Source organism: Coenobita brevimanus, chromosome 24 (assembly GCF_032717465.1).
Source record: "Coenobita brevimanus isolate Jiangsu-jjx chromosome 24, ASM3271746v2, whole genome shotgun sequence".
Classification (NCBI taxonomy): Eukaryota; Metazoa; Arthropoda; class Malacostraca; order Decapoda; family Coenobitidae; genus Coenobita; species Coenobita brevimanus.
The window spans coordinates 2,837,143-2,979,642 of record NC_136977.1 but is presented as its reverse complement, the minus strand read 5'-3'; the positions used below and the strand labels follow the sequence as shown (position 1 = coordinate 2,979,642).

The 142,500-nt window shown below is 41.3% G+C and overlaps 2 protein-coding genes and 1 pseudogene across 2 annotated transcripts; 1 reads left to right on the top strand and 2 right to left on the bottom strand.

Annotated features, from left to right (window-relative positions):
* Positions 1-52,797: 52,797 nt before the first annotated feature.
* On the bottom strand, positions 52,798-116,088 carry Pdzd8 (PDZ domain containing 8). Its single transcript, XM_080267507.1, has 16 exons — positions 115,823-116,088; positions 115,455-115,565; positions 106,694-106,886; positions 104,644-104,729; positions 102,596-102,820; positions 102,142-102,312; positions 98,308-98,505; positions 92,617-93,202; positions 91,437-91,837; positions 85,766-86,223; positions 84,132-84,318; positions 83,338-83,571; positions 70,055-70,228; positions 66,411-66,599; positions 65,773-65,982; positions 52,798-52,938 (listed from the first exon to the last, which is right to left on the bottom strand). Exons 1-16 carry the CDS (start codon positions 116,057-116,059, stop codon positions 52,819-52,821), a joined length of 3,780 nt encoding a protein of 1,259 aa, XP_080123633.1. The 5' UTR covers positions 116,060-116,088; the 3' UTR covers positions 52,798-52,818.
* LOC145393560 (5S ribosomal RNA) lies at positions 105,412-105,530 on the bottom strand (annotated as a pseudogene).
* An 8,471-nt stretch (positions 116,089-124,559) lies between the features above and the next one.
* On the top strand, positions 124,560-138,104 carry LOC145393414 (BPTF-associated chromatin complex component 1-like). The gene is made up of 4 exons (XM_080267508.1): positions 124,560-124,666; positions 131,880-131,974; positions 136,360-136,461; positions 137,617-138,104. The coding sequence occupies exons 1-4, from the start codon at positions 124,649-124,651 to the stop codon at positions 137,864-137,866; spliced, it is 465 nt and encodes a 154-aa protein (XP_080123634.1). The 5' UTR covers positions 124,560-124,648; the 3' UTR covers positions 137,867-138,104.
* The last annotated feature ends 4,396 nt before the right edge of the window (positions 138,105-142,500 follow it).

The following is a 142,500-nucleotide window of genomic DNA, read 5'->3' as shown; positions in this document are numbered from 1 at the left end:
ATTTGATGCCATTCCTGTGATTTTTCTGTTGTAACCAAACCACCGTCAGTGACGTTTGCAGTTTGTTTTGCGTTTTAGTGAAATTTCTGAAAGTCAGCACATTTATCCCAGTCGCGATACAATAACACGTCTCTGCAAACATGATCTCAAACTCCTTATATCTCAGTCGATGGCAAAGTGTTGGCAGATTAGAGGGTAGATTTTACTAGTAACCAAGGACTGACCTACCTACCTCATAACTAAGGCTCACAGAATTTCATTCAGCCACGACTTAGTATTTATGTTCGATTGACCCAGTTCCATCAGGTGAAAACAGTCGATTGAGAGGCTTATCGAATCCATGCTGCCACTTGAGCATTCAGGTTGTAGGAGTGACTCAGTTTCGTCCGGTAAAAAACCGGCCGATAAAAACAGACCTGCTGTAGATTCAAGTAACCTCGCTTTTGTATGCAGGAAACAGACCACACCTGACATTGCGTGGGCCATGCGGAGGGCGAGGAGTGATGGAGAGAGGCGGGGTACGAGACAGGAGTGCAAAAGTCGTGTTCTCTTGCAGGCCTCACAGATTATCCTGAGTAACCCTAGTAAGCCTTTATCTGCTGTTGTTCAGTTCTTTTATTTTGGCTAAGACAGACGATTTCGTTTTGTCGAAGGAAGGAATAGTCTTAGGGTTTAATCTGCATCGAGTGTGGACGTGCGGCGAGCTTTTCCATACAGTCACAGCATCTGTTTTAGTATCACAGTCGAAATATTACATTCACGTTGCCTCTATTGTGCATCCGGAAAACAGAAGCGGCAGAAACCACAGCTGACGTTTCCTGGGTCATGCAGAAGGCTGGGAGTAATGGGGGAAGCTGGGGTTGGAGGCAGGCCGCACCTCACTCATGCTGCGTCACGTCCACCCTGCCTCACTCAACCCCCGCACGCATTACTCTTTGTATTTTGGAGGAGAGAGACAGGGTAGGAGACAGAGAGGCAGGATAAGATATAGGGTAGGGGACGGAGAGGCAGGGTAAAGAGACAGAGGCAGGATAAAAGATGGGTGTTAGGGTAGGAGACGGAGAGGCAGGGTAGGAGATGGGCAGGCAGGTTAAGACAGTAAGAGGTAGATTGGAAAAGAGACAGGGTGACGGTAGGAGACAGACCGTATCTCACTCACGCTGTCGCCACTCTGCCTTCCTCTACCGCCGCACACATTTCTGTTTATAGTAGAGAAAAAGTAATCGAAATCTAAGTGTTAATGGAAATTCTGTTCAACCTCATCACAACTGTACGAAAATATCTCTAAGCCAAATAAATAGGGTTGGCAGCAGCAAGAACGGACAGACATGGTATTTTTGGGCCTAGTACAGAGAGCGTATTTTTTCGAACATTGGTAGTAAAATTTCGTTTCGATTGTAAATGGAAGTGTGGTCCATATCGGCTAATAGTTTTAATTTTGTTTCCCTCTTTCATGTTACTGATGATGATGATGATGATGATAAGAAGGAGGTGGAGGAGCAAGAGGAGGGGGGATATTAATGATGGTGAAATAAAAAATGTACAAGATTCGTAAACACTTGACTCAGATGACAGTGTGTGGATGAATGTTCTCTTCTTCCGTCCTCTTTTTCATGTTTCCTATTCTGTAGGTTCTTACTAATTCTTACTTACCTTTTTTTTTTTTTTTCCTCGTCTCCCAGCCTGTTTCATGGGACTTCTTTATTTTGCCTTTCCTAACCCCGTCCTTCCTTCCATCCTTTTTATTCTCTCCAGCTTCTCAACATGCTTGCCTTTTTTTTTTTTTCCGACTTATACTTCTTTCCATCCTCTCTTCCTCTTCGTCCTTCCTTCCTTCCACCCAGCCATCCCCCCTTCCTTCCTTCCCTTTATTGTCCTGCCATTGTGTATTGCTCCAAGTAATATTTCACGGCATGCATAGTTTGACTTCATCCCGGGTCTGCAGTGGCGACAGTGGGAGAGAGAGAGAGAGAGAGAGAGAGAGAGAGAGAGAGAGAGAGAGAGAGAGAGAGAGAGACTGGGGTGGTGGATACGAGTCATCGAGCTTTATCTCTCTCACACCACCTCACTGACTCCCTCGTTTCAACTGACTTTCTTGTCATTCCGTCTTCCTCACTCTATAGCTCACCCCCCCCCGCTCTCTCTCACTCTCTCTCTCTCTCTCTCTCTCTCTCTCTCTCTCTCTCTCTCTTGGGGCATTACGCTGTTAATTAGTGTACCTCAGCACTATAAAAGATTTCCCCAAAGCTGAGTAAAATCGGCTGTCAGTAGCATTAATGTTGGTTGTCATCGTCGCAGCCAAGGTGAATGATGATGATAGCTTCTGGGTTCATAAGTTCTCCCTCGAGTGATAGCATCTGAGTCCATAACAAGTTCTCCTTTAAGCTGAACAGAATTTGAAGTTGTTGACAAGAATGAATAAAAAATAAAAATTGGTATACGAGGACTTTTTTTCTCATTTTTTTTCTGGTTCCGAAATACTAGACGATTTTATACAACTTAGTAAGACTTCTCCAGGCTGCTGAATGGTGGAACAATCTTAGTGTCAAAATCCACTCACTTTTTTTTTTAATCACTAAGATTTTCATTTCGCCTATCCGTATACTGGTAATATTTGTGTATCAGAATTCCCAAATGAAGTTAAAGCCATCACGATTAATTAGCCTGCCTTTTAATTCCCCACGGCCACAATACCACCTGCCACACTATTAAACCAACATGAAAAACATTTACAAAAGCTCGCATGCCATTCACCCGACACGCCAGCAAATAATGCACGCGTAAAACACTGGCATTTTTCACGTTAATAGAATCTGTCATCTCAATCGCTTATCAGGGGTCTTTGTAATTTATTTTTGCGGCTCATGTAGCAAGAATACAGTAGAAATATCATTGGAGTGAATTGCATAATATTATTGACGTGTGTGGGATAATAGTCATTGTCCTTCGTCCGAAGAACAGTTTTATCTGTCTACGGTATCTATCTATTTGTTTCTCTATATTTATCTACCTTTGTCCATCCCCAAACGCCTTAACCCCCGAAGAGGTGGCCACAAACAAATCGCCTCCATGTCACCCTGTCCGCCATCATGCTGCCCTGTCTCCAACTCGCTCACATCCTCTCATATACGGTACCCCTCCGTCCGATCCATAAATATACAGTTCATAACAATGACATTAGAAACAGTGAACATTGATTTCAGATACCAAGTGATATAAATCTTCTAAATGCAACAGGCTTTTTAGAATACTGTGTAGAACTTTCATAATTATTCGACTAAAAAGTTAAGTGATAATCCATGTATCCACTTGGAACGATCAGTGCGCATCGGATTGTATTTTCAAGATACTTTTTTTTTTTTTTTCGGTGACAAGTTTATTCGAGCAATCTGCGGAGGATTTTTCTTCATAATTTAGGATGAGTTTTGGGAACACACACACACACACACACACACACACACACAGTCAGGATAAACTGAAATCATACGAAAAAGAATGAAGACTAATGTGTGTGTGTGTGTGTGTGTGTGAGAGAGAGAGAGAGAGAGAGAGAGAGAGAGAGAGAGAGAATATCGGTCCAATAGGGGACGTTTGTGGGGAGTGAGAAACGCTTTTAGTAATTTGTTTTTGTGAGGGAGTGTGGAAATGATTTAGTGGTGAGTGTGTGCTGAGTGCGTGAGTTGGGGACGAGTGTGAGTGTGGAGTAGGTGTGATACGAGTGTGAGTGTGAAGTAAGTTTGATTAAGTTGGAATTTAGTGTGAGTGAGGATTGAGTGTGTGAATGAGTGAGGTGAAAGTGTGAATGAGGAGTAAGTGAGGTCTGAATAAGTGTGAGAGTGAGGAGTAAGTGTGTGAGTGAGGGAGGAGTAAGTGTAAATGGCAGTGAGTGAGAAGTATGACTGAGTGTGGTGTAGGTGTGAATGAGTGAGCGAGAGGCAAGTGTGTGAATGAAAGGTGCAAGTGTTAAAATAAGCGACAAGTTTGTGTGACTGAGGGAAGTACGTACGTGATCGAGGGAGAAAGTGTGCCAGTGAAAGGTTGGGTGTAAGAGTGACGGATGAGAGTGCGAGTGAGAATCGAGTGGGTGAGAGGTCGGCAATGTGTGTGTGTGTGTGTGTGTGTGTGTGTGTGTGTGTGTGTGTGTGTGTGTGTGAGGAGAGATAGCGAGGGAAGTGGGTATGTTTGCCTAAGGGGGGTAAGGGGTCTGAGGGGGTGGGAAGGGGTTGGATGGGTGGGGGGAGGAGGAAGAGGAGAGGAAATGAGAACAAACCAATAACATAATCTTATCTCCCTTCACGCGTCTGGCCTACCTTGCGGGGAGAGTACGCAGTTGAGAGTGTGGGTGTGGGTAGCAGGCGTACTTCATATATATGTGCCGATGTGAGTGTGGGGTTAGGTTAGTTTGGATTAGTTTAGGTTAGATTGGGTTAGATTGTGTAGGGTTGGTTAAGTTAGATTGGATTGGATTGGGTAGGGTAGGTTTGGTTTGGTTTGGTTGATATAGATTGTGTAGGGTTGGTTAGGTTAGATTGGTTTGAGTTAGGTTGGGTTAGATCTCTCTCTCTCTCTCTCTCTCTCTCATATTAAAATTAGCCCACATTTCCTCCACGGTCTCTTTTACACTATTCACACGACTTCCGCGCCTTCGATTTTCCTTCACCATAACAACTGGAGAAGCATTTTTGCGTATCGGTTTATCGAATTTTCTCCTGTCGTTGTTTATGTTGGTCTCTGATGCACATTTGTTCTGTTTTTTAGTTCTTTCTGTGCTTGTTCTTGTTTTTTTGGTCCTCCTTCTCCTCCTTGTCCTCGTCCTTCTCCTCCTCCTCTTCCTCCTCCTCCTTCTCCTCCATTTCGTTGTGTTCATCTTTCTCTCTTTTATTGTCCCATTTTCCTTCCTGTACGTTTGTTTTATTTATGTTTTTATCTGTTTATTCCTTCTTCTCATATTCTTGTCCTTCTCCTTTTCCCCCCACCTCAGTTATTTACCTATCATTTCTTCCCGTTTTCGTCATGCCTCTCTCTCTCTCTCTCTCTCTCTCTCTCTCTCTCTCTCATTAAAATGAGCTCATAATATCCTCCACGGCCTCTTTTATACTATTCAGTTGACTTCTTCACCTTCGATTTTCCTTTACAGTTACATGGATTTTTTTTTTTTTTACGTATTGGTTTAACGATTTTTCCTCGCTTATTTATCCTGGCCTCTGATTTTTTTTTTTTTTTTTTTTTTTTAATCCGCCCATGAATGTTGGTGGTGGTAATGTCTTCACCTCTGTTTGTCTGTTTGTCTACACGATATCTCAAATAGCTGTGCATGGATTCTGATGAAATTTTTTTGGATATGTGGGTCATGTGCCAAGGAAGAGTTCATTAAATTTTGGTGATCTTGAGTTTTTTTTTGGTATAGGCGTTGACGGAGGTATGTGTTCTCTCTCTCTCTCTCTCTCTCTCTCTCTCTCTCTCTCTCTCTCTCTCCATTACAATCGTTTTCATTCGTTTCCCACACCTTGTCATAACTGCTTCCATCCTTCCTTCCTTTTCCCTTTCCTTCTTTTCACACTCGCTTCCACCCTTCCATCCATTTCCCCTTCCTTTTCATAATTCCTTCCATCCCTCTTTCCTTTCTCTTTCCATTTCGTCCTTTTCCTTTTCCTTCTTTTCTTCCCTCTTTCCTTTCCTTATCCTTCTCCAGACTATTCTTGTAACCAAGAATTATTGACGAAATACCGCATGCTAAGCTCGTTTTGCATTTAAATGAAACTTTTTTTTTTCCTCACTACCTCAGTCTTTTATTTAACCTTCACGTCAAAAGTGTCTTGATTTAAATCTTGGTTCTTCATCCTCTATTTTTCGCCTAATTGTTTCTAAGTTTCACTTCCTTTCTCACCTTCACTTCCTTAGTTGTCCTTGGCTTTGTGGTTCTTATGGTTCACTTCCTCTTGTCTTTATTCCCAGTCTTCGCTTTCATTCTGGGCCATGTTCACTTCCGCACTCTCTTGGTTCTTCACCTTCTTCCGATATTTTACATCCTCACTGTGGTTCGTGTTCACTTCCTCTTTCACGTCTTCTTCCTTCTCACAGTGCTTATTTTACGTCATATCTTCCTCTCGTGGTTCTTCATACTTCATTTTCGCGTCATCCTCACTTCGGTTCTGTTACCATCCGCACTTGGGTTCATCTTTAGTTTCACTTTCTCGCTCTGATAATTTAGCTTTAATTTAGTTCCCTCTCTGGTGGTTCTTTTTTGTCCTCACTGTGGTTCACAGTCGTTGCCTATCTGGTTCAACTTAAATCTTGTTCCACGGACCTAGTTCAGCTAAATCCTCACTTATTGTTCAGTTTCTTCACTCATTGTTCATCATCATATCCTTACGCCTAGTTCAACTTTATACTCACTTCCTCACTTCTGGTTTAATTTTTATGCTTGCTTCATCACTCCTGGTTGTTCAGCTGGATTTTCATTTCCTCATCTGGTTCGACTTTAAACTCACTTCCTCACTCGTGGTTCAACTTAATTCTCATTCTCAATCTTGGTTCAGTTTTATTCTCATTTCCTCCTTCCAGGTCCAACTTTATACAAACTTCCTCACTCTAGGTACAGCATTAAATTCACACTTTCGGTTCAATTTTATACTCATTTCCTCACTCCTGCTTCAACTTTGTTCTCGCATCCCCAATCTTGGTTCAGTTTTACACTCACTTCTTCACTCATGGTTAACGTAAACCTAGCTTCCTCATTTCAGGTTTAAGTCTTTACTCATTTCCTCTTACTGATTCCGCTTAATTCCTCTTTCTTCAGGTTCAACTTTGCGTCCTATCTTAGCCAACTTGATCCTCACTCTCACATCTGGTTCCTCAGTCACACTTCACTTCTAGTTCAGCTTGACTTCATGTGGTTCTGCTCTCGCACTTTTTTTTTTTTTTTTTTCATATCCTCATTTTCACCTATCTGGTTCTTCGTCATTTCAATTTTTGTTCATACTGAACGTTTTCCGTCCATTCTCTTCTTTGTCACTTCGTCACTTCTAGCTTACCTTCACCTTTAGTTTTATGGTTCAGTTTTATCGTCATACTTCCAGATCCTCTTTTCATTACAGTTGGTACTCCTACACCCTTCTTTTGTGTGTGTGTGTGTGTGTGTGTGTGTGTGTGTGTGTGTGTGTGTGTGTGTGTGTGTGTGTGGTTCAAATTAATCCTTAGTTCCTCAATTCTATTATACATTCTTACTTCATCATTTTAGTTTTACATCATCCTCACTCCCCCACTGTTTTAGGCCACCTTAATTGTCACACTTTCCTTAATCATTCTTACCTCCCCAATCTGTTGCTTCTGCCTTATAAATTTCCTTCTCCTGGCTCAGCTAACTCTTCCAGTTCCATATCGTATTTTTCATGTCATTTTGGCTGTCTCCAGACGATTTTATTCAGCTGTGGAGAAGCTTCGGACTGTGGAGGTTACATACCTGTATAGCCCTCGTTCCACCCCGCTATAAGAACTCTTTCCTAGGCTGAGTAAAATCGTCTGGAGCTTAAATGAAAACTACATCCTCAGATTGAAGAGATTAATTTTCACTTCCTCTTTTCAGTATCAGTTCCCCTCTTATATGTGACTATTATTTTTGTAAATTCTTCACTATACAGTACAGTATATCTTTTTTCTCCCATCTCCACTTCCTTTCTTGCTATTTGACTTTTTCACTCACTTTTTGGAAATCATGTATCAAGAATAGTTTGCATCTTTTTTTTCGCACTTTCATCCTTTTCAAAACACCACTAACAGTCCATTTCTTTGTTTTCTCACTTCCGTAATCCTTGTTTTGCCAGTGCATCACTTCATCAGGCTCTTTTGCTTTCTTCAAAATATCTTCTCCATATTGTCACTGCTCCTCATTTTCAGGCTTCATTTAATTTTGTCATTTTCCTCTTCCCCTTTCGCGCCTCCCTTTGGTCTGTCACTTTCGGTATTTTTTTTCTTCTCCACGTTCTTGCTCTTTTTCATCCTTGTTTTTCTTTACTTCCTCATTGTTCTCGTGTCAAAGGTATTCAGTGTTCTTTCTTCCTTACTTCATCTCTCTTTCCTCATTTCCTTGTTTTCCTCACTTTTCCTCATTATTTTTTCTCTTCGTTTTTTCTTCATTCCTTTGCTCATTGTTTCTTCATTCTTTTCTTTGCTTATTGTTTCCTCATTCTTTTCACTGCTCATTGTGTCTTCATTCTTTTCTCTCCTCACTTTCTCACTCACTGTCCTTGTTTGTCTCCTAGCTTCCTCAAAAATGTTTCCTTACTTCTTCCAACATGTCATTTCTCTCTCACTCATATGTCCCCACTTCGTCACTTCTTTCCTCATTTCCTCACTTCTCTCTGCATTCCCTTCCCTCACTCCTCTTTCCGCTTTCTCACGTTTCTTTCTTCACTTCCTCACTTCTCTGCTCATCTCACTTGGGTTCTCACTTCTTTAATTTCTCCTTATTTCTTCACTGTTTTTCCTCTGTCTTACGGTGTCCTCCTTGCTGTCTTTTTCGCTTTACTCACTCTTCTTCCCCTTTGCTCTTCACTCTTCTGTTTCACTTCCTCGCAAAGTCCCTCACTTTTTCCTTTTTCTCTCCACATTTTTTTCACTTTCATTCGTCTTCCTTCACCTCTCCATATTCTCTTTTTCATTTCTTCTTTTCTTCTTTTTCATCCTTTCTTCGTCTTTTCTTCTTCATCATCATCTTCTTCTTCGTCTTTTCTTCTTTTTCATCCTTTCTTCGTCTTTTCTTCTTCATCATCATCTTCTTCTTCGTCTTCTTATCCTTTTCTTCCCTCTCCAGTTTTCACATCACTCTCGCTTACACGTATTTCCTCTCAATTCCCCACTCTTCTCTTTCCTCGCTTTACCCCATTGCTGCGTCCCTCTTTAAACTCGCCCACTGTCCTTTTCTTTTCTCTTTAAAGCCTTATCGTTCTCAGACCTCTCCTCTTCTTCTTTTCCTCTTCTCTTTCTCCTCCTCCTCTTTTGTTACCTTCTTCTCTCTCTCTTTCCTAAGCTTTTTCTTTTCGTTTTTGCTCTTCACTCAGGTTTTTTTTCCCCCCCCCGTATTTTCAGTATACTACACGCCTCACTTCACTGCATACCAATACATCACCACACCACACCACAACCTCCACACATCACACCACACCATTCTTATCTGTACCGCACACCACCACAGTTCACTACACAATACAGTCCTCTACACATCCAAGCAATAGACATAAATCCAATGTTGATTAAGCCAGACACTTCACCGCTCGGCGTTAACTCACATTATTTCTCTCTCAGTAACTCTTATACTTGTGCTGTTTTTCTAATTCATTTTTTTACTTTTCATTTCCCTTCTTTAATCATATTTTAAACTTGACTAGCTATATAGATTTTTATTTTTTTTTTTCTTTAATTTTCCTTCTTTAGTCATGTTTTATTCTCTACTATCTATGCCGTTTTTTTTTTTTTTTTTTTTTTTTTTTTGTCGTTGTTTTGCTGTATTTTCTTTACCATTAACGAACTGGTGCACTTACAGTATCTTGTATTTGTTTTATATTTGCCTGTATTTTGTATTTGCATTTTTTTATTTGTATTTTTGTTGAATTCATTGTACGGTTGTCGATAATACTCCTTAGGGTGTCTCTGGCCCTGTGCGTGTGGGGGATGAATAAATGAATATGAAAGAGATGACGATGAATAATGGAAATGGTAAAATCGATAAGACAGAAGAGATGGGACGATAATAGAGGCAGGAAGGGAATTTTGAGAAAAGTAATATATCTTTTTTTTCCATTAGTTTTTCTCAGGTTCGGCTTCAATATCAGTTGCTTGGCTTCTCTCTTGATTATTGAATTTAATTGTCTTACTAACACCTTACTGTTTTAATTGAGGGAAACTACTTAGGTAAATAGTTCAAAACTCTCCAAGTCTTTTGAGAGAATCTCGGATGTATTATTATTATTATTGCTTTTTATTATTATTATTATTATTATTATTATTATTATTATTATTATTCGCTAACGCTTCCCCACGTTATCCGGATGAGAGAATCAAACAACACTGTAAATGGCTGAAAAGTAGACCCGGAAGTCCTTTTTACCTTTTCATGGACTGAGGTTTTGCACTGTTGCTGCTTCTTTCACGTAGCTCAGTGACGGAAAAAGAACACTATGCCTCTGCAATCATCTTCAGGGCACTGTTTCGTGACTAGCATCACATTCTAGTGTTAGCTCTTGTTACATCTCAGCATTCAGGTCGGAGAGATGGCAATTTTGGGTCAAGTTAAAGTGAAAGAGTATAGTAAGAAAAAAGTCGATTATTTTAACGCGATCGTCGACCTAAGGGATTTGTTATAACCCACCTCCTGTCACTTTTATTTAATGAAGGAAAATAAAAATCCTTGTTAAGCGGTCTCTGCGATTTTCCAACAGAGAGAGATTAATCTTAACACCAGACGGTTTTATTCAGCCGAAAGAAATTACCCAAAAAAAATCCATTAATATTTACCCCATGATCGTCAAACATTGGTATTTTATGCCTAACTACCGCCAGACGATTTTATTCAGATGAGGAAAATCACTGCAAAAATCCATCTCCATTAACGCTTTTATCACGGTCGTCAGGCATCACTAAGTCATTCTAGCCCTAGACGATTTTATATTAACCTGAAGGAATCGCGACCAAATCCTCTCAGTTCAACCTTTCCCTTCGATTTTTGAACGTAGGAACGCCAGAGGATTTTACTTAATGATATATAAAAAAAAATACAAAAAAAGAAACTGTCTTCGTTAAATTTATACCAGCGATCGTTCAACATAGGTACGGATATTTTTCTTCGGCCTCAGACGATTTTATTCAGCTGAGGGAAATCACTGCTATAAACCGTCTCCATTTAGCCTTTACCTGGAATCATCAGACACGGGGGTATTTTAACCTAGCTGACTGCAGGCTATTTTTGTTCAGATGAGGGAAATTTCGGCTAGATTATCTCCGCTTCCCCTTATGGCATTCGTCTGGCATCCCTAATTCATTCAAACACCAGACGATTTTGCCCAGCCGAGGAGGAATCACGATTGAAAATTTCCGCCCATACTCAGCCTCCTGTGATTGACTCAGCTGAATGAAACAAAAATGATTAAAGTTTTATCACCCGGGCACCTATAACTCACACTCAGGTGAATAAAATCGTCTGGCGTTAGCTGGAATAAGATACTAGAGGAGATGCGAACATGAGGGGGGTGGGGTTGACTACTCTTTACCCTCAAGTTTCTGACGTAGCTGGTGTAGATGAAAAAGGATATCCAGTCACATTTTACCCCGTTCGAGGTGTGGCGGCCCCGGACTAGGCATTAGATGATCGAAAAATGGTCAATCTACTCTTGGGAATTGAATCAGTGCAGTACATTCCTGGGTAGATGACCAGCCTACTTCCCATTGTGGTATTGCGTGATCAAAAAAAATAAATAAATAAATAAAAAAAAATAGGATGGAACCTATGCCATATCGTCACTCCAGCTGGGGTGTTCTGACCACTATACCACAGTGCGCCGATATGAAATTGCAACATACGGCAGACGATTTTTCTCAGCTTGGGGAAATCACACTCACTAGTTAGTATATCTCCGGAGCCTGGGAGTCGTACTGGTATTCTGAGTGGCGTGTGGGGTCTTGTTGATTTTTTCTTTTTAGTTTTTTTGCCACACATTTTTATATTCTGCGTTATTCATACATTTCTGATATCATCATGGTTTGCCTCAGTAACACACAAGAGGATAAAAACGAGTAATGTGCAGAGTAAATCGCTAAAGAAGAGGTGCTAGGAAGCCTCTCTGGTGGTGGTGGTGGTGGAACTGTGAACTCGTCAATGTGGTCTATATGTCGGCGGGTCATTCTGAAGGTCACAGTTGCTCATATTTTGGTGGCTTTGGTCGGCGATTTAGGTCTATCTCGTCCTGGCTGGCGAAGACTGGAAAGGAGGGGAGTAGATGGAGGAAAGAGGAAGGAAAAAATGAAAACGGAGAGAAGGGACAAGAACAGGGAGGAGGTGAGGGAAACGGTAACGACAGGAAGTGACGGGAAGGGAAGTATAAGAACGAGGAAATGACTGAAAGAAAAGATTAGGACTTAAGATGAAGGAAAAGGAAGAAGAGAAAAGAAAAAGATTAGGACAAGGAGGCAAAATGAGGGAAGAATGAGAACAGGGAAGAAGAGAAATGTGATCAGTGAGGAAGGGAAAGGAAAATGTAATTACGAGGAGGAAAATGAAGAAAAAGAACAGTGGGGGGAACTGAAAACATAGAAATAAAACGAAGGAAAATGAGTGGAGCAAGAGAACAGGCTAAATAAAGGAAAGAGTAAGGATAGCGAAAAATGAAAAGGTGAGGAAGAAAACGGGAGGGAATGGGGTAAATGGTAGAGTGATGGAATGAAATAAAGAAATGCAAGGAAGCAAATGAATATACAGTATAACATTTAAAACCAGTGAGGAAACGAAGGGAAGCAAAGGGGAGGGGAAAGGAAGGAGGGAAAGAAAGGAAAGGGGGCGATTACAGGAGGAAAAATATCACCAAGAAGAAAATGGGGTGATAAAGAAAACGAGAGGGAAACCTAAACGCCTGTAAAAATTGCGACAGATTGGGGTATGCCGATTTAAAGATAAGCCTAAGAATAATGAAGAAAAGAAAGGAAGAAAAAGAAAAGTGCAAGAAAAGGAAAAGAACGAGGAGATGAAACACACAGAAGAGAAACATGAGGACTAGAAACCAAGATCGCTGGTGAAATGTGCGACAGCAGAGTATGTCGAATTTAAAGGAGAGGGCACATGAGAGAGAAAGAGAGAGAGAGAGAGAGAGAAAGGAATAGGAAAGGAGAGCGGGCAACAGCAAAGGACACAAGAACAGAGACAAGCAAAAAAACAATAGGTGATCATAATGCGACAGATTGGAGTATGTCGAAGTTTCTGTACCTACACATCAACAAGATATAGCTCAGGAATAGCAGGGCCCAGGTTCCTTTTTATACCACGGTTCATCATTAACTTACAGTGAATAGTTCTCCGTGGCAGCTCATTACCAGTCATATGATCGTAGTTCTTATTAATACTTATTCTGCTTGGCTGTGAATTGTTTGGCAGTTGTATGAGTGAAGAGAAAAGTGTAGTGTATACTGTATTAGCAGTCCTACACGCAAGCTCATGACTGTGAAAATAGGTAAGCCAACTTAATGAGGTGGCAGTGAGGTGGTTTAATCATGAAAATTTTTTCCTAGTATAATGTTGATCGGTCTCCATCTCTTAGGCTGTGTGTGTGTGTGTGTGTGTGTGTGTGTGTGTGTGTGTGTGTGTGTGTGTGTTTCGCCTTTTTTTTGAAGTCACGCGGCTTACAAACTCTTACTGGAATTACTTTATGTTGAGCACCGAGAAGTTTGCCACGTTTTAGCGGCTGACGAACAGTTATTTTAATAATACTTGTACGCGTAAGTTTTTGTGGAGTTAATATGTTCCACTTTCTTGCAGAGCTGCCCGTCCTTGTAAGACGTGTGCAAGCCGACCGCCACAATATATACATAGGTACATAACATAGATACATAACATACATACATATGTACATACTCTTGCAGGTTTAGCCAATCGCTGTGCTTCCCTTTTACCGATTGGGAGAAAACGATTCCTAAAGCGCAACGGTTCAACTCTTCATTAAGTAATTTGACTTCGTGGAAATGCGGAGGTCACACCGTTTTTGCGGCCGAACAAGTTTATTATTATTATTATTATTATTATTATTATTATTATTATATTTTTATTATTATTTTTATGGATTTTCTTCTGTTGATTGCGTCACCGCCACCTTCTTTACTTCCAGCTTTGTGCTACATAAACTAAGGCGGTTGTATGTAGCATTGGGGAGACTTTTCGTACTAATGAGTAATTTGTCGTCTTGATCATTTTCTTTATACCACTAAATCATTCTAATCTTGCTGCTGCCGGACTGTTTCAATCTACTTTCGTTGTTATTGCAAGACGATCAGATTTCCTCCAGAGATTTTAGTCTTTTTACCTTCAGACGGTCTAACTGGCTACCTGCAGATGATTTTATTCTTGTTACCGCCAGACGACCGTAATTTTGTACAGACGGTTTTATTCACGTCACCGCCAGACGATTTTTTCTCACTAGGCCGACTACCGGTATATTGATTTACTCAGACGATTTCATTGTACCCCCTGACGATTTTCTTAAGCAGGTGGTGCAAGGGGGTGTGGGCAGTGTTGATTTGCAAGACGCAGGTGTCCAATACAGGGGAGATTGCTAGTTTACCCCTGCAGTACCGTGACGTCATTTCCTCTCCGCCATCCTGCCACCACCAGACGGTTGTATTCTTCCCCAACCACCAGACGATTGTATTCTATTCTTCCCCAACACCACCAGACGATTGTATTCTCCCCAACACCACCAGACGATTGTATTCTCCCCAACACCACCAGACGATTGTATTCTCCCCACCATCAGACGATTGTATTCAGCTCGTAGTGGAAGGGGTTGAAGAAGCGTGAGGGCAGGAGTGTTTAATAAGACGCAGGTGTCCAATACAGGTAAGATTGCTGAACTTGCGCACCTTGATAATTACCGGAAGAACACCTTTTTCTTTTTTCTTTTTCTTTTTTTTACCACTGCTATTCTCGTTTATCGCCTGACGATATTTTCACCTCCAATTTTTTTCCTTCCTTTTCGAAAACATCCTTTATATTATATTGGAATCTTGCTAACAGACGATTTTAACCTCGCAGCCGCCATTGTTATCTTCGCTACGCCCAGACGATTTTTTTCAGCTTCTATACTAATTTTACTTGGCCTGAAATTGCCCTCTCCCCATCTTGAATGCTGAGTTGTAACGAGGTTAGTAAGAGAATATGATGTTAGTTACGAAGAAATGCAGTGAGAACCATGTGGAGACGTAGTATTGGCTTGTTCTGCCGTAGAGCCACGTGAAGTAAGCCGCAAAAGGATGAAAATCTGGGCCAAGTTAAAGTGAAGAGAATATTGAAAGGTTTGAGAGTGATGAGGAAGACGCAGGTGTCCAGTACAGGTAAGACACCTGAGCTACCTGCACACCTTGCTAATTAACGTATAGCACCGGTTATTTCGTACTGCTACAGACGATTTTATCCCTCCTGCTGCCAGATGGTTTTTTTGTTACTGTTGCCGGGCGATGTAATTCTGCTTACCATCAGACGATTACATTCAGCTCACATATTAATTAGTGTCCTTGTACCTGGTTTATGGAAGTGAGCTGTTGGTTTTTGTTGTTTGGTGAATGTTGTGTTGCTAAGATTTAAATAAGAGTGTAAGGAGTGTTGACTGAAGAGCTAATGACTGTTCAGTGGCCTGAGTAGAGTTGTGAATTGCGAGAGTGTGTAGCCAGGAATGCTGATGATGTAATTAAAGTGATGATAGTGAAGAGTGTTTGGAGTGTAGAGTTGAGAGTGGAAAGAGTAAGAGAATTGTGAAAATGTGTATACAGCGGGATAAGAGGATACTTCAGTGATGGTAATTGAAAGAGTGAAGAGTGGTAACAATGAAGAGCTGAGAGTGGTATTGATGAGTTGAGAGTGGTAAGAATGTCAAGTTGAGTGTTTTAAGGGTAAGGGAGTTGTGAAATAGTGAATTCAGAGTAATGAGAGTGTAGCTAAAAGTTTTGGTAGTTTAAAGAGTTGAGAGTGGTAAGCATGTAGGGTTGAGAATAGAGAAGAGAGGTGTGTATCGTGTATTTAAGAACGGTGAAACTAGGTAAAAGTGTTGGATGTGTAAAAGAAAGTTGAGAGTGGTAGGAGTTGAGAGTTACGTAAGAACAGCGAGAGAAGTAAAAGTGATGGTGATGTAAAGAGTGGGAGTTGTAAAGTGTGGTTCAGAAATGTGACTTAATAATGATCGGGGTGGAAAGAGAGTGGATAAAGTAGATTAAAGAGTGATGGGAGTGTAAAGAGCATGAGTCGTTAGGAGAGAAGTAAAGTTAAACTACATAAAAAATGGATTTTTAAGAAGTTAAGTTTTCATGAAATCGTGTGGCGGAGGCAAGAACAGCAGTGAATCATCGTCTGTTAGTGATGGAGTTTTTGGATTTTTCCCCTCCTCAGATGGAGAGGTGTTTGTTCCGTTGAAGTGAACCATCCGGAAGTAGTGTGGATCGAGCAAAAGAAGAGAAGAAAAAGGCTTGCTTATCCACAAAGGGTTCAGTGATGAGGCTAGAGATTTCCTTGAGCTAGATAATGTAATATATTTTTTTTTTCCTTTTTATTCAGATGGTTTTACTTGAGACTTTCCAGATCCAGAGTTAGCTGTAGCTTTCACGAACCTCTTCATTCCTCAGTATCATCCTCAGGGTAAATAAAATCGTCAGGGGATAGCTAAAATCAACTATCGCGTCATCGGAGTGAAGAGTGACAAGTGAAAAGAGTGATAAGTAAACTGACTGTATGATTGAGTGTAGTTACGGGTGATGAGATTGTACAGTTAAGCATGATAGAGTGTAAAAAGTGATGAGAATGTAGAATTAAGAATGATGAGTGTAGAGTTAAAAGGGAATGTAGTAGTCACAAGAGATTAGAGGTAAGAGTGGTGAGTGATGAGTGTAGAGTTAAGAGTGGTAAGAGTGTATAGAGTTTAGAGTGATGAGAATGTAGAGGTAAGAGTGATGAATGCAGAGTTAATAGAGGTAAGAGTGATTTAGAGATAAGAGTGATGAGAGTATAGAGATAAGAGTGTAGAGTTACGAGTGATGAGTTTAGTAAAGAGTGATGAGAGAGTATAGAGTTTTGAGCGATGAGAGAGTACAGAGTGATGAGAATATAGAGTTTTGAGTGATGAGAGTATAAAGTTTTGAGTGATGAGAGAGTACAGATTGATGAGAGTATGCAGTAAGAGTTGTGAGGGATGAGAGAATAGAGTTAAGAGTAATGAGAGTGTAAAATTATGAGTGATGAGAGTGTAGAATTAAGAGTGATGAGAGTACAGTTAAGAATTATGAGAGTAGAGTTACGATTGATGACATTGTAGAGTATTGACGGTGTTGACGTAACAGTGGTGAGAGTGTAGTGATGAATGTAAAGAGTTGGTGAGTGTAAAGCTGAGTGATGAGAGTGTAATGAATGGTGCATGTGTAAAGTAATGAGTGTAAAGAGTGGTGAGGATGTAAAGTTTTCCCTTTCTGTACGACGACGTCTTTATTCTGGCTACCTTCGGACGACTTTATTTCAAGATGGATGACTCCGATGGCGGTTTTTGTAATATATTCTTCCTACCGCCAGACGATTCATTTCAGCCACAGAAGGACCGGCCTCGTAATGAGAGAGTTCGGAGTAGTGAGGGTGTGTCATGATCGCAGAGGTATGTGTGAGAATTATAGATAACACAAAGCGGTATATGTGTCTAATTCTTAAAGTGTCTTGTATACTTTGTCCTCAATGATGCATAAAGAACGAGAATGTTTAGTGTGTTAAGACCCCTCATCCCCTGTGTAACAAGGGAGTAAAGAGTGTATTTTGATCTCCCTCTGATGCACAGGAGTGAATGCTGAATGTGATACGACCCTCAGTAAAGCAGGATAGTGTGTGTTACGGCTCCCCGATGGCAGAGGAGTTATAATGTATAGTGTGTATAATGTATAGTGTGTATGTTATGACCCCCTATCCCCTTTTAAAACAGTGTAGAGCTATGATCCCTTATAAAGCAGAGGAGCGAGTGTAGTATGTGTTATGACCCCCTTTGTCAAGCAGAGTAGTCGGTGCTGATTGTGATATGACCCCCTATAGAGTTGTAAGTGTAGTGTGTGTGTTGTAGGAGAGGAGCGAGATTGTGGTGTGTGTGATTAGTGAGAGTAGTGTGTGTGTTATGACTCCATTAAAGCTTTGTAGTGCGATTGTATAGTGTGTGAATAGTGTAGTGTGTGATGTGACCCCCCCGTAGATAAAAGAAGTGAAAGTTGTGAAGTGTATTGTAGTAGAGCATTGAGAATAGGATGTGTTGAAGCAAAGTAGATGGAGAATGTTGTTTAAAAAGTGTATCATGCCCGTCCCCCCCCCCCTTTCCCCTCAAGAAGCAGAAGAATGGGAGTGTATAGTGTTATAGCAGAATGATTGTAGAACGTGTAAATATAAGTGTAGAGTGTTTATTGTGAATGTAGAGAACTAAGACCCCTCAGTGAAGCAGATGAACGGGGGCTGTAAGGAGCGGCGTCCCCCGTCATGAGGTCTGACCACATTACTTCAAGTGGTGCACCACATCAGCCTGTTGCTTCTCCACTTGCGGCCCGCCCCTCCACCTCCCGCCCACCCTGCCCTCCACTCACCTCCGAACTCTCCTATTCCTTGACCTCCGCTTGTCTCCTCCTCGAGGTCGCTGCCATCGTCCTCGACCTCGGCACTCACCACACACTCACACCAACTCCTCCACAGTCCTCGCCACTCGCACTTTTTTTTTCTTATTTTTTTCTTTCAAAGGCCTTTTTAAAAAAATGTTAATTTTACTCTAATACCCATTAACCGTGTCATAAGTGTTGGTAAGGGACACTGATGCTCCAGCCCATTAGAGGTCCATGTGGAGGCCTTGAGTGGGACGGCTGGTATAGTGAAGGGCGAGGCTGCAAGGAGGAGCCACGAGTAAAGACCTCGGCACCACACCGGCATCCGAGCGCAACTGGCTGCTCAACTACCTGCATCCCTTGTTGTGTCGTCGCCCGCTAGATGGCTCGCACGGCGCTGGGGGTTGTGTCATGATACGGCGTCGAATAAGGTCAGTTTTTGCAACTGGGTCATGTTTGATGAGGGTCATTAACCAGAAGTGTTGTCAGTTAGAAAGCAAATGTAGGGCAGAAAGTTTATTAATTCCAGAGTGATTATTGCTGGGTGAAGATGAGTTTTATCTGCGGGAACGAATGTGTGTGAAACATTCTGGTTACGTTTTGGGCTTGGGAGGAGGCGAGTTTTCCCTCCTCTCGCGCACACAGATCAATATCGAGATGCTGGAAGTGAGCGGACCTCGCCTGGCGTCACCCTTTACACTGTGACGTCACATTCCTACCCACCAATCAGAATGAATCGCATCCAACAGGTGGCCAATCGCGACAAGATGAAAATTAAAAAACAAGGAACCTTCTATTTTTGATTGGGTTCGGCGCTCCATGTGCGAGAGTTGTACTAGGCGAGGGCAAGCTGGTGGCACGCCGGGTCATCTCCACCAAGCACGTTATAGCACCACCAGTCTTCCATTATCACCTATTAACTTATTCAGTCCGATATCGTAATTTTGTTTGTTCTTGCTGCTACCGAATGTTTTTATCCAACTTAGGACAGACTTGCAGTAGTGAAAGGATTAATGGGAGTTGTAACTATCCCTTCCAGTTGAAGAAGTCACCTGAACTTTAAATTGTTATGAGATAATGGTAATGAAATCTGGTACGTCTTGGCACTGAATAGGTTAACCTTTTGGCTGCAGAGAGATTCTTTGTCGTTAAAAAAAAAAAAAAAAAAATCGTCCGTCGTAAGCTGGAACAAAATGCGAAACTTGTACCAGACGAGGACAGGCTGGTGGCACATCGGGTCATCACCAAGCTGCCAACTCCACCACCTGTTAACCCCACCACCCACTATCTCTTTGGCTGATGTGAGCTTCTGTTAGGTGAAGCAAATCAGTAATAGGCTTAGTTTAATCTCTACCGAAACAGAATTTTTTTTCTTTTTATTTATATTTTAAATTATCGATAAAGCTGCTAATTCCACCACACTTTTCAACGTCGTTCATTAACTCCTTCACTCAACTGACGTATTTTGGAGTTTATTCTACGTGCCTTCAGACAGTTTTTATTCAGCAAATGGCGAGGACTCAAAGTTGTGAAAGAATTAATTGAAACTTTCTAACCCTGTCATCACATGGATTCCCCAAAGTTAGCTGATTTGAAATGAAGAAAATTATTCTTTATCAGCTAGAATAAAATGCGTAGTTCATTTTTCCAAGCCGGAACGTTGCGATTTTATTTTATTGTTTGTTTATTTTATTTTTTTGGGGGGAGGGAGTTTCTCTCCCGCCATCTAACTTCTCCAGTTCGAAAAGCCTCCCCAAAGATGAAAAAAATCGTTTGGTGGTAGCAAAATATGTATTAAATTACTGATTACGGATTAACATTTTTACGCATATTAATTTCGCGCGCGCGCGCTCCTGTGTGTGTGTGTGTGTGTGTGTGTGTGTGTGTGTGTGTGTGTGTGTGTGTGTGTGTGTGTGTGTGTGTGTGTGTGTGTGTGTGAGAGAGAGAGAGAGAGAGAGTGGGGGAGGGGAGTTGGGGCAGCCACTTCACTGTCTTCATGGTAACAGTAACTAACCGCACCGCCATCGTTGCTTTGTGGCTCTTTCCTCGTGACTTTCGGCTCCATACGTCAACGTCAGAAAGAAATGTGAGGAGCGATTAGTATATTTTAATGCCGTTCGTTATTTCTTGAAAATATGATTGTAAATTTATTCTAATAGTTCTTCCTCTTTTATGTCTTAGTCTTAAATCTTTCCTTATTTTCTCTCCATCTCTCCTTCCACTCGGTCCGTAGGTGTGAAAAACTCATGGTGATGATTATTTTTGTTGATATATGGTCATCGGTTCATGTAGCCTATTTACAGTTCATTCACTTTGATTTGTCGGGTATTTTCGTCCTTTTGCAGCCCTTTTCCCGCATCTCAGTGTCATATTGAGACAATACTATGGCTCTGCATCATTTTCATAGCACTTTATGACTTTACACTTTTAGCTCTAACTTGGCCTAAATTTACCACCATTCCATCTTGAATGCTGAGTTGTAGCAATATATTAACACTTAAATGTGGCGTTAGTCATGAAAAAGTGCTATGGGGAAGATGTGGAGCCATAGCATTGTCTTTTTCTTCCTCCTAACTACCTGAAATAAACTGCAACAGACGAAAATCAGGGCCAAGTTGAAAAGATTGTAGCACTGTATTGTTACAGTCTTGTTACAACTCAGCATTCAATATGGAGAGATGAAAACTTTACGTCTATACTCCTTGTACTCAAACTATGCCTAAATTGACATCTCTCCATCTTGTTTGCTGAGTTGTAACAACCGACTAATACTAGAACATGATGTTAGTCATGGAGAAATGCTTTGGAACTTAAGTCTTTTTCTGCCACTGATCTACGTGAAATAAATTGCAGAAGGAACAAAAATCTGGGCATGTTCAAGTGAAAAAACTACAGATGAAGTGAATAGAGTATAGTGTGGAGAGAACTGCTCGTCACCGATTATTGAAAGTTTGTTTGGTGTGAATGTGAGCAGTGGCGTACTGCATGCTGCATGAGGTGAACAGAGGACGGACGTAAATTAAATGTTATTTTTTCCAAGTAACTGAATGTAAACTTCGTTATTTCCCTCCCATTGGACGCATGTGAACCACTGAGCTCTGTAATATGGAGAGGCTTTCTCATGGGTAGCGCTGCGTAGTTTGTGTGCCCACCGCCAGGGCGGCCCATTCATGGTACAACAACACAAAGCAGCACAGGCGTTGAATGTAAACAAGCTTCTCAGTTTGTTGTCTTTATTTACCAAGTAATTACACGGTATGCTCACCAACTACACTTCACAGATATCACTAGTACCAGAGCTACACTAACTTCGCAAGGCCACAGGTCACTCTCAGTGTAGAGCAACCCTAACACAGAGTACCGCTACCGCTACACTAAGTGGGTGGATGATGGATTACTGTAAATGTTCCCGTTAATTTATTCACTGCTTACGGTTAACGTGTTTTTACACTAGAATGTATTAAGGCTTAACCAGGGTGGGTCCACAGGCGTCTGAAGCCTTCTATAAAGTTGACTTTGTTCCCTCTTAGGGTAAAATCAGTAAGACCTTTCTGTAAACTGGAATCTTCCATTACTTGGACTGGCCTCAGTACCAGCTGGTACTGAGCTTTTACTGGAATAATTTGCTTATGATGCACAGCATTATTTATGGCATGAGCTGCCTTCATGCGGTGGCACTAATATAACAGGTGCTGGAGTCGCCTGTTACAAAACATCCCTCATTTGCCGTCCTATCTCCTGAAGAAATTGTTGGGGGCCACGAGAAAGAGAGCTTTAGCCTGTAGTCCACCAGTTCACATTTGGATAAGTTTGAAGCTACAACTACACAGACAAAACCCATCCTGAACAAACATACAAGCTGCAGTCTTCAGCCCCAACCTTGACATACTTTGGCCATAACCTTGGTAAAAATAATTACTGTAAATAAATACCTGGTTTGGATGGTTAAGTTAGGTCTAATTGCGTCTGGTTAGTGTAATACATATCCACAGACACACAAAACTTGGTAATTACAAAAAGTCACTCTAAAAAAATACACTAGACTAAAATCTTAGAAATAAAAAAGAAAATATTATCAGGTTTTAAGCACAAGGGAAAACTGATCATTGATGTTGGAAACTGAGGCCTTCATCAACACAATTCAGACACTTGCTGCACATATCGGTATTTCCCTATATTAATATCTCTCCCAAAATCAGCACAATATACTTTTAAAAATATATACATACCAAGGTGTGAGTATAAAGCTCCATAATGTACCAGGGGTACAGGGCGGCGCTGATGTTTATGCATTACCCCCGACACCCGCGCCTTTTGAAATCAGCCAATGAATTCGGAAAATATAGTGCCATGTCCCACTGCTCAGCATATGTAAGCAACAGCGAAACAAACACCAGGCTAATAACAGTGTTGTAATTGCATTGCCATGGTGGCGGCGACGGGTGCGGGTGTTTCAATGTGGTGGCCAAAGTTACACGCTCTTTGCGGAGATAGCCTGACCATACTATAGAGCTCAGTGGTATAAAGCCTAATGTAACAATACAATACAAAGAAACATTGGGAGAATCATGTTGGATCATCCATATAATTTATCATCACTCAGTTTCATGCTTTATCCTGTGTATTTCCCTGTTGTTGTACTACCACAAGAACTGCCCCAAAATACTGACCTAGTAGACCAGTGGGTGAACTTGTATCCTCCATAATATAAAGAAACGCGAAGATTTTCTACAGCATTTCCCGTAAAAGTGTGGGAAATGTCCAAAACCAGGTTCACCAATTTCATGCGTTCTCGCGCATATTTCTATTTTCCTATACTTTCACAAAAATCACCACGATTTCCATACCTAATAAACCAGTGGGTGAATCTCCATCCTCCATAATTACGAAAAAATTTAAGGATTTTTCACTGATTTCTCTGCAACATCCGTCTCCCACCAGCATCCCTTGGCACATGGTCGATTATTTATTTATTTATTTTTAGATGCCGTATGTATTCCATAACTTGAGCTTATAGTTTAGATAACCACTTATGATATATTAGCTATGAATGCCTTAAAAATTCAAAAAGCTCATATGAGCCAGGTATGTGTACTTTAAATCATGAGGCGAAAATTTTCAAGGTAGATTTTTGGATGCCACTTTTGACCTGAAGAAGTGGGCGCGTAGTACGTGTAAATATATATATATATATATATATATATATATATATATATATATATATATATATATATATATATATATATATATATGATTTTGGTGACAAATGTGACCCTATTACCTCTTGCTTATTAATATGTGTTTTAATTATGAGTGCTGGACTCTTTCTCAAGTGGCTTTCATTCCATGCATTTTTTTTTTTTTTTTAATCTGGAAACAAGTCCATCAAACCGACATCGTAGAAAATACGTACCTAAACTTTTTTTTTTTATTCGCATCCGATATATACATATTGATATTGATGTGGGGTAATTTAATCAAATAGAATTTTAATAAACCTATATTATACTGGATGAGATGTGAACATTACTGTTTTAACGCAAAGGAAGACAAGGTGTTTATTATGACCCACTATGCAACAGTTTACATATAATAACCAATATTACTTACATTAGTAGAATACAGAGCGGAGAGAGAGAGAGAGAGAGGGTTGGCCATCATTATTATAACTGGACAAGTTCACATGCTTTGCTAAGGGTAACTGGGTGTAATACTTAAGGACAGTGGCATAGCAAGGTCTCCACAAATCACAAATGGGGGATGGGGTGGGCCCAAGCACTGTTCTTCAGGGTTCGCTGTTGGTGTGCCTATAGTAAATAATCCAAAAGTTTAAAATGGGGGTCAGTGGGGGTCATCTACGCCACTGCCAGAAGAAATATATATTCATTATTCTGTGTGCTTCAGTGACATCATCTTTAAAGTACAGTACCTGCTCATCCTGATATCTCCATGGTTGTTGCCTCCATCAAGGGGGAAGACCTCACACATGTTTCCAAAGTTGTCCTCATCCCCCTTAAAGTCTTCCCTGCATATGGCACAAGGTCATTGTCTACTCTCCACCACCAAACATCTGTCCACCCACCAAACCATAATTTCTTCCCTAAATTATCCAATAATCATTTGGACAGAAAACCCACCTTCCACTTACTATACATCTCCACTCTCATCGTTCTCTGTACCAAGTCATCTGCATTCAACTATCTACCTGCCTATCGGTAGCAAGATACATTAGTCCTAGGTGACCATGAACAAATCACTTCCCTGTCACCCTGTCTGCCACCATCAGATTGCCCTCCCTCCAACTCAAACCACCCTCATTTAATATGACTCCACCCCATCCTCGGTTTCCCCCTACCCCCTTAACTCACATGCACTCTACTACCACAGCAAATTTAGCAACTCAAACAAAAATCTTTCCTTCCTTTACACAAGCATCATGATGAAATCAAATCTTTCTTAACTGTAAACTTGCTCTCCACTCACCTCTAACACATGCCTTTGAACCATTACACATTTTGTCAACCCACACCTTTTTTTTTTTTTTTTTTTTTTTTTAACCCACTGATGGTAGCTATACTGTTTTACCCTAACTTGGCCGAGATGTTTAGACTTTTGCAACTTATGTAGGTCAGTGGTAAAACAAAGCAGTACAAAGGCTCTACATCCTTTACAAAGCACTGACCAGTACCATATTCTAGTGTTAATCTCTTGTTACAGCCTGGTATTGAAGTTGGAGATGATAACTTTAGGGCAGGTTAGAGTATAAAAGGCTATAATATTAGCCTAATACAGGGTGCCATGTAGATCCAGTGTCTGCCACCGGTAAATAGCATGGGAAAGTTTTTTAATGGCTGTACCCTCGTTGATGTTTGCCCCATAACCAGCGCCTCGAGTTTGAGTTCGAAGTGTTCTCTTCTCTTGAGCCAGCAGCCATCCAAGGCTAGGGAGTCCAGCCTACCCCAGGGAACAGACTGTTAAGGAGAAAGTTTAATGCCATGAGTCACAAGGAACCATGCACGAAGAGGAAACATGTTGTCTCTTGTACACACTCAAGAATGAGTGTCCTGTGCAATTCCAAATGGCGACACTGGCAACCTCCCTTGTAAATGTGATTGTATTGTTGGAGTGGCTTTGGATGTGTGTAGTCTGTGAACCAAGTGTACGCGGCCCGCGCAAGCTGAATGGGTGCAAGCATACTTCATAGTACACGACACTTGTTCAACCACAGCACCCCTTATGTCCGCCAAAGCAGTACGTGGCCGAGTGAACACTCCCGAAGTTTATTGTCCTGGCGGGACGCGAACCCTTGTTCTCCCATTTACGAAAACGCACACTCTACCACTGTACCGCAGAGGCTCGTGTGTGTGTGTGTGTGTGTGTGTATATATATATATATATATATATATATATATATATATATATATATATATATATATATATATATATATATTATATTTATGTATCATCAAGTCCAGTGAACCATTTTTCAAATTCAGTGAACCCATCTTTTTAATATAATTACTGGGTCTCCTGTAGAAGTTGTAGTTGTTCCCTAGGCAGCCTGGCCGAACAGCCCCGAGTATCTAAGGAAGGCCACGGCCGAGACCGGGCTTTCTCACAGAGCTCTCAAGGAGTGTATATTGTGTTGTTAGTGCAGGCGATTGTGTGCAGTGCAGTCTTCCATAATGTACTTAATAGTATGGGGTGCTGTGTGGCATCCTGGACAGGTGTCAGCGACAAAGTCATCCAGCCTCTTCTGATAACTCAGAGAGCTGAATGATGCCCACATCTCAGCCTGGCCAGGAGGCCGTGCATGCAGCTGTGTGTTGTCTTAAGTGACTGAATGGAGCAGCGAGTGATTTGAGTATGGATGTTTCTGCAAGTTGATTTAAGGCAAGCGAGAGGGAAAGATGACAGTATTTGTGTATGATATCATGTGCTGGGTGTTGTTTTGATATTCCTTGGTGTGTGTGGATTTGCTATCATGTAGTGTTGTGGATGGTTTGGGTTTGTGGAGGCTGCGACAAGAATTGTGTGACTCTCATGTGTAGTTGATCCTTGACTTTCAGGACTTTGGTTTCTTGGTGTAGATGGTCTGTGGGTGTAGTGGCTGTGCAGCCTGTGATTATTTTGGGTGCCTTGTTCTGTATGGTCTGTAGAGTGTTGTAGTATGTTTTAGTGAGGTTGGAAGCTCAAGCAGGGCTTGCATAATTCATCACTGATCGTATATATTGTTTGTATACTGTGGTGGTAGTTTCTTTGTTGTGTCCAAATGTTGTATGGGCAAGTGACCTTAAGGCGTTCAGTCTTGGTGTTAATTTATCTTTAATGTTTGTGATGTGTTGTGTAAATGACATCGATGTATATTACACCAAGGATTGTGTGTGTGTGTGTGTGTGTGTGTGTGTGTGTGTGTGTGTGTGTGTGTGTGTGTGTGTGTGTGTGCCTTGAAAGCAGTGATAAGAAACAGGGAAGTGAGCATGGAAGTGAGGAAGTTACTACATGACAGTATTGTGATACCAACTCTAACGTATGGAAGTGAAGCTTGGACCTTGTTGGAGGGACAGAAGTCAAGAGTGAGAGCAGTGGAAATGAGTTATTTGAGAGGAGCCTGTGTAGTCACATGGAGAAACAGACTGACAAATGAGGATGTGAAGGAGCGTTGTGGTGTGGATGTGAACGTGATCGGACACGTTAGGAGAAGCACATTGAGGTGGTTTGGCCATGTGGAGAGGATGGAGAGTGAGAGACTGACGAGGAGAGTGAATGTGAGTGAGGTGGAGGGGGGGAGAGGGTGGGGGAGGCCAAGGATGAGATGGAGGGGGGAGAGCGAGGGGGAGGCCAAGGATGAGATGGAGGGGGGAGAGGGAGGGGAAGGCCAAGGATGAAATGGAGGGATGGAGTGGAGAGGTATATGAGAGAGGGGGGTGTGAGCTGGGAGCAGGGCAGTGAAATGGCAGGGGACAAGGCGACATGGAGGCGATGTGTTTGTGGCTACCCCATACTTGATTAAGGCGTCTGGCAATAGTGTGTGTGTGTTTGGTAGAGGAGTGTTGTTTATGGTGAGGTGTGCAGTCGAATGTGACTGTGTTCTGCTGTCCAGTTTGTGAGAAGGGTCACTGTAGATTTCGCAGGGGCTATTTTGAGTCTGATTGTGGTGAACCATTGGTGTATTGTGTTGAGGTAAGGTTGGAGGATGTGTGCAGCTGTGTTTGCGTTTTGGTGTGTACATGTAAGTGTAATGTCATCCGTATAGGAAGCTATGTTGTATTTGTGGTGTGTGGGTTGTGGGTATGTCGTGCATGTATAGGTTAAAGAGAGTAGGGGACACAACAGATCCTTGGAGGACACCGTCTGTGAAGTTTCTGATGTTCGATGACTGACCGGCAAATAGTACATGTGCACATCTGCCTGCTAAATAGTTTGCCAGCCATCTTTTTGTGTTATTGTGTTTGTATTATTGTATTTTGTTTGTGAGGTTGTGGCTGGAGATGGCATCAAAAGCTTTGCTAATGTCTAGTGTGACTTGGAGTGTTCTTTGTGGTGTTTTGGCTGAATTGATGCCATCAAAAACTCTTTGTTTAAGCTATAAGAAGAGTATTTGTGGAGTGTATCGATCTAAAACCATGTTGTGAAGGGGCAAGGGGGATTTGAGGTGTAACTAGTTGTAATACCAGTCGTTCAGTGATTAGGAGGGGGTGCAGAGGAGTGTGATGGGACGGTTTGAGGAAAGTAACGTTGGGTCGTTGTTAGGTTTGGGGGTAGTGATGACAGTGCCATGCTTCCAGATGTTGGGTATTATGTTGTGTGAGTAGCTGTAAGTTGATACGTTGGTGAGTACTTGTATGCCTTGTGGTCCAGGGTGTTTAAGGTGTATGTTGCTTATGGTGTCTAGTCCATAGGCAGATGAGTGCTTAAGGTTGCTCATGATGTGCTTCATCTGGTTGTAAGTGAAAGGTGCGAAGTCTGGGTCTGTGGGGAACTGTATCTTGCATTGGATGACACATCGGTCGTCGCGATGAGGTTTTAGATGACTGACATGTGAAAAGTGATTGATGAGAGTGTTTGCTTATTGTTTGAGGGTATGGTGTTTGTTGTTGTGATGGCAGCTTGTGATTGTTTAGTGTTGCTGTTGGAGAGTGCGGTGCTGTTTAGTGTTTTGTAGAGTTTGCTGGTGTTTATTTTGCAATCAGGTGTTTGGAGGTAATTATTCCAATTTAGTGTTTGCTCTTCTGATATTTTATTGTTTATTTGAGTGTTGAGTTCTTGTATTTGTTGTACGGTGTCTTGTGGATGGGGTGTTGGGGAGTGTTGTAGTGTGTCGCGTTGACTGATGAGGTCTTGAATTTCTGGTGTGAAGTTGGGGTTGTGCCCCTTTCTGTTGCCTCTGGGGATGTGTCTTTTGTCTGCATTTTGAATAATTGTATTGAAGTGTGCACAGCGGTGTTGATGTTTGTGATGGATGTACTGTTTAATGTTTCAAAGTGTTGTTCTGTTTCAGTTGTAAAGGCCTTCCAGTCGGCTATCTTGTAGTTAGTGTATGTGTGTCTGTGGCCAGCTGGAGTGATTCGGGTTTTGGTAGTGATGATGATTGGGAAGTGGTCAGAGCCAAGAGTTTTGACCACTCTCCAGGATGTTGTAGGGGTGAGGTTTGGGGAGCAAAAGGTGATGTCTGGGGATGATGGGAGGAAGAGGGCTTGGTGTGGGATATGGGTATGTTAATGGAGATTGTTGAGGATGAAAAGATTATATGTCTGGGATTGTAGTACCAGCCCTCTGTATGTGTCAGGGTTGTTGACATGCCAGGCCGACGTCTTGGCGTTGAAATCACTTCCCAGGATGATGCTGGGTATGTTAATGATGTGTATTTGAGGAGAGTAATTGTGTGGTACTGTACTGTGGAGGACGATTGGAGGGGAATGTATGTATTGTCGATTGTTATGTGTGATTTGTTACCAGCGCGTATTTTAATCGATTGTATTTCTGTTGTGGTGTCATTTGGGGGGAGAAGTGATTTTGTGTGTGCACTAATATATGAGAAGTTGATGGATTGGTGTACCAGGGTGATGAGTCCACTGCCACCGCCATCAGCCCGGTCTTGTCATCTGGTGGTGAAATTATGAAATGTAGGTGTTTTTTGTGTTCTGCGTAGTTTTATTTCATGTAAGATGACAATGTGTATGATTTGTTTGATGAATTGTGTGACTTGTTTTTTGGTGTTTATGCCATGAGTGTTTATTTGAAGAATGATTTGTTGTATGTACGATGTGTGTTAGTGCTGCAGCACGGGAGGGAGGTTGGGGTATGGGTGAAGGGGAAGGGGTAGAAGGTTGTGATGGAAATAAGGGTTGGGGTGAATTAGATTGGGGTGGAATGGGAGGGGTTGGATGATGGGATGGTGGGGGAAGGATCGGTGGGTTAGGCTGAGGTGTGGAGGATGCAGGAGAGGGGCTGGTGGGGGGATTAATGGGTGAGGGGAAGAAGCATAAGGAGCAAGTCCAGGAGTTTGTGTAATGTTCTCTGGATGCAAGTATGTTGCAGGTATAATGGGTCCAGTTCTTGCAGGAATTGCACTGAACTGAATCCTTTGTCTGTCGACTCGAAGTGATAGGTTTTGAGGATGCTGGACATATGTTTTTGTTGATGGGTCCTGGATTGCTCTCAATGTCACCGGCTAGAAGTCTTCGAGAAAAGACAGCCGAGGAGTCATTTCTCGGTGTAAAAAAAAAAAAAAAAAAAAAAAAAAGTTGTGTGTTGTGTTCAGAGATGTGGTACGTGCCCGGGCGACCGAAGCCACTCCCAGGTTCTCGGGCCCCAATGAGGGGCCGGGGGGGGGGGGGATTTGGCCAGCACTTCACTCAGCACAAACTTTATTTACAAGGAATATGGTGCTATCTTGCAAAACATTTCTAACTGGCATCTTTGTAGTTTATTCTTGATGTTAACAGCCTATTTTATTCAACTAAAAATTCTTGCATTCTAAAAGGTTTATTAATGCTATATCTAACTCCATCGGTTTGAAAAGTCTATCCCAAACTGAGTATAATCGAGAAATGGCAAGAATTAAAAAAAAAAAAAATACGGTACCAGTATTTTTTCTAGTTCTTTTTCATATATTAAAATTCCTACAATACCAGCTTATTATAATTATATACTCCATGCACATTAACTTGGCAGAGATTTTTGTCCGTATGTGGTTTACTTCAGGTTACTTCATTTCAGTAACTCATTGGCAGAATACAATACTGCTGCTCTACATACTTTCTGTAGCACTTCTTCATGACAAGCACTCTATTCTAGTGAAATTCAGTATGTGGAGTTTCATTATAGGGAGGGTTTCTGCAGTACCATCCTGTCCCCTCACTAATCATTACCGTACAGAATTTGCTGTCACTCAGCACTCCACCAGATCACTGCTACTACAGGCAAACCTTGTTTTACAGTTTACCAACTTGTGATTGTTTGCTCATACAATCTTAAGATTTAAGCACCGGTTTTTCAGTATCACTGATCACCAGTATCACTGATGCAATTGCTATGATCCCAGTGAAGGTAGCCTTTAAATGAGTCAGTATCAGCTGTGTCAGTGATCAAACAGTAGTGCAGTTTTGGAGATAAAACAGTAAATGAAGTGAAATAACTACTAGTTTAGGTGAGTTGTTCGCCTATTTTTGTATTTGTGTGGGTGAGGATTTCCAGAAATACATCTCCACTGAAACCCATCTCACACTGTAATGTGTTTGATTACGACTGATTGTTATTCAGTCGGTTTTCCAGTACCATAATCCAACTGTACAATATGGTTTGCATATACATTCGGCAAGCAATATATTTTTTTTCCTTCATACCTGTAGTAGTCATTTCAGTAATAACAGATACACAGAACCCTGAATGCAGCCATATGGATTGCGTGTGATTATGTCGTCAGAGTACACCAGTGTACTTTATTTTCCCAGTCAGTATGATGACATTCTTGTAGTTTATTAATCCTACTAAGGAAGGGCCAACCCTATACCCAACCCTTCTCATTTAAAAACCTACTCCAAGTTGAATAAAATAACTGGAGTTAACAAGAATGAAATGTGTAAGATGTTCTTAGGCTGAAGCAAGGAATTGCACAGGGGTGACCTGTTAAGTAAATATAATAAACATGTGATAATCTGGGTGCACCACTGAGTGCTTTAACTGCTTTGTCGATGCATTCATTTTGTTTTTACATTGCATGATTTTTTTCATTAAAACCATCAGATATACTCTAGTAATGTCAAAAAACTTTTATTGTACAGTAATAGCATTACAGTTTTGTGAAGATACAGAGGGAAAGCTACTATACTGTAATAACACTATATATGTCTGAACAAGAGTTGACTAGTCATTTGAGTACAGCAAAATTAGCTAGTTTATGTCAGTTGGACAGCTGCAGTGAAATCATAATTATACTACATTACCATTATTATGTGGGATACCAAGCCATTATCTTGCAACTTAATGCAAAGAAATGTAGATTATTTATTTTTTTAATACCACAGCAACATGCTGGTTTCACAGCACTGGGAAGCAGGACTGAATGTAATGTAACACAAGAAGCTAGCACCATCTTGGACTTCTCTAATGGTAAATGTATCAAGAAATTACTAAGATCATTTTAACTTGGTTCTCAGGTGTATTTCTCATGCTGTAATTAAAGCTTAGTACATAAATGTTAAATGTTACTACAGTACAGCCTATAATAACTCTGTACTATTAATCCATACATTACAATGTGGTAGGACTGTCACAGGAAATTACTACATTATGTGTAGTTCATGTGAATTTTATTTCAAGTTCAGTTGTACTTTATGAGAGGATACACAGGATAAAGCCAGCAAGATTATCCTGGTCATTGTACAGACATCATTCTCAGAGGACACCACCAAGGATGTCACATAGGCATTGCTATGTGGCACCATTTTGTGAATGGCAGAAATTTCTAGTGGTCATCTGCATGCATTCTGAAGCATAAGTGTCATTTACCTGTATATGGAAGAGGAAAATTAGTTAAAAAAAAAAAAAAAAAAAAAAAAAAAGAAAAAAAAAAAAGAAAGGAGATATGCAGATTTAATTCCATATTGGAGATACACTGTATATCAAACTTGGTCAAGAACTGTTTTTAATTAATTCTCTGTAGCTAATGACTAAATCACAGTGTTACTATTCCTCATCTGTTTTAATTTGGCCCAGATGTTCATCCTTTTCTACCTTACTTAAGGTAGCTCAGTGCCAGAAAGACAGTGCCCACAATCCACAGCATTTCTTGACTAGCATCATATTCTGATGCTAAAATAAATTATTACTGCACAACTCAGCATTTAAGATGGAGAGGTGACATTTTTAGGCCAAGTTAGAGTAGAAAAAGCATACAAAGTAAGTCATACTTCAGTCCATTACACAGTTATATGTTCATTATACTTGTTTTAACATGAACCAGATTTTTGCCCTTCTGCAGCTCATTTCACATAGTACAGTGGAAGAAAACGGCAGTGCTAGGGCTCTACACCCATTCCATACTATATTTATCTTCTTTGTGACTAACATCAGATTCTTATGTTAATCTGTTGTTAAAATGCAGCATTCAAGATGGAGAGAGAGCCAAGTTAAAGTAAAAAGGGTATAATCACTCCAAGGAATTGAAGTACATACCAAAGACAAGTTTCCACTGTTTTCATCCATATGACATCACTATATAACCATTAAACATTACAATATATCAATGATGGCAATGCAGAACTCACTGTGCAATGACTTGTGCACCATACTCACACTTTTATTACTATACAGTACTCTGTCCATATTAATTTGGTGGACCTTTTTAACATTTTGCTGCTTATTTCACATACTTCAGTGTCCGATAAAACAATACTGTGGGTGTATGTCCTTTCCAATGCACATCATCTTTCACAGCATCATATTCTAGTATTAATCTCTCGCAATTGCTCGGCATTCAAGATGGAAAGTTGTCAGTTTTAGGTCATGCTGGTCAACAGTGTATAGCCAGATAGAAGTAACATGTACGAAAACGTTATGATCTCATAAAGTCTCCATTAACCTCTTTAGTATGACAGTTTTCTTTTATCCCATTGACTACCATCATGCTTATCATCAAGACCCTTTAGACTGAAGATTTTTACAAATTAAAAAAAAAATGCATACCATTTCTGATGTCTAATTATGCAGCTGGTTTTTGTACCTTTCAAAAGGATCTTTATTATACTCTACTATATATCTGCATTCAGACTGTGCAGAACATCTGATTAATTTTTCTTCCTCATTTCTCAAAGTATTACAGTATATATATAGCTTATTAGTATCAGATAAGAACTAACACTAAAATCTAGTAACAAAATTACAAAAGCCAGTGGAGTTTCACATTGCACAAGAAGCCAAGACATCAGTTTAGTGACCAGTTGAGATCAAACTAATAAAGCACAGCAGATGATAACTGGGGATTTCTGACATCATAAAAATTTACCACATAGCAATGTTCAAATGCTTAGTAAATATGCTGAGTATCAAATTAATTTTGACTTGGGAACGTCAACTAGGATCCCTCTTTTTATAAGTTGGTAGTATACATACACTTCTTGTTAGCTCCTGACTTCCAGAAGTCAGTGCTGCAGTCAACAGGGAAAAGTTAAATGGTATTACCTTGGATTTTATAATTAATTACATTAAGTTTATAAAAGAACATTCAGACACTTAATCATGCTTCAGTGGTTTCACCATTTCATTAGAAAAAGGTATGAACATTACTGAGTTCACACCTTCTTTTAGGTGGGAATCAGGGTTGGGATGATTTTATATTTTTATATAACTTTCATTACTGTTAGATTTTATGTATTGTGTTTGCATACTGTAACAAAGTAGACAGTGAGTAGTACCAGTTCCATTGGCTAAACTGTAGGAGTGATTTAATGGACTCACATCTACGACTCCCTTCACGTAACACAATAATGGTAATTCTTGATATTCCCATAGCTTAAAAAAATTTAGTCACTAAATGGCAAGATTCGCTACATAACAATGAACTTTACTGATATTAGGAATTTCATTGATTAACCCCCTTGATCCAATCACTTTTTTCCCGTTTTAATTCTTTCTGTTTCTGACAGTCTTACTTAGCTTGAGACATACTTTTCAGACTGGAGAAGTTAGATAGTCTTAAATTGCCCCTATCAGTGTGAGGTCTTTCCTAAATTTAATCAGATTATCTCGAGCTAGTAAGAACAAAATGTAGAAGGCTTCCTCTGGTTGAATGGGTTAATTTCTAATGCAACAGAGTGACATATCAATCAATCAATGACTTCTCAGCCATGTTGAATGACAGCTGTAATTACTGTACTGCAATCTCTTTTCATAACAAACCTCAGTTTTACCAAATTTCAGCTTTGAAGAACTCTGAGTCAAGAGAATTCTCTATGTACTGTACTGAAAAAGGTTTTGCATATGCTGTATGGCAAATGCAGCTGACCAACCACATGACAGCTTGGCTTCAGTTGCAATGTACTGTATTGAGCCCACAAACGCTGAAAATACAATACGTGAACACTTAAGGTACCATGATATACATAATGTACAGTATATAACGAAGTTTTGTGTGTGGGTGGGGGGTTACAGTGGTTATCGCTCGAATGTAGTCCTCACACCCACGTGAGAGTGAAAGGAGATTTTAGTGACGAAGTTTTCTGTGAATGTTGGCTTGCACTGGGGGTCAGTCTTAGGCCCATTACTGTTTGTCATGGTGCTTGAAACTCTGAAGTGACTTCGGAAATGGACTCCCATGGGAGATGTATGCTGATGACTTGGTGTTTACCGCTAAGAATGAATTGGGGACCGAGGAATGATGTAGGAAATGGAGAGATGGAGTGGAGTTTGAGAGAAAATGTAGATAAAAGTGATGATATCTAGGGCTGGTAGCAGTACTGTCAAAGCAAAAAAGTGTGGCCATGCGTAGTTTGCTACAAGTGTCAAGGAAGTAACTCCATCGTGTGCAGTGTTTGTGATGATTGGGTGCATAAGAAATGTAGTGGTAATAGAGGTACACTACAAAATATACAGATTTTGTGTGTGTGGTGTGATGGGGAGAGTGTATAATTTTGTCAGGTGTAAAAAGATTGATCCTGCTGGAGACTCCTTCATTGTGGGAAGGAGTTTGCTATTTGGAGGACATGTTATGTGCTGGAGGTGGGGCTGTTGTTAGGGTAAGGTTCAAGGAACTGGTTCCTCTCCTAACACTGAGAGGGCTCTCCCTCCGTGCTAAGGGATCTTCGTATGTGGCACGTGTTAGAAGTGTAATGCCTTATGGTAGTGAGACCTGGGCAATAAGGGAAAAGGATATTCATAGGCTCAAACATACAAAAATTACAATGATTAGATGAATGTGCAGATGTGTAGCGCATCCATGAGCGCATGGCCTGGGGAGGCTAGGTTTATGATTGAAGAGTTGTAAGGAAGGATGGGACTGGAGTGAATTGGTACTGTGATAAGGAGGGACAGATTGAGATGGTATGGGCATGTGGAGTTGGAGAATGACAATTGGATGCAGAAAGTGAGAAGTGTGAATGTTGGGGGTAGGGTTGTGAAAGGCAGACCGAAAAAGACTTGGGATGAGATCATAGAGTGTGACCTAAGGAATAAGGGACTGAATACGGAGGCTGCCACAGATCGAGCAGCATGGATAGCCACCACTGGGTGACCAGGGCCAACACATGCGAGCATATTGAAGCCTTTATAAATGATATGATATATGAACATACATACATATGTACTGTAAATATATGTATAAATAAAACCAGGGATTAAATGTTAATAAGACTAATGAACATTGGATTTACTTCATGATTAACAGCAGCTCAGCATTTGTCCAATTAGAGTCATCTCTGAACCAGCTTCGCTTTGGAGCAAGTGCTCTGCAGTCTGATATAGCTGCAAAGCACTTGCCCAAGTGAGAACCGTTTCTGAACAGCTGTCACCACCACCATCACCACAGCCGTCACCAACACCATCATCATCATAGCTACCTCCACCACCACCATTGTCACAGCTACCACCACCATCATCACAGCTACCACCACCACCATCATCATCATCATCACAACTACCATCAACATCACCACCACCACAGCTACCATAAACACCACTACCACCACCATCACACCTACCATTACCATAATAATCACAGCTACTACTACCACCACCACAGCTGCCACCATTTCCTGCTTAACCCTTTAACCGCGGGTGTCATTCCAGAATGACGTTGCAAAAACTGAACCAAACCGCGGGTGTCATTCTCGAATGTTTGTGAATATTTTGAATACCCCGCGTTTTTTCCGTGCGCCAATTGTTTCAAGGGAGAGTAGCTATTAAGTTCTTTCACTCCAGCCGACCCCCACCTCCCTCTTCCCCCCCCTGGGGCCCCACCTCCCACCCCCTGGGCCCCCCACCCCACCCCTGACCAAGCGCGCATCAGTATCTGTCCAGCTGTGTGAGTGACAACACATGTTGATGTGGCAGTGAAGTGCAGGCAATTACAGTGCCTTTTACCTGTCTCAGTGAACACAGAGTGGGTGTTTATCGTATGTGCAGTGTTCATATATGTTTATAGTATTATTATCAGAATGTGATTGGCATTTGGTAATGGTGTGTGAACGAAAAATAGTGATTACAACACCGCTGATGTGGCAGTGAAGTGCAGGCAATTACAGTGCCTTTTACCTGCCTCAGTGAACACAGAGTGGGTGTTTATCGTATGTGCAGTGTTCATATATGTTTATAGTATTATTATCAGAATGAGGTTGGCATTTGGTAATGGTGTGTGAGCGAAAAATAGTGATTACAACACCGCTGATGTGGCAGTGAAGTGCAGGTAATTACAGTGCCTTTTACCTGCCTCAGTGAACACAGAGTGGGTGTTTATCGTATGTGCAGTGTTCATATATGTTTATAGTATTATTATCAGAATGAGGTTGGCATTTGGTAATGGTGTATGAGCGAAGGTAATGATGTGTGAGCGAAAAATAGTGATTTTACACCCCTCACTTCTAACGGCACTGCCCGTCCTGTGAAAGTCAACAAAGTCATGAAACCTACATCAATGGAAAGCTGAAGGTTAGTACTTTCTAATGGTACCTTATTTTTTTCTCTAGCTCTATTCTGTGCAGAGTTATTAAGGTTTAAAGGTTTGTTTACATTTGGCTGAAACCCCCGCGGGAGAGGACAGTCAGACCAAAACAATACCCGCGGTTAAAGGGTTAAGAAAACTCTAATAAACATTGGAGTGTAGATGTATTTCCCCCCCCCCCCCCCAAAAAAAAAAAAAAAAATGCCCCGCTGCCTCTTCTACATGTGCGTATTGTAACACCAAAGGAGACAAATATTAATGGCCAAACACCCCTTCAGAGAGTATGTCAACATAAAATTGAAACTGGCCCATCTGGGACCCAATTCCAACCATCCTGCCAAGTTTCATCAAAATCCATTTTCCAGTTTTGGTTGCACTACACACACACACACACACACACACACACACACACACACACACACACACACACACACACAACCCACTCAACAGGGATTACTACAGCCCGTCACAGGGTACTACTTACCATGATGTTAAGTAATATAATATTGTTAATACTGTAGTGTAATAATGCTTTTAAATGTAAGAGGTGCTGTTACTATAGAATTAAGAAATTCTACAATCTGAGGAAAAGGTGAACACTGCATTGATAAATAGTGAGACCAAAGTTTATTATAAAACAGTTAGGTTTATGCAAATCAAATACAGTAATCCCTCAGTTATCTGACATAACCGAACCAAAGGCATGTCTGGATAGTGGATTCATCTGGATAATGGACTTCTCCCCTGGCCCCCCTTTGTACATACCCAAAATTTGGAAGCCAGAGTAAAAGGCCACTACAGTACGTCGTACAACACTTATTCCTGGTGTTTTACACAAGTCTGTCTGGTCAAACAGATAACCTATAAACCACACCCAAGCATTTGCCATGGTCAAGCAGACCCATCAACCACAGACAAGCAATCACCACTCCAGGGCCATACCATGCAGTAGCATGAAAAAAAATGGCCCTGCTGGGTGAAAATGCTCACTCAGCCATAATTTCCACCCAAATGCAAGCATTTTGTCCAGATAAAATGGAAACATATATGAATAATGGTTCTGAACAGCCAGATCACAGCATCTGGATAATGCATTATTCGGATAATGGACGTCCAGATAATTGAGTGATTACTGTATTATGGTTTCTCTTTTACAACACCCCCGGTAAAAACAGTACAGTATGTCCAAATCTGGTCCGCTGTTGATATAATATCAGTTTGATGCTTGAATTACTGTGAAAATATTAAGTACAATAAGCAGTAATGGTATTTTCCATTCACATTTTCTCACAGGAAAATTCCAAGTCAGTGTCAAACTAGTGTTACATTAAATTAATCCAGACAGGATAAACTACCTTAACTAGTATAATTTAAAATATGCACCCGCCACACAACTTTGCTCAAATTAAATTAAAACTTTTAGAAATGGAAATGGCCCACTAATTTTGTAACAGCTATAGAGATCAGATCACACTTTGCTAAACAGTTGTAATTTCTCTTTTTTCCAGGGCGTAGGAGAGGGGGGGCCCTAAGGCCCAAGACCCCCCACATTTTTTCAACAGGGAGCCCTAGGCCCCCCCTTCCACTTTTTTATACTACCATGTACCGAGTCGGAGTGCAATTCTGGAGAAAACAGGACTTCTCAATACTTCCGTAATATCTAGACTGACACATCGTAGATATTTTTACAATGTACATATATTAATAATACAAAATATAGTATTATGATAAATGTGATGGTGGTTGGTTCATCAGTATCCTTACTGTACCGTTCCATAATACTGAACAAACACTTGAACCAGAACAAGTTTTGCAAATGGCATTGGTGCAGTACTATGATTAGCTACTGACTGCTACAGTTACCTGTTCACTGTGGTGTACCCATTATAATCATAATGCTTATCTAATCAGTAATATATAATCACAGAAATGTGTAATGCATGCACCTTTACTCAGGATAAAAGCAATACAGAATACCGAAGAGCCTGTAGCATCAACATTGTCTAACTTATTTTTATTATTGAATAAAATTGATTCTATCCAAGAACCTATGATGAACAACCTTAATTATTATTTTAGCAACTTACTGGGCTCAGCCTAGCACAAGTCAGATGTTGTTACATCTCAGTTTTGCATTCATTGCCTTCAAATTTAGATAAAATTTTCTTTGTTCCCTATTTTTTACTCTGTCTTAACACTGCTCCCCCCCCCCCTTTTTTTTTTTTTTTTTTTTTTTTCCCCCCCCCTGCTACACCCCTGTATTTCTAACACTTTATGAAACATCACCACTATCACTGCTAGTCAGCAGGTACCAGTTAAACAAGAAACATTCACTTCATTCACTCTGGTTTGCCAGCATATGATACATAATGTAACATATTTTTGTAAACTGTCATAAATTAGTAGAGTTTGTTGCTGGTTAGCCAGTTCCTTGTCATAATAACTGAAAAGTACACCAGTCTTATTCTCTTCATTTGCCACATAAAACTTATATACAGTATATCTGTATATATGAGAAATCATGTATAATATCTTCCTGTCAAACTATATACAGTACTGTACTGATACTGAATCTGTGATTTATGAAGTGCAACTGTATGTGGATTTCCTATACTAACATTCTTCCAGAAATTACTGGAAAAGAAGCAGTTGTGTAAGACACTATCACAATACTGCAATCATGCATAAGTAAAGGACTATACAATTCAGTGTAGAAAATGGAAATATTCACAAAGTACTATTGTATAAATGATTTTGCCTTTTTATGCTACAGTATATCTATTATAATTTTCATTTCCTTCATTTCTAAGCGTAACATCTTTTGAGTGAAGGGCTAGCATATTTGCCATTCACATAATTATTTAAGCTCTCATTTTAAATTGGTATTGTAATATACCACATTACATCCAACATAAATTGATACATAAACATTTGCTTCCCTATATGTAAGAAGAAACAGACACCTTTTGATACTTTATTGGGTGTATGAAGATGGATACTCCACTCCCAACCTAACATGTTTAATACGGTTAGCCACATTGGCATGAGATGGAAAACTATCTCTTCTGTGTTAAATGTTAGGAGAGTCATATAAATATTTATGGTATCTGGTGCACCCTAATACTGACTTCCTACCACCATATTTTGTAAATGGAGTTTTGCTCACATTATGCTTGATCACACTTGGGACACTTTTGTATAAATCAGTGCAGACTTCATAATGAGCCTATGCAAAATTAAATGACATACAAATACCTGAATGCAATAGTGAAAATATTATGCTGTTGCAAATCTTGATGGCTTGTTCCCTCTTGGGCCATTCTATGCTGTAGATTTCCCACTAGGATCAAAGCAGCAGAGATGATGATGAAATGTATTACTAAAGTGACCAAAGTGTACTTTGAATGTCCACAATAAACATTTAAATCACAGGTCTTCACATGACATGTGGATTGATGAATATTTATTGTATATGAGAAATGAGGGGGTAAATGCTGAAGTAAACATTGTGGAAATGAAGACAAAGAAAAGAAAGCTAGTACATTAGTTAGTATGGAAAAAGTGAGAGATACAGTCAAGATTGTTTGCAAGAGGAATGAGACAGGAAGAAAATGGGTAGAGCAAGAGGTGAGAGAAAGGTACCAGCAAAACATGTATAATAATATGAAGGACAGGAAGGGCTAGCTTTAAAAAAAAAAAAAAAAAAAAAAAAAAAAAAAAAAGGGGGGGGGGGAGATTTGATGGAAGGGTATATAAAGAATAGAAGAAGTAGAGTGAGCAAGGTTAACATGAGAGGATGGGGAGGGGAGGAGGGTGATTCCTAACCTTTTCAGGTTGCAAATAGGTCCATAGGTCCAGTTTGAGAAATTGTATTTGCGATCCCCCAAAAAATCAAAGTTTGTATATTTAGACAAAAATATTATATTCATGCATAAGGAACTAATACGCATCTGTCCACAAAATATTAGGGTTCTACTTACAATACAAGAGCCATAATAATGATGGGATGTTGAATAGCAAGTGGTGTGTGGTGTCACAATCAAATGCATTTCTGTATACAAAATGATAGAGAAACACTCCTACTAACCTAAAATCATAAATCTGTGTTTATTTCTTCACAACTGGATTGTTTAATACCCAGGAAATGAATAAATGTGGAGAAATACTGATTTCATTCACCAGCTTCCCACTAGTTTAAAATCTACCATGAAAATACAGTAGGTGAGCCACGACTGTGGCCAGGTGCCCCATATCAATAAAGCCATGATCGTGGCCAGGAGACCTCAGAGGGCTAATACTGGTCTTTGACTTTTAAGTACTTTGTATGCCCTTATATCCTGGGGTGTCCATTAAGAGAAAAACTGAATTAGCAGTAAACATTGAAATCACTGCCATACAGTATAATAATGAGGTTGTCTGTGGAGTAATGTGGAACGAGTCATAATGGTGTAGTCTGTGAAAAGACATTGTTTTTTTCTTATCATTATTTTATTTACCTTTGGAGTTTCAGCACAGAGAATCATTCATTCATTCATCATCTAATCCTCTGTTGCCCCACATGAGGAGCACAGGAGCTGTTTTTTTCTTATCATTATTTTATTTACCTTTGGAGTTTCAGCACAGAGAATCATTCATTCATTCATCATCTAATCCTCTGTTGCCCCCCATGAGGAGCATAGGAGCTCGGGGCTACGCAAGTTGGTCCTGACATTTAAGATGAGAGTGACCAGCCTCTCTCATCCCTGAGTGGCATTATGTGAGCATCAGACTCCAACCATCCCTTGGATTGATCATCATAAAAATAATATGAGGTGCTCCATGGAGGAACTGTGAAGGTGCTGCATGTCCAGAATGCAGTATTGTCCTCTATTATCGGTTTCAGTTTTGGTTCATTGAGCATCAGGTATTCCAGGAACTCCTCGTATGTGAGTACAGTAATCCCTCTAATATCCGGACGCCCAATAACCGAACATCCCCACTAACCGAACCTTATCGTCCTGGGATCAAACATTCCCAAAATGGTCCGAAAATCCAAAAAAATTGGAAAAAAAATCGATTTTTTGCCGTCCGTAATTTGAACTTGCCGCGCGCGCCGCGTGAGAGCATTGTTTTGGTTCGTCATTCCTCCGACGTCCGATAGAGCGCCGCTGCATCCTCCCCACTTCCCGCCTGTCTCTCACTGCGACAAGACCTACGCTCTTCGTCATGGCTGCCCACGTGCTCGCTTTTGTGGTGGTGCCGTACTTGCTGCAAGGCCTCCTGCTGCTCTCTGCCCTACTCTTAGTGTGTGTGATGATGGCCCCGCCTCCTGAGAAAAGGAAGAGAGTGGTGTTGACTCTGGAGAAGAAACGGGAGATATTGGAGAAGGTTGATGCGGGTTGGTCTTCCTCTCGCATTCTCCGCGAGTTCAACCTGGCCCGGTTGACTTTGTTTGATATCAAGCGTTCCCGAGACAAGCTCATGCAGTACACGGCTGACTTCTCGTCGAGAAGCAAACGCAACGTGGAGAGGAAGGTTATGTTTACTCCCAAGTATGCAGAGATCGACCGCTCCACGTTGATTTGGTATCGACAGCAACGTGCAGCTGGTGTGATGGTACGTGGAACGGAGCTGAAGGCTGCTGCTGAGAAGTTTGCAAGGCTTCACGACGCCCTAGACTTCAAGGCATCCGAGGGTTGGCTCTTCGCGTTCAAGTTGCGACATGGCCTTACTAACCGTAAAGCACATGGCGAAGCATTGGACGCTAACGAGGATGGAGTGGACGAGTTTCGGCACAAGGTGAAAGGCTTGATCGACAGGGAGGGCCTCACTCTCGGTCAAGTCTATAACGCTGACGAAACTGGCCTATTCTATCGCTCGGTGCCAACGAACACACTCGCCGATGAGACGGAGAAGCGTGTACCTGGCCGCAAGCTTTCTAAGGAACGGATATCTGCTTTGTGTTCTGCCAATGCTAACGGCATGCACCGGCTTAAGCCCGTTATTGTTGGCCGTGCAAAGCAGCCTCGGTGCCTTCGTGGGGTGATGGATGTCCTTCCTGTCGTATGGTACCATTCTTTGAAAGCATGGTTCACAGCTGTGATTTTCAAAGACTGGTTTCACCATCACTTCGTCAAGGAGGTCATACATTACCAGACGAAGACACTGGGAATTCCTCGCGACCAGGTAAAGGCTCTCCTTCTCCTCGACAATGCACCTGCCCACCCGTGCGACAAGGACTTGGTTGCTGAGAATGGCCGTATTAGGTGCATGTTTCTGCCACCTAATACGACTGCTCTCATTCAACCAATGGACCAAGGAGTGATCGTGGCAACAAAGCTCCTGTACCGTCGGAAGTTCCTGGACGAGGTGATGGTGGTTCTCGAGGACGAGGACGAGCGCAGGGAAGGACGTGACACTCGAGGCAAGCGGACTTTGGAAAACCTTCGCCGCTACAACATCAAGTCTGCGCTGTACAACTGGGCTAGTGCATGGAAGGAAGTCCCTGTGAAAACTCTTGAAAATGGTTGGTCTCGTCTGCTTCTCGGAACAGATGTGGAGTACGATTTCCTAGGGTTTGACGTGGATGACTTCCATGCACGGCTACGTACGCACGGCGACGATGTTGATGTGGACGATGTTCGTGAGTGGTTGGACGACGACGAGGGCGATCCTGGGTATCAGACGTTGTCTGATATCGAGATCGCGTCTTCGGTTGCTGGTGTCAGTCCCGAACTTGAAGATTCCGACGACGAAGGCGATGATGATGCAGACTCCGCCCAGCAGGACACTACTCCAGCCATCCCCAAGCTGAGCGCACTCCGGGAACATCTAGAGTTCGTCCTAGACTACCTGGAACACCCGGACTGCGACAGGGAGATGGGGCCCTTGGGACTCGTGGAGGAAGTGCGTGCTTTCCGGCAGCGCATCATCAATCGCCAGAATCGTCGGTCCTTGCGTCAGTCAACGATTGACAGTTTTTTCAGGCCCGTGACCCCCGCTTTGCCAAGCCCTGGTTCCACTCCGTTGCCTCCCCAAGACAGGCCCTCATGCTCCGAGCCACAGCCCAGCACATCAGCTACAGTGGAGTCACCGCTCGACGTGAGTTTGCGGCTGTCTTCAGAGTCTTCTGTAGTCGGTACGCCATCACCACTACCCACCGATGCACCCCTTGGACGCCTGCCAGTGATACTCTCGGGCTCTGACAGTGAATAAACAGCAAGAACTTTTCCACTAGACCACACGGGAATTTTGAGTGTTGTGCAGTGAAAAAAACGGTGTGTTGTGTTAAGGTTTTCAAGTTGGGAGAAAAGACTAAGTAGAAAAGAAATTTAACGTAACTAACCTTCTTTGTTTTGGCTTTGGAAACTTAAAAAAACTTGGGAAAAGTTAATGTGCAACACTTAAATTTAATGGAACATTATTTGGACTAAAGTGAACACTGTGAAAAGAACGGACTTCTGTGTGTTAGTGACTAAGTTCAGTGCAAGACTTCAGGAAGAGTGTAGTGCAAGTGCTTCAGGAAATCGTTCTTACTGTCAGAGTCCGAGAGGAGGCGGTTATTCATCGAGGTGGCCAGGGACTTGCTGTAAGTAGCCAAAATGTTTCATGTTGTACTATTTTCCATACTATATTTACCAGAATGTTTCATATTGTATTTTTTCCCATACTATACTTACCAGAAAGTGTCATACTGTACTTCTTTCCATACTAAACTTACCTCATGCATGTGCAGTAGGAATGTGTTTTTCAGAGTTCGGTTAGGTTAGGTTCGGTTAGAGTCCATAAGTACCAGAATGTTTATTAATGTATGAACATACTTCTAAACCCACATTTTATGTATCTATTGCATTTATTTCAGTCATTTATGTGCCTTATTGGTGTGATTTGGGTGTTAAATAGGTGCTATGCATGTCCGGAGGGAGTTGTATAGGTGTTTCTCTGTGTTAGGGTCCGTAAGTACAAGTCCATAAGCTGGGGCCCAATATCCGGACAAAACCAATATCCGAACCTACCGATGGCTCTATTGATCCGGATATTGGAGTGATTACTGTATAGAAATTATTGCAGTTTTTTAGTATAGGACACCTTTCAATATAAAAGAAGATTATCAGTGAAGACAGGAAGTATGTTCAAGAAATTTTCATTTAACCATGTATTCTGGAAGTTATGGTAGAAAGAACCTCTTGCTGATCATTAGCTGGACATACACCTGCACCTTTAACTGTAGATATCTGTACATTCCAACAGTGATATATTAAAGTTTTAATATTTTTGAGCCAGAACATACCATATTTCCACCCCCAAGTTTTATGAAAGTAGCAAAATGTCAAAACAAAATTATATATTATTCCCAGATCAGGTGTAGTAGATGGCAAGCTGCTAGGTGCCATCAAGAGTTTTTAAGATGGTAGTGAAGCATGTATATGGGTAAATGGGCATCTAAGTGAATGGTTCACGATTGGTGTGGGCATGCGACAAGGTTGTGTGATGTCCCCAATGGTTGTTCAATAAATATATGGATGGGGTGATGAGAGAAATAAAAACACAAGTAATGGAGAGAGGGATGGCGTTGGTAATGAATGGTGATGGATGGAATGTCTCAAATTTGTTGTATGCTGATGATGCAGTACTACTTGCAAATACCACACAAGAACTTGATAGACTAGTGCAAAGTTTTGCTAATGTCTGTGAGCATCATGCCTTGAAAAGTAAATTTAGAAAAGAGTAAAGTAATGGTTATTGAGAGAGAAGGTGACTCCCAGTGTGATGTAACAATGAATGGAGAGAGACTGGACTTGACGAGAGAGTTCAAATACGTGGGTACAGTGACAGAAATGAGAGGAAAATGTGCAAAGGAAGTTGAAAGTACAGTGACACAAGGAAGGAAAGTAGCTGGTGCTATGAAGGCCTTGATAAGAAACAGAGGCTTGAGTGTTGCAGCTGCATGAGGCTTACATGAAGGAGTGTTAGTGCCAACTTTAATATATAGATGTGAGACTATGGTGTGGGATGAAAATGAAATGTCAAGAGTAAGAGCAGTGGAGATGGGACTGCTGAGGAATGTATATGGATTACAGAGAGTGGATAGGATACGAAATAATGTGATTCGTGAAAGTTGTGGAGTGAGGAAGTCAGTGGACACCAGAATTGAGGAGAGCGTACTGAGGTGGTATGGTCATGTGGGAAAGTATGGATAAGAACAGTGGTGAAAAAGGTATAACTGACAGAATCTGAAGAAGGAAGGAGGCATGGTAGGCCCAGATGGAATGATATGGTAGATGAGTGTGTGAGGAACCCTCAGCTTTGTGGAGGCAGCTGGACTGCTTCATATGATTTAGTATTCAGTGATATGTTTTTGATGTTTTTAGTTGTTTTATTGTTTTTTGTGTTTTTTTATGTTTTTAGTGTTTATATTTTTACTTCTGTTTTAGACTCTTGCCTGCTTTTATTCTTTGTTTTCATCTTTTTCCTTGATGACTGGCACATGTGACCCTGGAAGCTGTGCTGCCAGTTTTCTATTTCTTTTGCTCGGTCAGTCAGCTTCATATGTCGTACCTCCTTACATTCATTTGCTTATATGATTCATGGTTTTTAGTACCTTTTTTTCTTTTTCTGATCACCTTTATTCATACAATTCCAAATCGTGCTATAGTTCCATACAACAGTTTGTACTAGCCCCACATGCAAGGTGACAGTTATGTCTGTTTCTAAATGGCCTCTGATGTGTCCACTACCCTGCTTTGGCCTGCTCATGTGTTGCCACCAAGCCTTGTGGGATTCAAATATCTAACACTACCAGTCATAAGCTGAGGCAGAAGGTAGGTTGGAATGAAACTCTGTCTAAAATTTTTACAAAACCTCCCCTAAGCTTGTGGACAGACAAGATATTAACAACAGTATCTTTCAGAAATCTGTTATCTGTAGCTGTCAGATACAGTATCATGCCTGAGGCTCTTAAGTCATACAGGGTTTAGGAGGGACTGATGAAAGATACATATAGTAAAAGAAATGATAGTGACTGCAGATGGTACACTAATCCCTTGGTTATTGCACATAACTGGTACAGAACATGGTGCATGATAACAGAACTGCACAATAATGAAAGCACAAAACTATGGGGTTTATTCTAACTGGTACTGGGCATCCAAGTGCAAGCCCAAATTTTCCCTTTTATGACACTTTAGACCGACTAAACACATACTGGTACATACTGTTATGGCAAGTATCAGAAACACACAAAGACATGGTTAGGTTAGTGGAAAGTGATGAAAATGCCATAATAAGGAAGAAACACGTATCACTGAGCAACCAGTTTTGGGCATGAGATAAGTTACTGAGGCTAGGGGTGGAGAGTTAATGGTATCCATCACCTAGGATCAACTCCTCAAATAGGACCTCATCTTTGGATACCTCACAGTCATCAGAAACCACACACACTGCACGATCATTGTTGGCAGAAACCAGCTCAGATGTGTGATGTTCTGAGATGAAAAATGTGTGACAACAGCAGGAGTGTCGATTTTAATCTTGCAGTGATAATGAAAACCGTAATTACCACGTGTACAAAAACCAAGGGATCACTGTATAACTTTGGTTATATGACTGGTGGAATGGCATTAGCCTGAGATAATCCAAGCCAAAATTTAGTGGTAGGCAAGGGACTTGGGCAGACTACCTAAATAATGGCCCATCCTCTACCTCATCTAGTGACTGGTCAAAGATGTTTCAACTCCATGGTGTTTGATGACAGTTGAATGAACAACTGTTAACCCTTTCTTTTGTGCTGTCACTCTGTTGAGTGCAAAAGTTTGAATATTTTGGCTTTGAAAACCCTCTTTGTGGTAGGTGGGGGCACTCACCATCCACTCAGTGTAGTGCTGCTCTCAGGTGTTTGTCCTTTCCTTTCCTCCATCCTTCATTCCTTCTCCTCTTCTGTTTTTCTTCATTCTTTCCTCGTCCTTCTGCCTCCGGGTGACTTCACACTCCCTCTTCTGTCTTTCTTTCCTTCATTCTTTCCTCTTCCTTCTGCCTGTAGTCGACTCTACACTGAGTGACAAGCCAAATGGTTTCCTGTACACCAAGAAACCATTTACTACGCTCGGTGGTAACCAAATAACCAAATTTTGGTACCTGGTGGTTTAGTGGGTAATTACAGTGCTCCAGTCGGATTGAGCCGGTGAAGGTTTATATCCAAGGGGTGGTTGTGGTTTATTGCTCACATAATACCACTCAGGGATGAGTGAGGCTGGTCACTCTCATCTTAAAATGTCAGGACTAACTAACCTAGCCCCGGGCTCCTATGCTCCTCACGGGGCAACATAGGATTGGATGATGGACATGAAAAACCTTGCCCACCATCTACTCACTCATTGTAGTGCCCTTTCCTCTCTTCTTTCCGTCCTCTTCTGCCTTTCTTTCCTTCATTCATTTCTCTTCCCTCCGCTTACAGGTGACTTTACACTCCCTCTTCGATCTTTTTTTTTCCTTCATTCTTTCCTCTTCTTTCTGCCTTTGGGTGACTCTGCACTGAGTGGCAAGCCAAATGGTTTCCTGTACACCAGGAAACCATTTCCTATGCTGGGTGGTAACCATATAACCAAATTATGGTGCCTGGGGTTTAGTGAGAAATTAAGGCACCCAATCAGACTGTGCCACTGCAGGTTTATATCCAAGGGGTGGTTAGGGTTTATTGCTCATGTAATGCCACTCAAGGATGAGTGAGGCTGGTCACTCGCATCTAAAATGTTAGGGCCAACTTGCCTAGCCCCAGGCTCCTTCACTCTTCATGGGGCAACATAGGATTGGATGATGGCTAGATGGATGTAAAACCTAAAACTCATTTCCATTCAGCTCCAGGTACTGTTTACCTTGGGAATCACTGAAACTGGGATATACACAGCGTAGCTAAGAACAGTGGAATAATTAAAGATAATAGACCAACAAATTTTGGGGAATTAAAAAAAAAATTCTACGAGAATGGTAAAATTTTGTTATAATACAGAAGCATTAGGTGAAACACACTGAGGTGGTTTGGCCGAGAGGATGGAGAGTGAGAGACTGACAAGGAGAGGGTATGTCAGTAAGGTGGAGGAGGGGAGAGGGAGGGGGAGGCCCAGGATGAGATGGAGTGGAGAGGTATATGAGAGAAGGGGGTGAGAGATGGGAGCAGGGCAGCAAAATGGCAGAGGACAGGATGACATGGAGACGATTTGTTTGTGGCCGCCCCTAACAGGATTAAGGCGTCCGGTGATAGACAGATAGACTATATTCTATAATAAAACTGGGCTGGAACTGCATTAGGACTACAGTAAACCCTCCACACAACAATCTAACTGGGGGGAGGGGTGAGTCACTATGTCGGAAAGTTCGCCATATACGAGGGGTTCGGTACTTTTGAGGGATTCCCAAACTCAGTTCACTATATAAAGGGAGTCGTTTGGTCCTAAGTGCTCAAACATAACCTAAATTAACTCCATGAAGTTTTACATGGAGAATTCAATGGTTTATGAAGTTGTAAATACAATACTGTATGAGGTTGTTCATATAAATACCTATAATAAGAACACAGTATAATGTAGTATTGTTAAAGTACTGTTACAGTACACTTACTGTGCCAGGAGGGGATGCTGTTGTCACTGTGGGCTGATTTGCAAACTTCCCCCGGATTTTAGAGACCTTTGTTCACAAAATCCAAAGGAAGTTCAGTTGCTATTTGGCTGTTCGTTATATCCAAAATTTGCAATACTGGGGTTCATTATATGGAGATTTTACTGTACTGAATTGTATCATTAAATTGGAATGGAACTGGCAACATTAGACAGAACTTAATAAAATACTGTTAATCACATAGCAATAGTCGCGGCGCATGACTCTGAGGTTGTTATTATCGTGCTCTGGCAACCTACCATTCAAAAGTACATCTGATTTTGTGTATAATATGAGACGCATGTAATTCGTATATAATATGTTCGTGTATAATAATGTGATTCGTGTGTAATATGAAATCGGATGCACTTTTGGATGGTAGGTTGCCAGGGTATGATAATGACAACCTCAGATTCGTGTGCCACGACTATAGTAATGCATATTCCACTTCAGTATTTCTTCAACTCATGGGCTGCTAGGATTTCCCTCTGCAAAATAAAATCATTTGGCATAATTCAAAGTAAGTGTACAAGGTTCAGTGAAAGGAATAATGTAGAATCTTTCAGACCACAGCACTGTTGCAACTACAGTTGTTACTAACTGATTCAACTGACTTCCAGCATTGCAGCCACCCTTTGAGAGTTATTGTTTTTGCTAAATGATCCTCCTAGTTTAATACAACAGCCTTGTGTTTGCTAGGACAAAATCCATAAATAGTACCACAGTACTGACATAACTGCTGGGTTAAATAATGACTGGTATTACAGAATTATATTGAGATTACAGGATGCATGACCATGACTGACTAACATATTTGATGTACCACTCACAGAACCTGCCATAATGAGGAAGTAGGTGTGCTAATTCTCTGCTATGCAAGATCTGCCCCTGCTGATTAGGTCAACATGAAGCACTGCTAATGACATTCATACCTACAGCTAACCTCCAGAGAAAATAAGGGGGAAAAAAAAAAAAAATGCAGCTCTGTACAGAGCAGCAGATAATAAGAAAAACTAAACTTTTATATATAAAATTAACTAATTTATGGATATACGCGATCTTATTTGCTACAGTCAGTATAACATTAGATGGAAAGTTACAGTAAAATATATTAAACTACAAAAATGATATCCCTAAAATAATTTTTAAAAATTCCACAGCATATTTATGACTTAGTGTATCCATTTTAAAACAATTTTCATTAAAACCTGCCTGGATTGATAAGAAGTTGCATGGAATGTGTAGAGCAAGGAAGCCCCAAAACAGGACCTACTGCAGTTATTAACATCTGAATCCCAACTGTGGCCTATACTGATGAAATGGTAATTTCCAAAGGCATTTATAAACTTTATCAGTGAGAACTATTAATCAGTGTGACAGCATGTCAAACCTGATTTACTATTACATAAACTATAGCCATGTGGGGAAAAAAAAAAAAATGTAATTCCTCTTATTATACTGTATAGTAGTTTGTTATTCAGTGCTTTATCTTAAAATTCCTAACTTGTGAGTATTATCATTTATCAGTTATACTGAGTAGCAACATTTGTATGGAAAAAAAAAAAAAAAATGCTTTCCTTTTTATAACTATACCAGTAGGAATTAATGTTTCACAGACATCTTAGACTGAGATCACAGCTACCCATGAGCATTCTTTGTAACAAGATCTTTGGCTGTAATAAATATCACATCCATGAGAATCATTAAATATGGATTTTTTTTTTTTTTTTTTTTACAAAATTTCATCTGGTGTACAAGATGAATCATAAAGTTTCAAGATTCTTTATATGTAATGAATAAACACAGCTTCACTATAGTACAAGTACAGTAAAAGTCCTGTAATCTGAATGGCAGGGGATCGAGGGTCTTTTTACTATTGGTAGGGACCTCTGAAAACATTAGAAATATGTCTGTTCACAATCACTAATTTCTGCTCAGGGTGCCCCCTTCCTACCCCAGTATACCCAGGGAAGAGGGGAGGAGCGGATGAAACGAGCTCCACCCACCTCTACCCCAGCTCTCAACCCTCCCTCATACCCCTACCCAACCACCCACCCCACCAGTCATTCTTAACTGGCAGTTGCATCTCAAGCTGATTTCATGCATAACATTCTTGGTCCCACTGCTAATACAAACACAGACAACTAGGATATGTTAAAAGTATATAATGTAACCAAACACGCCGCATCAAGAAAGAAATTAATGCATTATGACATTGACAGTATAACAAAAACTTTAACAACAGCCACCTCAGGCCTTATGTGTTGGGTGCGTGCGCGTGCACGCACACACACACCACACACACACACACACACACACACACACACACACACACAGCAAATGCATGAGGCCTTAGATAAAGCCCAGGAAAATTAGAAAAATGACTAGAAAAATACGAAAAATTTTGCCTTGACAAATTCGGAGTATTGGGATTTTCAGATTATTAGTGGCCAGATTAAAGGACTTTTACTGTATCAGCTAGCCAGAGTAGAATCTACAGAATATAAAGATATTCACTTAACACTATAAACCTATCTTCATGGACTACACTAACCTGTCTAATAAAAAATAAATCACATACCTGTACTGTAATTACCTATACTGTACAGTATATAAGTTCACATTGCTCCTGCTAAGCCTCAGTCATATGATACAGGACAGTAAAAAGAAAGATGATGTCACTCCTCTGCTTGCTTCCCATCTTTCTTAGGGCACTCACTGCTGCTGTTGCTGGAACTGTTGCACTTCACACCAGGGTTCAAGTCATGCTCTTTCATTTTTTCTTCACTAGAATCGTCCTGTGGAGAAAACGGGATGTATAGTTACATGCTTGAAACTCAGGGATGAGTGAGGCTGGTCACTCATCTTAAATGTGAGGACCAACTTGCCTAGCCCTGGGCTCTTACACTCCACTTGGGGCAACAAGGGATTGGATGATGGATAGATGGATGGAAGGCAGGCCTCTTATTCTGGGCTGTTATATGCACTCTACCAATGGCTATTGGAGTTGATCGCCCTGCATCCCAAAGTAGAGTGCAGTCAACATCAATACAGAGGCAAGACTTATATATTACCCTCTGCACTGTATTCATTACTTGCTTCAGAAATTAAGAGAGAAAAAATTTGGAAATCTCTCCTTCCGCACTGTAGAAGTAGTAGCTACAACCCCGGACTCATGTGAACGTGAAACCAACCAATTGAATCTGGTGCTCCTGGCAAGTTGTTGTTGTGTTTATTAGTAATATAAGCTCCTCACCTGTGTAGTCCTCGAGAAAGCCACAAGTCCAGCCACCCACCACACTCCTCACCCTTTCCACTACCCTAACCCACCATCCATCTCATTTATTCACTCCCTCCCCCCACACTTTGCCCACCCAACCTACCCATCCGCCCACCCTTCCCACTCCATCTAACCAGCAACCTAACTGCCTGGCCACAGAGCCCTACCAACAGGATGACTGATATGTTAGCAAGCATGCAGCAGCTGCAGCACCAATGCCACCACCACACAACAGCACTGCCACCACCACCAGCAGCAGCACCAATGCCACCACCACACAACAGCACTGCCACCAACACCAGCAGCAGCACCAATGCCACCAGCAGCAACACCAGCACTGCCGTCAGCAAAACATGTACTGCCAACACTAACATCGGCACCACCAACATTGCCTGCACTACCACTACCACCACTGGCACAAACACCACCCCTGCCAGCACCAGCACCACTACAGCCAATGGCATCACAATGTCAAACACTGCTTCACCATCCACTGACAGCACCCGCTTCATAGCACTGAGACCAGTTGTAATATTTATACCAGAGGAACAGATAACATCAGTACCAGTGACAGTGGCAAGCCTGGCACCAGCAGCACAAGCACCAGTTACATTAGCATCATCTGCACTGACATAACCTGCAGGACTGTCAGCACCAGCACTAGCAGTGGAACCAGTACAAGTGGCATGGCACCACCGGCACCAGAGGCACTGGGAAAAGCAGTACCTAAATCATTACTGGCACCAACACCACCAGTCCCAGTCACAGAAGCACCAGCAACACAAACCTCAGCAGCAGCCCAGTCCTAGCCCTTTACAGTCCCCTAATGGAAATCTAGTAAGTGACCCACATGGAAAAGCCAAACTTCTTGTTGACGTTTTCTCAACAAACTCAACCCTAAATACAGAAAATCAAAATATTCCTGCACTTGATTTTGATTCCCCTCAAATACCTCCTTTCACGATTCACACCAGATACATGCAAGCTGTATTACAGAATCTCTCTGCAGACAAAGCTACTGGTCCAGATGAAATTCCCTCAATAGTACTTAAAAATTGCTCCTCTGTTGGCTCCTGTATTGGCAAAAATTTTCCGTTTATGCATCCGTACCTTAAGTTTCCCAGCCTCTTGGAAAGAAGCAAATATCCATCCTGTTCCTAAAAAGGGGGCAACTTCTGATCCACCAAACTGCAGACCAATTGCAATAACTTCCATTCTCGGCAAAGTTTTTGAGACACTAAATAACAAACACATAATCAAGCATCTAGAAATCAATAAAATAATCAATGATCAGCAGAATGGATTTAGACAAGAATGTTCAATTGTAGACATTCTTTGCCTTCTTAGCCATCAGATTAACAAAACAATAGACCAACATGGTAAAACACACACAATAGCACTTGCTATATCAAAAGCATTTGACAGTGTATGGCACTGGGCATTAATGTCTAAGATGTCACACTATGGTCTTGCATCACTGGTTCCTCTAATTTCTTCTTACCTTCATAATAGAAAAATACGGGTCATGGTAGATTGAATTTATTCTGTTTCATTCCATAAATGCTGGCGTACGTCAGGGATCAGTTTTGGCGCCAACCCTCTTTCTCATTCATATAGGTAAATGATCTCCTATCTGTCACTCGCAACCAAATATACTCTTATGCTGATGACCTGACCCTTCATAGTTCTTTCACATTTAGTACCTCCTTTACACAATTTGATATTAAAAATTCCCAAATAAACACAGCAATTTCTCTGAACCAGAACCTCTCCAAAATTAATCAATGGGGACAAATAAATCTGGTCTCGTTAAATGCTCAGAAAACTAAATATATTAATTTCTCCATGAGAAAGAATCCATCAGACTCACATACCGGTAATTTTAAATGATGACAATATTCCCATATCCACTACAGCTGATATCCTAGGTGTTACTCTAAACCCCAACCTAAGCTGGACAGCTTAGGTTAAATCCCTTACTAAAAATGCTTCCAAAAAATCGGGACATGTACAGAATTCGTAAGTTCTTCACTGATGAGCAGATGGCCACAATAAACAAAAGTCATGTGCATTCTCAGATCGAATACTGTTCACCACTGTGGAGTGGTTGCATTGAGGCAGTTGGACAAAATTCAAAATAAAGCCATTAGATTAATACAATAATCCTGCCATTATGCAGGACCTTCATCCATTATCAGTATGTAGAGATGTTGCTTCTTTAGCATTATTTTATCGGTATTTTTACCGTAAATGCTCCGACGAACTGGCTTCAATTGTGCCTTCCCTTCACATTTTCTCCCGAAATACTCAGGCATCTAGGAGCGCCCATGAACTTACTCTCTCTTCCCCCGCAATGCAGAACCTCTGCTTATCAAAATTCATTTATCCCCAGAACTACTATCTGGAATTCACTTCCTGGGAGTTGTTTCCCACAAACATTTTTAATCCACTTCAATTTAAATCAAGTGGGGTTGGTGGAGGATAAGTGTCCCTCCCTGTAAAACAATTAACTCTATGCCGTTGGCCACCCCGTTTGGGATACATGGCGTCTGGCAATGAATGATAAATTTAAATCCAGTTGTTATAAATATTTTATGAATGGAGGATGCCTTTGGGCACATGGACTTTTTTTTTTTCTTTTGTTTTTCCTTCCTCCATTCATTATCTTCAAAAAAAAAAAAAAAAAAAAAAAAAAAAAAAAAAAAAAAGCATCAGCAACAGCAGCCCCAGCCCCAGAAACAGCACCACCCCCTGCAGCTACAGAAGCAGCAGCCCTATCACCAACCCCAGCAGTAGCAATAGTGCTAGTCCCAGCAGCAGGTAGAGCATCCCTAGCCCCAACCCATGCAGCAGGCAGAGCATCCCTAGCCCCCAATCCAAGCAGCAGTCAGAGCATCCCTAGCCCCAACCCAAGCAGCAGCAGTAGCAGCCCCAGCCCCAGCAGCAGCAACCCTAGCTCCAGTCACAGAAACAGCAGCAGCAGCAATAGCCCTAGCCCTAGCAGCTCAGTTTTAATCCTAATCCCAGCAGCAGCAGTCCAAACTCAATCTCCGCTCCAGCAGCAGCAGCAGCAGCCCAACCTTCACCCCAACATCCCAGCCAGCTCCAGCAGAGGCAGCAGCAACCCTAGCTCCAGCCCCAGAAGCAGCAGCAGCAGCAACCCTAGCTCCAGCCCCAGAAGCAGCAGCAGCAGCAACCCTAGCACCAGCCCCAGAAGCAGCAGCAGCAGCAACCCTAGCTCCAGCCCCAGAAGCAGCAGCAGCAGCAATAGCCCTAGTTTTAGCCTAGTCCCAGCAGCAACAGCCCAAACTCAGTCTCAGCTCCAGCAGCAGCAGCCAACCCTTCACCCCGGCCCCAGCAGAAACTGCCCAATCCTAGCCCCAGTCCCAGCAGCAGCAGCCCAACCCTAGGCCCAACCCTAGGCCCAGCCCCAGCCCCAGTAGCAGCAGTCCAGCAACGAAGGTGGCAGTAGCAAAGGAGGAAGGTACAGAGCAGCAATTCTCAACCTTTTTCAGGTCATGCCTCCCTTAACCTTGGTTTCAAATGGATACCCAACTGAATACAGGCTGCATCAGCCCTTCTGCAATTCACTATCCCCTTTTCAAGGGATAGGAGGGGATGCTGAGGGACATTTATATTTTAACTAGAATATGATCTGTCTTGCAATACAGAACTTATTGGTATTTTGAATTTTTTCTCTATACAGCCGGATTAGACAGAAAAACAAGCAAGAAGGCAACCAGGCAACAGACGTGAAGGAAAGAAACCAATTAATAACACAGGTGCTTTGAAGGCTGAAACAGACACAATATGAATACTGAATATAAATTATTAGTTCATCATCTCCCCAAAAAACCCCCCACACACACACGCACTTCACCAAGCCACCCACTATTTTTTCTAAGCCATCATGCCCTGCTTAGAAATTGCTCATGCTCCCCAGGTTAAGAACCACAGGTATAGAGGGAGGAGAGGGAGAAGTTTGGATGCATGATGAGGAAGAGGTGGCAAGGAAGGACAAGAGAAGAGTGGAAGAAAATGCAGAGAGGAAGAGCAAGCAAAGGGAGGAAGGAGACTGGAGAAGGAGGGAGGGAGGTCATGCTAGAACTGAGGCCATCACAGACTACACTCTTCATATGCAGCTCCATATAACCCTCTTCTTCACTTGTACAGTCAAGTCATTCATCTAAAAAAGCCAATGCTGGAAGTGGTAATAACTCCCATGTCAGTCTCCTCCTCCTCTTCATAATACCTCCCAATCCTAGCCCCTCACTCTCTCCTTTCCCATCATTTACTTCATTTCTATATTTTTCTCATAACCAGTCACCTCCCACTAAACTGAAGTAACTATATTTAATGTAACCCAATTCATCACCTCACCTCCTAGCCTAAACTAACCTAATCTATCCTTACTTAAACCAACCTCTCACCTCTCACTGGCTGCCCTCCTAGACTAACCAAAATTCTGTCTTTCTTTCCATTGCCAGACGCCTTAATCCTGTAAGGGGTGGCCACAAACAAATCGCCTCCATGTCACCCTGTCCCCCGCCATTTCACTGCCCTGCTCCCAGCTCACCCCCCCCCCTCTCTCTCTCTCATATAACTCTCCCTTCCATCCCTCCATCTCATCCTTGGCCTCCCTCTCCCCCCCTCCACCTCACTCACATACACTCTCCTCATCAGTCTCTTACCTCCATCCTCTCCACATGGCCAAACAACCTCAGTGTGTTTCTCTTAATGCTTCCTATCACATCCACATCCACACCACAATGCTCCTTCACTTGCTCATTTGTCCGTCTGTCTCTCCATGTGACTCCACATGTTCCTCTCAAATAACTCATTTCGACTACTCTCGCTCTTGACTTCTGTCCCTCCAGCAAGGTCCAAGCTTCACTTCCATACATTAGAGTTGGTATCAAAATACTGTCATGTGGTAACTTTTTCACTTCCAAGCTCACTTCCCTGTTTCTTACCACATGCTTTCAAGGAACCAGCAACCTTTCTTCCTTATTGTACCCTTTCAAGCACTTCATCCTCTAAACCTCCATCCTTACTCATCACACTACCCAAGTATTTAAATGCACTCACATTTTCCATTTCCTCCTCATCCAACCTCACCATACATTATATATATATATATATATATATATATATATATATATATATATTTTTTTTTTTTTTTTTTTTTTTTTTTTTTTTGTACTGTGGGATGTAATTTTTTACTCCTGTTTCATGGAAACCACAGAATTTTCTATATATAACATTTTAAATTTCGTCCTCTAAGCTCCTTTTCCCAATCTATTTCAAAGAAGTACTTCTTCAGGTCACGGTAGTTGCCCTTTTTGTAGGTTAGATTCTTTTTGTAATTCTCATTACTAGTAACTGTCATATGCAATCCTGAAGTTACAACTTAATACTTCATGGTTGCTTTGGCCGAATGGAGGGTGATACATTATATTGTCGGATCATTTTGTTGCCGAGCAAATATAAGATTTAGTACTGATGGATCATCAAGACCTTTTTTTTGGTGTTTTCCTTTACATGTTGTGTTAGGAAAATCTCCTGCACAAGATCCAGGAGCTTTTGATCCCAACAGCTTTCACGGCTTCTTACATCTAGAGTACTGTATTCCAGTTTATATATTTAAATTGAAATCTCCAGTTAATATAATTCTTTTACATTCCTCTTCCATTCTGTGTAGTAACGTTCTTAAACTCTGAACTGTACTTTCTGCCAGGTCTTAATATTCGCCTCTTTCCTAACTGTTTGTTTTGGGTGTTTTGGGTGGCATGTATAAATCTGCCACAATTACTTTCCCTTCTGATGTGTTAATCTTTAATGCAATCAGTTCTACTTGTGAGGGTATATCTAGTTCTATTTCTTTGACTAGTAGATTTTTCTTTGTTAAGATTATAATTCCTCCTCCTTTTCTTAAATTACTGTCTCATCCCCACATATTGTATTCCTTTAACTTTAGAGTATCGTTTGATATCTTTAGAGTTAATTTTGTTTCAGTTAGGCAAATATGTGGTTCCTTTTCTTTGGTATAATCTTTCATCTCTAATAATTTAGACACCATTCCATCTACATCTGAGTATATCAACATAATCATCTTGTTTACATACTTGCCACAGCTTGTGTTTACTACTTTTCTTCTTTTTAATCCCTATTGGTTATACCTCCAATCCAGTTACTTTGTAATAAAAAATTCACTCTTCTCTTCCTCTGATCTTTCCTCGCACTTTGTTTTTGCTTCCTCCCTCATCTCCTTTAGTATTCTCAACTCCTCCTTAGTCAGGCATATTTTTATCCATACTTTTTTTTAATTCCTCTTTTTCCATGAGTTTGATTGCATTTATTAGTACTTCCTCCACAGTGTTCACATTCTGGGAGGTTACTTTCAGGGGACTTGACTTATTTTCCTCATATTTCCCTAGCCTTTTGTGTTCCTCTATGTCTTTATCACAGATTTCCTCTGATACTTCCTTCAATATGTTCATTATATTTGTCATCTCCTATTTGTCTCTCAAAATTTTGTTTCTTGTTACTTCTTCATCTATACCATTGATTACTACAGATTTGTTGGTCTGCTGAATCTTTGACCATTTTGGGTTTTTTAAATTATTTCTTTCACTTCCTTTCTAATGTTCTTTTCTCTGACATTTGTTTCTAAGTCATTCCTTACTTTCACCATTTCAGCATACATTGTGTCTGCATTATCTTTATAACTTTGCATCACTTCATTCGCCTGGGTTATCTTCTCTTCAGTATCACTACTTTGGTTTATCAGACTGCTTGCTTGCCTAATTGTCTCTGTATCATTTCTGAACTCCTCCATAATACTCTCATGGTTGACAACTGTACTTGCCATTTCACTAAACTTCCTTCTAAGTGAACCCACCTCGACTGACAGGTCATCTATTGCTGTGTCTTTTTTGTTTAATTCCTTTACTAATTTTTTATTTTCTTCCTTCTGCATGCATAACTGCTTCTTAATTTCATCTATTTCACTTTGAAAATTTTCCCGAGTTTGTTCATTCTCTCTATTTATTTATTATGTGTGTCCATTTCAAACAGTTTTGGGTAGAAATCATCATCCTGTTACAGTATCTAGCTTTATCCCTTTTCTTAACTCTTTCCATATTCACTATGGTGCTCATCTTGTGCTACTTGCACTCAGAATGGTAAGTCATACAAGTTTGCATTTCCTTGCTACCCACCGACGGACGACATCCAGCTGTTGATGCATTGTCAGCGAATTCTTGCACTACTAGGATGCATTCTATTAATTGGACAACACTTTTGCATATACAGTACTTGCTCTACTATATTAGAATATCATTTAGATTAACCTAGAACAGAACTTGACTCATATAAAGATACTATTTAGTTGTGGCCAAGGGTGGCCAGCACGGAGCGAGGTGATATGTGTGTTTCTCTCTCTCTCTCTCTCTCTCTCTCTCTGTACCATCTGACACAAGTTTATACCTGACTGCCACAGCTCCATGACATAAGGCTGCTGCCAAGGTATTTGTTTCGAGTTTCATTCTAACCACAAAAATATTATGTTTAGTTCAAGCATTACCATTTACAACAGTCAATAGAATCTGGGATATGATCATATCCTTGAAAAACAATTACAGCCTTAGTTCACATCTAAAAAGGTGGAGAAATAAGTGCTGGAGTCTAGGGTCTCTGGGTAAAAACAAACATCTGTATAGTTTTCATCATTATACAGTACAGCCGATTCCGATACAATTCTGATTATCGGATAATTTTTCCCCTCCAATACCGATACCAATACTAATCAGCTTCTGCTTGCCAATTTAACACCACTACCCATAATGTGTGCTAATTCAATATCAAATCAATTTTTATTACTGTAAAATGTACAGTAGGTGGTGGTGACCATCATCCACTCACTTGATGTTGTGCTGCCTACTTCTTCCTTAGCCTTTATCATTATTTTTTTGTGCCTGCCCTCCTCTCTTTCTGTTTCTCCTATCTTTCCTGTCACTTCTTATTGCTTTTCTTTCATTTACAGGTGGCTTTACATTGAGTGACAAGCCAAATGGTTTCCTGTAAGCCAAGAAACCATTTACAATGCTGGGTGGTAACCATATATCCAAACCATTCGTGTTCCCTACGTGTCAACAAGTGGGCTGGTGGAGGGTTAGTGCCTCTTTCCATAAAACAAATAACTCAAAGTCAAATGGCTACCCCTTACGGGATTATGGCGTCTGGCAATACATAGACAGAAATGATTTTCAGAGCATTCAGATCAAATCTTATATGGCTAACTACACACACCAAACAGGAAATATAAACTATATAACACACAAATCCTTCACGACCCTAATGATTGTACCATTTACCCTAACAACTATGGCATTATGTTTCCAGGTCCACTTCCCCATGTACAAAAAAAAATGGGAAAAATTTTTTTCTCAAAATAATTTTTGCTCCTATGAAATGAAAGGGTACATGGACAGGCATGGGAAAAACGAGTTCATTATCTATCTTCGTTCGGCCATGATGAAGTAATGAGGACATATGGGAGAAATATGTAGCATGCCCATTTAAAAAAAGCTTGCTCATATAATGTACACTCGGAAGCACTAATTTCTCCCCCCCTAGTAGCCGGAGTCGCGGCCAGTGAGAGACCAGGCGTTCGAACACCCCACAACCACATCCCCTCCCCCAACCCCAGTGGCAAATGTTGTTGGACAAATGTGGAACGACCAAAGCTGGTGATCTTACAATGTCATGATTGTTTTTATAGAGAATCAGAACCAGTAGGTGTAAGTATATAAAGGTATTTAACGTGTATTACTGTGCTGTTATCCACAACATATGAAAAAGGAACGAAAATGAAAGAAGACCTACATTGTATTATGTGTTATTGTCTGTAATAGTTACGTCCTATATTATAATGTTACAAATAAGTATAGTATAATGAACAGCATCTGTTGAAAGATATGATGTCTTTTCTCACACATTCTCATGCCCACCACCACCACCACCACCCTTCTCTCTGGGTTTATATCAACCAAACACCTCTCTTATCCTCCTGTCCCCCACTCCCACGCTTAGTTAACCAACATAAAGATATTGATGAAATGATCCGTCAGGTATTGATCATATTAATATTAGCATACACCTCAGTATTAAGCACCAACAAATCATTAACATATAATACTTCGATAAACCTGCCAACTATTTCATCTTGTTAGCTGTTACGTGACATATGCACTGCAAGTTTGACCTTGTTACAGGGACATACTGCTGTTTATTGCTAACACAGGTTATGGGTGTTTTTGGACGTCCATCAATTCATATTAACGTGACAATTTAAGCCTCACATTATAAACATGTAAGGTTTATATTCCTGTCACTACCGTATTAACCAAACGAATCAGGGATCGGTTCTGACGAACCACAAACTCTCTGCTTCAACGAAAATATTTCGACCTCTTGTCACAACAGTGACAAAATGTCACAATGTATACGACTGAATGTGGGTCAGTCGTCTACATAATGACATTGTGTCACTGTTGTCACAGGAGGTCGGAATATTTTAAATAGCAGAAGAGTTTGTGGTTCGTCAGAACCGATCCCTGATTTATTTTCGATCTATCCATTAATGACAGGAACATAAATCTTAAGTGTTTATAATGTAAGGCTTAAATTGCCACGTTAATATGAATTCATGGGCGTCCAAAACCACACAACCTGTGTTAAAGTAAACAACCGTATGTCCTTGTATCACAAGGTCCAACTTGCAGGTGAGTATGTCACATAACAGCTTACAACAAGATGAAATAGTCGGCAGGTATACCGAAGCATTGTATGTTATTGATTTGTTGGTGCTATACAGAGGTGTATTATAAGTAATAATATGATCAATACCTGACAGTCATTTCAGCATATCTTTGTTTACGTTGGTTAATAATGGAGTGTGACTGGTGGACGAGAGGATAAGAGAGGCGTTTGGTGGAGGCGAGAATCGAGAGAGATGGGTGGTAATTAACGATGAGAATGTATGAGAAAAGACATCATATATTTCAACAGATGCTGTTTACAACACTATACTTATTTGTAACATTATAAAATAGGACATAAGTATTATAGACAATAACACATGGCACACTGTAGAGGAAAGGCGCGAAAATGAAAGAAGACCTACAGTGTGCCATGTGTTATTGTCTATAATACTTATGTCCTATTTTATAATGTTACAAATAAGTATAGTGCTGTGAACAGCATCTGTTGAAATATATGATGTCTTTTCTCATACATTCTCACTCCCGCCACCACCACCCATCTCTCTCGATTCCCGTCTCCACCAAACGCCTCTCTTATCCTCTCGTCCACCAGTCACACCCATTATTAACCAACGTAAACAAAGATAGTGCTGAAATGATCCGTCAGGTATTGATCATATTATTACTATAATACACCTCTGTATTAAGCACCAACAAATCAATAACATACAATGCTTCGGTATACCTGCCGACTATTTCATCTTGTTGTAAGCTGTTATGTGACATACTCACCGCAAGTTGGACCTTGTGATACAAGGACATACGGTTGTTTTACTTTAACACAGGTTGTGTGTGGTTTTGGACGCCCATGAATTCATATTAACGTGGCAATTTAAGCCTTACATTATAAACACTTAAGATTTATGTTCCTGTCATTAATGGATGGACGAAGCAGATCAGGGATCGGTTCTGACAGACCACAAACTCTCTGCTTTTTACGAAAATATTCCGACCTCCTGTGACAACAGTGACACAATGTCATTATGTAGACGACTGACCCACATTCAGTCGTATACATTGTGACATTTGTCACTGTTGTGACAAGAGGTCGAAATATTTTCGTTAGCTGAGAGTTTGTGGTTCGTCAGAACCGATCCCTGATTCGTTTAGTTAATACGGTAGTGACAGGAATATAAACCTTACATGTTTATAATGTGAGGCTTAAATTGTCCGCGTTAATATGAATTGATGGACGTCCAAAAACACCCATAACCTGTGTTAGCAATAAACAGCAGTATGTCCCTGTAACAAGGTCAAACTTGCAGTGCATATGTCACGTAACAGCTAACAAGATGAAATAGTTGGCAGGTTTATCGAAGTATTGTATGTTAATGATTTGTTGGTGCTAATACTGAGGTGTATGCTAATATTAATATGATCAATACCTGGCCGGATCATTTCATCCAATATCTTTATGTTGGTTAACTAAGCGTGGGAGTGGGGGACAGGAGGATAAGAGAGGTGTTTGGTTGATATAAACCCAGAGAGAAGGGTGGTGGTGGTGGTGGTGGGAATGAGAATGTGTGAGAAAAGACATCATATCTTTCAACAGATGCTGTTCATTATACTATACTTATTTGTAACATTATAATATAGGACATGGTAATACAGACAATAACACATAATACAATGTAGGTCTTCTTTCATTTTTAAGTTCCTTTCATATGTTGTGGATAACAGCACAGTAATACACGTTAAATACCTTTATATACTTACACCTACTGGTTCTGATTCTCTATAAAAACAATCATGACATTGTAAGATCACCAGCTTTGGTCGTTCCACATTTGTCCAACAACATTTGCCACTGGGGTTGGGGGAGGGGATGTGGGTGTGGGGTGTTCGAACGCCTGGTCTCTCACTGGCCGCGACTCCGGCTACTAGGGGGGGAGAAATTAGTGCTTCCGAGTGTACATCACAGCTAAAATTTTTCCATCACATGATGTCTGTTGCAACTATAGGGTTAAAACAAAATTCCTACCAAATGAGAATTAAAAAGAAAAATGCAATATACAGTAACTGTAACAAAGCAAAGACTTTATACTTTCTTCAGGTAAGATAAAAGTAGAAAATTTACCTACCTCAAAATGCCACATATCAATGGTACTTCTTGTCAACCCTAGAACTGTTCATATATGTGGCCAGGTCTGATAACTGACTGTGGGATGTGTCTAAGAGAGTTCCTCTCAGGGTGTTTGGCAATAATCACCATTCAACAGTCATAAGAATTTAAACGACAATTAACCCCATGGATGTTTATCATGTCTGCTGTCAGTGGCTTGGTGAAAAAGAAACAGAGACAAAAATTTGCCTACTATTCCATTGAATCTATTTCATATTTAAGGCATGTCAGTCGTTTTCTTCCTAAGCACTTCATATCAAAATCATTAACTGACAGAGAAACATACCAAACCTCTCTGCTTGGGAATATTAGCCAGCAACAGAATGGCATCACCAAATAATAATTAAGAACAAACTGATGATAATTATTAGGTAAATTCTGTGAACACAGCAGACTAGCACTATACCTGAGTTTGAGTGTTGCAGTACTGAAGAGCAGTGCAATAGTGAAGAGTGAGAAGAGCCAGTGCCTGGGTTCTGGCATCACACTGTGAGATTTGGAGGGATACACTGGCACGAGTGAGGGAGTCTCCAGCTTCACTTGCCTCTCGTTCCTGTTTTGCCAAGTCCACTCTCACTTCTCCTTCATTGTCAATAGCAGACTGTAACTGTCCCAGCTGAAATAGCAGAAACTCCATTAATATTTATGTGTTATCTTAGTATTCTTATCATCATCCTTGAGGTTGGACCATATGAATGACTGAACATAATCTACAAACAATCTTGAAAGCTACAACTGAACCATATCTTTCAGGAACCTGTGCTAAACATTCACCCCACAAAAATTGCCCTTCCCAGAGAGGCACAAGCTCACCTAGCCATGAATACTATGAAGTGGTCATAAACCTTCTCTGCTTCATTATTAATTTATACTACAATTCTCAAAAAATCCACCATACTCTCACTATAATGCAGCCCTGCATATCATAACATACTTACTCTCCTCATACAACAAAAGATCTCTGGGTGCACCCAGATGAAGTGGCCAGTTTCCTGCACTCCACCACCACCACAATGCTTGAAAACACTGCTTAATTATGCTTACCGTTAAATTAATCTTACTGATGCGCTGGGGTGCTGGAAGGTGAGCATAGAGGTCCCTGGCAGAGTCCCTTGCAAGAGTGACAAGACGCTCATCATGTGGGAGAAGCATAAGGCGATCCAGTGCTCCCTGAATTGTGTCACCTTCATCCCACTCCACCACAAATGGGTTGGATCCTTCGCTCAGTGAAACCTGTCATACATATAGTACAGTACATAATTATCAGCTGCACAGAAGCAAGTTCAGTGATTTGAGAATGTAAACCATATGAGATGTAAACAATATTTTAAACCTGAAAATTATAAATGTATATCATTTCTACTTAAAAATAAATAAATAAACTAATAAATTATATGAAAAGTCTTCAAAACATAGGGATGTTTAGGGATTTTTCTTTGCTTCTAAATACAGTACAAAGCTGGAAAAAAAAATCATGTCCTCAACAACTGATGCAGTAGATAATTTGCACCCCCCCAAAAAAAAAGGGAAAATTGCCTTGCTGCTAAATTGTCTAAAAATAATAATAATAACTAATAATAATAACAATAACAATAATGTCCTTGACAAATGATGCAGCAAATCATTTGGGAGAAAAAAATCTACACTACACAGCTTGGAGCTGCAGCCAACAAAGCAAAACAATGTACTTAACAGTCTACTCTACTCATACTTCTGCTTGCCTCTGCAAACCTGTTAAAGCATATTCCAGTAAAGAGTTCTTTAACCTCTTGAATCCCAGTGATGTAATATATGGTTATTCTATATGCAAATTTTTTATTTATATTTGGGTCATTAGACCCTTCACAAAAAGAAGTCTCCAAACTGAATAAAACAATCTGGAGTATGCAAGAATAAACCAATAAAATCAGCCATCAGATTCAAAGGGCTAATGTTATCAGTAGTGGGCATGTCAACAGCCTGCAGCCAAAGCAGTTATTATACTGTACCTGTACACTGCTACACTTGAATGCAATATCTGTATATCTACTTTGGTACTCGTACGATCAGGAAAATTTTGATCCAAGCCAATTCACATGAACAGCAATTTTGTATGCAGCACACTGTACAGTGGAGGTTCAATTATTCTTATTAAAACATAAACTTCACCTCTCAAATACTCTGTAATCTTTCAACTATAGCAGAAGAAGGGTAGCTCCATTCCACCAGTTTTTATTCCTATATTCAGTTACAGTAAATTTCAGCAAATTATTAATATTTTTCTATTTTATTTCACTACATACAGAACTATTTTATACATGATGGGATACCATCTATGCACAATCATGATTTCACTCAACTGTATCCATATCCCTAACAACCAAAGCAACTACTGTACCAGGAAGAAGAGAAACAGAAAGAAGAAGAGGAGGACGAGGAAGAAGATCAGGAAGTGGAGGACAAGAAGCAGGAACAGGAGGGGGTGGAGGAGGAGGAGAGGATAGCAGGGGATCTAGACTTCAGCCATTTCACTGTTAATTCACTGAAAAATAAATAAATAAATAAATAAAATGTCCCCAAACACAGTCAGACTATCTGGAAATACTCATACTGAATTAAAGTATGGTCATAAAAAATCAATCAACATTTAACGAGAAAAAAGGTGCAATCATTAAACTGAACTATTCACGGCCCAGTCAATTATATCACAAGAGATGCCATTACAGTACTTAAGTAATCAGCTGCTTTGATGACACCAACATTCTATCTTATACCATACTGAAGAACTGTCTGAGAATAAGGGTATACTTCTGGCATCAGCCTACTGATAAGAATAAACTAAAAAACATTCTTTACATATACCACAGCATATATTCTAATCTCTGCCTTGTGCCTATATTGGCATAAATTTGTGCAGCCAACTAAGGTTATTATACAAACTACTACTGTTACTGCAAAGCTGTATGCAAACTACTGTAAAGGGGTGAAAATGCATGGATTCTAAGCAAGGCACAGCATGAGAAAAATTAATTACATCTGCACTGCAAAGATACAGAATTCAGCATAAAAATGTTGAAAACACTGATAAGTTTGTACATCAATCACCACAACATAACCAACTCTCAAAGTACTGTAATGCTGTAAAGCACATCTCGTGAGCCATAATTTCTTTTCACCCTCTAATCCTTCCCCTGGCTGGAGGGAAATTGTAGCCATGATTTTACACTGAACAAAGAAGTGCTCTTAAATTTCATGGTGGCAGCTCAAAGCTTTGCTACACTCAAGAACAGTTTGCAATGACACTTATTTGTGTAGAGCATTTTAGAAAAGCTCCAGTCTAAACTCTATAAATCTTTGTTTAGTACAAAATCCTGGCTATGATCTCCTGTCAACCTGATATATGACAGAGGGTGAGCAGAGGCCATGGCTCACACTTGTACTTCAAATTATAAAAGTCAACATCACACTGTAAATAACATCTACCCCTATTTTCCATCTAAATAAGCAGTGGATGTTTTTTTTTTTTTTTTTTTTTTGGGGGGGGGGGTAGGAGGAAGGGGGGACATGAATCAGAGAAAGAAAACATAAATCATTTAATCCTGTGTTGCCCCATGAGGAGCATAGCAGCCTGGGGCTCAACAAGTTGGTCCTGACATTTAAGATGACAAAGACCAGCATCGTTCATCCCTGAGTGGCATAACGTGAGCAATAAACCCCTACCATCCCTTGGATATAAACCTACACAGGCTCAATCCGGATGAAGCACCTTAATTACCCACTAAACCACCAGACGCCATTGTTTGGTTATATGGTTTATCACCCAGCGTTGTAAATGGTTTCCTGGTGTACAGGAAACCATTTGGCTTGTCACTCAGTGTAGAATCACTCACAGGCAGAAGGAAGAGGAAAGAAAGACAAGAGGAAGGGAGGAAAGAAGGAAGAGAGGAAAGGGCAGTCACTCGAGAGCAGCACTACACTGAGTGAGTGGATTGTGAGCACCCCCACCTACCACACAGGAGAAAGAAATCCTAGGTAAAATCTCTCCTCCTGTGTCAGGGACGTTAAGAGGCTGCTTCCACAGGCTGCCATATCCCTCTGCTACTATAAGAAGAGGTTTTTAGTTTCCTACTCCTGCCCATTCCTAAATGAAGAACTTGAAATCTATGGTATAAGGGCCAATTTAAAAAATAAATTATATAAACCACTGATCCTGAAAGCTATCACTGATGACATTTTGTGACTAAATATGCATTACAGGATGTACAGTACTATAATGTAGTGGCACTGAAATAATGTATGAGCAGTGTATAATATTTCATAAATTTCCTCAAGGACCTTAAATCATTTTAAAGCCATATTCATACATAGTGCAGCCTTGCATAAATACAGTATCTCTTGAAAGTGAAAGATTAAGGGTGTATCCTAAGTATTTGGAGATTTTGTAACACCCTTTTTTTTTCTTTTTTCTTTTTTTCTTTTTTTTTTTGTACATTATAACTCAATACCCTCTTGTAGGTTATTAATGCAAATCATGGCAATAATAAAATTATATAAACACCATACAAGAAAATGTTAAGGTGCAATATGCAAATGCAAAGTATACGATTACGGAAGAGGTGTAACGAAGTCTCCTTTGATGCCTAGAATATGCCCTTGAGTTCAAAGGAAGTATGCAAGTAAGCAAAACAACAGACAGGCTCTAACTGTACCTTCCTGCTATGCTGGGGTGAGTGGGGAGGGGAGGGAGGGAGAGAGCGAGACTGTGATCCACCAGGGGATGGGTTTGGGGGGGCCAGGTTATGTGCTGAGCCGGCACGCTTCAAACTACCCTTGCCGGCACTGGCCACCTGAGCAAACAAGCTGCTCAGGGTGCGGCGATTGCTCTGTCAGGTGCCAGAAGGAAAGGGTAGAGGCTAGCCACACTACATTAGCAAAAACCAGTAATAGACATTTTTAGAAAACAAACACTGAGGAGGAACAGCGTGAGTAGGAAAACATCCCTCTACTAGAAAAACTATCAATGTGCTATAGGGGTAAGGCATTTCAATAATATCAACACGAAAATACTAAAGGTAGGTGCAAATAATACATCGTGGCCAACAGCTCAACTACAGTACTTCATCAGTCTAATGAACTACCTATTAAGTACTGTAAACTATTTAAGAAACTTCCTTTAGAAATTTCTAACAATTTAACTACAGTAACTCAACAATCTACAAAGCTATCATGTCCAGTATTAAAAAGAATTTTTATAAGTTCCCTGAATAAATACAGAAGCTTTAAAGTATGAAGACTGGCCAAGCCTGAAAACCCTTCCCTATGGTATCATGTTGAATACCCAACCACTACTGGTATAGTGAAGAAATACTTTTTCTCCTCCTACAACATCCAAAGGTGTATGCTGGAAGAAATCTCATTTACTTCTCAAATCAGCATACACACAATACAGTATATGAGAGGATGAATATTATACTGTATGCCTGTCAGTACAAGGAGGAAAGTAATCAGACTCTGGAGATAAGGTTTTCATGCCGAAACTTACAATATTTTATACCAAACTACAGCTACCGCAATGGAAATTCTCTTATTCCCATGGTTCCCTACTAATGGGAATACTAGTTCTACACCAACCTTAGTTCGGATCCAGTTTCCCACCAAATTTCATTCCTCATGCAGAGACCCAATATTTTCTTCTGACTCTGGAATTTCATGACTCTGTGCCTAGCCTTAACTTTTTGCAGGTCACAAGCTGTACAAGCATGTGGACACCAAGTCCAGCACTGAAGTGGTGCTGACTACCTCAAGGTGACAAAGGATATGAGACTTTCAGCACCATCTTGATTTTACAGATCCATGGGCTGCTTGAACTATTTTGAGGAGGAGGAGGAGGCAGCAGCAACAGCAACCCCAGGCTCACCTAAGCATGAAACTGGTGAACTGCAGGCAAAAAATGCTCTCCAACTGCAGCTCATCATCCTCTTTTCAGAAAATGGGGAGGGAGTTGAAGTTCAGATTCACAGTAGGGAAAGCTCTGCATTACCCACCTCCCGAAGCACTGGTGTGAGACGGGCGAATGTGAAGCGGCAGCCAGACCTCATATGTCTGGTAACTGTGAGTGTGAAGCAGGGGGAGACAGGGTACTGGGGGCAGAGGAGGGTTTGGTGATAGGTTGGGAATCACGCATAAGTCTGCACTGTATGACTTGGACGGTGTGTTTGAGTTAATTTAGTAAGGATATATGACAATATGATGTTAGCATAAAAAAATAAAAAATAAAAAAAAATAAAATAAAAAAGTAGATGTCTGTAAAGTTAGTGTTGTCAGGAAAGTTTTGAAGTTTGCTGGGTTTGGACAGAGGTTTGAATGCTTTCATTCCCTCTCAACTAGCCTATAACGTGAGATGTTTCCCCAGGAGATATAATGATATAACATATATTTATATTCTGTGTTGAATCGAAAACAAAACTTCTATACTATATAAGCAATGTAAATTCTAATAAATTTGCTTAATTATTTATCCTCTGTCATCCCACAATAAACATACGCTGCAAACATTTCCAGTGTTATTCTGGTAATTAATCATCTCAAACTTAGTTAACGGTAGTGTGTAATAATAATAATAATATTAATAATAATAATTCACTCTCATCTTAAATGTCGGGACCAACTGCCTAGCCCCAGGCTCCTATGCTCCTCATGGGGCAATGTAAGATTGGACGATGGATGGATGGATAATAATAATTATAATAAACAATCTATGTGAGCGATTAACAGAATTTTCGTTTTCCTTTAGACAGCATGACATGGGAAGTCCTAATTATAAGATCAGTATCTGTAACTAGCACTCCTATCGAACAATAAAAAAACGAAGGAAAAGAAGCATACCTTTGACAGTAAATATATGTTTTATATATGCAGTAATGTAGACAGACTCAGAGAACAGTGTGATACCATACAGACAACATGCCGCTTTTGCACTTTGAGAATATGTTGGACGCATTATCACTGGCTATTGATACTGTGACGTGAGCAACTCTCCAAATCGTCCCACCCCGGCCACCCTCCCTCCCATTCACAGTTACCAGACGTGGGGTCCGGCTGATGCTTCGTGACTATTCGTCAACCACCAATGCCCTGAACAGTGGGTAATGTGGAACTTTCCCTGACTGTACAACCAGCCAGTAGAGTAACTCACTCACACTGAGGCCACTACACAAAAGCATTCCTCACCAGCCCCACACCAGAAGGTGAAACAATTATCCAAGAGAAATTCACAAATGCTGACATAGACACAGCAAGCAGTTTTCCTTTGACTCAACAATGTCTAGTGCAGGAGGGCAGCTACTCATAAAAAAGTTTATTTGAAAGAATTATACACATATTTGGATAATGGGAAGATAAAACAGTTTCTGGCTAAAACCATGATATCTTCCCTATAAAGTTTTCCAACTGTGCATATTCTTCCACTGGAAGAGCTCAGTGCACTACAACATAAAATGGTCTGAAAGAAAATACCTTGGGTGGGGGCGCTCACCATCCACTCACTCGATGTAGTGCTGCTCTCGGGTGTCTGTCCTTTCCTTTCCTCCTCCTTTCCTTCCTCTTCTGTCATTCTTTACTTCACTCTTTTATTGTCCTTCTGCCAACAGGTGACTTTACACTCCCTCTCCTATCTATCTTTTCTTCATTCTTTCCTCTTCCTTCTGCCTATGGGTGACTTTACACTGAGTGACAAGCCAAATGGTTTCCTGTACACCAAGAAACCATTTACTATGCTGGGTGGTAACCATATAACCAAATTTTGGCACCTGGTGGTTTAGTGGGTACTTACTGTATTGTGCTCCAATCAGACTGAGCCAGTGAAGATTTATATCCAAGGGGTGGTTGGGGTTGATTGCTCATGTAATGCCACTCAGGGATGAGTGAGGCTGGTAACTCTCATCTTAAATGTCGGGACCAACTGCCTAGCCCCGGGCTCCTATGCTCCTCATGGGGCAGTGTAGGATTGGATGATGGATGGATGGATGGAATGAAAATACCATGGTCAACCTTCAGCTTCCCCAACGAACAACTGGCCAGACAATCCAGCCAATGACATATTGCTGGACCATTATGCTGATACTGAATTCGTTTCGTTTTCGTTTTTAAAGGCTCCAACATGCTTGCATGTGTCAGCCTTGGTCACCTAATGGCGGCTCTCCACGCTGCACGATCCATTGCAGCCTCCCTGTTCAGTCCCTAAACCCTAAGGTCACACTTAATGACCTCGTCCCATGTCTTTCTCGGTCTACCCCTCATAACCCCACCCCCAATATTAACACATCTCACCTTCCTCACCCAATTATCATCCCCCATCCTCTGGATTTTGCAAGCTGAAGCCACTTAACGAGTAAACAAGATGAATTGTCCCAGGCCCTAAAGAAACACAAACACACCTTCTGAAAGAAGTCTGAGCAAGTACCCAAAATGCATAGGCAACTGTTATCATTGCAATAATTATTTGACAGTCACTCTAAGCAACACATCAGAGATATTTTGGTAAACAACCTGACACTGTCAGTGAAATTACTTCAGGAGGAGGAGGAAGAGGAAGCCACAAGAAAGGGCTACGGTGGTGAGGTAAGTGCTGAGGGTGGGGAGGTGACCAGAAACAGATGAACATGCACACCATTGTGGAAGTGTTAAACTGTAGTAAAAATAAATTAAAAGAAATTTCTCAGCCCCCACACTCCTTGTGGGCTAATAAAAAGTCAAATTTTACATCACCATTACTAAAGAACTAACACCCTAGATTTTCCCATAAGGAATGGATTTTGACATAGCAGTGAGGGTGGGATTACAAGAGAGGTTCCATGTCAGTTTCTGCAGTTTGGTATGAGAAACAACAATGAGCTTTTACTTATTACCATTAACCTGGAATCAGAACATATGTCCCCTCACCCTCAATAACTCTTTAAATCCAATGAAAGTTTACATTTTAACCCGCCGCGTGCCAGTGCCCTTTTAAAACGGTCTGACAATGCCGCAGCCAGTGCCAGTGCCGTTTTCAAACGGTCTAAAATAAAAAAATTCACTTTGACCGCATTTTTCAAGATTTGCAGGTAAAAATTGGCAGGTATGTACAGCAGCTGTTCCTCTACCATCCCCCAGGCTGTCAAGGCCATACACTCACTCGCTCCCCCCCTCACGCTCGCTCTGCCTCACTCTGCCTGTGTGCCTCACCCAGTGCTGTACATAGTGAAGGCATTTTGTAACTATTTTCATGTAAGTGTAAGTTGTAAATATATTCTTGTAAGTGTAAGGACTATATAGTGAAGTCAAGTTGTAAATACCTTCTTGTAAGTGTCAGGACTGTACGTAATGAAGTCAGGTTGTACCTATCTTCAAGTAAGTGTACGATAATGCATTCAGAGTGAGAAAGACAAGCAAATTGTGATAGATGATGAAGTAATAAGTGATCAGAAAAGTGTACTGAACATTGCTATACCTTCCCAACATAAATACCCGAGTGTACCTTACATAGAAAACAGCTTTCTCTCACGTACATGGTGAGCGTGAGAGCGGCTATACCTGTACACGAGTATGCAGGACTGAATAAAACTGATTTCTGACCCTCGGTGAGCATTTTAATGGCGAAATTCGTTGTTTCCACATCAAAATATATCATTTTAGCCCCCCCCCCCCAAAAAAAAAGATCGACAAATGGCCGGCACTGGGGTGACCCAGAGGGCTAAAAATAGCCGGCATGCGGCGGGTTAATCAGACCACCACTAAATGATCTCACCTAAGTTAATTAAAGGAGAAGCTTGTTACGAAATTTATGAAGACTACATCTAACCCCTCCTGCTCCAAACATTACCCTAAAGTCTGGCAACACCAAGAACAGAATAAAAAAATATGACCTTCAACTAAAGGAGTGAATGATGAGTTGTGGAGTACACAAGACTCCTTCCTGCTGATGTCTCCAAATGTCACCCTTGCAAGGTGATATATGCAACCTCTTAATATTTTCAAAGATTACCACTTTCTCCTAATGTACTACTAGTAGCAAACTACCAACCTGTTACTATTTTTAAAAGCATACAACTTGTTACAAAAATATTACCAGCAGCCTCACTTAATCCCATCATATTACTGCTTGCAACTACAGTAGTGGAATTCCAACATGGTATTATTCCTTGTATTTGCACATTACTACATAATTGTTATGCAGTCAGCACTATCAGGTCATTACCACTTGATTATCGCGATAAACACAGTTTTAGCTATTTCTGTTTACACTGTGGCACTGTGTAAAAGGGATATATTTCTGAGTACGGTATTGCAATTAACCCCTTCAATATGACCATAGTTTTTATCTTACTCTTGCTGTCTTCAGATAATTAAGCTTAGGAGAGGTTTTTCAAACACATGGTGTTCAATTTAATTTTTGTTATCCCCTTCAATATAAGGGATCTTTCATGAGTAGAATACCGTAATATCATCTGAAGTACACAGAATAAAATAAAACATACATCATCAGACTGACGAGGTTAAAAAGGCAAGAACTATAGTGAAACCAATCATTAGCAACGCATCTATATATCAAACCCTTGGATGTACACTGTGTTGGACTGGAGGGGTGAGGTCAGGACAGTGTGCCAGGAGGGCCTGAAGCCCGTATGACAACCTTGATGCCATGTCACGAATCTGATCACAGTCAAAGAGAATTGATCAATGGCATACACACATTAAAAAACGACGTGAAAATTCCTCTACGACCACTAGTCACACACTTCAAAGAAGCATCTTTTTGTTTCACTGACAAGCTTCACCTACCTGTATTTTCTATCAAAATTACTAAGTAACAATACACAGTTGCCCTTCAGATAACACTCAAGCATGTAGAGATCCACAGCATGGATCTCTGATCCCAATGGAGATATAAATCAGGGAGAGGAAACCTTCCTTCTCCTCTGCCATTACAGGTATCAGTAATTAAGTCAACCCTGGTTGGGAAGTAAGCTGGGGGTGCTTCTGCACAAAAGCTCACTCTGGTGATCCATAAACACACACACACACTCCAACAAATCAATACACTGAGATATAATTAAACCTCCCAACAAAATATGAAAACCTGATACAGTACTTGTTAATCTTACAAATATGAAGGTGAGAACATCTGAAAGAAGTTCTCATATTTCATCATAACTCCCTAACAGTTACATTTCTTTAACAAGACAGCTTTGCTAAGACACAAATTACTGTACAGTATACAGTAAAACCTCACTATAATGGACTAATTAGGGTGCAAGCCATTCAAAAAAAAAAAGCAAAAGTGTGATAAAAATGACATCTGGACTTCCCCCTGCTAACCTGGACTTTTTCTGATATATCAGACATTAGTCTGGGTCACACCACCAGTTTTTCACTACCACTGCAGTACTGTACTGTATTATACATTCACTACAATAATCAAATGGTATAAAATGTATATATATTATACCATTTGATAATAATACAGTAATGTATTGTACATTGATGAACATGTCTATTATTTACATTATTGTGGTGAACACTGCTGAAGTTGTCAGGCAGTCTGGACTGCTTCTGGATTTATCAGACTTTTTCCAATATATAAGAATTAAGTCTGGTTGGCTCCCTGATTCCAAAAAAAGCAAATTCTGATGTACTGCAGTCCTTTATATAAAGGGTTTTACTGTACTCTAGTGTACAAATCACTTCCCAACACTGCTTCCCCATTCATCCTTCACCAGCATAGGGAAGGGATGATTCTGGCAATCATTCTCCCTCTGTGGATAATCTCCAGTCTGGCAGCAGACCACATTAAGGACCATTGTAGTTAGCTTGCTTAGTATATGAAAGTAATATAAACATCTCATACTGCTAGACACATAATTACAACCAATTCTTCATCCCTTCAATCAGGTAATTTAGCTACTGTATTTGATTCATGCCATTTCCAGATGACGTTATTCAGTTCTTGGGAGACTTCCCAGCTTACAGATAGCCTTTATTAACCCATCTGCCACTAAGTGGCTCTCCTAAAGTTGAAAGATCATCTGATGACAGCTGGAATAAACTAAAAATACACCACCAGACTGAAAGGGTAAAAAATCATGAGATAGTTCCATCATCATCAATTCGTCATCCCAACCTCTTTTTCCCACTTAACACTCTGGCACGCCAATGGCGATATTCTTGTCATCCAAAAAACTCCCGTAGGCCCGCTGATGTTGATATTCTCATCATCGAATAAAATATTTGCCAAAACTCCATTTATTGTTCAATTTTCATGGGATATGATTTAAAATGAGCACCAATGTCTACCCATTTTCTCTGTGAGTCATGTGACTGCCCCAGGCTGCCACGCAGCCACCCACGCCAAAGAAAACGTCAGTAACTTCCCATCTCTGTTCGTGGCCATGTCTGTTTACCAGCAGTTTTCCGTGGATTTTTCATCATTTTCTATGAATTACTACTTTATATTCACTGTAAATCTTATCCATGATGGACAGTGACAAAGAAAAGGGCAAATCCATCTTGAAAAAGGAGAATGAAATGCATATAAGGAGAAAGTTTTGAGTGTATGCCAGAAGTATGAAGGAGTGAAACACACCAACAAAGTTTGGGGCTGTAATGAAGGAATCTTCAGAATGTGATTTTGAAGACCTTGACTGTACAGAAAGTGACAGTGATGTTGCTAGAGAATTGGCAGAGAGTGACACAGTCAGAAACAAACGATATTGGTGGTGGAGGTGGAGTAGGCTTGATTGTCCCTGCACCAGCCAATGTTCTTGGATTTATTGAGCTATTTATTATGAGAGATTTGCTGAAATATTTGGCAAATGAAACTAACCTGTATGCAGCACAATCCTCGCACGACGCTTCCAACCCAAGGAGGACTGGGCGGGATGAAGTGAATGTGAATGAGATGGCAAACTTTTGGGGTATAACTATGTTGATGGGAGTCGTGAAAGACCCAAAGATGACAATGTACTGGCAAACAGGTAAAAAGTGGCATGTGCCTGCTGTCAGTGTGTGCATAACTTCAAAACGATATGCTGTAATTGCTAAGCATCTTCACATGTATAACTATAGAGCAATTACTGAAGACACTACTGACAGACTTATAAAAATTAGAACAGTGATGGAATACCTGACCAACAAATTCAAGACCTATATTCCCAAGAGGCACCTGTCTCTAGATGAAGACACAATGGCATGGAAGGGCCGTTTAGCTTTCAAGGTTTATAATCCAAATAAACCTGATAAATATGGAGTAAAGCTGTACATGCTGGCTAAGTCAAAGACAGGTTATGTCTTTTATTTTAATGTGTATGCATGGATTGGGGAAACAACCACAACCACTGAAACAGTAATGCATTTGACTGCACCACTGAGGAATAAAGGTTATCATTTATATATTGATAATTACTAACTCAGTGGAACTTAGCCTAGAACAAGGTGTGTACACCAGTGGTACTCTCAGATTGCAGCATGGAGCATCCAAAGATCTCCTGCTATAAGAAAAAGAAACTGCCAGCTGATACAACTATATTCCCACAGAAGGGCAATGAAGCAAAGAAGAAACTGCCAGCTGATACAACTATATTCCCACAGAAGGGCAATGTTATCATAATTCTGTGGAAAAACATGTGAGTTCTTTCAGTAATAACAACTTGCCATAATGCTGATAGGCAAGAACTGCAAAGATGGAGAGTATGGAACAGAGATGGAACAGCTTCACTGCAACGGGCCATTGTGAAAAAACCTACGGCAATCTGTGACTACAATGCTCATATGAAAAGAGTTTATCACTTTGACCAAATGGTGAAATATCATTACTTCACACGGAAATGCCAAACGTAGGTGAGGGGGGGGGTGAGATTTATGCCAGGTACCCCTTTTTTGGATAAGGGCTAAGGCGTTGCCCCTGGGTAGAGGACTCTGGTTTGGAGCGTGTAGCATTTTATGACCGGATGCCCTCCCTGATGTCTACCAATGACCCTTGGGTGGATTCGATCCTCCGACCCTACGGTCAGAGCGGAGCGCTCTAACCCACTGAGCCACGGCTGCTACATACGTGGACAAAGAAAATCACATTCTACTTTTTGCAAATGGCTATTCATAATGCTTACGTTCCGTATAAGTACTTTTCAACTGACGCAAAGAAACTGACATTCCTTGAGTTCCATGGACTCCTCACTGATTCAATGATGGACTTTGAGTACACAGATTGGCCTGTCAGAAATGAAGCGATCCCACATGCTGCTGACACAGGTGAGCATGACAGCAGGGACAGTGGTGAAATTGCGGCATCACCAGGGCCATCAGGTGTGAGGCAGTCACTCTTCTCTCTTGCACCACGAGATGAAGATTCATCTGACTCAGAAGAGGAGGTTAAGAAAACACCTACTGGTCCTCCTGGGAAAAGAACTCATATTGTTGACAAACCAGAACATCTAAACAAGAATTTGAACCATACCCTACTTAGCATGAAGAAATATCTGAGGTATCGTGTCTGCTACAAGTCTGGGAAAAGGAAAGACACCAGTATAAGTGCAGGTCGTGTGATGTGGCTTTGTACACTGCACCTTGCCACGGCTTGTACCACCGCAAGAAGAAATACCAAGTGATGAAGCACTAATGTTTCCCCTCCATCCCCTCCACCTACCATCTGCTAAGCATCTCCAGGAAGTGTATTTTACTGGAGCAGGTGGAGGGGTTATATTGATGCTCAGCTCATGGCCTGCAAACATTGTTGGGTGATAAGTATAAATAAATTAACTGTATATAAATTATTTTTATTATGCATGCTGATGATGCAGTTATACTTGCAAGTACTATACAAGAACTTGGTAGACTATTGCTGAGTTTTGCTGATGTCTGTGAACGTATATGCCTTGAGAGTAAATGTAGAAAAGAGTAAAGTGATAGTTACTGAGAGAGCAGGTGACTCCCAGTGTGATGTTACAGTGAATGGAGGTACACTGGAATTGGTGTGAGTTCAAATACCTAGGTACAGTGATAGAAAAGAGAGGAAAATGTGCAAAAGAAGTGGAAGGAAAGTAGCTGGTGCAATGAAGGCTTTGATAAGAAAGAGGCTCGTGTGTTGCAACTACACGAGGCTTACATGAAGGAGTGTTAGCACCGACTTTAACATATGGATGTGAGACTATGGTGTGACATGAAAATAAGAAGTCAAGAGTGAGAGCAATGGAGATGGGACTGCTGAGGAATGTATGTGGAATACACAGAGTGGATAGGTTACAAAATAATGTGATTCGTGAAAGATGTGGAATGAGGAAGTCAGTGGACACCAGAATCGAAGAGAGTGTACTGAGATGGTATGGTCATGTGGAGACAATGGATATCAACAGAGTGGTGAAAAAGGTGTATCTGAGCGAATCTGAAGGAGGGAGGAGGCGAGATAGGCCAAAGAGAAGGTGGAGAGATATGGTGGATGAGTGTGTGAGGAAGAGAGTTTGGAAGTCGGTGAGGCTTGGCAACTGACAAGAGATCGAGCTGGCTGAATGAATATTGTGAAAAGTGCATGATCAGGGATTTGGCACCCCTTTTTAACGTGACAGCGTCCGGATTGACTCTATTGGATACGTTTATGTGAAGCTACAGAACGTGGTGAATGTTTTTGACATATCAGATAGAGCCAGGATTCTGGGGGCTTGAATGATGAGTAAATGGAAGTGTGGCCCATTGGATTAGGCAAATTTGGGCTGTCTGGACACTGGCTACTCCTTGGCCTATCTCGCCTCCTTCATCCTTCAAATTAACTCAGATATACCTTTTTCACCACTCTATTGTTATCCATTCTCTCCACATGACCATACCATCTCAGTACACTCTTCGATTCTGGCATCCTCACACTTCCTCACTCCACATCTTTCACGAATCACATTAGTTCATATCTTATCCACTCTCTGTATTCCACATACATTCCTCAGCAGTCCCATCTCCACTGCTCTCACTCTTGGCCCTTCATTTTCATTTCACACCATAGGCTCATATCCATATGTTAAAGTTGGCACTAACACTCCTTCATGTAAGACTCGTGCAGCTGCAACCTTCAAGCCTCTGTTTCTCATCAAAGCCTTTATTGCAGAAGCTACTTTCCTTCCTTGTGTCACTCTACTTTCCATGTCTTTTGCATATTTTCCTCTCTTTTTTATCACTGTACCCAGGTAAAATAGCACAAAATAAATGAACAAAATAGCACAAAATTAATATAAAAACTCGAGAAAGAGTATAAACATTTATGTTAGCTGCCTTTTTTTTTTTTTTAGATGTCCCTGTACTTTCTATTATAGTACTGGTAATGCTTAGCTATATTCTCTTCACCCTTATATGCATATATCCTCATAGAAAAATCTATCTATCTATCTATCTATCTATAGCCCGACGCCCTAATCCCGCAAAGGGTGGCCGCAGACAAAACGCCTCCAAGTCACTCTGTCACCCACCATTTGACTCCCCTCCCCCCAACTCACCCCCCCCTCCCTCATACACCTCTCAACTCCATCCCTCCACCTCATCCTCGGTCTACCCCTCCCTCTCCCTCCCTCCACCTCACCTACATACACCCTCTTAGTCAGTCTTTCATTCTCCATTCTCTCCACATGTCCAAACCACCTCAGTGTATTTCTCCTAATCTTTTCAACCACATCCACATCTACCCCACAACGTTCCTTCACTTCTTCATTCGTCAACCTGTCCCTCCACGTCACTCCACATGCTCCTCTCAAGTAACTCATTTCCACTGCTCTCACTCTTGACTTGTTCCCCTCTTGCAAGGTCCACGCCTCGCTTCCATACGTCAGGGTAGGGATCACAATACCATCATGCAGTGACTTCTTAACTTCCATACTCACCTCCCTATTTCTCATCACTGCTTTCAGTGTACCAACAACCTTCCTTCCCTGCTGTACCCTTTCACGTACTTCATCCCCCAAAGTTCCATCCTTACTCATCACACTACCCAAGTACTTGAATGCACTCACATTCTCCATATCCTCACCATCCAACCTCATTACACACTCTGTGACTTCATTCCTCTCAAACACCATAACTTTACTTTTGTTTACATTAACTTTCAGCTTCCTCCTCCTACACACAGTCCCAAATTCATTCACCAAACCTTGCAACTCCCATTCATCTTCACTCAACAATACTGTATCATCAGCAAACAGCAACACCGGAAGCTTCCAAATCTCACCCTCATTCATTAGGGCCACCCCCACATCCACTGCCCTACCTTGCACCTCCTTTACAACCCCATCCATGTATATATTAAACAGCCATGGAGACATCACACACCCCTGTTTCAGTCCCACACTGAGATCAAAGAACTCACTTAGCTCACCATCCACTCGCACCGTAGCCCTAGCTCCCTCGTACATACTCTTCACAGCACTCAACAATTTCCCCTCCACTCCATATATTCTTAATACCTTCCACATACCTTGCCTATCTATTCTGTCTACTGCAAACAATTTAAGACCAAATTGAATAATATATGCATATATCCTTATAGAAAAATCTATTGCGAACAATTTAAGACCAAACAGAACAATACAGAGTGAAAATAAGGTCTGAAATATGAAAAGGGTACAGTATAAGCATGTGTGAGCAACTATGCATGGCCTGGCAATGCCCAGCCGATTCTAGGATGGCGCGGGCTGATCGTATCAGGCAGGCCAAAGTGTTAACAATGGAGTGGGGCAGGATTCAGAAGACAAAGAGATAGAAAACAGAACAGAGGAAGATCTCAACATCATGCCCAGTAAACTGGCCCACACATTCACTCCCTATTCAACACCCCATAATCCTGACTTCTTACAGGCACAACAATTCACATCTCTCCCCCCCCCCCTCTTTTTTTCTTTCTTAACAAATGCACTTCATATCACCTATCAGATATGGGCAAGCCATCGAGATTAGTTCGAAAAGACCAAAAACATAAGCCTAAAGTTACCTGAGGGGAGGCTGGGGGTGTACTGCCAGGAGTGTGGGGGTCAGCAGTGGTTCCAGCAGCAGCAGTAGTGATGATTTCAGGGGGGTTGTCCTTTGCATCAGTCCGGGGTGAGTCTCGGTACCGGAGGGCAGCAGCAGTGACAGAACAAGAGGTTTCCTGCTCACAACGCACCATGCACTTCTTATGGCAGATGATCCCACACTCACAACACTGGTATGCATCCTTCAGCCAAATCTTCAGTTGTGTATATGGTATATGAAACCATGTTAGTGCACACTGAAGCTATATGACTTTCAGAAGCATCATTATTACAGTATCACTCTGATCTCGTTTTTTGGAGAGGAAAGATAGGACTCGAATAAAGCAGCAAAATTACATTTAAGCCCTTGAATCATATAATGAATTTTGCTTGTTTATTCTTTCTCTTTCCAGAGTATGTTATTCATCTTAAGAGGGTCTCTCTAACTGAACAGGTCAGCACAGGTTACATCTAACCCCTCCAGCTTCAAGTCTGTCATATGCTGAGAACAGTCATCACAAGTTAAGCAAGAACACAATATGAAAGACATCACAATGAAGTGACTACAGTCAAATGGGTACAGATAACCTATCACTATTACCATACTCCTGAAAAGGGAAACACTGATGTATAAAAATCCCACTGCCATGGGTCTTATATCAACTTACTCATCAATGCAGGAATTTCATTGCAGCAACAGTAATAAAAGTTCTTTTCTTCAAGCAAATGAACAAATTGTATAAATTAGTTAATGTGTTAGTAAATATGATCATACCTTCTTTTTACAAAAGTCACACTGTGTTGCAGAATGGAAGTGAGTCCTCTTAAAATCATGGTTACGATCCTCCACTCCTTCCTGCATCCCAAACAGATCTTCTTCTTCTGATATTGTCCCATCAGTCACACTTTCATCTTCAGACATGGCAGATTTATCAAATGCACCACGGCCTAGAACTTCACACCTGTAAGCGTATTATGCCCATTACACGAGTTTCTAGTTTTATTTTAAGTAAAGTTTTAGAACTGTAAATTTAAAAGCTATGCTACTTTTCCTCTGATAGTCCGTATCATTTATAAGGGCTTCAACATGCTTGCTTGCATCGGCCTTGGCCACCTAAAGGCAGCTCCCCACAATGCTCAATCTCTGGCAGCTTCCCTATTCAATCTCTTGTCCCTGAGGTTACACTCTATGACCTTGTCCTAACTCTTTTTTTGGTCTGCCTCTCACAACCGTACCCTTGACGTTTACACGTCTCACCTTAGACACCCAACTCTCATCCTCCATCCTCTCAACATGCCCAAACCATCTCAATCTACCCCTCCTCATCACAGCACCAATACATTCCAGTCTCATCCTTCTTCTCAACTCTTTAACTGTAATCCTAGCCCCCTACCCCCAGGCCTCACATTCAATGACGTACTACACATCCACCTAATCATCGTCATTCCTATACATATGGGCCTATGAATATCCTCTTCCTTTACTGTCCAGGTCTCACTACAATACAGCATTACACTCCAAACACATCCCACATACCAAGATCCATTAGCATAGAGGGAGAGCCCTCTCAACATTAGGACAGACAACAGCCCCCTGAACTTTCTCTAACCACTCTTTATCCTTGCCACAGAGCTGGCTCCAGCCTCAGCTCCAGCCCATAACATGTCCCCAAAGTATCAAAACTCCTCTCCACACTAAAGAGACTTTCCTTGCATGCCTCACAATCTCTACATGCTCTCTCCAACAAACTGCACACATGAAAAAAGCATTATTTCTCAACCTACAGTACATCTAATACCACAACATCTCTTACGCACCCACTTATCACAAACACACAACAAGGTGGTGTTACTTCCCAAACCTTTGTGGCAAATTGCACATAGCCATACTCCCTCTGTTTTGACAGTACCACCACCAGCCCTAGATATCATTGCTTTTGTTTTATTTGTATTTAATCTCAAACCCTTGTGTACCATTCGGTCTCTCCATTTCCTAAAGCTTTCCTCTGCTATCAACATCATCAACATACAATATCTTCCAAGGGGGTCAATTTCTAAAGTCACATGACAGAGTTTCAAGCACCATAACAAACAATAAGGGGCTCAAGACTGATCCCTGATACACACCAATACCAGTATCAGATATTTGCAAATACCCTGTACTGGAAAACAATACAGTATACCATCATCAACACAAGTTTTCAACCTTCTACTGTAGTGTATCTCTAAGTGTTGGTACAAATATCTGACTTTTTTTTTAAATTTCATCTAAGGGAGAGGTGAGGTAAGTATTATCTACAAATACCTTTTAATACTATAATATCAACAAAACAATTCTTTGATGGTGATTCTACATAGTAGTCATTTAGTATGCAATCTGCATTACTAGCATTAGTTACCAATACCTACCTGTCTTGTGGTTGGTAAGTGAGTGAAAGCATGATGTCACCATAGCACAGGCTGGGGTTGAACCCCTTATGTGGAATGAGAGGGTCCCCAGCAATCTCTGGGCACCTTGGGTGAGGTGGATTAAGGGTGATTACACGGGTTACATGGCCCTGGGTGGTAAGAGTAGTGTCAGGGATGAGGGATATCAGAGCCAGATTCACGAAGCCCACCAGCGTATCATCACTCAACCCAGACGTCACATCATCCTGTTTCCATTTGTCACTGTCTCTACTTCGTCGTCTGTCTCGTTCACTATTATCTTTAGGTTTGCTTTTATCCTTGCTATCCTTATGTTTTTCAGCAGATATCAAATCATAATCTTGTTTTGAAGATGAAATGTTTCTACTCCAGACTGCAATGCTCATATACTTGTTCTCCTCTTCCAACCAGAATTCAAAGTCACTATCAAACACAGGATCCTGAAAGACAATACAGTATGTGAAGATCACCAGAATCTGGAGGGGAAAAATGATTCCTCCATCAAAACCCGATTCTCTGTCTGTAGTTCAACAGGCACCCATATAATAAACCTGTCGAGATTAAGCTTCACTTGCAATGCATGAGATAACATGAGTTTTGATTTATTTTCCAGAGGGGTTAGTCACTGACCTGATAAATATGATTATATATGAGTGTGTTGTCCCAGACAACTGGTTGAAGAGTGTAATTGTAAATGTGTCCAAAGGGAAGGGTGATGCCCTGGAAAGAGGAAAGTACAGAGGTATAAGGCTTTTAGATCAGATAATGAAGGTATTGGAGAGAGTTCTAGAAGGTATGATTAGAGAAAGAGTGAATATTGATGAGATGCAGTTTGGGTTTATGCCAGGCAGGGGGACCACTGATACCATATTCAGTGTTTGACAGCTTCAGGAAAAATATGTTGGGAAGAAAAAGGATCTGTTTTTTATTTTTGGCGATTTGGAAAAGGCGTTTGACAGAGTCCCTAGAGAGGTGGTGAAGCAGGCACTGAGAAGCTTGGCTTGGAGGAGTGGCTGGTTAGGGTGGTTATGGCCGAGCATCCAGGTAAGAGTGAATGGAGATTTGAGTGATGAGTTTTCCGTGAATGCTTGTGTGCATCAGGGGTCAGTTTTGAGTCCCATGTTGTTTATCATGGTACCTGAAGCCCTCTCACGTGACTTCAGAAACGGACTCCTGTGGAAGATGTTGTATGCTGATAATTTGGCGTTGATTGCAGAGAATGAAAGGGAGGCGGAGGAAAGATTTAGGAAGCGGAGAGATGGTATGGGGCACAAGGGCTTAAGGGTAAATGCAGACAAAACAAAAGTGATGATATCTAGGGTTGGTGGTGGTACTGTCAAGGACGCAGGAGAGTGGCCATGTGCAGTTTGTCACAAGGGCGTGCAAAGTAATTCCATCTTGTGCAGTGTTTGTGATAAATGGGTGCACAAGAGATGTAGTGGTATCAGAGGTAGACTGCAAGATAATGCTGATTTTATGTGTATGGCGTGTTGGGGAGAGCAGGTGGAGATTGTCAGGCGTGAAAGGATTGAACTTGCTGGTGAGTCTCTTGAGTGTGTGGAAGAGTTTTGTTATTTATGAGACATGTTATGTGCTGGAGGTGTGGATAAAGCTAGCTCTGTGGCTAGGGTGAAAAGTTGTTGGAAGAGGTTTAAGGAGCTGTTGCCTCTCCTGACATTGAGAGGACTCTCCCTATGTGCTAAGGAATCTTTGTATGCAGCATGTGTTAGGAGTGTGACGCTGTATGGTAGTGAGACCTTAGCAGTAAAGGAAGAGGATATTCGCAGGCTCAAATGTGCAGAAATGACAATGATTAGGTGGATGTGCAGAAATGACAATGATTAGGTGGATGTGCAGTGCATCCATGCGTGCAAGGCCTGGGGGGGCTGGGTTTATGATGGAAGAGTTGAGAGGTAGGATGGGACTGGAGTGTATTGGTGTTGTGATGAAGTGAGGTAGACTGAGATGGTTTGGGCATGTGGTGAGGATGGGGGATGATAATTGGGTGCAGAAGATGAGAAGTGTTAATATTGGGGGTGAGGTTGTGAGGGGTAGACAGAGAAAGACGTGGGACGAGGTCATTAAGTGTGACCTCAGGGTTAAGGGACTGAACGGGGAGGCTGCCACAGATCGTGCAGCGTGGAGAGCCGTCACTAGCTGACCAAGGCCGAAGCATGCAAGCTTGTTGGAGCCTTCAACAAAAAAAAACGAAGGGGTGAAACTGTCTGGATGATTAACCTTGGCTAGCTTTCACTAAGCTTTAAGATCAAATGTCAAAACACTAAATTGGTACTCCAGTAAATATACTGTACAATCCAGGTACCTATAACTGCATAAACTATATATTTGTTACTTACACAAACTGAGTACTTTTTTTTTTTTAAGCAATATGAAAATTTTGTTTTGAAGTTTTTACAAAGCCAGCACGCAGGTATGATACAGTAGTACTCAGTCAATCCATTCAGTGATACAAACAACTTAAGATCACTTTTCTCATATCAGTCCATGACACCCAAACCTTACTTGCTTTAGCAATTAGTAATCTAAAAGTACGTTACTTAACCATCACCACAGGCATAACCAAATTGAAGTCCAAATACTTCAAACTAGGGTTGAGGGTTTAAAAAAAAAAAAAAAAAAAAAAAAAAAATGAAAGTAACAACCATTAACAGTTCTTGACAAACTGGATAATGCATCCTTTCACACACAAAACTGATACATCCAAGACCTTTTGCTCTCTCTCACAATCTAGAACATATATAGTTTCACCTGGCACGTGTAACAGTTGTACAGCATACTCTCTCAACTGTAACTGTATAATCAGTATATTATATATATATATATATGTGGAAAGTGTTAAGAATATATAGAGTAGATGGGAAGTTGTTGAATGCTGTGAAGAGTATGTACGATGGTGTGAAGGCTGCAGTGCGTGTGGATGGTGAACTAAGTGAATTTTTCTCTTTGAAAGTTGGTTTGAAACAGGGAAGTGTCATGTCTCCATGGTTGTTCAATCTGTACATGGATGGGGTAATAAAAGAGGTACAAGGTAGGGTAGTGGATGTTGGAGTGGCCCTGGTGAGAGAGGATAGTGTTTGGAAACTCCCTGTACTGTTGTTTGCAGATGATACTGTGTTGTTCAGTGAAGACGAAGGGGAGCTCCAAGGCTTGGTGGATGAGTTTGAGAGAGTGTGTAAGAAACGGAATCTAAAGGTGAATGTAGGGAAGAGTAAAGTGATGGTCTTTGAGAGAGGTGAAGTTAGTGAATGTACGGCGAGGTTGGATGGTGGGGAATTGGAAAATGTAAGTAGGTTTAAGTACTTGGGTAGTGTGATGAGTAAGGATGGAGGTTTGGAGGGTGAAGTGCTTGAAAGGGTACAGCAGGGAAGAAAGGTTGCTGGTTCTTTGAAAGCAGTGATAAGAAACAGAGAAGTGAGCATGGAAGTGAAAAAGTTACTACATAACAGTATTGTGATACCAACTCTAACGTACGGAAGTGAAGCTTGGACATTGTTGGAAGGACACAAGTCAAGAGTGAGAGCAGTGGAAATGAGTTATTTAAGAGGAGCCTGTGGAGTCACGTGGAGAGACAGGCTGACGAATGAGGATATAAAGGAGCGTTGTGGTGTGGAGGTGGATGTGATAGGAAGCATTATGAGGAACACACTGAGGTGGTTTGGCCATGTGGAGAGGATGGAGGGTGAAAGACTGACGAGGAGAGTGTATGTGAGTGAGGTGGAGGGGGGAAGAGGGAGGGGGAGGCCGAGGATGAGATGGAGGGATGGGGTGGAGAGGTATATGAGAGAGGGGGGTGCGAGTTGGGAGCAGGGCAGTGAAATGGCGGGGGACAGGGCGACTTGGAGGTGATTTGTTTGTGGCCACCCCAAACGGGATTGAGGCGTCTGGCAATATATATATATATACATATATATATATATATATATACTGTGTGTGTATATATATATATATATATATATATATATATTGATTCATTCATTCATCATCTACTCCAGTGTTGCCCTGTGAGGAGTGTAGGAGCCTGGGGCTAGGCAAGTTGGTCCTGACATTTAAGATAAGAGTGACCAGCCTCACTCACCCCTGAGTGGCATTAAACGAGTAATAAACCCCAGCAACCCTTTGGATATAAACCTACTCCAGCTCAATCCGATTGGAGCTCCTTAATTACCCACTAAACCACTAGGTGCCATAATTTGGTTATATGGTAAATACCCAGCAAAGTAAATGGTGTACTGGTGTAAAGGAAACCATTTGGATTGTCACTCAGTGTAGAGTCACCCATAGAAAGAAGGAAGAGGAAAGAATGAACTTGTATAGGAGGCCTCCCCTGTCTCTCCTGCCAATAAAAGGGCTGAAAATCCACTCACTTGATGTAGCGCTGCTCTCGAGTGTCTTCCCTTTCCTCTCCTCCATCCTTCTTCCCATCCATCCTCTTCTGTCTTTCTTTCCTTCATTCTTTCCTTGTCCTTCTGCCTACGGGTGACTTTACACTCTCTCTTCTGACTTTTGTACCTTCATTCTTTCCTCTTCCTTCTGCCTGTGGGTGACTCTACAATGAGTGGCAAGCCAAATGGTTTCCTGTACACCAGGAAACCATTTACTATGCTGGATGGTAACCATATAACCAAATTTTGGTGCCTGGTGTTTTAGTGGGTAATTATGGTGCTCCAATCGGATTGAGCCGGTGAAGGTTTATATCCAAAGGGTGGTTGGGGTTTACTTTTCACGTTATGCCACTCAGGGATGAGTGTGGCTGGTCACTCTCATCTTAAATGTCAGGACCGACATGCCTAGCCCCGGGCTCCTACGTTTCTCATGGGACAACATACACTGGATGATGAATGGATGGATATATAGCCTTTAGATGCTGATGCCAGTGATTTTTGAGAAAGAAGAATCTTGTTCTCGGCCATTTAATATATCCAGTAATCTTGGAGAATCAGCAGCAAGACATATTTCTTACCTGTGAAATGTAATGCCATCTCTTTTCAATTAATTCCTGTGCCCATTTTTGCATCCATGAGCTGTGCAGTGGACCATGGCACTATATTTTCCGGACTCATCAGCTGATATCATAAGGTGCGAGTGTCAGGTGGGATGCTTAAACACTGCTGCCACTACACCTGCGCCACCCTGGCAGCGGACACACAAACTATGCGGCACGACTCATGAGAAAGCCCCTCCATATTATTGAGCTCAATGACAGAGAGGTTGCTAGAGATCAAGCAGTTTGAAGAAACCCCATTAGGTGATCAAGACCGATGCAGGTAACCATGTTGGGGCCTTTGTAAACAAATAAGTGAATGATGACTGGCTATTAAAAATAAATAAGTATAATAAATAAAATAAAGGCAAGCATACTAGAGTAGAGAATTCTTGAAGTAACATATAATGTATGAATGAAAGTCCGGCACTTTCACCAAGCACTTTGTTAACAGCGCTCCTTATTTTATGTTTTTTTCCTATCTGTTCATCAGACCCATCTCATTTGCTTTTGAGGAACTAATTAAGATTCATTCTCTCTCTCTCTCTCTCTCTCCATTACCTATCTATCTATCTATCTATTTATCTAGTCATCTGAATTTTTTTTTTTTTCCACTCATCTGAAAAAACTACATTCAGTCCATCAACTTACACAACTTCCATCAACAAACGGTGTTTGTAGTATCTTGAGATGCATCTTATTCTTCCCTGCACGCGGTCTCATCCCTCTTTTTTCTGCATTCAGAGCCAGCGTGATTTCTGGGGACGTAGGAGTTCCCGCCTTGCTGCTTTGGTTCGATGGAGGCTTCTCGTTGATTGGATGCGATGGAGGGGAACTCTGAGTTGTAACACTGGGCCCTGAGGACTTATCTTGGTTTAAGGGTCTGGGGACACCTTTACCAGAGGATGAAGAAACAGGCGATTTGTCTTGAATGGTAGAATTCAAACGGATGTCTGCAGGAAACGAGTGCAAATCCAATAGCTTTCTCTTTAATTCAGGGCTGTTGTTGTGACTTGAATCAGGTGTAGACTTTCCACTTCCACTTATGTCACCTGCAAACCAAGTACATGAATTTAAGTTTATGTCTGTATATCCAGGGAAAAAATAATAAAGTTGACATATTACAAACACTATAGGTAGTTACATCACAAAAGCAGTACTAGCAGCAGTTATCTAAAGCAGTGTATACAGCAACACAATACAGTACACTTTATTAACAAACAATATACATCATAATAAACAGCAACCTCAACACAAAATTAACCCTTTCAATCCAATGACAAATTTTTAATTTTATTCTGCCTATCTCCAGATTATTTTATTCACCTGAAAATATTTACTGAAGTTCAAATAGTCTTCAATTACATTTTTTTTTTTAATACATCCCTTTTGCTAATTCAAACTAGCTAGAGGTAGCTACAATAACAAGTAAAATGTCACTGAATTGAAGAAGTTTACCCTTCCAATCCAGTGACTAATCTGGGAAGTTTGCTGCTCCCACATTTAGCTGATTTTTTTTTCAGTTGGGGGGGACTATTTTTTGTGGAGGGGTTAATGAAGCTGGTATCTAATCCCTCTAGTTTGAAAAATCTCTCCTAAGCTGAGTGAAATCTAGAATATCAACATTTGCTATAATACAACTGGTATTGCAAAATGCAGGATCTTGGTAATCATCTTTATAAATTGCAATGGAGCTTCAACAGGCAATCTTTATGTCATACACGAGTAACATTTCAGAAAGTCTATTAATAACAAGAATTTACTTTAGAATTAAAAAAAAAAAAGCCATAAGATTGAAGGGGTTTTCACGGTAAAGAAAGACCATGATTACCCTCACGCGTGGAATTAATACGATTCCTATTGGTGCGCTGTAGCACAGGTGAGCCAGGCAAGGAGCGATGCCTGGCTGGCCGCCCGCCATTGAAGGTGCCCATTAACCCAGCAAGCAAGTGGGATGGGCTGACAGCTCTTGCACCACCAGCCGCCCCATTGTCATCACCACCACCACCACCACAGCTACTGCCCCCACTCTCACCTCCTCTATAACTTCCCCCACACCCACCAACAATACTACTTGCACTACCAGTACTGGATACAACTTTAAGTGGTGTCTCTGTGCCACTTCTACATCCACCATACTGACTACCGATACTACTAGCATCACCAACACTACAGCAAGGCACATTCCCTCCACCATGAGAAGCGGTACCATCACTGGCACCAATACATCCAGATGCACTACTGGTGGAGGTGTCTACCCAGGCATTAGAGCACTTGTTCCCACTATAACTACAGTTGGTGATGTAAGCTGCCACACTGGAGTGACCACTGCAGGCTACAGGAGGTCTACCTGAAGTATCTTCCCCGATAACTGCTCCAGAACCATCTGAACCAACAGTTCTTTGTTCTGCTACCACCTAGAGGGGTTAGAGGGTTGTTAGTAACAGAGGACACATTGCAACATGCTGCTAGCAACTTGACAGGACACATTACATTTATTAGTACTGTACTAATAAAATTAAAGTGACAATTAATGGCCTATTTGTTATAATCAGCACAGAGGTAGAGAGTATTAGTTTCATAAGGCAATACACATGAGGGAAAGATAAAAACCAGTTTCTCACAACATTAACAACAATAACACACAATATCATGTACATTCACATCTAACTGCACTACACCATATGCATGAAGGGTATAAAGTTCACTTACTCTTGCCTACGGAACTACTTTCCAATGAAAATTACCAGTATTTATTTTAAACCTACCTACTGAACAAAAGAATATAATTGTCTCTTCTCTGCTGGAAAAAGAATATATTACAGGAAATGCTAATTTTTTCACTCTCCTTCCAAAGCCTCATCAAAAGCTTAGAGGCCCAGGGTTACACTGCTTAGTCCAGTCATTTGAGCATGACCAAACGCTTACTTATGAGTCACATTAATGTAAAAAATTTCAACCACCTGGATGTGCTTTCATGTCACCTCCACTTGGTGCATGCACTTTACCCCAATAAACCATCATGTGTCCACTTACTCGTTTTATGGTTGTCACCTAACAAAGAAAACTGATTCCCCGAGGCAGAGGAAACTCTTTGGCTTGCCACTCAAGTGTACAGTCACCTACATCAAAAGTGTGGATGAGAGGTGTATGGGCACCCTTCATCTATCAGTCAAGTAATATACAGGTTCAGTATCTGAGAAAATATTCCAAATGACTTTGTTAAACCAGTATCTATAGTTGGTGTGTTTTTGTCAGACTGAACTGGCTAACTCTCACAGGTGATATAAGGTGATGTGGTTGCTTGAAATTTGATGAGTCTTAGTAATAAGGTAGTAATGGGTCTCCTAGGTTACTAGTGAAATCGACTCTCCAATGTAACAACACTTATCATCAACTGAGCAGCAAAGGGCTTGGGATCTCTGTCAGGTTACAACAAAATGCAGTTCACTAGATAAATCAACTTCCAAGCCTTATAATCTGGTATTTATATATGACCCTCGGGGCACCCGTTAGGGTTACTAGTAAATTAAGTTGTATGCATGGCACCATAACAGCATGCTATGAGGGAAAGTATAAAAGATGTCTAACTGTATGATATGAACCTTCCACGACATGTAACGGTACATCTCTTATGGATGTGACATAATGGCTATGAAATGTCCCACTCCTACGTGGAATGACTCTTACTGGAGGGGTCCACTTCCATGTAAACTACAAGGGCTTTAAAACACCTCGTCTGTTATACTGATAATGTAATATAATACAGTATTTTTTTTTTCAACTCAGAATTAGGTGGGATGGCTATGTACAATTGTAGAGGTGAGAACAAGAATAAGATTCCACTTAAGGCCCTCCCAGATTCTCTCCAGTAGCATAAGCCACACTATGCTGACACTGTGGCAAAAGCTAAACCTAACTCTGAAAATTAAGTTATGGGTTACATAATCTCTAAAAGTGCTATACCTTAAATATAATTTTATATATATATATATATATATATATATATATATATATATATATATATATATATATATATACAGTAATCCCTTAATTCACACGAGGGTTACGTTCCCAGACCTTTCGCGAGTGGTAAATTCACATATACGTTCTGCCCATGTGTGCACGTAATTATGCATGTGTATTAAGTGTATTACATCTGAATAATGCTGTTTATGCATTACATACACCTTGTAAACTAGCATAAAGTTTGAAAAACAACAAAAATTTAAGAAATTTAACACTGAAAGCTGACAAGCACAGGCGTAGGTGGAGACACTTTAGCAGTCTGGTGCACTAGCCCTCACTGCCTCCTGTATGCTACATTCTGCTTTCATTATTGTACGAACAGTTGACTCATTCACCCCAAACATACGGTTCCGAGACAATTCACAGGCGTAGGAGGAGACACTTTAGCACAGTCTGATGCACTAGCCCTCACTGCCTCCCGTACGCTATATTCTGCCTTTTTTATTGTACGAAGAGTTGACTCATTCACCCCAAACATACGGGTCCGAGACAATTCACTGTCAAAACATGGACGATACCCTGTCAGGACAATTCGCATCCTGGACGATTTCCCGTCATTCTATAAATACTGTATACTTATTATTGATTAATTAATACTTTAATAACTAATTTTCAGGGGGATTTTATAACTCATATAAGTAAAAAAAGTAGTGTACTGTACTTGCTAAATAAACTGGTATGTGAATAAATGACGGGGAATCGTCCTGACAGCGACTTGTTGCCAACATTCCTTCCCTAAGAGTGTCCAACACTTTAACTTTCTCTGTCAGCAACATCACTTTACAAGTTCGTCTTGGTGTGTTACCACATGCATCACTAGCACTACGCTTAGGCCCCATGTTGGCAAACAAGACAAGCAATCACTGGAAGGCAGAAAAATAAGCCACAAATAACGATTCGCGAGTCACGCACGGTTCGATTGTCGGATTCAAACCGACTGTGTGATGCGTGGTAGACCTCCCTCCCACACACACACACACACACACACACACATATGTATGCACACGGGTAGCACGTAGGCATTTTTATATTTTATTTATTTCTCTCATATATATATATATATATATATATACACACACACACACACTCAATCCTCGTAAATCGCGGCAATTTGGGTCTGGACCACTGCCGCGATTTACAAGTTCCGTGGTTTATAAATAATAACTCTTATGTGAAAAATGAATTTGGGTCTGGACTTTGGCCAACCACCCCCCACAGAGGGGTGTGAGCTGGAAGCAGGGCAGTGAAATGGCAGGGGACAGGACGACATGGAGGCGATTTGTTTGTGGCCACCCCGTACGGGATTAAGGAGTCTGGCAATAGATAGAAAGATAGACAGTATATTATTTTTCCCAAAGACCAGTTTCATGGGTATAACATTGAAGAATGCATGTTGCAGTATGAGTGTACAAATTTTCAAGTCAATAATGGTAAATTATCCGAGAAGAGCTTGGATAGTTCGGTATTTTGGAGGTGGGACTCAGGTAAAAATGCAGCTACCACTAATATTCACTGAAAGTAAATTTCATAAGTAGCTATTCTATGAAAGAGTTCATACACAAATATTTCAGAACACAAAAGCAGCCCTGTATATACCTTGGTGGAGCCATGGTGAATTTTTTAAGTTTGGTGGGCTGGACCTTGACCTAACATCATAACAAACAATGAGGTGCGCATGGGATAGGCTGTGGGCAGCTGAAAAGATTCCAGATGCCTCCACATAATGTATTTCAAGCTGTCAACAATCCACCCCAAACATGTGGAAAATTAAAGTTTCAACCCAATGCTGGACCTGTATATCGTAGCGCACCTCAAAACAGCTGTGGCTGCAGGTTGCAATTCATGGGTTAATAATGGTTATATTCAATTCCTTCAGTTCAAGAAATCCCTACAAAGCTGAATAAAACTGTTTAGTGGTCGCAAAAACAAACTAAAATAAAGTACGTCACTGAGGTGACACAGGCAGTTATGCCTGCTCACACTCTAAGCACACCCACGTCACCAGCTGCTACATCCACCATACCACAGTGCAGAGGAAAACTTAGGTCAGAGGTAAGTTAAAAATATGCTAGATTTTACCTTTCTACATTTGGTGATTTAGTGGTTAGAATGTCCCAGTCTTCTAAAGGTTCAGTCCCCTAGAAGTGTCTGGAGGCTTTGGGCTAAAGGTACTTTATGGTATGTAATGCCAGCAAGGGAGGTAGGTTCATCATATACCGGTACTCTTAAATGTACTGGACTATGTTGGCATAGACTGAGGCCCTTACAACTTCAAGAGGTGAAATGGAATTGGTTGTTGCCATTTTTCAATGTGGCTGGTTTACCTGGGTATATTATTCTCGCTAACACTTTTTCTGATGAATGAAATCCTAATGGTGGTAGGCGGGGGCGCTCACCATCCACTCACTCGATGAAGTGCTGCTTTAGGTGTCTGCCCTTTCCTCTCTTCCTTCCTTCCTCTTCTGCTTTTACTTTCCTTCATTCTTTCTTCTTCCTTCTGCCTATGGGTGACTTTACACTCCCTCTTCAGTCTTTCTTTTCTTCATTCTTTTCTCTTCCTTCTGCCTATGGGTGACTCAACACTGAGTGACAAGCCAAATGGTTTCCTGTACACCAGGAAACCATTTACCATGCTGGGTGGTAACCAGATAACCAAATTATGGCACCTGGTGGTCCATCCATCCATCATCCAAACCTATGTCGCCCCATAAGAAGCATAGGAACCAGGGGCTAGGCAAGTTGGTCCTAACATTTAAAAGATGACAGTGACCAGTCTCACTCATCCCTGAGTGGCATTACGTGAGCAACAAACCCCAGCCACCCCTTGGATATAAACCTTCACCGGCTCAATCCGATTGGAGCGCCGTAATTACCAACTAAACCACCTGGTGCCAAAATTTGGTTATATGGTTACCACTCGGCATAGCAAACGGTTTCCTGGTGTACAGGAAACCATTTGGCTCATCACTCAGTGTAGAGTCACCCACAGGCAGAAGGATGAGGAAAGAAAGAAGGAACAAAAGACAGAAGAGGATGGAAGGGAAGAGGGATGGAGGAGAGGAAAGGGAAGACACCCTAGAGCAGCACTACATCGAGTGAGCGGATGGTGAGCGCCCCCACCTACCACCAGTGGGTAATAAGGTGCTCCAATCAGATTGAGCCTGTGTAGGTTTAAATCCAAGGGATGGTTGGGGTTTATTGTTCACATAATGCCACTCAGGGATGAGTGAGGCTGGCCACTCTCATCTTAAATGTCAGGATCAACTTGCCTAGCCCTGGGCTCCTACACTCCTCATGGAGCCACATAGGATTGGATGATGGATGGATGGATGGATGAAATCCTAATTTTAAAAGAGAACAAAAACCATCCTGAGTAACCATTTTTTCACTACTGGTACATATGGAAAGTATACTCAAGCTAACACCAGATGATACTACTCTGTCAAGAGGCATCCTAACAACAGGAGTAAAACACTGAAGTGCTCTAACTGACCTTCCTTGGTTCAAGCTGAATGAGCCGTTTCACTCTAAGGGTAATGCTGTTGCTGTCACCATTTATGTTGCTGGTTGAGAAAAGTTTTGCTGCTTGCTGCCCAGAGCTCAGATAAGTACCATTTACAGCCACAAGTATATCATTTTTACGAAGACCTGCTGCCTGAGCTGGAGAGTTTTGTTGAACTGATTCTACCATCTGAGGAAAAAGAGGAGAAGGAAATAAAATCATCATAATCCTAATCCTATTTCTCATTAATATGCTAACATCATAAGATTCAGAAATAGGAAAAGAAAAACACAAAAGGTGGATAACTATCAACAAAATGCTTAGTGAAATGCAACATCCATTTACTTATCATTCAACCCTTAAAAATTCTTTGCCACATCCATTCACTCATCATTCAATCTTTCAAAATTTTACCACATCCATTTACTCATCATTCAATTTTGTCATATCCATTTATTCATCATTTAAGCTTTAACATTTCACTGTCTTATGAATGCAATCATCACTCAAACCTTCAAAATTTTTTGCTCCATCCCAACATGCATGAGCTTGCCACCTCATTTTTGCTACCAAGTATCTCCACATGATCATATGCCATCAGAGGAAACTCCTCAGACGGTGTGTGTGTGGGGGGGGGGGTTAGATATAGCCTTCATTAAGGACCTCACTACTAAAGGTCACTCTTACATAAAATAAAACTACCTCATGGCAGCAAAAAAAAAAAAAAAAAGGATAACGTCATCACGGGAAAGGGGCTGTTACTTGAACAAAACCTGAGGGGTGGAACCACTCCATAAAATGGTGAGTTTAAAGAGGTGGTAAAACCTCTTGTCATGTGTACATTCATACATACTTCAACGATCCACTTCTGTCCTACATCAACTCTTGCTTCCTCATCTTCCATAGCTCCCTTTCTCTATAACACCACCTTCTTGGCCTTCCTCGACCTTCGCCCACCTTTAAATTCAAACATATATCAATTTAAACACCACATCTATTCACATTCCCTGTGACCTTCTGTTCTATGAATATTTTTAAGCCTTTAATCAATAACTTACTTCCCTCCACATCTTTCACCACTCTCTATATTTCTTATCCCATTCAACCAGCAACCTATATACATTCCAATCACCATTCCAACCTTTTTTCCTACCTCTGTATGGGGTGAGAATGGATTAAAAAATACAGAAATAAAACCTCTGTCCTATGCTTTTCTGTGCATAATTCATCCAACCAACTCAATCCTGTCAACTTCTTGGTCTCGCCAACTTCCATGCCTCTCTTTCTCAAACATTTATTTACTACATTTCCATTTTATTTTTTTTAACCCTATAATGCTGACTGTGACAATTTTACAATGCTTAAATCGAGCCACTATTAGGCACAACATATGAAGACTATGAGTGCCTGGCAAGTTTCACCATTTCATCATATTCTACCAAGCAAGGGTATGGTATGACAACATTACGGGTTGCCAGTATCTGGTTTCCAAATGGTTTCCAAATTCCTGCAGTTCCCTGGACATGTTGTGGGAAATGGGACCACATTACTGTTTCCTAATCCCTGTTGTTACTTACCCAGATGAGTTATATGTTTTTACACAATGTCTTACTGACTGTACAGAAGCAATATGTAGCCAATATGTATGGACAAATGCTGTACATAATTTTTTGGTAATTTATCAAATGTTACTGATAAATTCACTGTCACTATCATAAAAACAAAGTCACAGCCACGGACAGCATCAGGTTTTATAAGATGAAGTGTGTTCTCTACTGCATATTTTGATTTCCAGAAAGAAAATAATGCCAGTCATTCAGCAAAGCTGAAAGCAAATGTCTCGATTATGTTAATTTCTATGTTTTGGCATCTTTCTGTTAAACTGACATCTTTTCTGCAGTACTGAGCCCATTATTTGAAGTATCTGGGTAACAATACATGTGTTGTATATTAATCTATCTATCTTTACAATATACAGTGTATAAATTTCTAGTCATAAGTTGTGACTATATTGCCTGATAATGGATGAAAGGGTACAACTCATTGGAAAAAGTGGAGGTGTCATATCTAAGACCAGAGCCTTCATATGTGCTGTAAGCACAAAGGAATGTGTCCAAGCCAAGTAAGTGTGGCACTTTCTCTCTGGTGGCTGATGAGAAACTTGGATACAGCCCAACACACACTGTTGTGGTTTGGCATATATGAACCTTCATCAGTGGTTAGGCTTCCTGTGGAGTATTTCAGAAGTTTCTATTCTTCTGTTATTATAAATCACATTGCAGATCACAGTAATCTTTATGCAGTACAAAAAATGTCAATTAAAATTTCTCTCAAAAAATTTTAATTAAAATTTCTCTCACTGACCATGAAGCTTAATGTACTTAGTTAAACTGTCACTCTCGTGCCTTTAGGGGAAAGGTAGACTCCACCGCCTCATAGTTTCAGATTGAGCAGATGCAGATGGGAGGGGATAAAAGCCACTCCCTACTTCAGTGGCAATGAGCTGTTATGGTTTATGCAATGACTAACATTTAGAGTCTTACACTTTGGTTGAATATATGCCACTGAAAAAATATACATTGCTTTGAACTAGTTATCTGCTGAACTGAACACTACCTTCCATTCTCAGATGTTTTATTTAAAAAGTTTACATATTCATAGTTGGTAGTTGGTGGTGGGGACCATCATTCACTCACTTGATGTAGTGCTACCTACTTCTTCCTTTCTCTTTCCCATTCTGTCTGTGCTGGCCTTCCTTTCTTCCTATTTCTTGCTTTCTTTCCTGTCTCCTTCCCCCCCCCCTTCAGGTGACTAATCTTTTCACGTAACTTAGACAATTTATAATGCAGAGCGGTAACCATATAACCATTTTATGGGGTGAAGTGATGACCGCTGTGGTGCCCCTGCTAACTGAGTGGAGACACAAATGCGAGAGTCACCCAGAAACCATACCTCTGTAACTTTCCCCGCACCTCGCTGTGGCAAGGCACCGTCAGCCACAAGGGAATATCAGGTCCTGCAGGAGTGGTTCCTTACCTGTGGTTGATGGGTCTGATCAGCCAGATGGACGGAGGTTGATCAACAACATATTCATGCTTATATAATGCTAAAGATAAGTATTTGCAGCTTAAAAAAAAAAAAAAAAAAAAAATTACATCTTGGAGGATAAACATTATCATGAGAGAAAAAAAATCTATACCTGGTAAGGTAATGAACGGATAAAAACATGATTTTATATTTATACTGCTTTGAACCAAATAAGTATTAGGAATTAATTCTTTTAGCAGCCTGAAAAATAATGCGGAGGGCTGACTGAGAAAAAAATTATACACGCAAAGGAAGAAGTAGCAGCACTATATCATCCACTCACTTGATGTTGTGCTGCTACTTCTTCACCTTTATCATTCTTCTTCCGTGTCTGCCCTCCTCTCGTCCTATATCCTTCATCTTGCGTTGCTTTTTATTGCTCTTCTTTCCTATTCAGGTTCCTTTACAGTGAGTGACAAGCCTAATAGTTTCCTGTAGCCCACGAAACCAATTACAATGCTGGATGGTAACCGTATAACCAACCCACATGCGTTCCCTACACGTCAACAAATGGACTGGCAGAGGGTCAGTGTCCCTCCCCATAAAACAACTAAGTAAAAGGCAAATGGCCATCCCCTTACAGGATTAAGGCATCTGGCTATAGAGAGACAGATAGATAGAAAAATAATACAGGCATTATGGGGTTAACATGATGTTAAAGAGACAAAGGTACTGTACTGTACCATATTTACTTTGGTGTTAATATAATGCTACCCTACAAAGCTCACAAGAACATACCTGGGTGCCCTCATCGGCATGGCGTAATAGGATGCCAGCTGATGTTCCCTGGGGCCGCTTCAACGTTATGTCCTGAATGACCCAGAGGCCTGAGGGCTTCTCTACAGCACACACTATAGGAACTTCACTCATTATCACAGTGCAGTACATCACCTCGCCAACCAGTGCTGTCTGCGTAATAATCAGTAGTTCAACTACTATATATCTTAATCAGCCCTCCTTTCAATTATAATAATTATCATGTGACAGACTTGGTAATTTGGTAGTTTATTTTCATAATGATTACACAAATTAATCAGAAGTCTCAAATAAAGATAGCTCCCATTTTGAGAGAGAGAGAGAGAGAGAGAGAGAGAGAGTTCAATATACTGTATACTGTACATCAAACTATGCCCAGAGAAGAGAAGAGAGAATAATAAATCTTACAATACTAATCTAATATAGGGCTGCTTACATTTAGCCTGGAACACTTGACTACGCTGCCAGTCAGTCTTCCTGGGGGGACGGAACAGCCTTCTTCGTTGCTGGATTGGGCAGGTCTCTTGATAAGTGGAGGTCCACGAAGCTTAAAGTATGGAAGTGTGTGCTTGCGCTTCAGAATTCCACGCAGTTGTGAAATTATTATGGAGTTGAAGCGAGGGATGTGAAGACCAAGACTGGAGTACACTTCAAACTCAACCTTTAAACAAAATTACTTAGCAATAAAAACTAATTAGTTTAGGTAATTACAATTCTGCTACAGTACAAGCACAGGATGGTGTGCAGGATGACTACTGCTTCCCCCCCCCTCCATTTTTAAAGGCTCCAATATGCTTCCATGTGTCGGCCTTGGTCACTTAATGGCTGCTCTCCATGCTGCTTGATGTATGGCAGCTTCCCTATTCAGTCCCTTATCGCTGAGGCCACACTCAATGACCTTGTCCCAGGTCTTTTTCAGTCTACCTCTCCCAGCCCTACCCCTAATGTTAACATTTCTCACTTTCTGCACCCAATAATCGTCCCCTATCCTCTCCAAATGTCCAAACCATCTCAATCTATCTCTCTTCAACACACCAATACACTCCAATCCAATCCTTCCTCTCAACTCTTCCATCATAAACTGGTATACAGAAAAAAAGTTATGTTCGTTCATTCATTTTTGAAGGCTCCAACATGCTTGCATGCATCAGCCATGGTCACCTGATGGCAGCTCTCCATGCTCCTCAATCTCAGGCTGCTTCCCTGTTAAGTCCCTTATCCCTGAGGTCAAACTCAATGGCCTCGTCCCAGGCCTTTTTCGGTCTCCCTCTCCCAACGACACCCCTACCATTAACACTTCTCAGGTTTTGCACCCAATTATCATCCTCCATCCTTTCCGCATGCCCAAACCATCTCAATCTACCTCTCCTCGTCACAACACCAATACACTTCAGTCCCATCCTTCTTCTCAACTCTTCCATTGTAAACCTAGCCCCCTAAGGCCTCGCACTCAGGGACGCACTGCACATCCCCATAATTATTGTCATTTCTGTATGTTTGAGCCTGAAAATAACCTCTTCCTTTACTGCCCATGTCTCATTACTAAACAGCATTAAACGCCTAATACATGCTGCATACAAAGATCCCTTAGCACGGAGGGAGAGTCCTCTCAATGTCAGGAGAGGCAACAGCTCCCTGAGCTTCTTCCAACCACTCCTCACTCTAGCCACAGAGCTAGAGCTCCAGCCCCACCTCCAGCACATAACATGTCTCCCATATAACACAAAAAAATAATATATAAAAAAAAAAAAAAAAGTGGCAAAAGTTACTACTGTATTATAATCAACACCAAGAAACCATTTACTATGCTGGGTGGTAACCAAACTAAGGTGCCTGGTGGTTTAGTGGGTAATTAAAGCTCTCCAACCAAAATGAGACTGTGTCGGTTCATATCCGGGGGACGGTTGGGGAGTTTATTGCTCAAGTAATGCTACTCAGGGATAAATGAGGCTGGTCACTCTCATCTATAAATGTCAGGACCAACTGGCCTTGCCCCAGGCTACTACACTCCTCATGGGGCAACACAGGTTTAGATGATGGATGGATGTATCATCCTGACCTAGCTTCTCACCTTGGGATGGGTGAGTTAGGGGTTCTGGAGAAAAAAATAAAATAAAGGGGAGGGGGAGAGAAAGCATGAAAGAAAAAATGCTATCAGCATGCACAGAGAAACAGGCTAGGCACTCATTCACACTTAATTCAAGCCTTCACTTGCAAAGCATATGCATTAAGTCCTCATCTTTAGCAGAGCTGAACCATGCAAGGACAAAACACACTCCTCTAAACCAATACAGTGTAATGATTACTGATGTTTTGTGGCATTACAAAGGGGTTAAAGGCCATTATATAGTTAAAGTACAGCTGTGGAGATTTTTTAGGGGTTTCATCACTTTGCTGAAATTAAATTCTCATGGGTGTCTATGTAACATAACCCACACAAAAGACGAGGACTTACTGTAATGCACTGTGTCTAGTTTTACTCACCTGAGGTTCATCGTAGAAAGAGAAACTCCAGTGGGTGAATGGGTGTCGTGAAAACTGCAGGCGGCCATTGCCAGATAGATGTACAACTGCAATATTGAAAAAAAATATTATTGCTTAAGTGGCATACTGTGTATAACCTATTCAATATGATGCCATTTTAAATTTATATTCTTGTATAAGTGGTGGTGAGCACACTCACCATCCACTCACTTGATGTGCTGCTCTTGAGGGACTGCCCTTTCCTCTCTTCCTTCCTTCCCTCCTCTTCTGTCTCTCTTTCCTCCATTCTTTCCTCTTCCTTCTATCTATGGGTGACTCTACACTGAGTAACAAACCAAGTGGTTTCCTGTACACCAGGAAACCATTTACTACACTGGGTGGTAAACATATAGCCAAACTGTGATGCTTGGTGGTTTAGTGGGTAATTAAGGCGCTCCAACCAGATTCAGCCTGCGTAGGTTTATATCCAATGGGTGGTTGGGGTTTACTGTTCACGTAATGCCACTCAGGGATGTGTGAGACTGGTCACTCTTTATCTTAATTGTCAGGACCAACTTGCCTAACCCTGGACTCCCATGCTCCTCATGGGGCAAAGCAGGATTAGATGATGATGATGGTACTACCATACAATTTATCTTAAGAGAGCCCCTGCTAGTCCATCCATTGCCAGATGCCATGTATCCCAAACGGGGTGGTCAAGGGCTTAGAGTTAACTGTTTTACAGGGAGGGGCACTAATCCTCCACCAACCCCACTTGACACGTAGGGATGCCAACAGCATCTGGTGTTGCCAGGCGGTCACCCATCCAAGTACTAACCAGACCCAACGTTGCTTAACTTCCCTGATCGGACAGGAAGCGGTGTACTCAACGTGGCATGGCCGTTGGCACGTGGCATGGCCAGGGCTGTTGTGTCTTACAGTGAATTGGACCAGTGAGTGAGTGAGCGAGCAGAGAGGGCTGCCACTCTAGTTAGACGCAGGCTGTGAGGGGAGAGTATTGTGTGCTGGGGTGGTGCATGCTGGTTGTACTGCAGGTGATGACGACAAAATGTTTGTTACAAGTGCTGCATCAACAACAACAACAGCAGCAGCAACTTGTACCACAGACACAGACACCCCCAACCAGCCTAGGCGCAAATCCAAGCTACCCTGCTAGTGAGGGAGTTAATAAAGGCTATATCCAGTTCTGAAGGTATCTCTCAGTTTAAAACGTTGTCAGCTGGTGGCAATATTAAAATATAAACATAAAATAATCAGTGTCAAGTGGTTAAAATTAGTTCTTGAAATGAAGATAGTATTACACTATCAAAATATGGCAACACCAATGCAAAGATGAATATACTGTACTTTTTTTTCATTCTTTTTCCTGTCTAACTCTAGGCAGACATCTGACAGACCACTCTCTCAGATCCAGCAGCTCTATTTGGCTCACATCATCATGCACAACCTCTTTAATGAATACTCCCCATCCATACTGAATACAAACAATGAATACTCCCCATCCATACTGAATACAAACAATGAATACTCCCCATCCATAGTGAATACAAACTCTGAATACTCCCCATCCATACTGAATACAAACTCTGAATACTCCCCATCCATACTGAATACAAACTCTGAATACTCCCCATCCATAATGAATACAAACTATGAATACTCCCCATCCATAATGAATACAAACTATGAATACTCCCCATCCATAATGAATACAAACTATGAACACTCCCCATCCATACTAAATACAAACTAGGGTTGTCTCAGCTGTGGTGAAACATTTTTGCTAGGGGGTTTTATAACAAGTCCATGGGTCTTGTTTCAGATCAGTGATTATTAAAATTCCCATCATCAAACTGCTCCCTCCTCCAGTCTGGAATCAAATTCATGTCCTTTCAGAGAACACACTATAACCACTTAGCCACAACCTCCCCTTTAAGACATATAAAACATCTTTTACATGTACAGTACTGTACAGTAGAGCTGCCCACCCATGCCAGGCACATGCAAGCTAGCCGGTACACTATATGCATAAAATACATATTATGCATACCTTTGATTTTGACCATGGCAGCCTTGGAGAATCTGGATGATGCATCTACAGCCAATTGGATGCCACCATTGTACTCCACCTCCACCATGATGTCCACTTGCTCTAACATGGCAGAGTCAGGGTTCAGGTTTACATGTTTGGCCGTCACTGCTCGGATCACTGGAAAGTTACTTCCTAAATTCAAATCTCTGATCTGGAGCAAGAGAGAAACAAATGAATTAGTTTCTACCTTTTACAGTAATGATCACCATCATATATACATGGTTAATATACTGCTACTTTCAGGTGACTCTACACTGACAAACCAACTGATTTTCTGGAACCTTGGAAACCACTTATTACAGTAGATAATAAGATAATGGAAAGAACGAATACTGATGAGATGTGGGATAGGATTATACCAGACAAAAGGACCATCCATCCATCCATCATCCAAACCTACATTCCCCCATGATAAGCGAAGGAGCCCGGGGCTAGGCAGTTGGTCCCGACATTTAAGATTAGAGTGACCAGCCTCACTCATCCCTGAGTGGCATTACATGAGCAATCAACCCTAACCACCCCTTGGATATAAACCTTCACCAGCTCAATTCAATTGGAGTGCAATAATTACCCACTAAACCACCAGGTGCCAATATTTGGTCATATGGTTACCACCCAGCGTAGTAAATTGTTTCCCAGTGTACAGGAAACCATTTGGCTTGTCACTCGGTGTAGAGTCACCCACAGGCAGAAGGAAGAGGAAAGAAAGAAAGACAGAAGAGGGAGTGTAAAGTCACTCGTAGGCAGAAGGACAAGGAAAGAAAGACAGAAGAGGATGGAAGGAAAGAAGGATGGAGGAGAGGAAAAGGCAGACACCCAACAGCAGCACTACATCGAGTGATTGATGTAATATTCATTTTGAAACAGCTTCAGGAAAAATACATAGGAAGGAAAAAAATGTTGTACAGTACAATCCAAAATATCCAGTATCCAGTTAACCAGGATTATTGACAACCAGGAAAATATATAAATAAAATATATAAATAAAAATATAACCGCGTGCACCACTCTGAATGCTAGCACCTGCACAGGATAGTCACATGTCATGTGAGACTGGGTGATGCTGGACTGTGAAGTGAAAGGGTTTCCCATCAAGGTTATTTCCTGGTTAATCCTCTTCCCAGCCCTCCTCCCCCACCCCTTTCCCCTCCATTAATTCAGTCACTCTCCATGCCTCCACAAATCACCAATCTGTTCACCACTGCCAGTCAGCAGGCAAGTATTCTCACTGTTGTGCTACTGTGTCGTGATAGATGGAGATTTCTACACTCCGTGATGCCTAAAGTGCAATCTAATCTTAAGTGCAGTGCTCACCTTAAAACAAAAGCTGGACATAGACAACAGACTGGAAAATGGTGAATATCATAAGACACTGATGAGAGAATTTAATGTAAGAAATTCCATGATTCATGATATCAAGCCTTAGGAACCCAAGTTCAAGAACTTTGTTGCTAAAGGCAAGACGATTAAGTAACAGTATAGTTTTCTTGCTAATGAGGCAACTCTAACTACATACAAGCTTGCAGTATCTTACAATACCTTGGAAAGTCCATTTTGTTAAATATTATTTATTATTTTATTCATGGAAAAAAAATAAATAAATAAACCTTGGGCATTTACTGTATTGGTGAAATGATGTGGAAGGAAATGCTGAAAAGTAGTATTATCATGACTCCCTTGCTCACACAACAGCTGCGTATATGGCCGTGGCCTGCTCATTTCTTCCTCACCTGAACACCATCACTCCACCCCTCACTCATCACTCAGCTGTTTTCCAAAGCTAAATAATAGAGTCAAGCTGTGTATGTAGGCCTATGTGTCTGTCTGTGAGTTTGTTCATTTCTTTCATGAGAATGGTGATAGATATCAACCTAATTCTTTTTGCATTATGCCAAGGTAAGTAGAAAGAGTGTTTTTTTTTGGGGGGTGGATCGCATGTGATGCGATGTCACAAAATTATCAGAAATCCATCCATCCATCCATCATCCAATCCAACGTTGCCCCATGAGGTGTGCAGAAGCCCGTGACCAGGCAAGCTGGTCTTGACAATTAAGATGAGAGTGACCAGCCTCACTCATCCCTGAGTGGCATTACATGAGCAATAAACCCCAACCACCCTTTGGATATAAACCTTCACCGGCTCAATCCGATTGGAGCGCCCTAATTACCCACTATACCACCAGTGTCTCAGTTACACAGAGAGTAGGCCAGCATGCTCTCCAGCACAAATTTCTCTAACTATCTTCACCAAACTACATGCACAGTACACACTACACTTCCTATTCAAAATTCACCAAAAATGGCGTCAATTCACCCAGCCTCGGAGTCCCCAGGGGGGGGGACCATAAATGCCCCCGCCATCTGCCCCTCTCCCGGTGACGACTCGAGGTGCCTGGAACCACTGTCTGACTCTCTTCTTCTTCATTTCTGCAACATTCGTGGCCTTTCATCTAACTTTCGCTCTGTTGAGCACCACCTCTCCTCTAAACCTCACCTTCTTTTTCTAACGGAGACTCAGCTGTCTGAGGCAACTGACAGCAAACCCTTTTCGGTATCCTCCTACTTTCTCTATACTCATTTCAAAGCCAAAGGTGGCTGTTGTGTATACATAAGCAACGACTTATCTTGCTCTCGTGTTCCTGAACTTGATTCTTCTGAATTCTCCACACTCTGGCTTCGGCTTTCCTGTCATTCTCTGACTAAATATATCTGTGCCGTTTACTTATCCCCTAATTCTACTGACTATCAAAAATTCTTCGACTATCTTACTTCTACGATGGAACACATTCTGTCCATTTCTCCTTTCTCTGAAATCTCCATTCTTGGAGATTTCAATGTTCACCACCACCTTTGGCTCTCCTCTCCTTTCACGAATCCACCTGGTGAACAAGCCTACATCTTTTCTATCCTTAATGACCTAGAGCAGCTTGTACAGCACCCTACCCGTATCCCCGACCGCCTTGGAGAGATCTCCAACATACTTGACCTCTTCCTCACAACTAATCCTTCTGCTTACTCTGTTAATCTTTTCTCTCCGTTGGGCTCCTCCGATCACAACCTTATTACCTTAACCTGTCCTATCACTCCGGTACGGCCTGTGGACCCTCCAGGGAAACGTCGTCTGTGGCATTTTGGAGCCGCGGACTGGGAGGCCCTCAGGCAGTACTTCTTTGATTTTCCCTGGAATGATTATTGCTTCCATGGCCGTGAGCCATCTGAGTGTGCCTTGCGCATTACGGAGGTTATTCTCTCGGGCATGGAAGCATACATTCCTTTCTCATATCCTTTGACTAACGCAAGAAAGCCTTGGTTTAATCACGCTTGTTCTAATGCTGTCCGCAACAAGGAGAAGGCCTACAAAAGGTACCGGAGCCAACCCACCTGAATCACATAATCTTTACGTTTCTGCCCGGAATCGTGCTAAGTCTGTTCTTCGCTCTACTAAAAATAATTTCATCCATACTAAATGCTCTCAACTCTCCAACTCGAATTCTTCCCGCTCCTTCTGGCACCTTGCCAAAAATCTTTCTAACAACTTTACCTCATCATCCTTCCCTCTTCTTTTCTACTCTGATGGTTCTGTAGCTATTTCTTCTACTGATAAAGCAGATCTCTTCGCACAGACTTTCTCCTCCAATTCCACCTTAGACGATTCCGGTGCTGTTCCTCCATCACTTCCCCCCTCTGACTTCCTCATTGCTGACATTAAAATTTCTTCAGTTGATGTATTTTCTGCCATCACTGGCCTCAGTACTAACAAGGCATATGGGCCTGATGGGGTCCCTCCTGTTGTTCTCAAGAACTGTGCTTCTGTGCTTACACCCTGCCTAGGCAAACTATTTCGCCTTCGTCTGTCAACTTGTACCTTTCCTTCTTGCTGGAAGTCTGCTTTCATTCAGCCAGTCCCAAAGAAGGGTGACCACTCCCAACCCTCCAACTATCATCCAATTGCTTTAACGTCCTGTATTTCAAAAGTTTTCGAGTCAATTCTTAATAGAAAAATTTTAAGGCATCTTTCCTATCACAACCTTCTTTCTGATCGTCAGTATGGGTTCCGTCAGGGACGCTCCACTGGCGATCTTCTCACCTACCTTTCAGACTCCTGGTCATCCTCCTTTCGGGACTTTGGCGAAAGCTTTGCCATTGCACTTGACATCTCAAAGGCTTTCGATCGAGTCTGGCATAAATCTTTAATTTCCAAACTGCCCTCCTACGGTTTCTATCCTTCTATCTGTGCCTTCATCGCTAGCTTCCTTTCTGGTCGTTCTATAGCCGCTGTTGTAGACGGCCATCGTTCTTCTCCTAGATCTATCAACAGTGGTGTTCCTCAGGGCTCTGTCCTATCACCAACTCTCTTCCTTTTATTCATCAATGATCTAAGCTGTACATCTAACCCTATCCACTCATACGCTGATGACTCCACCCTTCACCTTTCCATTCGGTTCCCGCAACGCCCATCTCAACAGGTACTTCAAGAAACAAGGGATGAGGCTATGGCACACCTAATGTCTGACTTGGCTCATATCTCTGACTGGGGTAAAAATAATATGGTTGTCTTTAATGCATCTAAGACTCAGTTCTTACACCTATCAACCCGACAAAATCTTCCACAGGTATACCCACTAATGTTTAATAATATTCAGCTTAATCCTGCATCATCCTTGAACATGCTTGGGGTTTCATTTACTCGGGACTTATCTTGGAAAGATCATATTACATCTCTTGTAAAATCTGCTTCCAAGAGATTGGGTGTGCTATGCCGACTCCGCTCTTTCTTTACCCCTGCACAATTGTTGACTCTATACAGGGGTTTTATCCGCCCCTGTGTGGAGTACAACTCTCATGTGTGGGGACGCTCCCCACATACAGCTCTTCTCAATAGGGTGGAGTCAAAGGCTTTTCGTCTCATTAACTCTCCTCCTCTTACTGACTCCCTTCAACCTCTGTCTCTTCGACGCACTGTTGCATCTTTATCTCTTTTCTATCGCTACTTTAATGGTCAATGCTCCTCTGAACTGTCTGCTTGCATTCCTCCACCTCTACGACGGGCGCGTAGCACCTGTCTGGCAGCAAACACTCATCCCTTTTCTGTCCAACTCTCTAATGCAAGAGTTAACCGTTACTCCCAGTCTTTCATTTATGCAACAGGTCAGCTCTGGAACTGTCTCCCTCTGTCTGTATTTCCTGCTGCCTATGATCTCCAGTCTTTCAAACGTAGTGTGTCCAGGCATCTCAAAATGATTGGATCTTGAATTTGGCTCTCTATTGTATTTTGTTTTTCTCTTGGAGGGAACTGTTACTGCGGGCTCATGGCCTTTGGTTCCTTCTTCCTCGCATTAAAAAAAAAAAAAAAAAAAAAAAAAGAACCATAATTTGGTTATACAGTTACTGCCCAGCATAGTAAATGGTTTCCTGGTGAACAGGAAACCATTTGGCTTGTCATTCAGTATTGAGTCACCCAAAGCATAAGGATGTGGAAAGAATGATGGAAAGAAAGACAGAAGAGGGAGTGTAAAGTCACCCACAGGCAGAAGGATGAGGAAAGAATGAAGGAAAGACAGAAGAGTATTGCATATACTGCAGTGATACAGCCTATGTATAACAGTATGTGTCAGATACCCAGGAAAAATCAGTAACTGGAGAGGTAAATTCCCCAGGCTTCCCGGTTACCTGGGATTGTACTGTACTTAGTTTTTGATGAATCAGAAAAAGCATCTGACAGTGCCTAGGGAAGTGGTGAAGTGAGCAATGATAAAGCCTGTGACTGACAAATGGCTTGTCAGAGTGGCTATGGCAATGTATGAGGGTGCTAGCACCCAGGTGAGGGTGAATGGAGTTTTGAATGATGAACTTACCGTGAATGTTGGTGTGCATACGGGGTCAAATTTAATCCCCTTAATGTTTATTATGGTGCTTGAAGCTCTCTCATGTGGCTTCAGAACTGCATTCCCAAGGGAAGTGTTCTATGCTGATGACTGTGTTGATCGTAGAGAAGGTGAGGGTAGCAAAGGAACAATTAAGGAAGTGAAGAGATGGAATGGTGTACAAGGATCTGAGAGTAAATATGGATAAAACGACAGTTATTACATCTAAGGCAGGTGCATGGTCATGTGCAGTTTGCTTCAAGGACGTGGGAAATAATTCCAGTTTGCACAGTCCTTGTGATGAATAAGTGCATTAAAGATCAAGTGGTGTTAAAGGAAGGCTGCAAAATACTGCTGATCCTGAGTGTTCAGTCTAGAAGAACATGGAGAACGAGAGAGTCAGGAAAAGATTAATCTTGGTGGTGAATCTCTTGTGTGTGTGGAGGAATTCTGTTTTTTAGGGGACACTGTACGTGCTGGACGTGGGGTTGGTGCTAGCTCCGTAGCATGGATAAAGAATGTCTGGATGAAGTTTACAGAGTTGTTGCCCCTCCTGACATAGAGCTCTCTCTCTCTCTTTCTCTCTCCTAAGGGGTCTTTGTATGCAGCATGTGTTAGGAGTGTAATGCTGTATGGCAGTGAAACTTGGGCAGTAATGGAGGTGGATAATCACAGGGTCAAACATACTGGAATAAGAATGAAGAGATGGATGTGTAGTGCATGCTTGAATGACAGGCATGGTGGAGGGCACAACAAATGATGAGCTGAGAGGAAGGAAGGGACCTGAATATACTAGTGATGTGATGAGAAGTGGTAGCTTGAGAGGGTTTGGGCATGTGGAGAGGACGGAGGATAACAATTAAGTGCAGAGGGTGCAAGGTATTAACACCGAGCTGCTAGAGGCAGACAGAAAGACTTGGGATGAGGTCATACAGTGTGACATCTAGGATAAAAGGCTGAATATAGGGGTTGCTGGAGATCGAGCAGCATGGAAAGCTACCACTGGGTACCAAGGCAAACACAGGCAAATGCATGCAAGCATGTTGGTGACTTTACAAATGAAACGAAACAAAACAAAACAATGATAACTATACCGATATGTACTATGGGTCACAAAAGTATTGGTGCACAGGGGGTCCGATGCCTACTGAAAACATTCGAACAGCTATTGATGTTTACCAACGTCTCATTGTGTATGAACAAGGTCTGTTTATATAAACATAACATTTGCTATATGACTACAAGAGGATATTGCTAGTAGTCGATAGCCTACATGACAACTCCCAACATAAGACTACCAAAGTGTGGTACGTCACACACTAATATTTCAGTGACCTTTGTTCTGTGGTCCCAAATGTTTTAAACATACTGTATTGTGTACTGATACTTTTGTGACCCATAGTACCCCAAAACTGAATGCCTGGGGGTCTAGTGGAGTTGGAAGTATCTGGAAGCAGCCCATTAGGGCTTACATCCAAGGAATGGTTGCTCAAATAATAGTACTCAGGAATGAACACTTGGTCCCTCACATAAAATATCTGAACTAAGCAGCCAAAATCCAAGGCCCTTATTCTCCTGATGGGGAAAACCGGGCTGAATTATGTATGTACAATGTACTGCAACTCACTTGTCATGATACTGCCAGCAAATGGCAGTACTGGCATGACTATAATTTTTACTCAAACTTGCCCTAAAATTGTCAGCTCTTCATCTTGAATCCTCAGTTCCAAGAATATATTATCACTAGATCCTCATGGGGCAACGTAGGATTTGATGATGGATGAATGGATAGAATATGATGATAGTCACGTGGAAACGCTGTGGATAAGATGTAGAACCTTATCACTGTATTCTTCCTTTCAGTGAGCTACATAATTTAAGCAACAAAATTACAAAAATCTGGGGAGGTTAAGGTGAAAAAAATATAATAATTGGTGCCAAGTTTTTTTTTTTTTTTTTCTCCCTTCGTGACATCATGTTTCCACACTTTAACTACAACCTGACATTTTCTACCTGGAACTTTCTTTACCAATTTGTCATGCAAACAAATATGGCATGTCAAATTACAGTGGAGTCTCTTTTATCTGAAAATCATGGGACTTTCAAAGTTTCGTTTATTCGATTTTTTCTGATAAAAGATACTACAGTACAATAATATGTAGGATACAAGGGAACAGTATTGTACTCACCCATCACCCATTTCTGGCGACATCTAGCCCACCACCACCACCAGCACCCCAAAAACCACTCAACCATCACCAAAACACTTAATACACTGTAGTAACTATGTATGTAACTGCACTTTTGTAACTAATAGAAACTGTCAACTTAAATCAATCTTAACTCAAATAAACTTAAATAAACCTTCACCAAAACAATAACGTAAATCACTGTAAGCAATTCGAACAAATAAAGTCTTAAACCTAACTGTTTTTTCATATTTTCTGTTTCCTTATTCAAATATTTCCACATCATCCAAATCTACCGAGGTGGTGGATGGTGGCTGGCACAACCAACGCTTGCTCTAGTGACTAGCAGAGCAACCATAAACTAACGCTAGTGGCACGAAACAAGCCTCCCGTGTTTGAATTTTCGGACAGAATTCAGATTTTTGCAGTTAATCAAAATGAGAACGTTCTAGTAAAACTTACGGTTAATGGCATATTACAGTACTCCACTATATCTTCAAGTAGAATCTGAAAGGCCTCAAGAACCACCATACAAGCAAACCAGATATAACTGTGGAATGTTTTGACCATCTTCTCTGATACTCAAGAACTGATGTACTGTATCTAATCCACCACTAGCAACCAAGCTGGGTATAATTTATGACAGTATTACAGATACACTCTCACCTGCATATTATGGATAAATTTAGAAAGTGCCTTGTGTTTCAGAAGGTCACTAAATTCAAGTGTCAGGATATTGGTCAACCATCGCATGATCCCAGCTTCAAAACGTTTCTCCTGAAATGGAAAGCAATGAACATTAGTGGAATTCTGCTTAGCCAAAGGTATCTTTATCTTACATGAGGAGGTTGAAGAAACTACTTTGGAGAGATCTTTCAAACTGTAGGAGTTAGATATAGCTGTCATCAACTTCTGGCTACGAAAAGTCTGTCCTACAACAAAGAACACCGTCTGTCGGCAACATTAGATTTAAAAATACATCAGATTGAGTATATGAACATCATCATGAAACTTTTACTAACTTCTTATCCTACCTGAAAAAAGAATTGGAGAACCAGGTTAAGGGACAAGCAGGTTTCCCGGCGATGGAATGCATCCCCTTGCTTGAGTTTATCCACTAATTCCTCAGGTAGGCTGGTATCAGTCACAGGCAGCTTTTTTGTTTCTGGCTCTGGTGTGTCTTGGTTTACAATCCACCACCATGCTGTTACCACCACACAAACAGCACCCGAAGCAAACACTAGGAGATTCCAAAGGATAATTCCAAACATCTTGACTTAAGATGACCACAGAATCTGGTTTCAAGTAATCCAATTACTCCTCACAGACCACGAAGTCATTCTCACTGAAACAATGAGATTCATAAATATTGTGGAACTTAGGAAGCAGAGCACTGTATGCCACTATCTCCCCCCAAAAAGGAGGGGACGGGTACATGCAGGCCTATCAGCAAAGGATGTGTTCTACTGTATCAATTCTTTGCATACAACTGTTTAAGTGATATAAATCTGAACAAAGTAGCTGATCAGCTGTACTGATAGCAACAGAACTTTATGTGTAATTTTCTGTAATATATTAATGACTACTGGGGGAAAACGTAATAAGTAACAGCGAAAAAAAAAAAAAAAAGAGGCAGTATGAAAGTGCAAGCAAATCAGCATGCTTATTTCCAGGATCTGGAGTGCTGGGTTATGTACTTAATCCCTTCAATCCAGTGACATACTTTGGTGATTTATTCTTGCTTACTACAAGCTTTTTTATTCAGCTTTGAGGAGATCTTGTGTAATGAAAGGGTAAAAATTGTGGCTATATCTTAACCCCTCTAGTTCAAAAAGACACCCATATGCTTAAGTGCTTGGTAGCTAGCAAAGGTGCAAAATATGCCATCTAGTTTCATTTTGAAGGGGTTAACATACTGGCTGGCCATACAGGACTGGCAGTCAACCAAAGGTCTCCAGCAAATTTTATATACTACATATGTTGCTTCCTGTCACACACATAAAGAGTGTGCATATGAGTGCTGCCAGAATCAAGTTCTGGGAGTGTCTTTGTTGATTATTTTTTTCACCGCCTTGAATCAAGTGATATTCTCCTTATTCTTGCTATCCATCCATCCATCACCCAATCCTAGGCCGCCCCATGAGGAGTGTAGGAGCTCAGGGCTAGGCAAGTTGGTCTTGAAATTTACGATGAATGTGACCAGCCTCACTCATCCCTGAGTGGCATTATGTAAGCAATAAACCCCAACCACCCCTTTGATATAAACCTACACAGCCTCAATCCAATTGGAGCACCTTAATTACCCACTAAACCACCAGGCACTATAATCTGGTTATAAGGTTACCACCCAGCACAGTAAATGGTTTCCTGGTGTACAGGAAACCATTTGGCTTGTCACTCAGTGTAAAGTCACCCATAAGCAGAAGGAAGAGGAAAGAATGAAGGAAAGAAAGACCAAAGAGGGAGTGTAAAGTCACCCATGGGCAGAAGGAAGAGGAAAGAATGAAGGAAAGAAAGACAGAAAAGGAAGGAAGGAAGAGAGGAAAGGGCAGACACCCAATGCGGCACTACACTGAGTGAATGGATGGTGAGCACCCCCACCTACCACTAACATATGATTTTACTTCCATAATGAAAACGTTTTGATCTGGCGGGGATGGATGCACAGTACCATTAATAAACTCCTTCACTGATACAGATCCTTCCCACAGTGAACAAATGGGGCCAAGAATAAAGTTTAGAATACTTCCCCAGACTGATGAGTTAATCATCATTTCCTGTGTCTTATCCCCTCCTGGTTATTCCCTTTCAGGGCATAACCATGACAGATTACCCCCAATCTACTTTGTCCATACTCTACATACCTCTCTTACAATGTTAATCTCACCTATTCTCCTTCTCTTTTCACCAATGTATGATAATGTTACCATACAATCTTTTCTTCCACATGAAACATGGTCTCACCTAATTCTCCAGCCTCATAGCCTATATCTGTTTATGTAATTTGCACACTGAGTATTAGTGAAATGATGAACACAACTTGGCTGAGGTTTTAGAGCATGTGAGAATACATATAAAAGTGCAGTAGGTGGTAGGTGGTGGCAACCATCATCCACTCACTTGATGTAGTGCTGCCTACTTCTTCGTTAGCCTTTATCATTCTTTTTCTGTGCCTCCCCTCCTCTCTTCCTATTTCTCCCATCTTTCCTGTCACTTCTTATTGCTTTTCTTTCCTTTACAGGTGGCTTTACATTGAGTGACAAGCCAAATGGTTTTCTGTAAGCCAAGAAACCAATTACAACGCTGGGTGGTAACCATATAACCAAACCATACGTGCTCCCTACATGTGAACAAGTGGGTTGGTGGAGGGTTAGTGCCCCTCCCCTTAAAACAAATAACTCAAAGTCAAATGGCCACCCCCTAAGGGATTATGGTGTCTGGCAATAGATAGACAGATAGAACTGAGTGCAAGTGCTATACACCTGCTGACAAGTAGAGAACAAGTAAGGTATGGTTACCACCCAGCATTTTAAATGGTTTCCTGACTTACGGGAAATCATTAGGCTTGTTGCTCATTGTAAAGCTATCTGGAAAGGAAAGAAGGGTAATAAAAAGTGACAGGAGAGATGGGAGAAGTAGAAAGAGAGGAGGGCAGACACAGAAAAAGAATGATAAAGGTGAATGAAGAAGTAGACAGCATTACATCAAGTGAGTGGATGATGGTTGCCACCACCTGGTACATATGCCTGCAGATGAATACAGTGCTACCCAGAGTAAGAAATCCACTAAAATCTCATTGGACCAATAAAGCATGGTAGGGTAAAAGAGAGCATAGGAGAGGACATGGACAGGTGGACCAGTGAGCTTCCAGGAAGGAGGGGCAGGAAGCAGAAAAATGATTATGAGCTACCATATTTTATGATATTATTCAGGCCCAATGGCCATCAGTTATCTTGTCACATTACATCTACAGAAGCTCTGATTGCTACCATTAGGCCTACGGTTAAAAATATGACTGGTGTTTGCAGTGCTGCTCCTGTATTTACTGGGCCTTTATTATGAAATTTTATGAGGATAATGATGCAGCCCTCAACTTAGCCCATGATGTGCTCTCAAGATCGGCTGACTGACCATACAGACAAGCATGTTTGGTACTGAAGACTGTTGGCAAAGAAAGCAAAGACAAAACAAAGGAAAAATAGTGCTATTCCCACTATTAGAGCATAAAGGAAGTTTCCTTGGTGGCTAAGGGCAATTTCCTTTGTTGAACCCATCTAAATCAGCTCCTAAATATTAGTGTGCTTTGTTAATCACTGGTTGCATAAGTACCAACTATGAATGCTGTCACTGTTGCACCCACATTACTGTTGACTACAAGAAGCTTCTGCTCTGAAACTACAGACCTGGCTTAGCCATCAAGAACAAGTATGAACCTGATATCACCGCAGACTGACAATACCCTCCTCATGCACAGGAAGCACAAGTGTAGACATGAGGACACTTCGTCCAGGAAATCTGCCTATTTGACTGCAAAGAAGAAGAAACAAAGAACTGTTCCACTGTCACACTCACTGTTGAGGACAGGACAGCTGCTCCCCTCATTCCAGTAATTACATCGCACATTACTGTATATTCATCCTCGTTCCGGTAGCACCCTTCAGTGACAGTTTTGGGGGACTTTTCAATGCTGTCTGTTGAGGAATTCACTCACTACATTATCAACCATCAAGAGCAGTTCATGGGTCCCAGCAACTCCTATATACACACACAGAATACAAAGCAGCTCTGGCTGGATCTGAAACAGTGGAATAAGTGGCCACTATTGAGAAGTAAATAGTTATTTCACCTTGTATTTCACTCCCTGCCTCTTTCTGTAGCTATACCTTTAGCACTGCTAGCAAAAATTATACATCTCAGGTGCTCATCTATATCCCCCCCCCCACCTCCTCAACCAGGAAACAAGTCACTCCAGCACCTAGTTCTTCTGACCCTAATCACTCTGGCCCCTAGTTTTACCATCCCTAGTCACTGTGGCCTCCCTGATAAGCTAGTCTGATACAGAAGTGTCTCCTGCTAGAGGGTCAAGTTAGGTTAGGCCAGACCTGGGTGGGGGGATGGTGTGACTAAGGACGCAGGCCAGAATCACTAGGGTAGAAGGCCGGTACGACTAGGGCTGGTAAAACTAAAGGCCACAGTGACCTGAAATCTCTCAAGAGTCAGAGTTGCTAGAGAAGAATGTTTTTTACATGGTGGCATTGATATTACCATTCAGCAAAGACATCCAGCTATATAAACATCCCTCATAAGGAAGATGGTGAACCAAAGGAGGGCAACTGCAGCCTGCAGGCCGCCAGGTTTCATGTCCAGATAAGCCGGAAGCCACAACAACAAGAGAATGAAACCTACGAACTATACTTAGTTTTTTTTATCAAGCCGAAGATGCACTTGACAGGTTGGTGACGTCTGGCTGAACGCAACATTACTTCATAATCTCTTTACTCGTTAGCATTATTTAAGAGGAGCCTGTGGAGTCACATGGAGAGACAGGCTGACGAATGAGGATATAAAGGAGCGTTGTAATGTGGATGTGATAGGAAGTGTTACGAGGAACACACTGAGGTGGTTTGGCCATGTGGAGAGGATGAAGGGTGAAAGACTGACGAAAAGAGTGTATGTGAGTGAGGTGGAGGGGGGAAGAGGGAGGGGGAGGCTGAGGATGAGATGGAGGGATGGGGTGGAGAGGTATATGAGAGAGGGGGGTGTGAGTTGGGAGCAGGGCAGTGAAATGGCGGGGGACAGGATGACGTGGAGGCGATTTGTTTGAGGCCACCCCAAATGGGATTGAGGCGTCTGGCAATAGATAGATTATTAATTGACATAACATATATCTAAGGGGGAAATTTGAGTTAGTAAGTGTTATTCGGACATGTTGCATTCAGCCAATCATCACCAACTCGTCAGGTGCATCTTCGCCTCAATTAAAAAAAAAAAAAAAGTATAGCACCCTATTCCTTAACATCAAGAAACATCCAGGAAAGACCATAATCCTGATAGGTCTTGCAAAAGAACAGGAAACACAGCCAAGCACAGCCTAACAATAAGTTATTTTTGCATTTACTATATAACTTAATATCTGGTAATTTTACATTCAGTTACCTTATTTTTATTTGGGAGCAAGTTTTTTTTTTTTTTGTGCACCATAGTTTTGTTTTGTTTTCCATCCTAGGTTAGTTTTTTTTCCCCCTACTAGTGTGGCACAGCTTCATGTTTTTTTGTTTTTTTTTTCCCTGAATATACCGTAATTGAGATTTATTTTTCATCTTAATTTCTGTTGTAAATAACATTTCAACCAGCCCCCTTCCCCACCAAAAAATCCTATCTCCTATGAGCTTCCCCATTTATGATCAGTTGGGGAGGTGGGGCATAATACCAAAATAGCCAATTTGTGATGGAAATGGTCACAATCAACTGAATCACATGGCCAGAAACACATCCATGTTAGAAATACAGTATATAAATAAAATCTGATGTCCACAATCAAGTAAGTGTACAAATGCATTAACTGACCCATATTCGGTGACCGTTTTCATGGTTTCCCCTTAAAGAACTAATCTTATCAAAGTTAAGTCACTTGCATTCATGTTTGGCAAGGTTTTCCTGTTATCCAGTTAAATAAAATGGGTTTACTTAGCAATTGCTTCCATTTATTAAGACAATACATTATGAGTACCCCAAGCAGAAACTTGGCTACAGAAGTGAGGTTATATCACCCCATGATCAAATGTGACAATCCCGGTCTATGCAGGTATCGGAGTTTCGTTCGTTGTAGACTGCTGTGATACTCTCTCGCAATAGTAGTTTAACTACCATTGTTATTGGTGGGGAATTCAGTCTACCGGTAGTGAAAACCTGAAACTCAGATTTACAGGTTATAAATCTGTTCTTGTTGCTACACAACCACGTACCGGGAAAGATAGTGGCAAACTCTGAATATAAAGTGATTAACGAGATACTTACCTTTCATCCTCTGTTATTACTTGGTTAATAGTTGAACAGCTATGGATATTGACCCTCACCTTATCAATCATTCAGTTTCCACAACATCTTGACACTACCTCTTCCCCTACTGGCTGTGCAGACGACACTATAAGCATAGTAGCACACGTTCAGTATAGAGAACGTTACGCGTGGGCTGGCATGAGACAGCTGTCTGTCGCCCACAATTAATATTTTGCCTCTTTCTATAATAATTTGTCTATTTTTAAAAATACGTTTCAAAGTGTTCAAAACTAAAAAAAAAAAAAAGTAATCGAGTTTCAACGACTCCTGAGACCATACTAAATACTGCCTGGGATCGTCCGGAAACGGGCTAATGTTCGCCGCTCATGGGCGCCAAAGTACAACCGACACAGCTCACAAAAAAAAAATAATAATAATAATAAAATAAAATAAAATAAATAAAAGTGTTGAAGATAATCTTATATCTGTAGCCTACAGTCCCGAATGGTATGCAGAGAAATGTGGTGCATGGAGTTCACTGAAAGATTTGCTGAGATGTTGTACCCTCAAAAACGAAGTCTGACCAACGATCGCCCGTGTATGAACGGAACTCAGGCTGGTCGTGTTCTAAACTAACACGATTTAACTGCAAGTATTTCTTTCTGTAAATGAACACCTTCCACCGGTAACAAAACAGTGATTAATATCTTAAATGGCAAATTAAACCTATACTGCTTCACCCCATTAGGAGCAGGACCCTACATTGAGACCTGCAGGACAAGACTACCCTGTCCAGACATATAAAGGCCTATGGGTATGACGAGTTGGATCCTATTAAGATATGAAAAGACATCTGGTGTGTATACAATGGTAAACACAAAAAGGAGAGATAAGCAATTTGCATCTATCCATCCATCCATCATCCAATCCTACGTTGCCCCATGAGGAGCGTAGGAGCCCGGGGCTAGGCATGTCGGTCCTGACATTTAAGATGAGTGACCAACCTCACTCATCCCTGAGTGGCATTACGTGAGCAATAAACCCCAACCATCCCTTGGATATAAACCTTCACCGGCTCAATCCGATTGGAGCGCCTTAATTACCCAAACTACCAGGCGCCAAAATTTGATTATATGGTTACCACCCAGCGTAGTAAATAGTTTCGTGGTGTACAGGAAACCATTTGGCTGGTCACTCAGTGTAGAGTCACCCATAGGCAGAAGGAAGAGGAAAGAATGAAGGAATGAAAGACAGAAGAGGGAGTGTATAGTCACCCGTAGGCAGAAGGACGAGGAAAAAATGAAGGAAAGTATAAAATGATCTCTGATGTCCTAAAGCTCATTTGATGTGCATCACAGTACACATAACACCGCAGCACATTATACTGTCGTTGGTGACCGAGGATAAGAGAGAAGACGGGGAGCGTCAACTTCAGGCAATGACCAGATTGTGAGCAGCAACGAGGAAATAAACAGGGGTTTTCATAAAGGAGAGAGAGAGAGAGAGAGAGATTCTACAAAGGGCCTACATACTGTGGTGATTGAATGGCTTAACTCCAAAAGGAGAATCATGTAACTAAATAAGACACTGAAGTATTGTTAAATTTACACACACACACACACACCACTGTAAAAACTGATGAGGAAGGCAAGCATAGTGGCAGTAATGAAGGGCTCTCTATGACCCATTGAACTCAATAAAACTGTTAGCTGAAATAAATAGCTTTCAGCCAAAAGGGTTAAACATCAACAGCATCATTTCAATGAAAGAGATGTCATGAGACGAAAAAGGGGCAGGTTCATTTCTCTTGGGGACACTACAGGACTATTCTGCCTATGCTGGAAGCAGATCTGTCATTGGCTAATTCGGACCACATTCTTGGCTGATTCGTACCAATGAGTTAAGGTCGTTTAGACCGTGATAATTTCACGTTGTGGGTAATTTAGACCATGCTCTTTTTGGACCGTTACTGCGGCCTGCAGGGTCTACCTTGGCGGGCTGTACCCCGACGCGCCCGACGCCGGAAGGATGGGTTTACAAATTGGCATAACATGCATAATTACTAATACTAAACCTCAAAACTACAGATCCAGCAATGGCATCAATGTCCAAATTATATCATCTCATTTTACTGTGCAAGGAAAAAATGTATGTATTGTCAACGGTACAGGTCGAGTTATCAGCATTCAAACAACCATTAACAGTGGCTGTAGACTACGTCGATACCACAGGTCCTTAAGAAACCAGTAGGGTGCTCTCGCCACCAGCATCCATGGGGATACTAACAGGAAACTGATAAATTGGTCAGTTTGCCCCCTGAGATGACTGCCACAAGCATCCGCAGAACTTGCACGTACAACTCACCTTTTATTATTAATACGAGTGGATAACCTCTGCCACGATATATTCTTTTGTCTATATATCGTGACCTCTGCATTCCAGTCTTGGACTTAGCTTACACACAGGATGTTGTACAACGTCATTGTACACAAAACTATCTTATCGTACCGGGCACCAAAGCAGCGCAAATAACTTCCCTAGCTACCAAACCGCAGAGCGAAAAGTCTGGGACCGTTTTTTAATAAGGGCACCGAGCTTATCAGATTATTTCTGTGGAAACGCGAAGTTATGTGTAATTCCTAATTAAATTATACTGGAATCGAAATTACTGAAACTTACGTTTTATAGATTATTTATTATTATTTTTTAAAGGATCAACAAATTCCGGATGGTATTTAGAAAAGTAAACTTTGGTGAGTGACTGTGGTTTGGACAGATCCAATCGGTTTCGCACAGTGTCTGACAATCTTTGTGTAAACAAACGTTCTGGCGGGATTGACGTTGCGGAAGGAAGGAGCAAAATGAATTCTGCCAGTAAAGTATGTATGTGAATAAGGGGGTTATATGGCATAAACTGATGTAATTTACGGGTGCACCTTTGACTCAAAGGTTTTACAGTACATGCACTGTTGATTGACATGTTACCTCATTATCGTGGAGGTGCGAGTAACTGACCATTCTCGCCTTACATGTAAGAACTGTATAACTGGGACCCTGTGCATCAGATGGGGCATCAGAGGATTTGGTGACATCGTTTTTATGGCAAAATGGTATTATTGTATTTTCAGCTAAAATGAGAATTACAAGATTTTTATGTTTTGGGGGGTATTTTAAACTATTGAGACACTTCTGCTCTGGCATTTTCATCGCAAATTGTTTTTATTATATTCCTGAAGGCTAGGTTAGGTTTGGTTATCTTCAAGAGTAAAATAAAAATAATGTGACAAAAATGCCATAGAAGAAAAGTGTCTTAAAATTGTTTAAAATACCAAAAAAACATCCAAATCTCATACAGTGTAATTCTGTTCTGGACTTATACAGTGGCAAGAGTGAAAGATGAGTTTTGGGGGAGAATAGACGCATGTATGGACAAATTTGAGAGGAGTGGGAGAGTGCTTTTGATTGGAGACATGAATGGCAAAGTTGGGAATGTATGAGTGGATGGAGTGGTTGGTCAGTGGGGTGTGCCAGCTGAAGTAGATGGGAATGGTAGTGCTTTGGTGGACATCTGTGCTGGTAGGGGGTTGGCAATAGCCAACACCTACTTTCGGCATAAGATGATCCACCGGTATACATGGAGAGTAATGAGGAGGATGGAACTTGTTGAACGAAAGGCAATGATAGACTACGTGTGTCTGGATGAGCGAATGAGAAGACAAGTGTTGGATGCAAGAGTGAGGAGAGGGTGGGGGAATGGAGTCTCGGATGCAAAGGTAAAAGTGCAAAGAAAATGGTTGAGGAGACGAAGGGGAAGATAGAAGGAAACAGCTCCTGTGAGAAGAGTGGAGATTTTGAAAGATAGTGAGAAAGTGGCAGAGTATAAGAGCATAGTGGAAGAAAGATTGGGAAGGTATGAGCTAGAGCAGATGGAAGGGGTGGAAGACGTATGTAAGATATTTATGGAAGAGATAGGCGCAGCGTGTGAGGTGGTTTGTTGAGTGAGGAGGAGATGCAAGGGTGTGCAAGGGACAGCATGGTGGAATGATGAGGTGAAACAAGCTGTAGAACAAAAGAAGAAGGCATATAGTGAATGGTTAGCGAGTAGAGGAAGGGGAGAAGATGAGAGAGAGAAGAGAGAGGTATATGTGAGCAGGAGAAGGGAGGTGAAGAGACTGGTGAAGGAGAGTAAGAAGAAAGTGGATGAAGAGTTTGGGAGAAATCTGAGTGTGAAATGGAGGGAGAGTAAGAAATTGTTTTGGAAGGAGGTAAAGAAAGTAAGGCAGTGTGAAAGAGGAAAAAGTAGAGGAGTGAAATAAGATAGGAATAATAGATTGTTGGTGGAGAAGAGAGAGAAATTGAGGAGATGGAAGGAGCACTGTGAGGATTTGTTGAATGTAGAGAGTGGCAGCAGTGCGAGTATAAGTGGTTGGGGAATGGCTGGGAGAAGAAGAGATGAGAGGAGGGAGAAAGAGATCAGTAGGGTGGAAGTAGTGGAAGCAATGAAGAAGATCAAGTTGGGAAAGGCCCCAGGAAATGATGGAGTGTGTGGTGAAATGCTGAGGTTTGGGGGTGAGATTGTTGTGGAGTGGATATGGAAGTTGTGTAGATTGGCTTGGGAAGAGAGAGGGGTTCCAGACAACTGGAAATCAGGTATAATTGTTCCTTTATACAAAGGAAAAGGGGAGAGAGAAGTATGTGGTAACCATAGGGGTATTTGCCTTCTTAGTGTGACTGGTAAAATATATGGTAGAATACTCATTGATAGGGTCAGGCATATGACAGAGGAGCTAGTTGGAGAAGAACAAGAGAGATTTAGGAAGGGAAATGGGTGTGTAGATCAGATATTTGTTCTAAGATGTTTAGTGGAGAAATATCTAGAGAAGGGAAAGAAAGTGTATGCTGCCTTCATGGACTTGGAGAAAGCTTATGACAGAATAGATAGGCAAGGTATGTGGAAGGTATTAAGGATATATGGAGTGGATGGGAAATTGTTGAATGCTGTGAAGAGTAGCCTATGTACGAAGGAGCTAGGGCTACGGTGCGAGTGGATGGTGAGCTGAGTGAGTTCTGTGATCTCAATGTGGGACTGAAACAGGATTGTGTGATGTCTCCATGGCTGTTTAATATATACATGAATGGGGTTGTAAAGGAGGTGCAAGGTAGGGCAGTGGACGTGGGGGTGGCTCTAATGAACGAGGGTAAGATTTGGAAGATTCCGGTGTTGCTGTTTGCTGATGATACAGTATTGTTGAGTGTAGATGAATGGGAGTTGCAAGGTTTGGTGAATGAATTTGGGACAGTGTGTAGGAGGAGGAAGCTGAAAGTTAATGTAAACAAAAGTAAAGTTATGATGTTTGAGAGGAATGAAGTCACAGAATGCACAGTGAGGTTGGATGCTGAGGATATGGAGAATGTGAGTGCATTCAAGTACTTGGGTAGTGTGATGAGTAAGGATGGAACTTTGGGGGATGAAGTGCGTGAAAGGGTACAACAGGGAAGGAAGGTTGTTGGTTCACTGAAAGGAGTGATGAGAAATATGGAGGTGAGTATAGAAGTTAAGAAGTCACTGCATGATAGTATTGTGATCCCTACCCTGACGTATGGAAGTGAGGCGTGGACCTTGCAAGAGGGGAACAAGTCAAGAGTGAGAGCAGTGGAAATGAGCTACTTGAGAGGAGTATGTGGAGTGACATGGAGGGACAGGTTGACAAATGAAGAAGTGAAGGAACGTTGTGGGGTGGATGTGGATGTGGTTGAGAAGATTAGGAGAAATACACTGAGGTGGTTTGGACATGTGGAGAGAATGGACAATGAAAGACTGACTAAGAGGGTGTATGTAGGTGAGGTGGAGGGAGGGAGAGGGAGGGGTAGACCGAGGATGAGGTGGAGGGATGAAGTTGAGAGGTATATGAGGGAGGGGGGGGTCAGTTGGGGGGAGGGAAGTCAAATGGTGGGTGACAGAGCGACTTGCAGGCGTTTTGTCTGCGGCCACCCTTTGCGGGATTAGGCCGTCAGGCTATAGATAGATAGACTTATACGGTAACTAATTCATGGCTTGGTTATTGTACACTTTATTTTAAGAAGCAGAAGGATCTCACCAATTTGTTAGGTGTTACTCCAGTTTATTTTCTGTAATTTGCTGCTGACTTTTCCCCCCATTGTTTTCTGCTGACTTTTCCCCCCCTTTGTTCCCCCTTTTGGTATTATCATCATATTCCTTATGCATCATTGACGTTAATGGCGGGTTTGCTAAAACTTACCTTGAAAACTTACTTAAACCTTGATTGTTAGGTTATATGGCTAGGTTAGTTTAGGTTAAATTGCTAGGTTAGGTTAGGATTAATTGCTAAGATTTGGTTAGGTTAAAATGCATAGTTAGGAAGAGGTGCTAAAAGGCAACCAGGATGTATTTTGGAACTGTCGGCCATTACACTCACTAAACAATTGATATAGTGGAAAGAACATAGCTACTACAACAGAAAAATGAAATATAACATAAAATGTTTATTTACCATCCCAAAAATAACCAGAAAAATGTAAAAGACTATCAGGAAGAAGAAATTATTTGTTAAGGCTCTTCTGCTGGGTTTTGTCTTCAGCCACCCTGTGCGGGATTAGGGCATCAGGCTATAGGTAGATAGATAGATCTTCTGCTACTTAAAGTGAATGTTTACCCATGGTTTTCAGAACAAGCTTTATCATTAGTAGAAGAGCTAGAGCATTTTTTTTCTTTTTAGCTTAACACTAATTCAGTTTTTAGTAGATTTTAACTTTTTTTTCTATCTATCTATCTATTGCCAGATGCCTTTATCGCTTATACGGGTTGGCCACAAACAAATCACCTCCACATCACCCTGTCCCCCACCATTTCACTGCCCTGCTCCCAATTCACCCCCCCCCTCCCTCTTATACCTCTCTACTTCATCCCTCCATCTCATCCTTGGCCTTCCCCTCCCTCTCTCCCTGTCCTCCTCACTCATATACACTCTCCTCGTCAGGCTCTCACTCTCCATCCTCTCCACATGGCCAAACCACCTCATTGTGTTTCTCCTAATGCTTCCTGTCACATCCACATCCACACCACAATGCTCCTTCACATCCTCATTTGTCAGTCTGTCTCTCCATGTGATTCTACAGGCTCCTTTCAAATAACTCATTTCCACTGCTCTCACTCTTAACTTGTGTCCCTCCAACAACGTCCAAGCTTCACTTCCATACGTCAGAGTTGGTATCACAATACTGTCATTCAATAACTTATTCACTTCCATGCTCACTCCCCTGTTGTACCCTTTCAAGCACTTCACCCTCCAAACTTCCATCCTTACCCATCACACTACCCAAGTACCACTTAAACATACTCACATTTTCAATTTCCTCCTTATCCAGCCTCACTGTACATTCACTGACTTCACCTCTCTCGAAGACCATAACTTTACTCTTCTCTACATTCACCTTTAGATTCCGTTTCTTACACACATCCACCAAGCCTTGCAGCTCCCCTTTGTCTTCACTTAACAACACAGTATCATCTGCAAACTACAGTACGGTACAGGGAGTTTCCAAACACTGCCCTCTCTCATTAGGGCCACTCCAACATCCACTGCCCTACCTTGTGTCTCTTTTATAACCCCATCCATGTATAGATTGAACAACCATGGAGACATGACACATCCCTGTTTCAACCCAACTTTCAAGTAGAAAAACTCACTCAGTTCACTATCCACACGTACTGCAGCCTTAGGACCCTCATACACACTCTTCACAGCATTCAACAACTTCCCATCTACTCCATATATTCTTAATAATTTCCACAATCCTTGTCTATCCACCCTGTCATATGCTTTCTCCAAATCCATGAAGGCCACATACAGCTTCTGTCCCCTTTTCCACTGAAGATCTAAGAATGAATATCCGATCTACACAACCTTTTCCCTTGCTAAAGCCTCCCTGTTCTTCTCCAACTAATTCCTCTGTTATTTCCCTTACCTTGTCAATAAGTATCCTTCTGTATACTTTTCCTATTACACTAAGAAGACAAATGCCCCTATGATTACCACACACTTCTTTTTCCCCTTTCCCTTTGTACAGGGGAATAATTTATTAAAAATTTATTATTATTGTTTTTTTTTTTCCAAGTTATTCTTGTGTACAGTACTGTAGTGACTAATGGGCACATCAGATCACTTCACTGTAATAAAGTATATTACAAAATAGTGAACAATGATTTTTGAAACCTTGTGATATAATCTTGGTAAACAAACAAACTTTCCAGAATATTAAGTACCTGTATGAATTTCAGGATTGTTCTGTGAAAAATTGGAGCAGCATTCCTTTCCACAACTGTGTAGCTATATACCAGAGAGACAGAGCACAGTAGATGTACAGAGTACGTCATTACTCTTTAAACCCAATCCTGTTATGGTATATCATAACCTAACAGGGATAATGCCAAAACTTATTTAATATGGCAAAATTGGTTGAAATTCAAGGAAAGTTGTCCCTGTAGCACAAAAGTGATAAGGACGGTTTTGTTTTGTTAGTTATGGTACCTTTCCTTTATTGTTGTCCTCAAGATAATGATGTATATTTTAGGTACCTGTAAATTTAATTGATATTTTAAGTTTCCAGCTTCCTAATGAACTGGTGATCTTGCAGATTGGAAACATTCTTAGGTCAAATTCAAGTAGCTACTGATCAGCAAGTCACCCTTACCGTAACCCCTGCGGTCCAGTGTTGTTTTCTTCCACGTTATTTTAATTATTTACAGATTATTTTCTTCAGCTTAGGGGAGACTTTTCCAAGTAGAGGGGTTCATTAATCAGTTCACCGGCTGGGTACTCGTCTGATCTAAATAAAGTTGTCTGGTAGATGCAGGAATAATCTAGTAAAACATATCACTGGACTGAGAGGGTTAAGTGTTTGGACAGAGTATCTGCCATGACTTTCAAGCTCCCTGTGCTCCTGATGGAACAAGAAAGGATGAAACAATAACAGTATCTCTTTGCCTGTTCAACAATACTGTACTGTGCTGCTACTGGTCAGCTTTGTTGTTCCTTTTGTTGTAATGGCCATAGGCTCATCTGAGTATGTGCCTGGTGGACTGCAGTTAGAGCCGTAGATTCATTTGAATGTGAGCCCAGTGGACTGCAGGCTGAAGCTACCTTTTGGAAAGATCTTGTGTAGTGACAGTTTGAAGCAGTCTCTGTTAACCTGATTTCTCTCTCTAAGCTGAATAGTATCATTTAGTGATAGTAAGAATAAAATAAATTGCACAGAATATCCTCAGACAGACAGGGGTTGGTGCTGTAATAATAATTATACAGCAATGATGATGTTGTTAATAAATGAATACCGTACTGTAAGTGTTAAGAGAAGTAGATCTGATAACCAGTGAATAATTTTGCAACTTCTTTTTTCAGTCAGAAAACAGCTCTGTTTTATTGTCTTCAGTTAGTGCAGTTTCATATTAGTTAATAAATAATATTGATAACATTCATTCATTCATCACTCATCATCCAATCCTGTGTTGCCCCATGAGGAGCGTAGAAGCCTGGGGTTAGTCAAGTTAGTCCTGACATTTAAGATGAGAGTGGCCAGCCTCACTCATCCCTGAGTGGCATTATGTGAGTAATAAACCCCAACCACCCTTTGGATATAAACCTACACAGGCTTAGTCTGATTGAAGTGCTTTAATTACCCACTAAACCACCAGGTGCTGTAATTTGATTATATGATTACCACGTAGCTCAGTACCTGGTCCCCCAGTGTACAGGAAACCATTTGCCTTGTCACTGTGTAGAGTCACCTGTAGACAGAAGGAAGAGGAAAGAATGATGGAAAGAAAGATAAAAGAGGAAGGAAGGAAAAGAGGAAAGGGCAGGCACCTGAGAGCAGCACTACATCGAGGGAATGGGTGGTGAACCCCCCCACCTACCACTAATAATATCGGTGATATTATTAATAATCTGGTCTCTTGCTTCACAAAAGCACTACCGGTAATTCTGCCAATAAGTAATTCACTGGCACTCAACACACCTTCAACGTTTTTATAATACTGTACTGTAGTAATAGACTGCGGATGTATTTCAACAGGTTGGTGAAATTTTCCTGGCTGCTGGGACAGCTTTCAACAAACTTGCCGAGCTGACAATGCAGCTTCATCCTACAGCAGAACAGTCTCCTGCTGGGTAATATAATAGTGTTAATTTTATTTGCTATAAGTACTGTAGTTTCACTTTTAACTCTGAAATGTAAAGGAATGATCCTTCACAGTATTTTCTAATTAATTGTAGGTGATTGTACTTAAGACTGGAAAACCTTCTTGATTTTAATTAACCTTTTATAGGGCAGGTATCCTTCAGCTGAATAAAAATGTTTGACAGTTGCCAGATTTTATCAATTAGGGGCATGTCAAGAGGTGGGTAAGGGAGGTGCATGTGCCTCCTGTTCAGCAAAGAAAGAAAAAAAGTAGAGAAGTAACAGCCAGTCCTTGAATGAAAAGTCATTTATATTCCTGATTGTAATTCCTCCATGCTCTTCTTTGCACCCCTTTCATCTTCTCTTCACCCCACACACCACCTCACATGCTGCACAGATTTCATTTGTGAATATCTTGCACACACCTTCCCTCTCCCCCATCTGCTTCAAATTGTATTTACCCAATCACTCCTCCACTTTACTCTTATATTCTGTGTTTTTTCCCACTCCCTTGCAACCTTCCTACCCCTTGTGTATGGACTACTTCCTCCTATCCTTCGCTCCTTCTGTTCATCTGTTGCATTTGTACCTTGACTTTCACCAGCACCAAGTGGTGGTCCGAAAGTCAACTCCCCCATCCTTTGTGTGCTCTTGCATCCATTACATACATTCTTATTCTTTCATCCACACACACATAAACAATCATTGCCTTCCATGCATTCAGTTCGCCACCCACCTTTCTCATCCTCGCCACGTATACCTGTGGATCATTTTGTGCCTAAAGAGGGTATTGGCTATCACAAATCTCCTCCCCGCACAAATGTCCACTAGAGCACTACCATTCTCATCCAGTCCTGCAGTCACACCCCACTCACCAACTACACTGTCCACCTTCGTATTCCCTACTTTTCCATTCATATCTACCGTCAAAAACACTCTCATTCCTCTCAGATTTTTCCATGCCTGTTTCCACACGTGGGCAGAACTCTTTTTTCACTCTGCTTGCATGATCGTGCCTTGGAGCATACACACACACACACAGTTGCCCACATTTGTATTCCTACTTTCAATTTTACCCACACAATCCCTCAGCCAACTGATCCGTACTTTCTTATATTCTCCTTCCATCTCTTGCACACAATACGTACACCCTCTTTTGCCCTCTCATTCTCACCTACTCCCATGCTTGTTCCCCATCCATACTCCCACTCTCTCCTTTCTCCATTTAGTCTCAGTAAGTCCACATGTGTCCACTTTTGCACCCTCAAGCACCTGGTCAATCTCTCTCTCTTTCACCTCATCATTCGCACTCCGTACTTTCCAAATTGTAATCTGTACCACAAACAATTATAATAATAAGAGTTGAGAGGAAGGATTGGACTGGAGTGTATTGGTGTTGTGATGAGTAGGGGTAGATTTAGATGGTTTGGCCATGTAGGGATCATGGTGATACACAGTTGGGTGCAGAAAGTGAGAAGTGTTAATGTTGGAGGTGGGGTTGCGAGAGGCAGACCGAAAAACACCTGGGAGGAGGTTGTAGTGTGTGACCTCAGAGATAAGAGACTAAACAGAGAAGCTGCTGGAGATCGAGCAGCATGGAGAGCTGCCTGGATTTTGAGGATTTGAATGTGGTAGGTGGGGGTCCTCACCATCCACTCACTCAATGTAGTGCTGCTGTCAGGTGTCTGCCCTTTCCTCTCCTCTCACCATTCCTTCCATCCTCTTCTGTCTTCCTTTACTTCATTCTTTCCTCTCCCTTCTGCCTGTGGGTGACTCTACACTGAGTGACAAGCCAAATGGTTTCCTGTACACCAGGAAACCATTTACTACGCTGTTTTTTTTTTTTTTTTTTTTTTTTTTTTTTTTTTATGTGAGGAAGAAGGAACCAAAGGCCATAAGCCCGCAAAACTGTTCCTTCCAAGAGAAAAACAAAATACAAGAGAGAGCCAAATTCAAGATCCATTCATTTTGAGATGCCTGGACACACTGCGTTTGAAAGACCGGAGATCATAGGAAGCAGGAAATACAGACAGAGGGAGACAGTTCCAGAGTTGACCTGTTGCATAAATTAAGGACTGGGAGTAACGGATAACTCTTGCATTAGAGAGTTGGACAGAAAAGGGGTGAGAGTTTGCTGCTAGATGGGTGTTACGTGCCCGTCGTAGAAGTGGAGGAATGCATGCAGACAGTTCAGAGGAACAGTGACCATTGAAGTAGCGATAGAAAAGAGATAAAGATGCAACATTAAGGTGAAGAGACAGAGGTTGAAGGGAGTCAGTAAGAGGGGGAGAGTTAATGAGACGAAAAGCCTTTGACTCCACCCTATTGAGAAGAGCTGTATGTGGGGAGCCTCCCCACACATGAGAGTTGTACACCACACAGGGGCGGATAAAACCCCTGTATAGAGTCAACAATTGTGCAGGGGCAAAGAAGGAACGGAGTCGGCTTAGCACACCCAATCACTTGGAAGCAGATTTTGCAAGAGATGTAATATGATCTTTCCAAGACAAGTCCTGAGCAAACGAAACCCCAAGCATGTTCAAGGATGATGCAGGATTAAGTTGAGTATTATTAAACATAAGTGGGTATACCTGTGGAAGATTTTGTTGGGTTGATAGGTGCAAAAACTGAGTCTTTGATGCATTAAAAACAACCAGATTATTTTTACTCCAGTCAGAGATACGAGCCAAGTCAGACATTAGGTGTGCCATAGCCTCATCCCTTGCCTGTTGAAGTAACTGCCGAGATGGACGTTGTGGGAATCGAATGGAAAGATGAAGGGTGGAGTCATCAGTGTATGAGTGGATAGGATTAGATGTACAGCTTAGAAGGTCATTGATGAATAAAAGGAAGAGAGTTGGTGATAGGACAGAGCCCTGAGGAACACCACTGTTAATAGATCTAGGAGAAGAACGATAGCTGTCTACAACAGCGGCTATAGAACGACCAGAAAGGAAGCTAGAGATGAAGGCACAGAAAGAAGGATAGAAACTGTAAGAGGGCAGTTTGGAAATTAAAGATTTATGCCAGACTCGATCGAAAGCCTTTGAGATGTCAAGTGCAATGGCAAAGCTTTCGCCAAAGTCCCGAAAGGAGGATGACCAGGAGTCTGAAAGGTAGGTGAGAAGATCTCCTGTGGAGCGTCCCTGACGGAACCCATACTGATGATCAGAAAGAAGGTTGTGATAGGAAAGATGCTTTAAAAGTTTTTTCTTAAGAATAGACTCAAAAACTTTTGAGATACAGGATGTTAAAGCAATTGGGCGATAGTTAGAGGGTTGGGAGTGGTCACCCTTCTTTGGGACTGGCTGAATGAGAGCAAACTTCCAGCACGAAGGAAAGGTACAAGTTGACAGACAAAGGCGAAAGAGTTTGCCAAGGCAGGGTGTAAGCACAGAAGCACAGTTCTTGAGATCAACAGGAGGGACTCCATCAGGCCCATATGCCTTATTAGTACTGAGGCCAGCAATGGCAGAAAATACATCAGCTGAAGAAATTTTAATGTTAGCCATGAGGAAGTCAGAGAGGGGAAGTGAGGGAGGAACAGCACCGGAATCGTCTAAGGTGGAATTGGAGGAGAAAGTCTGAGCGAAGAGATCTGCTTTATCAGTAGATAACCATATAACCAAATTTTGGTGGTTTAGTGAGTAATTATTGCGCTCCAATCGGATTGAGCCAATGAAGGTTTATATCCAAGGGATGGTTGGGGTTGATTGCACATGTAATGCCACTCAGGGATGAGTGAGGCTGGTCACTCTCATCTTAAATGTCGGGACCAACAGCTTAGCCCCGGGCTCCTATGCTTCTCATGGGGCAATGTGGGATTGGATGATGGATGAATGGATGAATGATGTGTGATTGATTCCCTGGTTCATTTCAGTGAGTATTGTATGCTGTTTATAATTCTCCCACATTCTTTTTCACTCCATCTTTAGGTAGGAAAAAAGGTCAGGATGATGATATCACTGCCATCTGTTATATGAAGTTTCCATTGTGAAGCCATTATTGTTCTCAGGATATTATACTCTGTACAGTACTTGCAATAAAACTGTGCATTATATTTTTATGCATACCACCAGTACAGACAGTCCTCATCATACATCGTGTATGTGTTCAATAATCCCATAATGCAACTGATACTGTAAATTGTAGAAAACTGGTAAATCAGCTTCATAGAAAGTAATAGAACTTTAATAGGAAAGTTTTCTGTAATTTGCTGTTGGCTTAGTAACAGAAATATAAAGAAATGCGACTTATAATGAGGACTTCCAGTGTGATTAAAATTTTTTGCTGAAATTTGTTTTATGTCACAATGAATGGCATTAAACTTAATTCCTGTGCACTGAAGATATATCCGTTACCATTGTACCCTCAGGACAAAATGGACCGATGAAGAAATTGAAATGCTGCGTTCATCAGTGAAAAGGTTTGGTGATGATCTCAATGTAATCAGTCAGAGGATAAAATCTCGCACAGTGTAAGTTTTCATTTATTATTGTTTGTAAAACAGTAAGTCCTCATTATATCTCAGGGATGTGTTCCAAAATATCACTACTTTTTCCATATAACTGATAACGTAAATTATGGGAAATTGGCAAAGCAGTTCAGTAGGTAGTAGTGGTTAATGGGCAGAATCTCCATGATTGCTGTGCACTGAAAACAAATAAAGGTGTAAAATAAACTGCAACATATGATGAGGACTGTCTGTACTATAACTTTATGGCTGCCATTATATGAGGCACTCCAAGCCAGAGGGGTGACCGTGCATTTTGCTTATTTTCGGTAATTAGTTGTTAAACTTTGACGTAGCTAATTATATAATGGTAAAATTATACTTATATGGATTTTATTGTTTAGCTTGAAAGTGCTAGCCAAGATGATTAAAATTGCGGTAAACATGACGTGTTTAAAGTATATTACAGAATGGTAATTAGATGTCAAAGCGAATAAGCAAAATGCACAGTCGCCCCTCTGGCTTGGAGCGCCTCATATGTTTAACCCTTGAATCTAAATGATGTACTTTTTAGTTTATTCTTGCTATTGCCAGACAGTTTCACCCCTGTTCCCCACCGTTTGGTGCCAGATAGGGATTCCTTCACATGGTGGCATTGATAGAAACAGGCTGCCCTGCTGGCTGGTTATACAAACATCCCCCAGCTCCTTCCGTAACCCCTCAAGGGAGGATAGTGAATTGCGTGTGAAGGGCAGTTTCAGTCTGCAGCTCTCTGGGTTCACTTGTAAATTAGTCTGGGGCTACAGCAACAGCTGCTCTGTTTACATACAGTCTCTCCATATAACCATACCATTAAAGCATACTTTCTTCAGCCTTGTTGTCATTGTTTCTTCGCAGCTTTCAAAAACTGAAAACTACAGTATTTCTTATCCTATCTGGAAGCAAGGTGTGTGCATGAGAAGGGGCTGGAGGGATGAGAGAAAATAGCCATCCCACACACCCACCCCTAACCTGCGGGACCTTATACCCCATCCCCTCTTCAACCACCCACTTCACTCCCCTCCCATACAATAAATTTTAAGTGGGGAAAAGGTGTGAATTTGTCAGCAGCATTTAATAATGAAAGTACTTTCAGTGAAACAGCTTTAATGGAAGACTGACTGTATTTTTATCTTTCAGGACCCAGATTCGATCCGCACTAAAGAAGAAGGCATTTGAAGACGCAGGTATCTCACCTCAGACTGCAGCTGCCCTGCAGGCCCAGCAAGCCAGCAGTACCCAAGCTGGAGCTACCACCGCTGCCAGTATGCTTGGGGGTAGAGATGTCACACTTAATATGCTCAATGCGTCAGAGTCAGAGGTTGATGTTGAGGGAATGGGGGGAGTTGGAATGGATTTTGAGGGTGCAAATGAAGTTGTTACGTCCTAACCCTTCAGCTGCAGAATACTGTACAGCACCTACTTTGTACTGTACCCTCATGTCCAGTATGCTATTTTTGTCAGACAGTACCACCGTACTGGACTAAATCTGTACTGGACAAACAACAGACCTTATGGGAAAAATGAATAATGTCAGAGAAGCCTTGAAAAAGTCTCCCCTCCCCCCAAATTCAACATAACTACATTTTGACACAACTAAGATTTTACCAGCCTTTAAGGTGAGTGGTGATGGGTTTGGGGGGGAAGGGGGAGGGGTTTCCCAGGCTGTAGGAGGTTCTATTGACCCCTTGGAGGAGGGCCTTCAGGATCCTGAAGAGGCCTCTCTGCCAGAGAAAAAAAAGAAGCTGGGATGTTTTCACGTGACAGCAATACTGCAGTTTGATCAGCACACATTGCGAGTCACTAGGAAGGTGTACTGGACTGGCACGGCAGTACTAGGGAAATGTTCCTCAGTTGTTGGCCATCTTCCCGCGCGCACGCGGGTATTAGTACTGGATGCAGCACGTCAGTACTGAAGAAGAACTCCTCGGATATGGCCCACTTTGCGCGGCCGATCTGTTCTAGCCCAACAAATCCGTACTACAATAATAAATTATTTTTTTGCTGACCATACTGGACGCAAATAGTACTGGACAAATGCGTACTGGACACAAGGGTACTGTATTTTGTTTCCATTTATATCAGTCAGTTTTCTGTGCTCAAGAGAAAGTTAGGGTACCAAAAAAGTTAAAACTACTGTACCATGATTAACATGTTAATCAAGAATCTATGTTTTATTACAGTTAACAAAAGACAGTTGTATTCAGTGAATACAACTCCCAGCACCCAAAAGGTTAATACAGGATGTTCCAGAAAAATAAATGAATACTTATTTTTATGAAAGATAAAGTGTTACTATGGTTACCCAGTAAGAGTTACTGTGGTTATCCAGCCAGTAAGTGTTTCAGTGGAGCTTGACTTATTCTAAAATAATAATAATTCTTGAAAGTGTATAAGTGTTCTCCCTTGATGCAAGTAGGGCAGTTGTAGTTATCTGTATTGTAAAAAAATATACACTCAGACCCTCGATTTAAGGGACTAAATGGGGAATCAACCTGTCCATTACTTGAAAATGTCCATTGTTTTACCACATATATAGACAATCTTATTATGAAATGCAATGATTGTTTCACTTATCTTACTTATTTATATTATTATGAATATTATTTTACAGGTACTGTATAAAGAAACATACTAATGTTTCAAGCAGTGGACGTTTTGAATGGTCCTCTCCATTTGTAAGGTAGAATATGGAGTCCCTTAAATCTGAAATCCTTTAAATGGAGGTCCCTTAAATCGAGGTTTGAGTGTAACTGCAAATGAGACTTGCAGAAACTTAATGGTGTATGGCTAAGTGAACATGAATTACGTATTCATGAGAGTATATACAGTTCTATATTTAATGACTTTGTTTAGTGAAGCATGTCACTGGTTTGGATACCCCATGTTCAGAAGTCTCGATCTTCGATCGGTTTTGGGACCGAAAAAAACGATCGAAATGCGATTAATCAAAGTGCGAATTGATAAACTTATGGGAAAAAAATAAGTGGGACCGGCGTGTCACCGACAAACCTACATCAACTTTTACGTATTCACTTATACCCACCCAAAATCTTAACACAGCCATATATTTGCTTATATTTAGTACATATTTACTTGCTATTAGCAATAAAAGCAAGAAATACAGGCTGCACACACTTTAATATAGAAAGACTGAAGCTTATGTGGTGAGTGTTGGGTTCCGAGACAATTCACCGTCAAGTCAATTCACCATCAAAACATGGACGATTCCCCGTCAGGACAATTCGCACCCTGGACGATTACCCGTCATTCTGTAAATATACATATTATTTATTAATCAGTACTTTAATAACTATATTTCAGGGGGAGGAAACCAATTACTACTCTGGGTGGTAACCATATAACCAAATTTTGGCGCTTGGTGGTTTAGCGGGTGATTATGGAGCTCCAGTCGGATTGAGCTGGTGAAGGTTTATATCCAAGGGGCGGTTGGGGTTTATTGCTCATGTACTGCCACTCAGGGATGAGTGAAGCTGGTCACTCTCATCTTAAATGTCAGGACCAACTTGCTTAGCCCCGGGCTCCTACGCTCTCATAGGGCAATGTAGGATTGGATGATGATGATGTCAGGGGGATCCATCAGAGTCTATGTTCAATAGCATAGAGTTTAGATATTACAGTACAGTATTTATTAGTTGCACCTTTAGTCAATAATTAACTTGTTTCTTCCTCGCTGTAGTCGCCTTTGAATTATATTCTAGCATCACTTATAGCTGTCTTCATTAATGACAGTGAACTGTCTTGTTGTTAAGATGACGTATTGACTTGGTGAATTGTCCCGACCGGTTCCGAGGCGATGATTGAGTCACTGTTGCCAGCCACCACTGCCACCCTTGTTGCCATCACTTGCGCTCACCCCAACCCCACTTAGTGAACACCTGCTTCCTTATCCTTGTCCCAATCACTATGGCCACTGCTGTTGATGCTTTCACTGCCTCCATCATCACTAAGAAGATTTCAAACTTTTGAATGAGGGCAAGCTTCACCAAGTGGCTGGTAGGTGGCATGACAGATGAACAGATGGGCTTCGACTTGTGCTCGCAACCCGGCTTGAGTGATCGAAGCACTAATTTTTGATGAGCAGGCGAGTCTGATCGAAGTACGAAATATCGAAGTAAGATTAATCGAAGATCGAGAGCCTGCTGTACAAGTAATTTTTCTGAGCTTTTCAGTTAATTATAGTTTTATAAGCGAACTAAAATAATAAACATAACGTATATACAGTAAAACCTCAATATAACGGACTTCAGTAGACCGGAATTCACTTTTGTTGGACTCGAGGAGCTACGGGACTAAATTCCTATATATCGGAAAAAGTCTGATAAAGCCAGAAGTAGTCTGGACTGCCTGACCACTTCAGCTATGTTCACCACAATAAGGTAAATAAAAGACATGTTTATCCCTGTTCAGTAGTATTATTATATATATTATACTATTTGATTAGTGTAGTGAAGTTATAACACAGTACAGTACCACAGTGGTAGTCAGAATAGTTTAAAAACCGTTCATGCGATCCGGACTAATGTCTGATATATTGGAAAAAGTCCGGATTAGCAGGGGGAAGTCCAGAGGTTGCTTTTATCGGAATTTTGGATTTTTTAGAATGGTTTGGGTCCCAATTAGTCTGTTATAGTGAGGTCTTACTGTACCTTAATAATTTTATATACTGTATATTACTGTGCAGTTTGGTTAATCCGGAACATTACTGAGCTGCATAATTTGCATAGATGAACTGTGGAAATATACATCATTGATCTCTATGAAATTTGAATAAATACCAGTCCTGTAATATTCACATCTGGGCATTGGACCTGAGGCTAGGTTGTCATCTAGAACATTAAACTTTTTTGGTCGAGCAGCATACTTTATACTTTATTCATGATATTTCCTGGAAGCTTTATTCATTGTAGGAGAGACTCTCTGTACTAGCAGGCTTAGATACAGCCATAATTAGTTCGTTCAGAACTGGAACTTCATTAGTTGAATTAAGTACTGTAGTCAGGTTGCATCAAGAACAAAATAAAAGTAGGAGACCAACTAATGGCCCTGGAAGTACTTACATGAGCAATAAACCTCATCACCTCTAGGATATTTAAACCATTGTGTGTAAGGAAAGATCATCACTCTGATCAGTGTATTGTACCACTGAGCCACTTGGCATCTAGAGTCATTCTCTCTCTCTCTCTCCAGTATGTATATCGTCATCATCATCCAATCCTGTGGTACCCCATCAGGGGTGTAGGAGCCCTAGGCTAGGCAAGTTGGTCCAGACATTTAAGATGAGAGTGACCAGCCTCACTCATCCCTGAGTGGCATTACCTGAGCAATAAACCCAACCACCCCTTGGATATAAACCTGCACAGGCTCAATCCAATTGGAGCGCCTTAATTACCCACTAAACCAGCAGGTGCTATAATTTGGTTATATGGTTACCACCCAGCATAGTAAATCGTTTTCTGGTGTACAGGAAATCATTTAGCTTGTCACTTAATGTAGAGTCATCCATAGGCAGAAGGAAGAGGAAAGAATGAAGGAAAGAAAGACAGAAGAGGGAGTGTAAAGTCACCTGTAGAAGAAGAATGAGGGAAACAAAGACAGAATAGGAAGGAAGGAAAAATGAAAAGAAGAGAGGAAAGGGCAGTATACAGTATATAATATATACATATATATGTGTATATATATATTTACATACAGTATATATATATCTATCTATCTATTGCCAGACACCACAATCCTGTAAGGGGCAGCCACCCGACTCTGAGTTATTTGTTTTACAGGGAGGGCCACTAACCCTCCACCAACCCACTTGTTGACACGTAGGGAGCACGTATGGCTTAGTTATATGGTTACCACCCAGCGTTGCAAATGGTTTCTTGGCTTACAGGAAACCATTTGGCTTGTCACTGAATGTAAAGCCACCTGTAATGGAAAGAAAAGCAATAAGAAGTGACAGGAAAGATGGAAGAAATAGGAAGAGAGGAGGGCAGGCACAGAAAAAGAATG

Bases quoted from the DNA above. Each gene is read 5' to 3' on its own strand.
- LOC145393414 (XM_080267508.1), top strand. The intron at 131,975-136,359 runs GTAATATAATAG...TTGTACCCTCAG, and splicing joins GCAGAACAGTCTCCTGCTGG to GACAAAATGGACCGATGAAG. The intron at 136,462-137,616 runs GTAAGTTTTCAT...TTTATCTTTCAG, and splicing joins AGGATAAAATCTCGCACAGT to GACCCAGATTCGATCCGCAC.
- Pdzd8 (XM_080267507.1), bottom strand. From the start codon at position 116,059: ATGTTTGGAATTATCCTTTGGAATCTCCTAGTGTTTGCTTCGGGTGCT. The intron at 115,566-115,822 runs GTAGGATAAGAA...TTTCCATTTCAG, and splicing joins TTCTCCAATTCTTTTTTCAG to GAGAAACGTTTTGAAGCTGG. The intron at 98,506-102,141 runs GTATGTTCTTGT...CTTTTTCCTCAG, and splicing joins ATGCCGATGAGGGCACCCAG to ATGGTAGAATCAGTTCAACA.